Source organism: Salmo salar, chromosome 17, assembly GCF_965601325.2.
Source record: "Salmo salar chromosome 17, fSalSal1, whole genome shotgun sequence".
Taxonomy (NCBI): Eukaryota; Metazoa; Chordata; class Actinopteri; order Salmoniformes; family Salmonidae; genus Salmo; species Salmo salar.
The window spans coordinates 48446791-48571060 of NC_138307.1; the positions used below are offsets into that span (position 1 = coordinate 48446791).

At 43.7% G+C, this 124270-nt stretch overlaps 7 protein-coding genes and 1 non-coding gene across 20 annotated transcripts; 2 read left to right on the forward strand and 6 right to left on the reverse strand.

The window, feature by feature from the left end:
- Positions 1–10039: 10039 nt before the first annotated feature.
- Positions 10040–16393, reverse strand: LOC106576021 (solute carrier family 25 member 3). 3 transcript variants are annotated; one of them, XM_014152817.3, is made up of 8 exons: positions 16247–16393; positions 15648–15805; positions 13359–13489; positions 12730–12909; positions 12299–12480; positions 11425–11597; positions 10936–11046; positions 10040–10533 (listed from the first exon to the last, which is right to left on the reverse strand). In XM_014152817.3, the coding sequence occupies exons 2-8, from the start codon at positions 15787–15789 to the stop codon at positions 10373–10375; spliced, it is 1080 nt and encodes a 359-aa protein (XP_014008292.1). In that variant the 5' UTR covers positions 15790–15805; positions 16247–16393; the 3' UTR covers positions 10040–10372. The 3 variants fall into 3 exon arrangements, with proteins under 3 accessions (XP_014008292.1, XP_014008294.1, XP_014008295.1); XM_014152819.3 differs by lacking the exon at positions 13359–13489 and adding an exon at positions 14479–14603; XM_014152820.3 differs by lacking the exon at positions 13359–13489.
- Positions 11823–12051, reverse strand: LOC123728341 (small nucleolar RNA SNORA53). The gene has a single exon (XR_006760227.1). It is a non-coding gene; the product is annotated as a small nucleolar RNA SNORA53 (small nucleolar RNA).
- A 10889-nt stretch (positions 16394–27282) lies between the features above and the next one.
- On the reverse strand, positions 27283–43075 carry lap2 (Lamina-associated polypeptide 2). The gene is made up of 6 exons (NM_001141787.1): positions 42819–43075; positions 35367–35484; positions 34843–34992; positions 34510–34613; positions 28569–28672; positions 27283–28361 (listed from the first exon to the last, which is right to left on the reverse strand). Exons 1-6 carry the CDS (start codon positions 43047–43049, stop codon positions 27998–28000), a joined length of 1071 nt encoding a protein of 356 aa, NP_001135259.1. The 5' UTR covers positions 43050–43075; the 3' UTR covers positions 27283–27997.
- A 667-nt stretch (positions 43076–43742) lies between these two features.
- Positions 43743–53139, reverse strand: LOC106576022 (serine-threonine kinase receptor-associated protein). The gene is made up of 9 exons (XM_014152821.3): positions 52624–53139; positions 52217–52352; positions 50708–50789; positions 50432–50504; positions 50247–50346; positions 49763–49900; positions 49329–49465; positions 47629–47778; positions 43743–44424 (listed from the first exon to the last, which is right to left on the reverse strand). The coding sequence occupies exons 1-9, from the start codon at positions 52733–52735 to the stop codon at positions 44357–44359; spliced, it is 996 nt and encodes a 331-aa protein (XP_014008296.1). The 5' UTR covers positions 52736–53139; the 3' UTR covers positions 43743–44356.
- Positions 53140–60580: 7441 nt separating this feature from the next.
- Positions 60581–68782, forward strand: LOC106576023 (uncharacterized). The gene is made up of 4 exons (XM_014152822.3): positions 60581–61140; positions 62110–62337; positions 64163–64436; positions 64708–68782. Exons 2-4 carry the CDS (start codon positions 62209–62211, stop codon positions 66417–66419), a joined length of 2115 nt encoding a protein of 704 aa, XP_014008297.1. The 5' UTR covers positions 60581–61140; positions 62110–62208; the 3' UTR covers positions 66420–68782.
- A 2744-nt stretch (positions 68783–71526) lies between these two features.
- Positions 71527–94842, reverse strand: LOC106576024 (regulator of nonsense transcripts 2). 7 transcript variants are annotated; one of them, XM_014152831.3, is made up of 24 exons: positions 94761–94842; positions 93577–93961; positions 92677–93456; positions 92337–92497; positions 91950–92138; positions 91700–91855; positions 91431–91514; positions 91115–91218; positions 90873–90958; positions 90485–90593; positions 90218–90331; positions 88935–89051; positions 88218–88403; positions 86355–86558; positions 85316–85591; positions 84949–85132; positions 81904–82064; positions 81374–81478; positions 81211–81309; positions 80940–81113; positions 77907–78048; positions 74103–74223; positions 73226–73273; positions 71527–73041 (listed from the first exon to the last, which is right to left on the reverse strand). In XM_014152831.3, exons 1-23 carry the CDS (start codon positions 94783–94785, stop codon positions 73267–73269), a joined length of 3969 nt encoding a protein of 1322 aa, XP_014008306.1. In that variant the 5' UTR covers positions 94786–94842; the 3' UTR covers positions 71527–73041; positions 73226–73266. The 7 variants fall into 7 exon arrangements, with proteins under 7 accessions (XP_014008306.1, XP_014008305.1, XP_014008300.1 ...); XM_014152830.3 differs by having other exon boundaries at positions 71527–73044; XM_014152825.3 differs by lacking the exons at positions 71527–73041; positions 73226–73273 and adding an exon at positions 73523–73905 and having other exon boundaries at positions 93577–93945.
- Positions 94843–99771: 4929 nt separating this feature from the next.
- On the forward strand, positions 99772–114554 carry LOC106576025 (calumenin-A-like). Of its 5 annotated transcripts, none has more exons than XM_014152835.3 (7): positions 99772–99901; positions 100782–101003; positions 106594–106775; positions 106992–107158; positions 107283–107343; positions 112123–112322; positions 113335–114554. In XM_014152835.3, exons 1-7 carry the CDS (start codon positions 99894–99896, stop codon positions 113437–113439), a joined length of 945 nt encoding a protein of 314 aa, XP_014008310.1. In that variant the 5' UTR covers positions 99772–99893; the 3' UTR covers positions 113440–114554. The 5 variants fall into 5 exon arrangements, with proteins under 5 accessions (XP_014008310.1, XP_014008307.1, XP_014008308.1 ...); XM_014152832.3 differs by having other exon boundaries at positions 99775–99901; positions 106594–106787; XM_014152833.3 differs by having other exon boundaries at positions 99822–99975; positions 106594–106787.
- Positions 114555–115354: 800 nt separating this feature from the next.
- On the reverse strand, positions 115355–117124 carry opn1sw1 (opsin 1 (cone pigments), short-wave-sensitive 1). Its single transcript, NM_001123708.1, is given in 5 exon segments — positions 115355–115444; positions 115599–115838; positions 115954–116119; positions 116466–116634; positions 116785–117124. Coding segments are annotated over 5 exon segments (1005 nt in total).
- Positions 117125–124270: the final 7146 nt, after the last annotated feature.

Below are 124270 nucleotides of genomic sequence, written 5' to 3' on the forward strand. Positions count from 1 at the left end.
CTCGTCTTGGTCTCATACAATTTAAGGTTTTACATAGGGTGCATTTTTACAAATCCAGATTGTGTAATAGATGTCATGTCTGTAACTCCCTGATCTGTTTCACCTGTCCTTGTGCTTGTCTCCACCCCCTGATAGTACGAACTGGCCATGACTGATAGTACGAACTGGCCATGACTGACCCAGCAGACTTGGACCAGCTCTGCAACGCCATCTCCTCCCAAGGAGCCACCATTGGTAGGCATGAGTTGCTTCACGGTCTGATGGAAGGGTTCCAGGCCGTGGCCGAACGTCACGACCTAGCCTTGGACGTATTGCTGGAGCAATTCTGTGGGTTGCCTACTAGGCAACCTACCATGACAGTAACCTCCCAGGCCCTCTGTAACCCAGCTGGTAGCAGCTCCGTCACCCGGGTTTCCCGGGAACCTCGCTTACCTCCCCCGGAGCGCTACGATGGAGATTACAGAACCTGCTGGCCCTTTCTCTCCCAGTGTTCCCTCATTTTCGAGCTGCAGCTCACTCAGGAATCCCACCTTGCAGCTGAACTCCAGAAGTCCCCAGCGTCCATGTCCCAGAGAGGATCTGGACTTATCCGAGTCCCTCCAAGAGCCTCCAGAGACTGCCGATGCAGGGCTAGGCTGTCTCCAGCCAAAACCGTACGCAGACTTGAGACCCAGAGTTGTCTGTATTGTGGTACTACCGGTCATTTTGTGTTTACCTGTCTGTTCAAGAGACCTAGCTCATTCGTTGGAGTGAGTACACTGGTGGGTCTTAAAGATAATTGTTATTTTTCCCTTACTTGCCCCCCTCTCCATGTCACCCTGATTTGGGGCGACCAGTCCAAGTCTCTCCAGGTACTCATCGACTCGGGGGGGGGGGGGGGGGGGGGGGGGGGGGGCGATGTGAGTCTCATGGACGTTACCCTGGCATCCGAGCTGGGCATCCAGTCCAAGCAAGTTTGTCTAAGGTTTACTGATCACTTATTTCTGTTTTTGTATGTCACGTCCTGACCAGTAATAGGGGTTATTTGTATTGTAGTTTGGTCAGGACGTGGCAGAGGGTATTTGTTTTATGTGGTTCGGGGTGGTGGTTTGTTTAGAAGGGTGTTTGATTTATTATTTCCGGGTTTTGGGTTATGTTCTATGTTCTCTCTAGTTTAGTATTTCTATGTCTAGGTATTGGGTGTTGGACTCTCAATTGGAGGCAGGTGTTTTTAGTTGCCTCTGAGAGTCCTATATATAGGTATGGGTTTTGTTTGTGTTTTGTGGGAGATTGTTTCTTTGTATAGCTTCAAGCCTTACAGGAATGTTATTCGTCGTTGTTTATTTTTGTGTACGTGTTTATTTTTGGTTCACCTTCTTTGCCAACTAAATAATAAAGATGAGTGCACATTTCCCCTCTGCGTCTTGGTCCGCTTTATACGACGACAACCGTTACATTGTATTTTTTATCTGTATTGAGATGTTTGTATATTTCCCCCCCCCCCCCCCCCCCCCAATATTCTTGATTGTTTATTTGTTGGGAAATCTCTGTAGAATTTGTTTTCTAGGACCGAAGTGAGGTAGGGAAGGGACTAGGGGGGGGGGTTGGGTGGATGTGTTGTAGGGAGGGTGGTTGGGATATGGTAAAATCTTTGTACTTACATTTATGTAAAAATAAAGGATCTCTCTCTGTACTTTGTTCCGTTCATCTTTGCCTCAACCTGACTAGTCTGCCAGTCCCTACCACTGAAAAACATCCCCACTGTATGATGCTGCCACCACCATGCTTCACCGTAGGGATGGTGCCAGGTTTCCTCCAGACGTGAGCTTGTCATTGAGGCCAAAGAGTTCAATCTTGGTTTCATCAGATCAGAGAATATTTTTCTCATGGTCTGAGAGTCTTTTGGTAAACTCCAAGCGGACTGTCATGTGACTTTTACTGAGGAGTGACTTCCGTCTGGCCACTCTACCATAAAGGCCTGATTGGTGGAGTTCTGCAGAGATGGTTGTCCTTCTGGGAGGTTCTCCCATCTCCACAGAGGAACTCTAGAGCTATCTCAGTGACCATCGGGTTGCTGGTCACCTCCCTGACCAAGGCCCTTCCAAACTTCTTCCATTTAAGAATGATGGAGGCCACTGTGTTCTTGGTGACCTTCAATACAGCAGAAATGTTTTAGTACCCTTTCCCAGGTCTGTGCCTCGACACAATCCTGTCTCGGAGCTCTACGGACAATTCCTTCGACCTCGTGGCTTGGTTTTTGCTCTGACATGCACTGTCAACTGTGGGACCTTCAGATGACTTCAACAGATTTTTGGGGGGGCTAGCTCATTAGAATAATACCCAGCATGCCTTACAACTGTAAATGTACGTGTTGGCCATTTAGCAGATGCTATTATCCAGAGTGACTTCAGTTAGTGCATTCAACAAAGGTAGATATGGGCTAGGGGGCAGTATTGACACGGCTGGATAAAAAAACATACCCGATTTAATCTGGTTACCACTCCTACCCAGTAACTAGAATATGCATATACTTATTACATATGGATAGAAAACACCCTAAATTTTCTAAAACTGTTTGAATGGTGTCTGTGAGTATAACAGAACTCATTTGGCAGGCAAAACCCTGAGACATTTTCTGACAGGAAGTGGATACCTGATGTGTTGTATTGACTTTAAACCTATCCCATTGAAAAACACAGGGGCTGAGGAATATTTTGGCACTTCCTATTGCTTCCACTAGATGTCACCAGCCTTTACAAAGTGTTTTGAGTCTTCTGGAGGGAGATCTGACCGAACAAGAGCCATGGAACGATGATGTCCCATTAGACACCTGGCGCGCGAGTTCATGTTGGGTACCCTCGTTCCAATACGTTATAAAAGAGTATGCATTCGTCCACCTTGAATATTATTCATGTTCTGGTTAAAAAAGGCCCTAATGATTTATGCTATACAACGTTTGACATGTTTGAACGAACGTAAATATATTTTTTCCCCTCGTTCATGACGAGAAGTCCGGCTGGCTTAGATCATGTGCTAACAAGACGGAGATTTTTGGACATAAATGATGAGCTTTTTTGAACAAAACTACATTCGTTATGGACCTGTGATACCTGGAAGTGACATCTGATGAAGAGAATCAAAGGTAATGGATTATTTACATAGTATTTTCGATTTTAGATCTCCCCAACATGACGTCTAGTCTGTATCGCAACGCGTATTTTTTTGGGCGCAGTGCTCAGATTATTGCAAAGTGTGATTTCCCAGTAAGGTTATTTTTAAATCTGGCAAGTTGATTGCGTTCAAGAGATGTAAATCTATAATTCTTTAAATGACAATATAATATTTGACCAATGTTTTCTCATTTTAATTATTTAATTTGTGACGCTGACTTGACTGCCGGTTATTGGAGGGAAACGATTTCCTCAACATCAATGCCATAGTAAAACGCTGTTTTTGGATATAAATATGAACTTGATAGAACTAAAAATGCATGCATTGTCTAACATAATGTCCTAGGAGTGTCATCTGATGGAGATTGTAAAAGGTTAGTGCATCATTTTAGCTGGTTTTATGGTTTTGGTGACCCTGTCTTTGAATTGACAAAACATTACACACAACTCTTGTAAATGTACTGTCCTAACATACTCTAAATTTATGTTTTCGCCGTAAAACCTTTTTGAAATCGTAAAACGTGGTTAGATTAAGGAGATGTTTATCTTTCAAAGGGTGTACAATAGTTGTATGTTAGGAAAAATTTGAATTTTGACATTTATTTGGATTCAAATTTGCCGCTCTTGAAATGCACCTGCTGTTGATGGAGTGCACCACGGGTGGCACGCTAGCGTCCCACCTAGCCCATAGAGGATAAACAACCACATGTAAAATGTAACAATTAAAAAGTTTCTGTAACCGATACTGAGAATACCATTGTAGTTAAGTGGACTGTTTGATATTAGTATAGAGTGCACTGCTAGTTTTGGAACTGATTTAAAAATCTCACACATGAGCAAAAGACAGATGGGAGCATAATGTTCCCTACTGGAATCTTGGTGAAATCATTCCAAAGATTTGGTTAGTTCTGAAATGTTATATTTTCTAAGTAGTTTCAACTATATAGGAAGTTGATATAACTTAACATTTTAAGGCAGCCAGGTATAAACTTCGGTAAGATAAAACAAAAAGTTATGTTTTTCTGACTATCCAATACTTCCTCTCCACTTCATAATTTGTCAAAACAACTTGAGTAGCTTTGTTAGGACAACTAAAACAAATCAGTTGAAGCACATTGATTTGACTAAAAGTATCAAGTTCACTCAAGTTATTAAACCCAACTTGTCAGTTCCACTTACTTTACTAGGTTTAGATAACTTTAGATTGCCTTAACTCAACACAAAATCCAAATTGTACTTAAAAATGTTAAGGTAGCCAGGTTATAAACTCTTAATTTGACTTTTGTTTTTTTTAAGTGACATACAGTCAATCTTTGTCATTCCCTCGCAGTGTAATGGGTTCTATTTTTTTATTTTATTTAACCTGTATTTAACTAGGCAAGTCAGTTAAAAACAAATTCTTATTTACACTGACGGCCTATGGGTAAAGGGCATAGTACGATGATGTAATATTTCAAAGGTCTAAGGGTCTCCTATTGTAACTACTGCAACAGGTCAACTGGAGAGAGAGGGGTGATGATGTCAATGAATCCCGACAGTGGAAAGACAATAGACACTGGCTGTCTCCTATACAGACCACACCCTGCCGTTTGGATGTTTACTTTGGCTCAGTGCTACATTGTTTGTCCTCCCCTTTGTCATGTGTTAGTGTTCCCAGGATTTGGGGTGGATAAAAAAATGTATTTAAATCAGGCCTATGGGAAACCTACTAAGGTTTCGGCGTTCCATTTCACTGTGTTCCATTCCACTCTGTTATATCTATTCCACTGTCTTCCAATAGATTAATTTAACTGAGGGGGTAAACTCATGTATCACATACTGTATTAGATGGCTATTCTCCCTCCCTCCTCTCCTGATGTTGCTGCAATCCTATGAATCTCACACATGAAGCCATGGCACCCAATGGGGTTTAAGTCACTCCTACTTTCTCAGCCAATGAGGTGAGAGGACACTGATCCTGCTAAGGACTTCCAGTCAGCTGCAGCAAGGGCATAGTTTGGGGAACATGCAAGCAGGGAGAGTGTAGTGTGGTGCAGCAAGCTATTCGTTTCTCTCTGTCTCTCTCTATCCCTACACCTCCCTCTCTCCCTGTCAGATATCCTTATCATCACACACAGTGGGTACATGTGACCACAGGGCACAATGACACACGAACAGTCCAGTCACACCATTTACAAGAAGGTCATGAGCAGTAGCGATGCTTGTTGTAATGTAAGGCACTTGAGATTAAGATATTTGGTTTAAATGTATCCCTCAAAAGATGTGTAATGAATTTAATGGGAACGGGCCATATGACAGAAATGGCCAACCTCTGTATGGCACCAATCACTACTAGACGAGTGTTTCCCAACTCCAGTCCTCGATTATCCTCAACAGCACACATTTTTGTTGTAGCCCCAGACAAGCACACCTGATTGAACTTGTCATCTAATCAAGCCTTTCATGAGTTGAATCAGGTGAGTTTGTCCAGGGTTACAATAATTATGTGTTGTGTTGGGAGTACTCAAGGACTGGAGTTAGGAAACACTGTACTACACACACTCACATAGACATTACTGTATGTAGCCAAGCAAATGCTCAACCCTGTGCTATCTAGTGTTTGTATGTTGGAAAATTACTGGGCTGACTCCTTATACTGTTTACCCAGCAACATTATCAGTGATGACCTTGTGCCACTGACATGCACTGCAGTTGCTTAGTGGTAGGCCATCATACGTGTTATGGATTGGCACTGCAGTGAATGTGTAGACTTAACTAGACTTTGCATCCTATGTGCACTCATTTATCAGAGTAGAACCAATTGGATTCAAGACCAATAGTGGTGACCAGGTGTAGGCTTATAACAAACTCCGCTATAAATTGTGCATAATAACAGAACACTAGTTTTTAGTTATTATTACTCTCAATGCTGTATTCATTTGCCATGTATTGGGTTGAGTGCCAATGTTTACACATCATTTGATTTCCAAGGGTACTACTCTTGACCTCACTGGGTCACAACAACATTATAAGTAAGCAATAAGGCCCGAGGGAATGTGGTATATTGCCAATATACTACGTCAAGGGGCTGTTCTTAAGCACGACACAACACAGAGTGCCTGGATACAGCCATTAGCTGTGGTATATTGGCCATATACTACAAACCCCTGAGATGCCTTCTTGGTATTATAAACTGGTTACCAACGTAATTAGAACAGTAATAGTACTTTGTCATACCCATGGTATACATTCTGATATACCACAGCTTTCAGCCAATCAGCATTCAGGGCTCTAACTACCCGGTTTGTAATCCCTGACCAATCAGATACATGGATAATTAGAAGGAGCTAGCATGTGACCAATCACACTCCTTCTAAATGCTTTTGAACAATGACGGGATTCAATTAATCTGGCCTGGGCGCTCGGGTAAGCATGTTTTGCAAAGGGTGAAAGTTGATTGCATTCGTTTTGAAATCGGGCTGCCTCCAGGCGTGAGCCAGGAGCCTTAAAACAAAAGTCACATAATTAAAGGGATACTTCGGAATTTTGGCAATGATGAACTTGTAGATGCGTCTCTGTGTCCAGTATGAAGGATGTTGGAGGTTGTTTTGTGAGCCAATGCTAACTAGCATTAGTACAACGACTGGAAGTCTAGCAGATACCCATAGACTTCCAGTCACTGCGCAAATGCTAGTTAGCAATTGCGCTATAGCTAGTTAGCAACTTCCTTCAAACTGCACGCAAAGACATTAAAATGGTATCCACAACTTCATCTAAATCTGGGGAAGTAGGTAAAGTGCCTCATTGCCAAAATCCCGAAGTATCCCTTTGGAGTAATGAGCAGGATTCTGTGTTATCACATGCAAAAGTGATTGCTTTTGATAAAAACACTTTATCTGCCTTCCCAATGAAAACTAATTTGAAAATTCAAACAAATATTTTATGGAAAAGAGATGTATGTTTCTGGAGGATGCACCATGCTGACTTGTTGACAACATGACTGAGATTACTGTTCAATTTGAGAAGGGGACTCCTCCTTCACAGTTTTTGCCCATTCACGTAACGGGCCACAGACCGGTGCTCCAGGGCTCAGCATAATCCAATTCGTCCAATGATAGCCATTGTTCCTTCTAATAGAGGACACAAGTCAAAACTGACCCTTCAAAACACAATAGATAAACAGATGTGATTTCATTTATTCTCTCGTGGTTAATATCAATGTTTTCAATGTAATAAAGGACAATTATTTTTGCATTCACACTTTGGACAACGGATCTCTATCTTGGACACAGTCCCGAATGTATATCACACAACTATATATATCATCAAGTGTGATGTTCTTAAGTCAATAAGAAAAACAGTAGTCACATGATACACCTCAAGTTTTACCTCAAGTTTCCCAAACAATAACTCATTGTTTGCTATTAACCTTCATACTACACATGACAAAGGCCCACGAGGCCATGGCCTCACTACATAGGGAACACGGTGTCATTTCGGCTACACAAGACTCATGCTCAGCCCACCCGTTAACTCGACCCAGCTTTTGTGACACAGGAACACAGGCTACTGTTTCAGAGTGACCTCCACAAACCCACACAAGGGCAGAAACACAATGGAGTGGACACACACACACACACTTCTGCATGACCGCACACACGTTCACACATGCGCACACACAGAGGAGAAAGTATGTTAATATGAACTGTTTCCTGTGCTGTGGTGCCGTCAAATCACAAAGAGACAGCAATAAGTGCCCGATAGAAAATAGTTCCAATATCACCAGGGCAGGCTTAGACTATTTCTAATATCTTGTGTATCAAATGTTTTTCCAAAGTGCTACCTTATAGTACTAGTCTTCAGTTCCGCATTGGGTCTTCAGTTTTATCTTCAGTTGCAGTATTAAAATAACATGGGAGATAGAAGTGGAAAAACATTGGCAGGCCTGTCTCTATGGGGATTAGGGGAACTGCCACTGATGGGCTGCAGCTGTCGCCACCTCAGTAGTCCACAGTGATATATAAGGGACCAGGGTAAAAATAGCAAACCGAGCTTGACCCCCTCAGCAGCTATTCTTTTAGAGTTTACACACCAAGATGATGTTAATTTGAGGAAATGTTTGTTTATTCTATTTTACTGAGCCATTACGTTATGTTCTTATTCTTATATTTTATTATTATGTATCCTGTACATACGACTAATCCAACTTGAATGGATAGCTAGTTATCTATAGCAGTACTGAGCATCTCTGGAATGTTATGTTGCTTGAGGTGGTAGTTAGACTTGCTATGTACTTCCCAGGACTAATGGATGAAACAAAAAGTGTAGACATGATACATTAGGCTACATAACACCACAAGTAATATAGTTAAGAAATGACATAATTACTGACTGAATGGTATGAATATCATGAATACCATGATATCAATATCTGTACAGAGACATTTCTGAATTTCACACATTTTGGGAGAATATTCCATGCTCAGCATATGCCATGACAACCCCCCCCCCCCCCCCCCCCCCAAACTCAGCAGACCTGAGCTCCAGGTACGCAAACACAACACACATTTCATTTCCTGGAAACATCGCTTCTATTGTGTGTCTGCTGCTTTCAGGGAAGGGAAATGTGAAAACCCCATTATTAAGAGCAACCAAAGGGATTATAATGACATGGTTACTGAGTCACAAGTGTCCAATTAACATTGGGAGGCCGTCGATGTGATGCCTCTTGGGTTCATTGTGCCGCATGCGAGATACACTAGTCCATTAGATTCACCAGAGCCTTAGGCAGTTCTGCTCACCTCCTAGCCCTACACCCAAATCACATACTATCAATGCTCAGGGCTCCATTTTACAAGACAGAATGACGCAGGCAACTTTGTTGTTCTGATAGGATGCTTTTTTTTATAAATGGGGTGATCCCCTATCAAGAGACAGTCATCAGATAAGAGCATCACTAGGGACAATAATAGTTTGTGTTTAACAAAGGAATAGGGTGCCATTCTGACAAACGCTGTACATAGTATATAGCGCCCTCTAGTGTTCATGTAGAGAACAGAAACAAATCCTGCACCTGTTTCTATTTCTGAGGGTATAGAGCCCCACAGAGGTGTCATAATACCCACAAAACCTAGCGGTCAAACAAGGAAATGGTTCCAGTAATTTTTCTACCATTCATTTTTCCCTTAGGGAATTTTTAGAAACACTTAAAATAAGGGCTGTGTTTCATCCTGTAGGCTTACCCTAGCTTGACGTTTTGATAACCAAGTACAGTAAACGTATATATATAAACGTATATACATATATATATTGTTTCTAATTGGACTATGACGCCACCCTGAAAGTCAGACAGCTTAAAATGTATATTATAAACTGGGTGGTTCAAGCCCTGAATGCTGTATGGCTGACATCCATAGTATATTTAAGCAATAAGGCACGAGGGGGTGTGGTATTATGGCCAATATACCATGTTTAAGGGCTGTTCTTAGACACAACGCATTTCGGAGTGCCTGGACTCAGCCATATACCATAAATCCCTGAGGTGCGTTATTGCTATTTTAAACTGGTTACCAGCATAATTAGACCAGTTAAAACATGTTTTGTCATACCCGTGGAACACGGTCTGGTACACCACGGCTGTCAGCCAATCAGCATTCAGGGCTTGAACCATCCAGTTTATAACAGACCGTATACCACTGGTATGACCAAACATGTATTTTTACTGCTCTAATTGTGCTGGTAACCCATTTATAATAACAATAAGGCACCTTGGGGGTTTGTGATATGGCTAATACCACGGCTAAGGGTCGTTGTATCCATATACCACACCCCCTCGTGCCTTAATGCGTAAGTACCCCAATACCCAAATTATTTTAATTGCAGTGGAAAACTTCAAATTAAAAACGGACATGTTTTAGAGGGAATCATTTATTTAAATAATTATATATAATTTCCACATAATGACATGACTCAAAACCAGACCATTTTTCTACAGTACATATATTCTCCTAAACCTCAGTGCAGAGGGGGAACAAACATGGATCCCTCCCTTCCGGTCTCTCTTTCTCTTAAATATACATGGAAGGAACAGCCCTGGGCCTGGAGAGGAGGAGCTGCTTTAGGAACATAAATATAGAAAACCGAGGTGTGTGCTGCAGCCAGGGTGGTGAAGTGACTTGAGAGGGGGTCCAGAGATGTAGTGAAGGGGTTGGAGTGTAGGTGGGCTTTTGTTGATTTTTTTTTTTTTACTCAGTGAGCCCCAGCTTCTTCTTGAGGGACTCTGGCATCTCAGGGGGAGGGGGACGGGGCAGGCGGAAGTAGACCTTCACGGAGTCGTAGATGAACCACTGCAGGGCGGTCAGGGTACCGATCATGATGATACGGGCAACCAGGCCCTTCCACACACCTTAAGAGGGGGAGAGAATGGGGAGAAGGGATGTTTAGGACAGGTGTTTGTTGGAAGTGTATAAATAAATTACATCTGCTTTGTTGTTCCTTTGAGCAGGCCAAACATCCAATATTGGAGTTATATATGCAAGAGAAAAAATAAAAAAATAAACGTAATTCAGTAGACTGACAATAGAGCAACAGCACAGGAGCGCCCTCCAGAGGTGGATCTAAGGAGCGTGTTGGAATTGGGACGTTAAATAAAATCCCACCCACCTACCCCCCTCTCCCAGTAATCAGAGAGGATTTGATAGGATAAAGTAACCTGATGTACCAAATCAGTTTCACGAATCACATCAGTGATAACTTTGAGGAAGGATGCGTTTCCTAAGTAAGACAAGCCCTACGGTTGTCCACTCACCTTTAGGTCCGAGCTTCTTGAGCACTTGGACGGCAGTGCTGCCACTCTCCTTGTTCAGTACAGACACCACTGAGTCCGCTGGGTGGGACACGATGGCACAGAACACACCAGCTGCAGGGGACAGACAAATGCTCAGCACACAATCCTATACAAGCCCGCTATATACCATCAAACAGAAGACTGGGTGATCTTTGCTAGTCACCAAATGGAAGAAAACTGATTGAAACAGGGAGGGACAACTACCTGTACATGTGCAATAAGAAATGCTTGTTTTCATTTTCCGTTGCAAAACATTTTGCTATGGTGTGTACTAATGAATACGAACCAGGTTTCTCTGGGTAGAAGTTGCAATTGGGCACAGATCTAGGATCATATTACGCTTCCCCCAATCCTAACCTTAGTTATTACAAGGACAACACAAACCGGACTCTAGGTGAGCTACTAGAGCTAGGGCCACCTTCATCCTATTTCCTGTGTACTAATACTCACCGATGTAGCCGGCAGTGAAGGTGACGATCAGCTGTTCGCCCTTGGTGCACTCAGCGCGGGGTTTGGGCACCACATGTTTGTAGAGCAGCTCCACGGTCCTCTCAAAGCAGGCAAACTTCATCATGGTGTAGGGGATCTGCCTCATCCACAGGGGAACCACACCCTTGTAGAACCTGAGAGAAAGGAGGGGGTGGGGAGAGAAAGACCGAGAAGGAAGAATGTCAGTTCCACGCAGGCAGATCAGAGTTCTCGTTCCCTCTGATCAGAAACCATAGGTGAAAGCAATATGGTGGTCACTAACAAGGCACTGCCTTTCACCAGACAAGAGTGTAAAGAAGATGAACAAACTGTTAGACTATCCCAGCGCAATCCTGGAAAATAACATTAGGGCCTAGGTGATTGTCCATCCCCCAGCATAGCTGCACCGGTAGGGTCCCGCCAGTGGAACTGAGGGTTGCCAGTGCAGCAGAGGGGCTGGGAGGCAGGTAGACTGCTCTCACACGCCAATGACTCAAACACCTCCAACTATACAGCCAAAAAGCTGTTGAGGGCTTCCAAGCTGGAGCTGCAGCACTCAGAGACAACAGCACAGGACTGCCCTCCAGAGGTGGATCTAAGGAGCGTGTTTGTTCGGTAACCTCACAAATCAGCTATGAGGAACAAGAATTACTTTTGTAGGCTTATGTTCCATACCAGCCAAGAAACACCCAATTCATGTAATCAAGGCTACAAGTTGTATCAGATTTGTTTCACCTAGTGTAGGAACAAAAGCAGACACGTCGTAACTGTCCATGAGCAGGGTTGAATACTTTTACGGGTTATACAGTCTCCAAAACAAACCAAATAGACCACCACAAACACAAAATCTACTCACGCCCATACTCCCTCCTCTGCGAACATCTTGGGAGCACACTGTCTGAGGTTGTTGGCATAGCCTGGGCAGGTCTGGATACGCACTTTACACGCCTCCATGGGGGCCAGGGCAATATCAGCAAAGAACTCTGCACTGGCAGACGCAGCCAGGTACAGGGATGTCCTCCACAGGTAGGTGTTCTCCTGTTAGATGAGAGGGGGCGAAGTCAGTTGTGGTCCTGTGTGGGCTTGCAACACCAATGTCATGGGTTCAAAGTCACGCGGGGATTAGTAAATGTAAGCGCTCATTGTACTGTACTTGGATAAAAGCGCCTGCTAACTAGCATGTAATTTATGATTTTTGGTGGGTGAACGAGTCCCTTTAAAACACGGTAAACAAGGGAATCCAACCGTGTTAGTTTCTACCCACATTGGTTCCTACCCCTGACTGACCTCTCCAAGCATGTCGCTGTAGAAGATCTTGAACATCTCATAGAAGCCAAACTTGCAGAGACCCTGCATGGAGTAGCCGATGAAGGTAGGGGCCCAGCCCTTAGCCAGCCCTCGGGCTCCATCCTCCTTCAGTGTGAGGGAGAAGCCTTTGCCAATGCTCTTGTACTTGTCAGGGTCCACCTAAGGAAGAAAAAACAATTGATTAGTAGAGTCAAAGGAACAATGGGAGTAGACTAGATTAGAGACCTATGGGCTGAAACCTAGGTCATTTTTTTATAAGAAAAATAACTAGCTAGGTTTCAGGTTGTGAACTAGGGGGTTATCCAGATTGACATTACTACTTATAGCTAGTGATTTATCTAATGTCTGCTAATCTACAGGAAACTTCCACCCAATCACAAATCTAGTTTTCACACTCAATTTTTTCTTCATCTACTCAAGTGCATAGGAATTAAGGGTACATTTGGACTGCAAGGTCTGACGGATTGTAAGGCCACAATTGTTGAACAATCCCTCAGACAATAAAGCTGAAACTAACTTCTTAGGGGTAGATTTGGGATTGGGCACCTTTCCTCACAGGAGCTATGGAGGCCTTCACACAGCAGACAGCTACAGGGGGTACCACAAACCTGGATGCGGCACTTGACAAGGTCGAGGGGTACAACAGCTGTGTGTGTGAGGCCGCAGCTCAGGATACCCCCAAAGCCACACAGAGCATAATACTTTGTTGAGCCAAACTCACAGCTCACATCTGCAGAGTCTGCAGCAAAAAAAAAAACAATGCATGCCCAACATGCAGTCACGACACATGCAACACAGGACAATAATCACCAACAGAAATGCCACCATTACATTATAACACACCAGGGAATGAGCCAGTTAAAATTTCAAACACTTGTGAATCAGGGTTCAGGTAAATTCCATTTAAATTCAGGAAGTAAACTGACATTCCAATTTACCTCAATGCTTCTCTATGATACATTTTATGAATTTGCATCAGTTTACAGTGTACTTCCTGAATTGAAACTGACTTCAACCCTGCTTGTGATTTTAAATCGATTATTATATACCCAGGACTTATTTCACTCATTTGATGAAATAATCATAACACAGGGCTAAAAATATGTAATAAAAAATAAAATTTGAATTCTAACTTGACTCGAAAATATCCAACAGCTTTTACTAAAAAAATGATTGTTGAAGCATGAGCTGTATAGTTAGCTAAAATACATATAGCGTGCATAAATATATTAACCGTTTATACTTTAGTCAATTTAAAGCTGGGAATAATTCCATTGAGGTGTAAATTACTTGGGCCTTTGGACCTACTTAATAAAACTATAGGCTAAATTCTAGCAATGCATAGCTGCACTTTGACCATGTTATAAATAGCAGGGTGAACAATCTGAAAACATTTTCCCATTGCCACTCCTGACCTTTCAGTGACCTACAAGTCCTTCAGCTTTGGATTGAGAAGGGGAATGGTAGCAGGCAGGGAGGTTCAGGAACACTGATGATTGTGAATCACACACTTACCATGCGATGTGGGTCATTCGAAAACAATTTTGTTTAAATCAGGTGATCAAGTGGGATAAACGTGAGGAACAACAATGACAGATTCCACCACAACTGCACAAAACCGGGCTACTTGATACATCCATTCTCCCATGCAAATTAATGCATTTCAGACAACAAAAACATGTCGGCGTGTTGGGTTTTAGTGGCACCAGGCCACAGGGTTAGACAGACCTGCATTCTGCATTTGACCAGATCGAGGGGCACTAGGGCAGCATGTGTGGTGCCACAGCTGATGATGCCACCAAACCCACAGAGGAGTAAATACTTCCGTGAGCCGAACTCACAGCTGTCTCCCTCTGAAGAAAGAGTCAGGCAATACTTTCAAAATGGGGACTTGATGTTGTTCATTAGAAAAGTGGTAATAAGTAAGAGCAAACTGCCTCTTCACTAGGCTAAAGAGCAAATGCAAGTGGAGCTTAATTGTGTGTCCTGTCCTATGTAGTCGGCATAGGCCTATGTCACAGGTGCAAAGAGCCATGCACACGTGGAACATTTACTCCCTGTGAGGGCAGACTGTTGTGCAACAGGCGCTGTACCAGCAGAGCAGACTAGCTGTATAACTAATCAACCAACCAGCAGTGTTTAGGCTATAAAAAGAGGACACTGGCCAGCAAGCTGTAAAACTATCCAAAAGGCTGACCCAAATATGGTGGATCAATAATAGCTAATGTCACCTTTAGAACTAGGCTGGCTAAACCGTAAAAACTAAAAATATTCCATAGAACATTTTCAAGCAACCATGAAAAACAGCCATAATACTGCAATGGTCAGAATATAACTGATGGGTGGTTGAAGGCCATGCTTTACGTTACAAAAAGGATAGCATTTCAAATGATCCTAAATCTAGACAAAACTTGTCAAACTTATTCGAATTGAGAACCAATTAAATGCCCCCGTCTAGGGGTCAGACGCATATCATTAGCTGGTTGGTGTGCTAGAAAGCAATACACAGACATTCGCCTAACTAGTACTTTGCTCTTATGAGTCGGGGGCCTCTCACCTTAGTTTTAAACAGCGATTGAGGGAAGACATGAATTCAGTTCAGATACCTGCGGCATATTTCAAAGTTTACATTTGCCCTTCCATGTCCTCCATAGACAAGGCCTAGCCTGTCTTTGACATTCCACATTTAATGACTGTGGCTAGATAGCGTTACAAGGTTGACCAACACACAAGTCGTATCTATTAAATAACACATGTTGATATCTATTAAATAACACCGTAATAAAATTGGTATCTCGTCTCATCATCATTGATTCAGTTGGCTGCGTACTTGCTCGCTAGCTAGCTACTTGCTAACTGTACTTGTTAGCTAGTTAGCATGCAGAACATAGGTTTACCAGCGATTGCTGCGGCAGCGAGGTTGCGGCTCTGTCCATTTGCAGGGAGGCTCTGTTTGGGCTCCTCGATTTCTTGGAGGGAGAAGAGTGGGGCGTTGAAGGGATTAGCCCGAGACAACTGCGTTAGTGTGGTCGGATACATGATGTCCAAAACCTGGCTGTAGAATGAAAGCGAATGTTAGCAAGCTAGCTCACTAGTGTACCTTGCTATTGAAACACGATCAGCAGTAAGACAACTCAGCTGACACTAACAGCAGGGTTGGAATGTCACGTGAGTATGTAGCTATAGTTTGACATCCAGATAACATGGAATGGAAATGCAAACCGTATTATATCATGTTATTGTTAGCTAACGAGCTATTCCGGCCTCTGGCTAGTTAGCTAACTTATTTAGCATGCTCACTACTACTAGTTAGTGAGCAACTGATTAGCTAGCTTTCCCAAGGTGGAACAGTTGCACAAGACAAGCTAGCAACATAAAACATTCTAAACGTCCTAAATACAGTATTACAGTAAAGACGAGCCTTAATATTCCCTTCTACTGTAACATTGTAAATTCGAATTATGTTAGATATTTCACAGTACAGTACTCCACTCACTCTCTCGGTGTCTTAAAATGGCACCTCCGCTCTACTGCAACCGGCGGCTCACAGGGACCGAACGACCTAGCGATAAAATCATTTGTCCTTCCCTGACGTCACGGAGAAAAGTGGGAGAGTCCTTCTGCGTTCTGTCCTATCGAGGACGATATATGGAATGACAGTGCGATCAATCAAAATGCGGGGTTCAATCACGAAACAGGACTTTCCTAGGTCTTCAGCGCTATCGTAGAAGTACAATGCTAGAATGCTCTTTAAATTTGGTTTTAGAAGTGACAGTGCCACCAACCACATGGAAGACTAAACAGTTGATACATGATGGAGTGCTGTGTGTGCCAGATAAAGACAGGGGGTGAGGGGGAAAGAGAGAGGTAATGTAAACATATGTTTCCCAGGCCAATAAAGTCCTTTGAATTGAATTGAGAGGCAGAGAGAGAGCGATACAGAGACAGAGAGCTTGTGGGAGAGAGCGAGAGAGGTGAGAGTAAGTAGATTACTATGCCTTGGCAGTGCAGTCTATTCTTGTCCATGGTATTAATCTAGGCCTGTGGAGCAGGGCAGTCTTCCATCCCTGCAGGTCAACAGTGTCAGGGCAGTCTTGACTTTTGCCGCATTCACGTGCTAGTCGGAACTAGGAAAATGGTTATAGTTATACACATACCACGTTCAACCAGTTAGCAAGTCAGAAATATCAGAATGTCCTAGTTCCGAGTAGCATGTGAAGCTCTTATCAAGTGGACCTCTGAATGATTGGACCAGTTTAATAAATATCAAATCAGAGAGCAGAAACCACAGAGAATGCCTTCATGCCTCTACTACAACCTATATTTAACAATTATTTGGCAATGGGCAGTCAGTAGGCAGCTCAACCCTGCTTCTGGCTGACTGTGTGTAGGTGTCTGTGTGAAGTTAAAATTGGCATCAGGGTCCTATATGAGTGCAATAGGTGAAACTATTCCTGATTTCCACTCTGGGCTAAGTAGAGGGTATTCAGTGGGGCCTGTATTTTATCATTGACACCATTACCAAAAAAATTGCCATCAGAGTGCAGTACAGTATGTTGCAAATAACACTATGTCCAAAATAACCATTTTTTTACTGCAGTAATTTTGCAGTATAACTGCAGTTCAACTGCAGTACACTGCTGTTATTCTGCAATTACTGTGTCCAAAATAACACAGTCGACTGCAGTTACTGCACTTTCACTGCAGTTTCAAAAGGGCAATCTTTTTTGTAAGGGCAGGCTCAGCTCCCCCTCTGCAGCTAGAAAGTACTGCTGTAAGAAAAATACTATAGCTATTTTGGAAAGGCTGCTCCAAGGAGTGCCTCAAGGCTCCATCCTCGACCTCTGCTTTTCATTATTTACATGCCTCCCTTGAGCCCGATCATCCGCCGCTATGGTCTCAACATCCACTGCTATGCGGATAACTCACAAATTTACATCCACACCAAACCCACCTCTCATCTCTCTACCCCGCCTCTGATCAAACATCAAGGATATGAAAACTGGATGACATCCAATCTACTCAAACTCAACAGTAATAAAACAGGTCATGCTGTTGGCTCCCAAGGCTCTCCTCAAGAAAGTGGGAGACCTCATAATGTCCATCAAGGGCTGTTCCATCTGCCTGTCATCTGTGGTCAGAAACCTGGGTGTCATCCTGGTCCCACTCTCTCATTTGAGACCCACATAAAATATATCACCAAATCTGGCTTCTTCCACCATCACTTGGTACATCACGTATGGACTAGAGGTCTTCTCTGGTCCAAAACTGTGGACCCATAGAGGCCCAATAATTTTTGAAAGGGGGTGCCCGAACCCGAATGAACCCGCGGACAAACAGACCTTAATAGGTTTAGGCTTTTGAAAAATAACTATTTTTCATAAAATATTTGTTATCTTAGCTAGCTGAATTGTTTACCAGTTGCTAAGCAGTTGCTAGGGACTCTTTTGGAAGAAGCTAGCTAGCTAACGAAGAACAACAAAGAATATCTAGTTAACATAAGAAAAGAAAGAGAAAATCAGGACAGAAGAAAAAGGATATCAAAGTGAAACAGTTCTCTAAAGACACAGGAGACAATAATACAAGAAACAACACTTCTGTAGCTTGTCAACTATGTGTCTGTCTATCCCTGTTCTCTCCTCTCTGCACAGGCCATACAAACGCTTCACACCGCGTGGCCGCTGCCACTCTAACCTGGTGGTCCCAGCGCGCACGACCCACGTGGAGTTCCAGGTCTCCGGCAGCCTCTGGAACTGCCGGTCTGCAGCCAACAAGGCTGAGTTCATCTCAGCCTATGCTACCCTCCAGTCCCTAGACTTCCTGGCGCTGACGGAAACATGGATTACCACAGATAACACTGCTACTCCTACTGCTCTCTCTTCGTCTGCCCACGTGTTCTCGCATAGCCCTAGAGCATCGAGCCAGCGGGGTGGTGGCACTGGAATCCTCATCTCTCCCAAGTGGACATTCTCTCTTTCTCCCCTGACCCATCTGTCTATCTCCTCATTTGAATTCCATGCTGTCACAGTTACCAGCCCTTTCAAGCTTAACATCCTTATCATTTATCGCCCTCCAGGTTCCCTTGGAGAGTTCATCAATGAGCTTGACGCCTTGATAAGTTCCTTTCCTGAGGATGGCTCACCTCTCACAGTTCTGGGTGACTTTAACCTCCCCACGTCTACCTTTGACTCATTCCTCTCTGCCTCCTTCTTTCCACTCCTCTCCTCTTTTGACCTCACCCTCTCACCTTCCCCCCCTACTCACAAGGCAGGCAATACGCTTGACCTCATCTTTACTAGATGCTGTTCTTCCACTAATCTCATTGCAACTCCCCTCCAAATCTCCGACCACTACCTTGTATCCTTTTCCCTCTTGCTCTCATCCAACACTTCTCACTCTGCCCCTACTCGGATGGTATTGCGCCGTCCCAACCTTCGCTCTCTCTCTCCCGCTACTCTCTCCTCTTCCATCCTATCATCTCTTCCCTCTGCTCAAACCTTCTCCAACCTATCTCCTGATTCTGCCTCCTCAACCCTCCTCTCCTCCCTTTCTGCATCCTTTGATTTTCTCTGTCCCCTATCCTCCAGGCCGGCTCGGTCCTCCCCTCCTGCTCCGTGGCTCGACGACTCACTACGAGCTCACAGAACAGGGCTCCGGGCAGCCGAGCGGAAATGGAGGAAAACTCGCCTCCCTGCGGACCTGGCATCCTTTCACTCCCTCCTCTCTACATTCTCCTCTTCTGTCTCTGCTGCTAAAGCCACTTTCTACCACTCTAAATTCCAAGCATCTGCCTCTAACCCTAGGAAGCTCTTTGCTACCTTCTCCTCCCTCCTGAATCCTCCTCCCCCCCCCCCCCCCCCCCCTCCCTCTCTGCGGATGACTTCGTCAACCATTTTGAAAAGAAGGTTGACGATATCCGATCCTCGTTTGTTAAGTCAAACGACACCGCTGGTCCTGCTCACACTGCCCTACCCTGTGCTTTGACCTCTTTCTCCCCTCTCTCTCCAGATGAAATCTCGCGTCTTGTGACGGCCGGCCGCCCAACAACCTGCCCACTTGACCCTATCCCCTCCTCTCTTCTCCAGACCATTTCCGGAGACCTTCTCCCCTTCCTCACCTCGCTCATCAACTCATCCTTGACCGCTGGCTACGTCCCTTCCGTCTTCAAGAGAGCGAGAGTTGCACCCCTTCTGAAAAAACCTACACTCGATCCCTCCGATGTCAACAACTACAGACCAGTATCCCTTCTTTCTTTTCTCTCCAAAACTCTTGAACGTGCCGTCCTTGGCCAGCTCTCCTGCTATCTCTCTCAGAATGACCTTCTTGATCCTAATCAGTCAGGTTTCAAGACTGGGCATTCAACTGAGACTGCTCTTCTCTGTGTCACGGAGGCTCTCCGCACTGCTAAAGCTAACTCTCTCTCCTCTGCTCTCATCCTTCTAGACCTATCTGCTACCTTTGATACTGTGAACCATCAGATCCTCCTCTCCACCCTCTCCGAGTTGGGCATCTCCGGCGCGGCCCACGCTTGGATTGCGTCCTACCTGACAGGTCGCTCCTACCAGGTGGCGTGGCCAGAATCTGTCTCCGCACCATGCGCTCTCACCACTGGTGTCCCCCAGGGCTCTGTTCTAGGCCCTCTCCTATTCTCGCTATACACCAAGTCACTTGGCTCTGTCATATCCTCACATGGTCTCTCCTATCATTGCTATGCAGACGACACACAATTAATCTTCTCCTTTCCCCCTTCTGATAACCAGGCGGCGAATCGCATCTCTGCATGTCTGTCAGACATATCAGTGTGGATGACGGATCACCAGCTCAAGCTGAACCTCGGCAAGACGGAGCTGCTCTTCCTCCCGGGGAAGGACTGCCCCTTCCATGATCTCGCCATCACGGTTGACAACTCCCTTGTGTCCTCCTCCCAGAGTGCTAAGAACCTTGGCGTGATCCTGGACAACACCCTGTCGTTCTCCACTAACATCAAGGCGGTGACCCGATCCTGTAGGTTCATGCTCTACAACATTCGCAGAGTACGACCCTGCCTCACACAGGAAGCGGCGCAGGTCCTAATCCAGGCACTTGTCATCTCCCGTCTGGATTACTGCAACTCGCTGTTGGCTGGGCTCCCTGCCTGTGCCATTAAACCCCTACAACTCATCCAGAACGCCGCAGCCCGTCTGGTGTTCAACCTTCCCAAGTTCTCTCACGTCACCCCGCTCCTCCGCTCTCTCCACTGGCTTCCAGTTGAAGCTCGCATCCGCTACAAGACCATGGTGATTGCCTACGGAGCCGTGAAGGGAACGGCACCTCCATACCTTCAGGCTCTGATCAGGCCCTACACCCAAACAAGGGCACTGCGTTCATCCACCACTGGCCTGCTGGCCCCCCTACCTCTGAGGAAGCACAGTTCCCGCTCAGCCCAGTCAAAACTGTTTGCTGCTCTGGCACCCCAATGGTGGAACAAGCTCCCTCACGACGCCAGGACAGCGGAGTCAATCACCACCTTCCGGAGACACCTGAAACCCCACCTCTTTAAGGAATACCTAGGATAGGATAAAGTAATCCTTCTAACCCCCCCCCCCCCCCCCCCCTTAAAAGATTTAGATGCACTATTGTAAAGTGGTTGTTCCACTGGATATCATAAGGTGAATGCACCATTTTGTAAGTCGCTCTGGATAAGAGCGTCTGCTAAATGACTTAAATGTAAATGTAAAATGTAATGTTGGCTAGGCATTCTATAAGTCAATAAATTCACCTTATTGGTGTAAAATACATATCTTACAGGCTATGCAGAGCTGTGGTTACATATAGTGTATTTGGAAATTATTCAGACCCTTTGACTTTTCCCACATTTATTTTTACGTTACAGCATTATTCTAACATTTATTAAATTGTTTTTTCCCCCTCATCATTCTAAACACAATACCCCATAATGACAAAGCAAAACACAGGTTTTTAGAAATGTATTAAAAATAAAAAACGGAAATATCACATTTACATAAAACTTTGTTGAAGCACCTTTGGCTGCGATTACAGCCTCAAGTTTTCTTGGGTATGAAGCTACAAGCTTGGCACACCTGTATTTGGGGAGTTTTTCCCATTCTTCTCTGCAGATCCTCTCAGGTTGATTGGAGAGCATCACTGCACAGCTATTTTCAGGTCTCTCCAGAGATGTTCGATCGGGTTCAAGTCCGACCTATGGGTGGGCCACTCAAGGACATTCAGAGACTTGTCCCAAAGCCACTCCTACGTTGTCTCGGCTGTGTGCTTAGGGTCCTTGTCCTGTTGGAAGGTAAACCTTCACCCCAGTCTGAGGCCCTGATTGCCCTGGAGCAGGTTTTCATCAAGGATCTCTCTGTACTTTGCTCCGTTCATCCTTTCTCGATCCTGACTAGTCTCCCAGTTCGTGCTGCTGAAAAACATCCCCACAGCATGATGCTGCCACCACCATGCTTCACCTTACGGATGGTGCAACGTTTCCTCCAGATGCATTTAGGCCAAAGAGTTCAATCTTGTTTCATCAGACCAGAGAATCTTGTTTCTCATGGTCTGAGAGTCCATTAGGCGCCTTTTGGCAAACTCCAAGCAGGCTGTTATGTGCCTTTCCTTGAGGAGTGGCTTCCGTCTGGCCACTCTACCATAAAGGGTTGATTGGTGGAGGGCTGCAGAGATGGTTGTCCTTCTGGAAGGTTCTCCCATCTCCACAGAGGAACTCTGGAGCTCTGTCAGAGTGACCATCGGGTTGTTGGTCAATTTGGTCAATTTTAGAATAAGACTGTAAGGTAACAAAATGTGGAAAAAGTCAAGGGGTCTGAATACTTTATGAACGCACCGATGACAATCAAACAGGACCCGACCTGGACCCAAGGAAAAAGTGAGAATTTCAGGTTCGGGTGGACCCGTGAAGACGTCTAGTCTGGACTACTGCGGCTCCAGTACGTTCAGAACTCCGCTGCCAGGGTCCTCTCACACACCAAACTCTCGGAACACATCACCCCCACTTTGCACTACCATCACTGGCTCCCAGTCAAATTATGCATTACCTGCATTACTCCTCACCTACAAGGCCCTCCATAGCCCTTTTATTTATTTCACCTTTATTTAACAAGGTAGGCAAGTTGAGAACAAGTTCTCATTTACAATTGCGACCTGGCCAAGATAAAGCAAAGCACTTCGACAACATACAAAAACACAGAGTTACACATGGAGTAAAACAACATACAATCAATGATACAGTAGACAAAAATGAGACTATATACAATGTGAGAAAATGATGTGAGATAAGGGAGGTAAAGGCAAAAAAAAGGCCATGGTGGCAAAGTAAATAAAGTATAGCAAGTAAAACACTGGAATGGTAGAATTATAATTTGAAGAAGGTTCAAAGTTCAAATATAAATAATATGGTGCAAAGGAGCAAAATAATAAAATAAATAAATACAGTAGGGGAAGAGGTAGTAGTTTGGGCTAAATTATAGATGGGCTATGTACAGGTGCAGTGATCTGGGAGCTGCTCTGATAGCTGGTGCATAAAGCTAGTGAGGGAGATAAGTGTTTCCAGTTTCAGAGATTTTTGTAGTTCGTTCCAGTCATTGGCAGCAGAGAACTGGAAGGAGAGACGACCAAAGGAGGAGTTGGCTTTAGGGGTGACCAGAGAGATATACCTGCTGGAGCGGAGATAAGGGGGGACTTTACATAGCAGGGTCTTGTAGATGACCTGGAGCCAATGTGTTTGGCGACGATTATGAAGCGAAGGCCAGCCAACGAGAGCGTACAGGTCGCAGTGGTGGGTAGTATATGGGGCTTTGGTGACAAAACGTATGGCACTGTGATAGACTGCATCCAGCTTGTTGAGTAGGGTATTGGAGGCTATTTTGTAAATGACATCGCCGAAGTCGAGGATTGGTAGGATGGTCAGTTTTACGAGGGTATGTTTGGCAGCATGAGTGAAGGATGCTTTGTTGCGAAATAGGAAGCCAATTCTAGATTTAACTTTGGATTGGAGATGATTGATGTGAGTCTGGAAGGAGAGTTTACAGTCTAACCAGACACCTAGGTATTTGTAGTTGTCCACAAATTCTAAGTCAGAACCATCCAGAGAAGTGATGCTGGACAGGCGGGCAGGTGCAGGCAGCGATCGGTTGAAGAGCATGCATTTAGTTTTACTTGTATTTAGGAGCAGTTGGAGACCACGGAAGGAGAGTTGTATGGCATTGAAGCTCGTCTGGAGGGTTGTTAACAGTGTCCAAAGAAGGGCCAGAAGTATACAGAATGGTGTCGTCTGCGTAGAGGTGGATCAGAGATTCACCAGCATCAAGAGCGACATCATTGATGTATACAGAGAAAAGAGTTGGCCCAAGAATTGAACCCTGTGGTACCCCCATAGAGACTGCCAGAGGTCCGGACAGCAGGCCCTCCGATTTGACACACTGAACTCTATCAGAGAAGTAGTTGGTGAACCAGGCGACGCAATCGTTTGAGAAACCAAGGCTACTGAGTCTGCCGATGAGGATGTGGTGATTAACAGAGTCAAAAGCTTTGGCCAGGTCAATGAATACGGCAGCACAGTATTGTTTCTTATCGATGGCGGTTACGATGTCGTTTAGGACCATGAGCGTGGCTGAGGTGCACCCATGACCAGCTCTGAAACCAGATTGCATAGCGGAGAGGGTGCGGTGGGATTCGAAATGGTCGGTATTCTGTTTGTTGACTTGGCTTTCGAAGACCTTAGAAAGACAGGGTAGGATGGATATAGGTCTGTAGCAATTTGGGTCAAGAGTGTCACCTCCTTTGAAGAGGGGGATGACAGCAGCTGCTTTCCAATCTATGGGAATCTCAGACGACACGAAAGCCCAGCTGATTTGTAGGGGTCCAGATTTTGCAGCTCTTTCAGAACATCAGCTGAATGGATTTGGGAGAAGGAGAAATGGGGGAGGCTTGGGCGAGTAGCTGTGGGGGGTGCAGTGCTGTTGCTGTAGTTAGGTGGAAAGCATGGCCAGCCGTAGAAAAATGCTTATTGAAATTCTCAATTATAGTGGGCTTATCGGTGGTGACAGAGTTTCCTATCCTCAGTGCAGTGGGCAGTTGGGAGGAGGTGTTCTTATTCTCCATGGACTTTACAGTGTCCCAGAACTTTTTAGAGTTTGAGTTGCAGGAAGCAAATTTCTGTTTGAAAAAGCTAGCCTTGGCGTTTCTAACTGCCTGTGTGTATTGGTTTCTAACTTCTCTGAAAAGTTGCATATCGCGGGTGCAGTTCGATGCTAATGCAGAACGCCACAAGATATTTTTGTGTTGGTTAAGGGCAGTCAGGTCTGGGGAGAACCAAGGGCTATATCTGTTCCTGGTTCTAAATTTCTTGAAAGGGGCATGCTTATTTAAGATGGTGAGGAAGGCATTTAAAAAAAATAACCAGGCATCCTCTACTGACGGGATGAGGCCTTGCCCCCTCATACCTCTCCGACCTCCTCCATACACACATGCCTTCCCACTGCCTCCGCTCCCCTGACACAGGACTACTCACCATCCCTAAAACAAAGATTGGGGGACCAGGTACTCAGTATCACTGCTCCCCAAATTCTTATACTCTCTCCCCCCCAGCCACCCACAACTCTGACTCCATCACCACCTTCAAAAGCAGACTAAAATTCCACCTGTTGAGTCTGGCTTTCCCTCAGTTTAGCCCAAGCTTAAAATAAGTAGCTTATATTTATATTTTAATTAGGGTTTCACAGAGAAAGCTATGAAAGCTACTGTTATTCTTAGATTTTTTTTCCCTTTTCTTGATATGGTCAAATAAATCAAGCATACATTGGTAACTTTTTTTATCATTTGGCACAGCAACTAGAGGCCATGAGTAACTTGGTCGAAAATAATGGCACAGATTGGCCTATAGGTGGCGATGTTATAAGCAGTCTCACTTAAACACTCACATGTGTCGCCCGTTTGAGCTAGAGACTTGAAACTTTGTATGTAGGCGTTGTTCTTCATGCTGAACAAATTTACCTCAAAGACCTGTAAGGTCCGTCAGGGTAGATTTTCCTCCATTTTTGAAAACCTTTGAACTATATAACACCAAATAACAAAAGTCTAGTCCAAATATCACCAAATTCGCTATGTAGGCCCACTTAAGGGACTGGTTAAGAGATGGCTGTTATTGATCAAATCAGGAAATCAGACTTTCTATCCATTTAAATCCTCTGTAAATCCACTCTACAATGGCCTTTCAACTTGAAACTTTTTAGGGTCATCAAAGACATTACCATGATGAACCATGTTACGTTTGGCATTGATATCTTAAAAAAAAGGAAGCTATTAATAATGAACTTTTTTGACTATTTAACACTAATGCTTAAAATAATCATACAAAATCTTCCTTCTCATGGACAAAGTCAGATTCACTCCAAATGTGGTCTTTGGACTCACCACAATAGTCCCTAGAGTTTGAGAAAATAACATTGATGCATTCAAAGATGTCCACACTATACCAGCAGATACATTAATATGCAAAAGATTCTTGCTCCTATGCATCTTCTCATGAACCACAGGACCAAATGACACCAAACTTGGAATGTAAGCTCATGGAACGTCTTAACTTAGTTTGAGAAAAGCTAAGGGATTGGTCAAAAGGTGGCTCAGGTATTGACAAATCAGTCCCTAAAATGAGATGAATTGAATTTGGTATTATCAACAAAAATGAGATGAATTGAATTTGGTATTATCAACAAAAATGAGATGAATTGAATTTGGTATTATCAACAAAAATGAGATGAATTGAATTTGGTATTATCAACAAAAATGAGATGAATTGAATTTGGTATTATCAACAAAAAAAAAGAAAACTATGTAAAGCTAATGCTCAAAATCTGCAATCTTTTCCTCATGAACCATGCATGAGATTCACTCCAGATTTTGGCTTTGAGAATGATTAGTTGCTACATTCGTTGTCAGCCACGCTACAGCACTAGATGGCATCATATCACACCAGGGCTAGAAGAACTGAACCGATGGACATTGGGCAATGAAATTTGGTATGTAAACCTTATGTATACATCCCTTAGATTTTATTTTGGAAAATTAGAAACCATAAGTCCTGCCACTTGCCCAGTCAAAGTATTACAACGGAGAGTGTATTGAAGCATGTACCAACAGACAAATCATTTAGACAAATATTTACACTAATGCTGAAAATATTTAATCTTAACATAAACCATTAGTCAAATTGACCCCAGGATTGGTATAGAAACTCAATACATTAAGTAAAGATAACCAACCTACAGTACTAGACTAAACTTCACTTGCATCCTCCTTGTGGTATTGAGAGGAACTTGGTAATGCTTTCACTGATTGTTTCTACATGACCGAGCACTTCCTCTGTTTTCCAACAAAAATCGTCATGCTGTGAACTCCGTTGATTTGTTAATAATATCTGTTGTTACTCTTTGCTGTACTGCCCCTTTTTTTGGAATGGTGCTTTGTTGTAATATGTATCCTTACATATTACAATAACAGTTTTATTGAGAAGATATTCCATTATTTATTACTATTATTTATTATTATGAATACATACATTATTAATTTGGCTACACAGACAATTTCAATAAAAAAAATATAAAAAAAACGGGGCGGGGGCATATAAGAGCTATATGTGTGCATGAGTTTTAAGAATCCCCCGTCTCACACGTACGCTGTATAGATGGTTCGATCAAGAAAACAATTATTACAATGTTGAAATTCCTTCAGTCTTTTCCTGACTGTTTTTGCTAATAACTGCATTAGATTACAGCGACAGCATTACAAAAGCAAACCGCGTGAAACAGACAAGCACACAGGCAATTCTCTCTCAGACTCACGGAAATGCAATCATACAACTACACCATGCAGAGACATAAAGCAAAAATAGACCATATAAAGCAAGTTCACATGATTTGGAAGCCACTGTTTCGGTGTATGTACGTTATCTGGAGATGAGTGGTGCAACTGGCTCTCTCTCAGGCTCAGATGGGGAAAGGACAGACAAACAGAAGACGGTATTGTCATTTCAGAATGAGAAGCGGTGGTCATCTTCAAGGTTCAATGTCATATTGGACATTGTCGTCTCCAGGAGGTGTTGACAAAGACTAGGCTACCGTACCTGACCATTTAACCAATTATAAGTGACAGAAACAGGGGAAGGGAAAAAAAATACAAGAATGCCAAGGAAGCGAGGGACGATGACAATGCAAATGGTGGCAGTAACATTATGCTGCCTTCACTTGCGGACCTCACTGCCACTGGTCTGCGTGGAATGTGAGGACCCTCCAAAGGGGGCCATAGCGTTGGTCTCCATGGTCTGGTAGACGAAGAATACGAAGCCAGCTACAACACTGAGGAGCAGCAGCTTCAGCCAGACAGGCAGGCCACGGGGTGGTGCTACAGCCTTGCCAGCAGGGGGCGCCACTGACGTTACCAGCCTGGTAGAGGGGGGCAGAGTGGTGACTCTGTGGATGGTGGCGGTGCGGCTCTCCGTGTAAGAAGAGTTAGAGGCGGAACGCAGGAGGTTCTCATCTGTCCACAGATCACCAGACTTTAGGGGCCTACCGGCTGCACCTCGGATGGGCCTTCGACAGGTGGCGCTAGAGGGACAGGAAAGGAAGAATGTTGAGTTTCATGGTGACATTTCACACGAGTTGCCATCAGGCAAGTATTACTATCAAGCTCTTAAAATTAGTTACAGGACACCGCTTTACAGGAATGACAAGACTGTGGGTGGCAGTCTGCCAGATATAGCGATGTTTTATTGAAGTTGTTTATGTTGATAGAATAACGTGCATGTGTCTTACTTGATTCCTGTTGGAGTGTTGGTCTCGTAGGGGAACATCTCCTTCAGGATATCCTTCTCATCCGCCCTGCTGGGTGTCTGCTCACCAGCTGCTATCTTCTCCACCTGCAACACACATTTTAGTACACTTTCTTTAGACGTTGAAGCTGACATGGAGCGATTAAGGTGAGGATGAGACATTGTTCCATTTGCGTGTTACAAAGTCAATGCCACATATGGTATTATTTTTGGAAAAGGCCAGAGAGGGTCTGTGTACACCTTAGAACCACTAGGTGGCCATGTGTTGCAGTCCTCTTCCCATGTGACCGCGCAACCATAAACCCAAGGCTTGTGACAAACCCATTTGACCACAAACACAATTACCCCGTCTTGAGAAACGAACCAGCCCAGACCCTGGGTGATACATACATAAGGAATAGCAATTAATTACTTTCGTACCCATGGGTCCTTAGAGATACTGGAGGAGACACTGCCCTGCCCCCTCACTGGGGTGACCGAGGAGAGGAAGGGGGTGCTTTTCTGCTGTCTCCACTTAGGTTGGAGGTCATCTTTAGACTCATGCTCTGGTCCTGCTGGTCAGAGAGGTGTTGGCGTCTGCGTGTATACACGTGTGCGTGTTAGTGAGAGCGAGTCGAGGTCGGGGGTAATGGTTTAGAGTCTTTCACTCCCCTCACTTCAGCTGGCATTTAAGCAGCTGTACTAGTACAGACAGCTGTGTGCCACACACACACACACATTACAGTAGCCCCATTCATAATTGTCACCCATTTGTTTACAATTACAACATGTGTGAAGAAAAAACGTGAGACCACATTCACTCAATTAAATTCACCTTAAAGTTCCCATTTCCGGGTGCCACCACAACAAACCGCTGTGAGAAAAACAGAACTCTATTTGAGAACAACTATTGGGCAAAGACTGTATACCAGAGTAAAGCGATTGGACAGCGTGTCAAACTTGGCAGAGAGAGATGATAGGGATTCCAGTTGTTCCTTCAGGACTTGAGATGGAGATGAAGGAGGCAAAGGGGTCACTTCCAGACAAATGAGGTAGTGAGGAAGGCTTGGCTACTAGGAGCGGGCGGACTTCCTGCGGTACCCCCTTTAATATGGAGAGGGTAAGTAACACACTGGATCAGTCTCCTATACTCGTAGAGTTGGGCCATGTCTTAGACAGGTACATTTCAAATCCAGTGAGCATCCTAAGAGGACATTGTGATTAAGATCATATACCCACCAGGGGCCATTGTTTCAGGGGTCTAATGCTCTGTCCTACTGGAGCGTGGACACTTGGTGCAGGTTCCTGAGATGACCACAGATACAGAATAGAAATGTCAGTTATAGAAGAGGCTGGTTGATATACATACAGACCCAGGAGAGACTGACGGCAAGAGAGACCAAAACGAATAGCCAGTGATCAGAGCACTGATGAAATTGTGAACAGATCGAAATCAGACAAAACACCCAATACAGAGTGATGTCCCAAGTACTACAGCAGGTGAGAGAGATGTCCCAAACCTCTAGCAGTATTGAGTAGGGAGGTTGGCTCATGACTGGGAGCTTTAGCAGTCAGAGTGAGAGGAAGACCACCATCCTCCTCACAGCACAGCTAGAATAGAAGAGAATGGATTTATTTTTTCACGAGAGGAAAGAACAGTTGTGGCCTTCGAATTAGATAAACACACACAAGACAGATACAAACATTACAAGAAACAAAGTCACGAAAATCCATTTTTTTAAGTGGATGAAAAGGTCTTTGGTCTTGGTGGCAGAAAAATCTTCCAGGACGTTCTCCTTATACCAGAGGTCAAACTTGTCCACTGAATTGAAACAGTCGAGATGTTTTGCCTTGTGCTGCACTCACCGTTTACACAAGGTAGGCATTGTTCCCGAACCCATCCAAACTCAGTTCGAAGTAGATCAAATCATCAAACCATGTTCAGTTAACCAAATCAGGCTGGCGTCAAAGGTATGCCCATTGGAACCAAACATGGACATGTCGCTCATCCTGTTTAATACGGAGACTAGAGACTAGCTAGAACTATAGAAGAGAGTGGTGAGCATACCTTCCATAGTTCCTCTACCACCAGCCCCCCTCTACTTCCTCTCTTCCTTTTGGTTTCCGCTACCTCTTGCCACACCTCATTTGGCTTCCTCTAGGGTGTCAACCCATTCTGAGTGGGTGAAAACACAGTTTAGTGATGAACTTTCACTTCCTTATTTTATAAAATACATTTTACCAAGACAAATATGATTCTTCATGTTCTGAATCGTTCAGTGGGGTCTTTCTCAAACATATCATCTAACACGTCTGCAAAGACGTTTCTGAGTCGCTAAATTAGTATGAACCAAGCTAAATTAAATGTAAAAAGGCATTGAAAACACTTGTTTGTGTGAGAAATATTCTGTCATGTCTCAAAATCGATATCCATCTTAACTCTATTGTTTTATGTTCTCTGGATTCAGAAGAAAGATGAGTTCAACGGTGAACCTGTCAGTTTAGCCTCAATTCTCGCACAGTAACCAGCCTAGCTGAAGCAATGCTATTTTCCTGGTTTTTAACACTTTTTGTCTCTGGCCTACATTGATTTAGTCATCCTAATTTGGGCCATCCTACAACGGTAAAAACGACAATAACTTTTAAACAGATTATGACAGAGACATGAGTTTGGACTATTGGTTTTCTTAGAGTATCTACACAATTAACATACATTTACTAATTAGTCAAAAGATGCGTTTTTGATTGGACACCCTACTTCCTCCATCTGCCTGCCCTCCAGAACACCTACAACACCAGGTGTCACAGGATGGCCAAAATAAAACCCAAGCCATGGCCTGTTCTCCCCGCTTCTTTCACCTCCCCAACAAACATTTACCCTGCCCCCACCCACCCCCCAATGGACATTTATCATTGTCACAGCGTAAATAAATAAATAATAGGTTTTATTACAGTTCCACTCACTTCTCACTCCCCCCTGCTGCACCCCTATGGACATTCGCCAACTGACTCTTCCCCTGCCCCCACCACCCAACGATTATTCATGATTGCTACAGTTGTAAATGTGTTTACATTATTATTCATATTTTCTCGTTCACTTCTTTTTTAATGTATTTTTACCTGCACTGTTAGAGCCAAGAGTATAAGATCTTCACTGTACCCTGCAGTTATATATGCATCCCTGTACATGTGACTAATGAACTCAATCTAATGCCACACCCATTCCATCTTAAGATTCTGAAGAAGCAGGCTCTCTCGACTATGATAACGTTAATGATGGAGACATAAGATGTTAAGTCACACAGGTGAGAAGCACATCAAAACCAACAAAGTTAAGAAAGTATACCCACGCACAAATGTACAAGTTAAAATGTAGCCTGACAATACATTGTTCTAACGTGGCAAATCATTTTTAGTTCCCAATGATTGACCAAAAGGCTGTTTATCTCCCAGTAAGTGAATAAATGAGGGGGCAAGGAAGGCACCTTCCTACTGGTCTGCCAGGGAGTGAGGGCCCTCCAGATCTCTGTGGCCCTCAGGGACACTGTGGCTGGGGGTCTTGACTGGGGGGCCGCTGGGTTTGGCTTTGGGGACCCAGAGCGCAGCAGCATTCACATTCAGGGGGAAGGCTCGGTCAGGGACAGACTGAGGGTAAGACACAGTAGAGACTTTAGAGTACTAGACTAAATAGCCAAAATGCCAGGTGGGTGGGTGACTCTTCAACATTAAGGTTCAGCAATAAGAAAAATATATAATGGCACAGTCCCACTTATCTTACTATAACTAAGAGACACCACTGTAACTATGTGATCATTACCTATGTACACCCATTAAACAACTTCCAATATCAATCCGTGCCATGATCACAACAACAAGTCATAGCGACAGTGAGTGACAAGTAACCACAGAGAACCCCAGCGCCTGAGCTGGGAACCTAGGTACCTCAGTCAGTCTGGGTGAGGGAGACTCAGCCCTGGCTGTTATGGATAGTCCTAATGGACTGGGCATGGGCTAGGCCCTGCAGTAAGGGAGAGGGCTTAGAGCTTGGCTGGTCTGCAAATATCGGCTTAGGTTCCTTAGGGACTTCCTAGAACATGACAGAGGGGGAGAGAGAGGCGAAAGGAAGTTAAATAGAGGGAAGACTGACAAATGGATCAGGGAAGTTTACTCAGGACATCAAACTCACTAGAAGCAGAGGTGCCTTGGTCCTTGCCTCTCTGGGATCTGATAGCTCAGATGGAGCAGGAGGATGAGGAGGCGGCCTAATAATGGAGGCAATCAGGCAGCTAGGCTTAAGGTGAAACCTGCCACCTGTGCAGTGTTCATTGTTCACTATGGCTGAGGAAGACAGTGGCAGCAGGTGATGTGGTGAAAGGTAGGACACACCCACCCACACAAGAGTAGCTTCCCAAACATATATTAAATAGTGGATGTAGAGAACCCAGTGAATAAAAACATTAGTCTAAGCCTTACTTTGTGAGACTGCTTAACTAATTGTATACTACATCTCATTAACTTACTTCTACGCAGCTTTTAGCTGGAGATGTGTACAATTCCAAATAAACCTTAAATATATATAACATGACTAACACTATCCACAAAAAAGGTGATTATCAAGCTAAACACTTCTCCATCGCACCACAAACCTAGTGAGATTGATAGGCTCAGTGTACATTACAGAATAATCGCTTGCAGGGACCACCTGGTCAACTCTATGAGAGGATCTCCTCGATGGTCTCTTTATATCAACACAGGATGCTCTTCCTCAAGATCATCATCCTCCTCCGGAGCATAGATCTAAACACACACTTCTCAGAACACCCGACCTTCCACCTCTTCTCAAACACACCTTACAAAGCCAAGTCCACAACTTCAGTGAGTAAAGTGGGCAGTCCACAAACATGCTTTAAAGGGATAGTTTGATATTTTTCCAATGAAGCCCATCGACTTCCCCAGACTCAGATGAACTCTGGGATACCATTCTGATGTCTATATGTCCAGTATGTAAGAAGTTAAAAGGTGCAAGACAAAACTAACCAGTTAGCTCATGACTGAAAATACACGGGAACTGCTAACTTGGGGTAGTAGATACAGGGCTTAATTTCCAAAATGTGAAACTCTTCCTTTAATGTGGATATGATATCCACATGAGACAGGCAGCTTCAGTTGAGTAGGTTACCATCTGGTAGGTTCAGGATTTCGACACCAGATGGCACCAACACCTCCCAAAGTATCAGGAAAAAAGGAGGAGAAAAGTAAAAGGGCTTAAAAATATTAAAAATCACTCAAACGACAGGTTTTGCATAGGAGTTGGGAAAATAATAAGTATGTTCTTGCAAGGAAAGAATGAAAGAGGGAGAGAGAGAGTCAAAGAGACAGAAAATAGTGGACTAGAGGCACCCAGTGGCAAAGAGAAAACAAGCTAATCCAAGTCAGTTGACCGGTCCAGAATCTCCCAGCAGACAGACACACCGAGGGCCTTCAACAGACATTTGGTGCTTTGTTTTCCACACACACACACACACACACACATAATTCCCACCCCTATAGGAGTCTCAAAGGACACACTTCCTCTTTCTCAATTAATATTTGAGACAGGTTTAAAATCAACCCTAGAGCCTCTGACTACTAATCACAACTTGAGATATGCATGCTATTTAACTCATATTTACATTTTAGTCATTTAGCAGATGCTCTTATCCAGAGCGACTTACAGTAGTGAATGCATACATTTTCCCCCCCGTACTGGTCCCCCGTGGGAATCGAACCCACAACCCTGGCGTTGCAAACACCATGCTCTACCAACTGAGCTACACGGGACCTATTTCAACACATTCTGTATGGCGAGCTTTGAAGGAATAAAAAGCCATGAGGTTGGCCTAGGGTGAGGATGTGCTTTTGTCCACTGATTAAATAAAGACAATAAAATAGAAACAGGGACTCACTCGGTTGTGCTGGTTGCTGCGGGTCCTGGTGGTGACTGGGGTCTCCCCTCTGCTTCTGACAGGTCTCTCCACCACGGGGACTGGCTCTGGGACTGTCGTCATCTCTAAACACATACACACCACACAATTTCCATCAATGTCATGCTCTGTCAGTCAGTCTATTAACCAACAAATCAAATCGCATGTATTGTATTATCCCAGAGGGCCAATTTGGTTTGAAAGTAGGCATGTCTGAAAATAATTTGTAATGTAATGTGTCAACTGCCGAGATGAATCTGATTTGAATCTGTAATAGCCTGGTCTAAGAGGATGATTAAGTGTTACGTTTCTTACCTTCCTCCTTGTCGCTGTAGTGGTATGAGTCAGAGTTGCCGTTGTGGTTGCTGTCTACCTGAGTGATGACCACCGGTAGAGCAACGGCCTCAGGAGGACCATGGTCCAACAGCTTCTGGAGCCTTCTCTCATACAGCTTACGGGTTGAGGCTGCCATGACAAGACATTCAAATAAATTCAATGGAACTTTATGAATTCCCTCTTCTCATACGGTCTATGGGTGGAGGCTGCCAAAAGATCACATTATTCAAATGAATTCAACACAACTTTATTAATAAACAAATGAAGACTGCAACAATAATGGCCATTATTAAAATAAATGCAATACAACTCTTAATTCCCTTCTGTAGAAATATAGAAGGCACTCTATGTCTGGATCAAAGTAGTAGTTTTATTTACATGGTCGGGATACAAGAGCCCATCACAATTAAATACATAATTATAGACTCGATAACACAGAATGAACCCAATGTTTTCTAAAAACAATGCCCCTGGCTAATGTACTAGCAGACTGACTGACTCACCCACGATGGGTCCTGCGTTGACTCCATACTTGAGCAGCTCGTCCTTCAGGCCCTCACTGGTCAGCTCAGTCACATCCAGGTCCTCAGGCCGAGGCTTGTCTGTTTTCCTTGTGGCTTTCTGTGAAAGAAGGACCACAGAGGTCAGATTGATGCAACATGAAAAGTGTTGAGATCTATAGGTCACATAATTAGCCTTACCACCCATCACAGAAGGATGACTTGAATTGGAACGGCCATTCTAGTAATTATATTTCTTTGAGTTATTTTTAATGCACTTCAAATAAAAAGGTTGGATTCAATTTTTGCTGGAGCCCACCAAAACAGAAATCCAAAGAAGCAAAGCAAAGAAATCCATTTTGTGCTACTGAACATTACAGGGTTTAACATTTGAAATCCACATATTGAAATGTCCAAATAACCTCTCCGTAACTCTGCAGTGTGTGAATGTGTGAGAGAGAGTTGACTGATCTTTAGATTAGTGTGTTCTTTACCCAGCTCCATGGGCTGCTTCAGCAAGCAACACCACAGATGTTAAACGCCTTAAAAAGGTTTCTAATCGCACACTAGTTATCAGCAGAGCTAGTTTAACACCCTCTCCTGACCCAAACCATCATGACTGATCAACATTGCACGTAAAGAAACAAGTCTCAGCTCAGATGAATCATCAGTAAGATATTAATGTTTGCCTAACGCAAGACATGCATCATATACACTGAGTGTACAAAACATTAAGTACACCTGCTCTTTCCATGACAGACTGACCAGGTGAATCCAGGTGAAATATTTGATCCCTTATTGATGTCACCTGTGGAATGCTCTTGACACCTTGTACTCCATTCCCCGATGAATTGAGGCTGTTCTGAGGGCATGTAGTGTGTCCGCCTTGCCCCGAGGACAAAGGGATTTCCTCCTCTAGATGTTCACAGAGATAAAACAACAATACTCTCCACATTGTGTCGTACATGCTACACACTGGTTGAACTACTCAACCATTAAAGGTGGTAAACAAACAACCAAAGATCAAACAGAGCGGTATACTACGAAGCATGTTAATGCCTTCTTTGGTGTGCTTATCAATGCACAAGCACCTTTTTCCTTCTATCTACGGAACAGCTTGTTGCGTTGTGGGCATTCCCATTCAAGACTGGCAGCCATTGCTAGTGTATCCATGAGTTTAACAGTCATCTATGGAAAATATGTCTATGGTTGGTTGCGGCTGGCAGTTTGCCTTTCGCAAAAGTCAGAATATAATAGCGCAAAAAACAGTTTGGAAAGAAAATACTGTCATTACTGAATGTGTAATGTGATAGACTTTTATTGTATAAAAAGTCTCTTTTACACAATTTTTTATACTGAACAAAAATATACAACGCAACATGTAAAGTGTTGGTCCCATGTTTCATGAGCAGAAAAAAAAAGCCAGAATGTTCCATACGCAACAAAACCTTCCATTTTGTGCACAAATTTGTTTACATCCCTGTTAGTGAGCATGTCTCATTTGCCAAGATTAGAAGCTGATTAAACAGCATGATCATTACAGGTGCACCTTGTGCTGGGGACAATAAAAGACCACTTTAAAATGTGCTGTGTGACAAAACTGCATAATGCCACAGATGTCTCAAGTTGAGGGGGCGTGCAATTGGCATGCTGACTGCAGGAATGTCCACCAGAGCTGTTGCCAGAGCATTGAATGTTCATTTCTCCACCATAAGCTGTCGTTTTAGAGAATTTGGCAGTACGTCCAACAGGCCTCACAACCGCAGACCACATTTAACCACGCCAGCTTAGGACCTCCACATGCGGCTTCTTCCCCTGCGGGATTGTCTGAGGGGGGGTGGGGGGTTGCTGAGGAGTATCTCTGTACTAAAGTCCTTTGGTGGGGGAAAACTAATTCTGATTGGCTGGGCCTGGCTGACAAGTGGGTGGGCCTATGCCCTGCAAGGCCCACCCATGGCTGTACCCCTGCACACTCATGTGAAATCCATAAATTTAGGGCCTAATGATTTATTTCAATTGACTGATTTCCTTATATGAACTGTAACTCAGTAAAACCTTTGAAATTTGAGCATGTTGCGTTAATATTTCTGTTCAGTATAATTCATAAAATATTTAATTAGTCCTCTTCCTCAAATGAAGGGGATGATGACAAACTTTGCTAGAGGAAGGGTATCGGATTTCATTGGTCCTCAACCTCGTGGCTCAGACATTTCATTCAGGATATACTGAGTTAGCCTGCCCTGGAGCAGATTAGTTTCATAAGAATTTGTTGGTGTAGAAATGTACCTGGCTAAAAAGGTGAGCCACTTTCATGGAACCAGTTGACCAAAGTTAACTCCTCAAACCTGATTCGTAGTATAGGGCTCAGGTTCAATCCCCTTCAACCAGGCTGCAGAGAATGTATCCACTCTGCTGACAAGTATTTTTCTAGAATGGAAAAACATTCTAGCCATTCTGTTTAGTCCCAGAAACTGATGGGTTGGGCCAGACCCAGAACACACATGGGTAAAGCGGCGGTTTGAAAATGTGCCATTGGATTTGATCCGATCGCTGATGACTTTGTTTTGTATAACAACTCATTTTGATGTCATCACAAACAACTTCAATGATGGCAGTCTCAGACTGAAGTATACAGCGAATGATAGAGCAGTGGAAGAATTCAGTTTGAGTCGTCAGACAAGGTATAGCGTGCTACCGGCAGTCACCTAGTATTAGTTTTTAGTGATTCTTCCTCCACAGAGGTGGATGATTGTAGTTGTTCACAACCAAAGGCTATTTTCCCCCTTGGCCTAGGCTGTGCAACCGTATCGAACCGCCCCGCCCCCAGGACGCCTCTACGGCAGAGCTAAACAACTATCACTTTCTGTGCATGTGTTACTCTGATTCATATTTCTTAACAGCTAGAATAAAAGCCCTGTCTCTATTTGAACAAATATTTCATATATACTGTGTACGTACACAAACATTTGTAAGGGTTGTCCCTGACAAAAACAAAATCTTGGTTGACCGAAAGTGCTCTTTAAACCAATTGTTCGGTCAACATTTTTAAACGTGTATTTTTCTATACAGTGTTTCAAGAAAATCAACTCCACGCATTGAGCTTGTCTGATGCTTTAAGCTCACGGTTGGATGAGATAGGACAAATGCCTCAAGAGGGTGGCAGAGTTCTAGATAACCTGACCCAACTATTCTCTTCCTGCTGGCTTTCGCAGATTCTGCCATTACTCTCCTGAAGTTGCTGGTAATAGACTACACGAGGAGTCGGCAACCTTTCATGTGGAATGCCAATATATCTTACCATTTCTACCAATTTGCGTGCCAGTTATGGTTTTCATATGCAAATATTTGTGAAACAGATTCATTTAATTTATAATAACGTCTTCAAAATGATTGTCATGTGGTTAACTAAAATTCTATCCAAATCTAAAATTGTACAAATGTAAAAAGAAACTTCTATTGCCATTGCTAATTATAAACAAATAGCCTACATAAAGCCAACAAATAAAAACATTACAGCCTGCAGGTAAAAAAAAATATCCTGATAATAAAAATCACATTGGCTACACATGGCCTGTCTGCAACATACTTGAAACATCAACTAACTTCTGTCCTGAAGCTTGAAACATTGTATAAAATATTCTGGGCCCTCAGTTTCCAACACTAGTGAACGCGGGACAGTAACACAGACACATCTGTAGGCTATTTGCACAAAGGTTAAGAAGCAGTGATATTGCAGAAGCAAACATAAGCAGGACGCAGACAATCTGTGTTTTAACCATAAAATAACATACAACTATTATTTAGCTTCTCAGTAATCATGCAACACCGCACATCATTGAAATTTGCCAGAGTAGCCTGTTGTGCCTTGTGCATAAAGTTGCAAATGTGCATAAGGTAAGGATTTTTAGCTATCAGGAAGTCCAGAGACCCTGGCCACGCAGCTACTCTGTTTGCTCTTCAGTCTAGGATCTTTTTGTTTGAAGCAAACAAGCAAAAAAAGTGACAGGAATTAGGAAGTTCTAACTATTTCTATAGTTCTTGCCACATTCCATTGGAACTCTGCCATGGTTCTCTTATCCATGGAACATTTGATGGGGTGGGAGTAGTAAGGAGAGAGGGGGAAAGAATCTCAAACAGACACAGGGGGATTTAGCAGCTATCAGTCTCCCACTAGCCTCTATTAGACTCCTTACTGTGGGCCTCAGTAAAGTTGGAGCTGGATCTCAGCCCAGCAGAGCACATTCCATAATCACAGCATTCCAAGGAAGAAATAAGGAGGGGGAAAAATAAGAAAACAGTTGAAGACTACCCGTTTGTTCCCTCACTTTTCTTCCGCTCTCTGACCACACAGTTTAAAAGTGAAATCAAGGCACTGAGCTCATGGCTAGCCCCAAGGCCCAGACCATCCCTGTGCTTTAAGTTTTGCGTTAGGTTACTTGCAGGTGGTTTGTAGACTAGAGGTTTAAATTACATGGAATACAGATTGCATCAATGTATTGCAGAACGATATGGATTAATATAGTTCAGTCGCATGATCGCCTAGATTTCCAAAATGCTCTTTCTGACTAAGTGGATGTTTCTACTCACAGAAATCAGCTTGGTGATGCAATATTGAAACGGACTATTTTATGTGGCTTTTGGGGTAAACTATAACAAATTGCTAGGTTATGAATTATGATGAGCATATGGTTAACCACCTTTATGGATGGTTATGGCAGACATGATAGTTTTCATATCTGTGGTCCTCATGATGACCGCTGCATCGAAAACCTCCTCAACTCCCATTGACAAACCATTCAACCTCAGTTGAACTAAACCATAGGAGAGAAAAACAGTATTCCATTTTTATTTTATTTTTTATCTCAAAGGGTTTATTTTGATAGCTGTTATGAGTGAAAATGTGTGTTTAATGTTCTGAGTGTGCCAGTGGATGTTTGCCTCAAATGCTTCATGGTAAGCTATAAAAAAAAAAAAAATCACACAGACAGACATGACTGGGAGTCAGGTGACTATGTGAAAACATCAGGAAGAGCACTGCTACGATAGCATTTAAATCTAATGAAAGTACTAGCCTACACAGCCCCACTTGTCGCACACACAGTTAACCGCACATCTGTTCAGGGATAGTCCGTGCACGCATTCCTCTTCCAGGGAAAGTATTTCCTCAATAAAGAGACCAAAACCCCATAGGAAAACAGCCCCATCCTCCACACCAGGAGCCTTGATTTCCTTCAATCCCATTACCCATACCTTAATGCCATTTCCAGCACACTCAAAACTCCTTCAAGTTCCTTTCCTCTTCTCTGCATACCAAGGCTTTTCCCCTAACATAAAACGTCTCAGGTCCAGGTCCATCCCTTCTATGGATTCCACCACTTATGACACTAGCTGCTTTTAGCAAAGCGTGTGTATTTTCATACACCCTCGTTGCTTCCTATTATATTGGGTTGCACAAAATCAGTCCGCAGGAAGTTAAATAAAATTCAATTTCAACTTACTGTGCCAGTGGGCAGGATGGTTGGTCATTATGACGGGGAAAATAAGACATTTCTAAAATAACGTATTATTAAAACAGACTTTACAAACGTGGGTCTGTTGTCTTTAGTCTCAAATTCCACCCTTCATAATGAGCAACCGTCCTGCCCACCGGCAACAGTAAGTTGAAATTGAATTTTATTTAACTTCTAGCTTCCCGTGGTCTGTGCCCTATAATCTCATTACACAGCCCTGGGTCTGAACTCCTCCCTATGCAACTGGGTCCTGGACTTCCTGTCGGGCCACCCCCCAAGTGACGAATGTAAGCAACATTACCTCCTCGACACTGAGGCCCCAAAAGGGTGCATCCTCAGTCCTCTCTCTTGTATTCCCCCACTGCGTGGCCTCACAGTTCCAACTCCATCATCAAGACACGTCAGTAGAAGGCCTGATCACCAACAACGACAAGACAGCCTACAGGGAGGTGGTAGGCACTGGGATGGGGTGGCGCCAGGTAAACAACCTGTCCCTCAATGTTAGCAAAACAAAGGAGCTGATTGTGGACTTCAGGAGGAACCAGACTGGACACGCTCACATACTCATCAACGGGGCCTCAGTGGAGATGGTAAAATAACTTCAAATGTCTCGGCGTACACATCTCAGAGAAGCTGAAATGGTCTTACCACACAGACACTGTAGTGAAGGCGGCACAACAGCGACTCTTAAACCTCAGGATGCTGAAGAAATTTGGCCTGTCCCCGGGGGCCCTCACAGTGTTCTACAGGAGCACCATCGAAAGCATACTGTCGGGCTGCATCACAGTCTGGTACGGGAACTCCACCGCCGCTGACCGCAAGGCTATTCAGAGGGTGATACGTGCAGCAGAACACACACTGCCTGCTCTACAGGACACCTGCAACACCAGGTGTTGCAGGAAGGCCAACAAGCCATGCCCTGTTCTCGCTGCTTCAATCACTCAGACGCAGTGACTGCATCATGGCAAAAACAGAGATGGGCCAATAGTGCCTACCCTCAGACTGCTGAATACCAACCACTAGTCAGCTACCCCCGACATTATCCCCCATTGCTACTCCCCCTGTGGACATTCTTTCTCCTGCTACTCCCCAGCCCAATGACATGAATAATTGTTGCAGTTGTTAATTAATATGTATATTACTTTTAGTTTTTTACTTCACTTAATGATCATGCTGCTGCTCCCCCTATGGTCACCCCACCCTACAACCTGAGTCTACTCTGCCTCCACCCCAGCGGACATTTATTTATTGCTTCATCACTGCCACAGTTATGTATATAGTGCTATTTCTATTGTTTTTATTACCATTTTCATTATTTTATTTCACTAGCCCTGCATGTTGGAGTTCAAAGCTCTTGGAGACTTAACCAGAAAAACTCACAGCTGTAATCAAATCAGACTGCCACCTGCGCCGAATTCAACATGTGTAGACCTTTCTGAAGGCACTGTTCTACTGTCTCAATTTCGAGGTAGTATCAAGACATAGTATCTCGAAACCTTGATTTACAAAAGTCAAATTCGACACTAGTATGGCCATGTTTACTTACATATCTCGACATTTTCAAATAGTATGGATATTTACGCACAACTGAGTGGCGAGAATGGTTTCCATAAGCATTCAGCAGTGACACTGGCAGATATTTTAAGCGGGAAACTTTCAGCTGATTTGTAATACAATACAGCCAACATGTGTTTGTTTTTAGATTTAAAACGAGATGGAACTCGCTTTAATTGAAAAGATGGGAAATATAAATTGCATGCATTTAAAAAGAAAATGTAATTACCTAGAAGACCAAATCACATCGATAGTTTTTTTTTTTAAGGGAGATTAAAACACCCTACAAAACACTAACGTCTTTCATACATACATTTACTTGCAACATTCACACTGGAAACAATGTTACAAATATTATATTCCCGCGCGAGAAAGAAAAATCTTAACTCACCCTGCCCGAGCGACTTTTGTTGAAGACTACCGGGACTGGAAACTCCTCGTCACTGGAGAAAGCGTCTGTAGATGAGATCTTCTTGTTCTGCACGGTCAAGTTTTTCAGATACAGCTGCACATAAACGTCCTTTCGCTGGTCTCCGGTCGGGAGAGCAACATTGTTGGCCAAAAGCTCGCTCTTGAGTTTATCTTTGGTGAGAACCGATGGGTCCTCCAGATATTCCGGCATGTTTTCTCGCTATGAAAAAAGCAACTCCGCCTCCGTAACAACAAAATGAAGTATTTAGCAGGCTATGTTGGCTAACTGGCTAAGTAGCGCCTCTTGTTGGATTAAATCTGCGTAACTATGCGTGTACACAAACGTGATACTTCAAGCTTCCTGGAACAATTTTAGCACGTTAGCTTACTAGTTGTGACGCCTCTTTTGTAAAACTCTTCTCAGTAGAATGAAGAAGTGAAAGCGCTAAACACAAGACAGACCTCCCCTTTAAAGTACGTGGTCTTGGGCTATTATACCAATATCTGCTAGCTTGCTAGGACACCGGCCCTCTGCCAACATTGAAGGAACAAACGCGGTGAGAATGGAACCATCTGTGTGTGTGAACCACTGCCCTGTGAAACCAGACACTATTGGACAAGAGAGGTAACACCGAGCTTTGCCATTGGTAGAGGGTACATGCACATTTTAGGCGTTCATGAGCTACCGAAATGCATAGAAATGATCTCTTTTCCCTCTACTTACATTTTAAACGTATGTGAGTCAAGTCATTTGCACAATGCACTATCCTTTAATTGATACAATAACTTATCTTGCTGCAACAAAAAGCTTTTTTTGTGCATAAAAAATAAAATAATGTATGCGTCTCTTTATTTAAATTACATAACTGCAAAGTTGCAACCAAGGACAAAAATACAAAGCAAACAACTTAAGTAATTTTATTCTCTCACCTGTTTGAGAACATTTCCCCATATACTAGTTTAGGGTACAAGTATGGACAAAATACCACTTTTACTGAATTTAAGATAATTCCATTGAGAAAATTAACATAATTTCTCAAAGATAGCATCAGTTTCCCTCCCCCGTGTAACTATGTGTGTATTCCCTTATTGGAAAATGAAAAATCACAGAGAACCAAATTGCCCCTAAATTCAATACATTTTAAATAAAAATTGCTCATGGGGTCACAGTGTTGAACAGACAGACAGATCAGGGGGGACAGACTGAGGTGATCAGAGAGAAAGCAGGCAGCGATGAGCTTGATGCTCACAGGTCTACTACTTTTCTCTGGAGCCCAATCTCTCTCTCTCTGTGTGTGTGTGTGTGTTCTAATTACCACTAGAACCCATTTTGTGTGTGTACATTTGTGTGTTGGGTCTGCCTGAACACGTGTGTAAATCGGGAGCTCAACTCCAGATCAGTTTCCGGTGAAGAGGGGCTCAGGTCCTTGCTGGGGCTTGTTGTTCTGAAGAGACTGGAACACCCTGCTCTTCTCTTCACCTCCTTCTGCTCTCCTTTCTTTAATCTCCTCCTCAGTCTCAGGCCTTGATCTCAGGAGCAGCAGGAGTGCAGTATATTGTGTCAGAGTTCTCAGACACCAGCTCCTCTGTTGAGTCAAATTACATGACAACTCAATGACATTTGCCTCTAGCTATTAGTGTGACAGATTCATGGATCATTCCATTTCGTTTTCAAGCATCTTAACGAAGTCAGTACTCCTTCCGATAAGTATTCAGACCCCTTGAGTTTTTCCACATTTTGTTATGTTACAACCTTATTCTAAAATGTATTTTTTTTATTTTATTTCACCTTTATTTAACCAGGTAGGCAAGTTGAGAACAAGTTGTCATTTACAATTGCGACCTGGCCAAGATAAAGCAAAGCAGTTCGACAACATACAACAACACAGAGTTACACATGGAGTAAAACAAACATACAGTCAATAATACAGTAGAAAAATAAGTCTATATACAATGTGAGCAAAAGAGGTGAGATAAGGGAGGTAAAGGCAAAAAAGGCCATGGTGGCAAAGTAAATACAATATAGCAATTAAAACACTGGAATGGTAGATTTGTAGTAGAAGAAAGTGCAAAGTAGAAATAAATACTGGGGTGCAAAGGAGCAAAATAAATAAATACAGTAGGGGAAGAGGTAGTTGGGCTAAATTATAGATGGGCTATGTACAGGTGCAGTGATCTGTGAGCTGCTCTGACAGCTGGTGCTTAAAGCTAGTGAGGGAGATAAGTGTTTCCAGTTTCAGAGATTTTAGTAGTTCGTTCCAGTCATTGGCAGCAGAGAACTGGAAGGAGAGACGGTCAAAGGAGGAATTGGCTTTGGGGGTGACCAGAGAGATACACCTGCTGGAGCGCGTGCTACAGGTGGGTGCTGCTATGGTGACCGGTGAGCGGAGATAAGGGGGGACTTTACCTAGCAGGGTCTTGTAGATGACCTGGAGCCAGTGGGTTTGGCGACGATTATGAAGCGAAGGCCAGCCAACGAGAGCGTACAGGTCGCAGTGGTTAGTAGTATATGGGGCTTTGGTGACAAAACGGATGGCACTGTGATAGACTGCATCCAGTTTGTTGAGTAGGGTATTGGAGGCTATTTTGTAAATGACATCGCCGAAGTCGAGGATCGGTAGGATGGTCAGTTTTACGAGGGTATGTTTGGCAGCATGAGTGAAGGATGCTTTGTTGCGAAATAGGAAGCCAATTCTAGATTTAACTTTGGATTGGAGATGTTTGATGTGAGTCTGGAAGGAGAGTTTACAGTCTAACCAGACACCTAAGTATTTGTAGTTGTCCACATATTCTAAGTCAGAACCGTCCAGAGTAGTGATGCTGGACAGGCGGGCAGGTGTATGCAGCGATCGTTTGAAGAGCATGCATTTAGTTTTACTTGTATTTAGGAGCAGTTGGAGGCCACGGAAGGAGAGTTGTATGGCATTGAATCTCGTCTGGAGGGTTTTAAAACATTTAGTCATCAACCTACACACAATATCCCATAATGACAAAGCGAAAACTAACAGAAATACCATATTTACATAAGTATTCAGACCCTTTGCTATGAGGCTCGAAATTGAGCTCAGGTGCATCCTGTTTCCATTGATACTCAGCAAACTGGATGCAGTCTATCACAGTGCCATCCGTTTTGTCACCAAAGCCCGATATACCACCCACCACTGCGACCTGTATGCGCTCGTCGGCTGGCCCTCGCTACATATTCGTCACCAGACCCACTGGCTCCAGGTCATCTATAATTCTTTGCTAGGTAAAGCTCCGCCTTATCTCAGCTCACTGGTCACCATAACAACACCCACCCGTAGCATGCGCTCCAGCAGGTATATCTCACTGGTCATCCCCAAAGCCAACACCTTCTTTGGCCGCCTTTCCTTCCAGTTCTCTGCTGCCAGTGACTGGAACGAATTGCAAAAATCGCTGAAGATGGAGTCTTACATCTCCCTCACTAACTTTAAGCATCAGCTATCTGAGCAGCTCACCGATCGCTGCAGCTATACACAGCCCATCTGTAAATAGCCCATCCAACTACCTACCTCATCCCCATATTGTTTTTATTTACCTTTTTTGTACACCAGTATTTCTACTTGCGCCTCATCATCACTCCAGTGTTAATTTGATAAATTGTAATTACTTTGCTACTATGGCCTATTTATTGCCTTACCTCCTTACTCCATTTGCACACACTGTATATAGATTTTTCTATTGTGTTATTGACTGTACTTTTGTTTATCCCATTTGTCGCACTGCTTTGCTTTATCTTGGCCAGGTCGCAGTTGTAAATGAGAACTTGTTCTCAACTGGCCTACCTGGTTAAATAAAGGTGAAATTAAAAAAAATTAAAAAATAATAATCCTTGATGTTTCTCCAACCTGATTTTTTTGTTTTTAACCTTTATTTAACTAGGCAAGTCAGTTAAGAACAAATTCTTATTTCAATGACGGTCTAGGAACAGTGGGTTAACTGCCTGTTCAGGGGCAGAACAACAGATTTGTAACTTGTCAGCTCTGGGATTCGAACTTCCAACCTTTCTGTTACTAGTCCAACGCTCTAACCACTAGGCTACCCTGCCGCCCCAAAAACTTTGGAGTCCACCTGTGGTAAATTCTATTGATTGGACATAATTTGGAAAGGCACACCTGTCCATATAAGATCCCACAGTTGACAGTGCATGTGAGAGTAAAAACCAAGCAATGAGGTCAAAGGATTGACCGTAGAGCTCCAAGACAGGATTGTGTCAAGGCACAGATCTGGGGAAGGGTACCAAAACATTTCTGCAGCATTGAAGGTCCCCAAGAACGCAGTGGCCTGCATCATTCTTAAATGGAAGTTTGGAACCACCAAGACTCTTCCTAGAGTTGGTCGCCCGGCCAAACTGAGCAATCAGGGGAGAAGGATCTTAGTTAGGGAGGCGACCAAGAACCCAATGGTCACTCTGACAGAGCTCCAGAGTTCCTCTGTGGAGATGGGAGAACCTTCCAGAAGGACAACCATCTCTGCAGCACGCCACCAAATCAGGCCTTTATGGTAGAGTGGCCAGACAGAAGCCACTTCTCAGTAAAAGGCACGACAGCCCACTTGGAGTTTGTGAAAAGGCACCTAAAGGACTCTCAGACTGATGAAAGCAAGATTGAACTCTAAGGCCTGAATGCCAATTGTCACGTCTGGAGGAAACCAGGCACCGCTCATCACATGGCCAATACCATGCCATATTACTTATACCTACCCAGTCATTTCAGATACTAAAGTTTCTAGGAATCCCTATTAATTTGGAATAAAGCATCAAAACTCACCAGGAAGGACACACTTCCACAGGCCATAGGTTTTGCCGACCGCAGTCTGCCACAGCCGGAGTGTACCATCCTCAGAGCCACTGGCATACAGCTCCCCGTCTGGACTGAACCGCACGCAGTGTACTGGCCCAAAGTGGCCCTTGTACGACTCTACAGGAGTGAAGAGAGCCACAGCAGTGTTAAACATGACCCTAACCATGTCCACACACAGGTTATAAAGGCATACATGTGAGGCAGCCACTATTGTCCAACAGTATGCGGTCAATGTCAGCGAGTTGGTTAGGATTGAGTGAGCATTCTCTTATATACAGCGCATTTGGAAAGTATTCAGACCTGTTGACTTTTTCCACATTGTTACATTACAGCCTTATTCTAAAATGTATTACTTTTTTCTCATCAATCTACACACATTACCTCACAATGATAAAGCATAAATAGATTTTTAGAAAATTTTGCAAATGTATTAAAAATAAAACAGAAATACATTATTTACTTAAAATAGGATTGTGTCGAGGCACAGACCTGGGAAAGGGTAACAAAAAAAATCTGCAGCATTGAAGGTCCCCAAGAATACAATGGCCTCTATCACTCTTAAATGGAAGAAGTTTGGAACCACCAACACTCTTCCTAGAGCTGGCCGCCCGGCCAAACTGAGCAATCGGGAGAGAAGGGCCTTGGTCAGGGAGACGACAAAGAACCCGATGGTCACTCTGACAGAGCTCCAGAGTTCCTCTGTGGAGATCGTAGAACCTTCCAGAAGGACAACCATCTCTGCAGCACTGTACCAATCAGGCCTTTATGGTAAAGTGGCCAGACGGAAGCCACTGCTCAGTAAAAGGCACATGGCAGCCCGCTTGGAGTTTGCCAAAAGTCACCTAAAGACTCTCAGACCATGAGAAACAAGATCCTCTGGTCTGATGAAGCCAAGATTGAACTCTTTGGCCTGAATGCCAAGCGTCACGTCTGTAGGAAACCTGACACCATCCCTACGGTGAAGCATGGTGGTGACAGCATCATGCTGTGGGGATGTTTTTCAGCTGCAGGGACTGGGAGACTAGTCAAGATCGAGGGAAAGTTGAACGGAGCAAAGTAAAGAGAGATTCTTGATTAAAAACCTGCTCCAGAGCGATCAGGACATCATACTGGGGCGAAGGTTCACCTTCCAACAGGACAACGACCTTAAGCACACAGCCAAAACAACGCAGGAGTGGCTTCGGGACAAGTCTCAATGTCCTTGAGTGGCCCAGCCAGAGCCCAGACTTGAACTGTGCCGCAACGCTCCCCATCCAACCTGAGAGATTGAGAGGATCTGCAGAGAAGAAATGGGAGAAACTCCCCAAATACAGGTGTGCCAAACTTGTAGCTTCATACCCAAGAAAACTTGAGGCTGTAATCGCTGCCAAAGGTGCTTCAACAAAGTGTTGAGTGAAGGGTATACTTATGTAAATGTGATATTTACGTGTTTTTTTATTTATTGATAAATGTGCAAAAATGTATAAAAACCTGTTTTTGCTTTGTCATTATGGGCTGTTGTGTAGATTGATGAGGGAAAACAATTGAATGAATTTTAGAATGTGGCTGTAACGTAACAAAATGTGGAAAAAGTCAAGAGGTCTGAATACTTTCCGAATGCACTGCAAATTGGTGTGATTTTATATGACTCCTTGTGAAGTTGTTTTGTAGTGTAAGCTGCTGCTTACCCAACTCCTCCTCGGTGCCATAGTCAAATTTGTAGAGCTTGAAGTCGTCTCCCCCGGCAACAAAGAAGTCCTTATCTGGATGCAGCGAGGCAGAGTGAATGGAGGCAGGGGCATCCACAGTCTTGATCATGTCAAGGCTAGGGAGAAACACACGTCAGAGTAAGGAAACACACACAGCTTTAGCACTAGCCATCACAATCAAATATGAGAGAAATCAAATTATAATGGATGTCATATACTGTATGCTATGACTGCCCCTGAGGATTAGGTAGAGGTAGTCCCTAACCAATGATACAGGGTCAGATATTTTATCAGTCCCCTAATGGTTTAGGCTAGGTTTGGAGGTAGGAAAATCTTATCCTAGATCTGTGGTTAGTGGCAATGTCTACCTCGAGCTATGCCTGAGGGCAATGCCTGGGTTTTCTGTATTGTACCTGAGGGCATTGTAGAATGCAATGGTCTTTCCATAGGTGATGACCAAAACCTCTCCGTCAGGGATGTACTCCATGCTGCTGACTGACATGTCGAAGGAGAGCTGCTTCACAACCTCAGTGGAATTCCTGTCCCACAGTCTACACAAGGGAACAGAGTGTGTATATAGCAATACCCATTTTAGATCAATAGATACAGTACCTTCTTGATTGAAAAGTCATCAAGAAATGACAGCAAAAATCGAAGCAAGAGTGACGGCCAGACTCGTATGACCATAGTATGTTAATGACCTTTCAATGTTGATAATCACACACTGCCCTCCTGTGTTCATAGTGGGCAGAGACTTTTTGCTGCAAAGGAAAATGACTGCAAATGCTTCCAAATGTTCTCAATAGTATATAAGGTGTGTGGTCATGCTATCAGCCTTTTGGCATCATAATAATATCCATGACAAATGTAGAACCAGGTAGATCAAAGAGCACTGACCGTACGGTTTTGTCATCAGCGGCAGAGAGGATCTGTGTGTCGTTGTTACACCACAGGGCTTTCTTTATGGCAGACGTGTGCCCTGTAATCTCTTGCGGTTCTGAGGGAAACAAAACACAATCCATATCTAAACACAACCAAACGTTGACGCAAACAATTAAACGAGGGCTTGCATTGGTACGAACCTGCTTCCGGTTTGTTGAGGTCGTAGATGCGTATTATCTTATCATTCCCTCCTGTTAACAGACAACCGCTATCCTGTCGGAGAGAAATAGAGGGGGGAAGAAGTTGACTCAAATATCCAATACATGAAAGTCCCATAAGAATATCCCTAGAACAAAAAAGATACGCAAGACATGTAAACAGGTTTACACTGTCATGACAGGGAGCATTTAAGTCCTCAATCTCATACATTTGACACATACAGTAAAACCCATATCAGTACCAAGTAAGTGTAGTACCTGAGTGAAATTGACTGACTTGACAATGTGCTTGTGTGCCAGCGTGAGGACCTCATCTCCAGTCACGGCATCCCACACCTTCCTGAAGAGCAAATAGATAGTCATCATCAGTATGTCAGCCAAGAAAAATAATACAGTAGCCTAGTTACCACCTGCCAGACATGCGTTTGCTTTCACCAACTCTGTTGTTGAAACGACAAATGAGTTGGCTAAAGCAGACAGACTAGTGCCTAGGCTAGGAGAGTAATAAGTTACTGTCAGAAATCTTGGAGATCTCTCATTGAACAATTTGAAGAATTGGAAGACTTAACACTCATTCTGTTCTGAAGTACAGTATAGGATTATAGCCTGGTTCTATACTGTATGTGCAGTAGCAAACACTTATTATTTTTTACCTTTATTTAACTAGGTCAGTTAAGGACAAATTCTTATTTACAATAACGGCCTACACCGGCCAAACCCAGACAACGCTGGGCCAATTGTGCGCTGCGCTATGGGACTCCCAATCACCGCCAGTTGTGATACAGCCTGGATTCGAACCAGGGTGTCTGTAGTGACGCCTCTAACACTGGGATGCAGTGCCTTAGACCACTGGGCCACTCGGGAGACTTATAGAGCCCACCAGCTTGTAGTCCTAAAAATCTGAAATTGGTTGGCATTTTCTACCTATGGTTCGTTCACCATTCCTATGGGGGAAAATAATGGGGTTTTGGGATATACGCCAAAAATAAGGTTAACACAGGCTTAGGAGATCTTATATGTTTTGTTCTATGCGATAATATCAGTCAGTTACCATGACCTTTATGAATTATAAAGCTTATGTGCTCAAAATAAGTCCGTTGCTAACAAGTCACTAACTTTTTACTTGTTTGGATTACATAAATGCTTCATAATTATCTCATAAGCCCTTGTTTACTGCAGACCTTATTTTCGGCGTTTATCCACCTAAAAACATTAATTTCCCCATAGGCGTTGGCCATTGAGCCATGGCAAAGTTAGCCTCCGTTATAGCCCGCAAACCCTAGTCGGCATTCTGCCTTCTCCTTACAGTTTTCAGCCAACAGCTGCGCCCACAACTGGCGAGTTAATCTACACACAAGTGTTTGGAGAATGATAGATAGCCAATTAGTACAGGTGGTCGCTGCTCGTCTTCCATCTGTTTCCCATAAGCAAGCGCTATAACATGAGGATATGGCCGTGCAGCAACACTAACCCTATCAAGGTGTATCAATTTAACCTTTTGTATTTTGAAAACTATTTCTTGCTGATATGAAAGTTAAGGTCCTTGTTCTTCCAAAACTGTACCACAAGCGACACGTGTTAATGTTCAGATTGAGCGTTGCTGCTCTTAACAAAACGCCTTCGTCCAATGACTCCTATGTGTAATGGAGTCATGATCAAGGAGTCATGAGCTAGCCTCCATTACAAAAAGACACCATTACTATTGCTCTCTATATTGTTGTCATAACATGGTCATGACCAGGCTATGTTGTGGGCCTAAATACATACGCAGTGAAGTCTGCAGCAGCAGTGGCTGCCTTGGTGGCTTCATTATTCAGAGTGGCCCCCCAGACAGCACCCTTGTGACCCAGGAACGTTCCAATCCAGTCCCCTGTGTCTCCCTGGCGCAACATTGGTTTGCCATCTACAAGAAGGAACATTCATAAGTGGTTAGTACATTCACACGTGGTTAGACAACTACAGTACCTCCAACTGTAGCACATACATAAGAAGTGAAATAGTCTGATGAGCATTTTCAAAATGCATCTATTCAATTCCCCTCTCTATTCTGACTCCCACCTGAGGAAAAGGTGTGATGGAACTTTGTTGACCTCTACTTTACATTCAATATTTTCTAAATAATGATCTATGGTTATCTATTACAACAAGGCCTGTATCTAGCAAATATATCTTACCTTTGCAGGCACTGATGAGAAAATACCCATATGGGGTGATTCCACTGAAGGCTAGATCCACCACAGGTCTTGTGTGGCCAGAGCAGGTGAGTGGTGTCTGTCTCATTGCCATGCTCACCTTTGTTTCAGACTGACTAGCTAGTAAACAATACAAACTGTTAAATAATATCACCAAAAGTATGGAGCTAGTTAATGAATATAAATGACAGCTTGCAACTGGCTAGCTAATGTATGGAATGAGATTGCTAAAACTCTGGCTCGTGCTGAATAGCTAACGTTAGCTTCCAATGGAACCAAAGTTAGCTTGACAGACATTAGCTAGCCAACGATTCTAGATAGTTTGAAGATAACGCAACCACCGTTAACTAGATGTTATGAAAAAAAGAGAAGGAATTAAGCGAAGATATTGATGTTTCAGTGAAGGCAAAGGGCTTCTCTCCCAGCTAGGAAATAGCGCTAATAGCTAGCAACGTGCAGTTAGCGGCCTTGGGTATTTAAAAAACATTGTAAATATAGAAATACTTCCGGTATCATGAACCCTGACGTATTTTCTAAATAAAAGTCCCAGATCTAAGTAAATGGTCAAGACTCAGGATCATTGGTGGTACAATGAAATCATCTATAATTTTGCACTTTGTCAAATATTTTAAACGTGTCCACCAACTTTTTCGAATAATATTTGATTAATTACATTTAGACTCCAAATGATTGATCATCCTGTCTGTATTTATCAGTATCATCAAGACTCATATTTTAACGTGCTACATTGAATATTATAATATTGTAAAATTTACAGAACTTTTTGAGGGGACATGTGTAAATCTAGAGCATCAGGAGTGTGAGGGGTACAATTTGTGCAAAGAAAGCTCTTAGAGCTCTATGATTTTGAAAATAACATGTAGACTTGCCTTAGATGGTTTTGCCACACACAGGTTGTACATGAAACGTAGAGGTAGAAAGAGGATTAAGGCCCCCAGGGTTCTAGACTAGAAGCACACTTTCCGCCAGTGGTGGAAAAAGTACCCAATTGTTATACTTGAGTAAAAGTAAAGATACCTTAATAAAAAATTACTCGATAAAAAGTGAAAGTCACCCAGTAAAATACTACTTGAGTAAAAGTTTTAAAGTATTTGGTTTTAAATATCAACAGTAAATGTAATTGAGAAAATATACTTAAGTATCAAAAGTGAAAGCAAAAATATGAATAATTTCAAATTCCTTATATTAAGCAAACCAGACGGTATCATTTTTTATTATTTATGGATGGCCAGTGGCATGCTCCAACGCTCAGACATCATTTACAAACGAAGCATGTGTTTAGTGAGTCCGCCAGATCAGAGGCGGCAAGGATGACCAGGGATGTTCTCTTGATAAGTGTGTGACCATTTTCTTGTCCTGTTAAGCATTAAAAATGTAACCAGTACATTTGGGTGTAAAAGTAAAAGTTTTCAAAAATATAAATAGTAAAGTAAAGTACAGATACCCTAAAAAACTACTTAAGTAGTACTTACAGTTAATTGAGGTAGCTATGTACACTACCGGATAAAAGTTTTAGAACACCTACTCATTCAAGGGTTTTGCTCTATTTTTACTATTTTCTACATTGTAGAATAATAATGAAGACATCAAAACTATGAAATAACACATATGGAATCATGTAGTAACCAAAAAAGTGTTAAACAAATCAAAATATATTTTATATTTGAGATTCTTCAAATAGCCACCCTTTGCCTTGATGACAGCTTTACACACTCTTGGCTTTCTCTCAACCAGCTTCATGGGGTAGTCACCTGGAATGTATTTCAATTAACAGGTGTGCCTTCTTAAAAATGAATTTGTGGAATTTCTTTCCTTCTTAATGCATTTGAGCCAATCAGTTGTGTTGTGACAAGGTAGGGGGTATACAGAAGATAGAGCCCTATTTGGTAAAAGACCAAGTCCATATTATGGCAAGAAAACCTCAAATAAGCAAAGAGAAACAACAGTCCATCATTACTTTAGGACATTGTCAATTATCTGAAAAATTTCAAGAACTTTTAAGGTTTCTTCAAGTGCAGTCCCAAAAACCATCAAGCACTATGATGAAACTGGCTCAAACTGGCTCTCATGAGGACTGCCATGGTCGAATTGCTGCAAAGAAACCACTACTAAAGGACACCAATAAGAAGAAGAGACTTGCTTGGGCCAAGAAACACGAGCAATGGACATTAGACGGGTGGAAATTTGTCCTTTGGTCTGGAGTCCAAATTGGAGATTTTTGGTTCCAACCACCGTGTCTTTGTGAGACGTGGTGTGGGTGAACGGATTATCTCCGCATGTGTATTTCCCACCGTAAGCATGGAGGAGGTGGTGTGAGGGTGCTTAGCTGGTGACTGTCTGTGATTTATTTAGAATTCAAGGCACACTTAACCATCTTGGCTACCAAAGCATTCGGCAGCAATACGCCATCCCATCTGGTTTGGGCTTAGTGGGACTATCAATTGTTTTTCAACAGGACAATGACCCAACACACCTCCAGGCTGTGTAAGGGCTATTTTACTAAGAAGGAGAGTGATGGAGTGCTGCATCAGATGACCTGGCCTCCACAATCCCCAGACCTCAACCAAATTGAGATGGTTTGAGATGAGTCGGACTGCAGAGTGAAAGAAAAGCAGCCAACAAGTGCTCAGCATATGTGGGAACTCCTTCAAGACTGTTTGAAAAGCATTTCAGGTGAAGCTGGTTGAGAGAATGCCAAGAGTGTGCAAAGCTGTCATCAAGGCAAATGGTGGCTATTTAAAGGATCTCAAATATAAAATAGATTTTGATTTGTTTAACACTTTTTTTGGTTACTACATGATTCCATATGTGTTATTTCATAGTTTTGATGCCTTCGCTAAAATTCTACAATGTAGAAAATAGTAGAAATAAAGAAAAATTCTTGAATGAGTAGGTGTTCTCAAACTTTTGACCGGTAGTGTATAGGTAGGGGTAAAGTGACAAGGCAACAGGATAGATAAGACAGTAGGCGCAGCATATGTGGTGAGTGTGAAAATGTGCGTGTGTGAGTGTGTGTGTCAGTGTTTGGGTAGTCCAGTGTGTCCAAGAGAGTTTGTGCAAAAAGGGGTCAATACAGGCAGTCCGGGTAGCCATTTGATTAGCTGTTTAGCAGTCTTGTTTAGCAGTCTATTGGCTTGGGGGTAGAAGCTGTTCATGGTCCTGTTGTTTCCAGACTTGGTGCAGTGGTACCGCTTGCCATGTGGTGGTGGAGAGAACATATGATTTGGCAATTTTTTGGGGCCTTCCTCTGATATTGCCTGGTATAGAGGTCCTGGATGGCAGGGAACTTGGCCTCAGTGATGTACTGGGCCGTATTCATCACCCTCTGTAGAGCCTTGCAGTCGGGTGCCTTACAGTTGATGTACCAAGACCTGATGCAGCCAGTCAAGATGCTCTCAATGGTGCAGCTGTAGGACTTTTTGAGGATCTGAGGGCCCATGCCAAATCTTTTCAGACTCCTGAGGGGGAAGAGGTGCTGTTGTGCCCTCTTCACAACTGTGTGGGTGTGTGTGGACCATGTTAATTCCTTACTGATGAGGATACCGAGGAACTTGAAGCTCTCAACCCTTTCCACTGTAGCTCCAAAGAATGTGGATGGGGGCATGCACGGTCGTCTGTTTCCTGTAGTTCACGATCAGCTACTTTCTCTTGCTGATGTTGAGGACATTTTCGGTATTGCAGTTTAACTATTGTCCGGCCCAGGAAGACAATTCCCATAGACATGGAGACACCTTAATCATCACTTTATGCACAAAACATCCATTGAATTATTCAAATAATAATTGTTGCAGATGCCAATCATTTTTTCATCCCCCACAGCCAAAGACATTAAATGGATAATTCACCCAAATTACAAAATGTCATATTGGGTTTACTTCAATGTAAGCAGTCTAAGGACAAGGTATGACATGCTTTCCCATTTAAGTCATGGGACCGATATTATAATTGTTTGTGCATCATGTTCAAATCATCTATAAGTGATTTTATTGAGCTTCACAATACAATTTATATAGCTTTGGATGATTTGGACATGAGTAAAAAAATGCTAATTTCGGTCCCCTGTTGTATTCGGCGCATGTGACAAATGAAATTTGAGATTTGATTTTTGCCACAAATGCTAAAACGTTAGCATATGGAAACAGTGCCAGGGAAACTAACATACCAGGAACATACTTGCGAACATTTAAAAAATAGTTTACTTTTAGACTTCTTCTCCTTCTTAAAAAGGTGTGAGGCCCCTTCGTGTCAAGCTTTTTTGTTAGAGGGATACTTCAGGATTTTGCCAATGAGGCTTTATCAACTTCCCCAGAGTCAGATGAACTCAGTAGATACCATTATGTATCTGTGTCCAGTTTGAAGGAAGTTAGAGGTAGTTTTGCGAGCCAATGCTAACTAGCAATTACGCTAGTGCTAGTTAGCAACTTCCTTCAAACTGCATGCAGAGACATAATGGTATCCACAAGTTTATCTGACTTCGGGGAAGTAAATAAAGGGTATTACCATTACCAAAATCCCAAAGAATCTGTTCTAGGAAAAAACTGCTAGTCGTCAATGCTCGATTCAAATAATGCATATGTGACAAAGTGGATTATTCTAATGCATAGGACACTCAAGGACATTCAGAGACTTGTCCCAAAGCCACTCCTGCATTGTCTTGGCTGTGTGCTTAGGGTCGTTGTCCTGTTGGAAGGTGAACCTTCGCCCCGACCTGAGGTCCTGAGCGCTCTGGAGCAGGTTTTCATCAAGGATCTCTCTGTACTTTGTTCCCTTCATCTTTCCCTCGATCCTGACTAGTCTCCCAGTCCCTGCTGCTGAACAACATCCCCACCTCATGATACTGCCACCACCATGCTTTACCGTAGGGATGGTGCCAGGTTTTCTCCAGACGTGACGCTTGGCATTCAGGCCAAAGTTCAATCTTGGTTTCATCAGACCAGAGAACTTTGTCACGGCCGTGAGGAGAGACGGACCAAGGAGCAGCATGATTGGAGTTCCACATCTTTATTTTAGTGAAACTTAAACAAACCAGGAAACAAACAATGACCGTGAAGTACCGTAGTGCTACATGCACTCACTCAAAACAATATCCCACAAAACACAGGTGGGGAAAAAGGCTACCTAAATATGATCCCCAATTAGAGGCAACGATTACCAGCTGCCTCTAATTGGGAACCATACAACTCACCAACATAGAAATACAATGACTAGAACACCCCCCTAGTCACGCTCTGACCTAAACACCATATAGAACTAAGGGCTCTCTATGGTCAGGGCGTGACACTTGTTTCTAATGGTCTGAGAGTCTTTAGGTGCATTTTGGCAAAATGTAAGAACGGCCCATGTTCTGAATTCTGGCGCTGTACATTTCAAAAGTGCTGAACAAATAGTTATTGACTACGACCGTCTTAGCTCACTCATTAAGGTCTTAATCAAAATTACGGATTGCCTCATCTGCTCGTCGTTCCCTTATGCCATACTTTGTACATCTCAATTATCAGTAGAAGCCACATTTGTTTAAGCAAGTCAGCCATTTTTTTATTTCACCTTTATTTAACCAGGTAGGCAAGTTGAGAACAAGTTCTCATTTACAACTGCGACCTGGCCAAGATAAAGCAAAGCAGTTCGACACATATAACAACAACAGAGTTACACATGGAATAAAACAAACATACAGTCAATAATACAGTAGAAAAATAAGTCTATATACAATGTGAGCAAATGAGGTGAGATAAGGGAGGTAAAGGCAAAAAAGGCCATGGTGGCAAAGTAAATACAATATAGCAATTAAAACATTGGAATGGTAGATTTGACAGTAGATGCGTGTGCAAAGTAGAAATACTGGGGTGCAAAGGAGCAAAATAAATAAATACAGTAGGGGAAGAGGTAGTTGTTTGGGCTAAATTATAGATGGGCTATGTACAGGTGCAGTGATCTGTGAGCTGCTCTGACAGCTGGTGCTTAAAGCTAGTGAGGGAGATAAGTGTTTCCAGTTTCAGAGATTTTTGTAGTTCGTTCCAGTCATTGGCAGCAGAGAACTGGAAGGAGAGGCGGCCAAAGGAGGAATTGGCTTTGGGGGTGACAAGTGAGATATACCTGCTGGAACACGTGCTACGGGTGGGTGCAGCAATGGTGACCAGCGAGCAGAGATAAGGCGGGACTTTACCTGGCAGGGTCTTGTAGATGACCTGGAGCCAGTGGGTTTGGCGACGAGTATGAAGCGAGGGCCAGCCAACGAGAGCGTACAGGTCGCATATCAAATTAATTAATAAAATTAGCCATATCTGCTATGTTTTTTTTAAAAGGCAGTAAATGAGGCTGAATGAACTGTTTCGCTGCCAGACAAGTCTCTGCTGATAGCCAGGTATAGCGGTGGTAAGGATTCACTCCATTATGCTTAAAAGAAAGCTCTGCTGTTGGGACAGCTTTATGTAGACACTAACAGTTTGTGTGCACCGTTTGTCACCGTTATAGTGCAATTAATGTATTGTTTAGTGTTGTGTTGTGCAGTGGCTTTGCTGGCATGTATCCCAAAAGAAAAAAAGTTTACTTTACCCCACCAAGATTTCCATGCTAAAATCGCCACTGGGAGTCCCTAACCAAAATAATTAGAAGAAAATGCATTCATTTGTTGGGGCCACTAGAGGGCAGTGATCAGTGGCGATTTTCGCATGTAAATCTTGTACATCCACCACCAAGTCTGAACATTAGGCTAAATTATGAGGGGGAAAGGGACCAAAGTATTAGGGTGAGGCACATGGACTATTAACACCTTACTACACTTAGTATTACTTTCTTAGCTACAGTATACATATCTCCATGGCATATTACATCATTTATGCAGCAGCATACAAGGCATTTTAGGACTCATCGCTGTGCTGTGCTCACTTGAACAGGAAGGTTGCGCGACGGTCCTTCTTGTGGGCAAATGTTGTCATCAAAGTCTGGCAATCTCTGGATTTATGGTGCTTTCAAGACAACTGAAAAAACAAAGTTGAATCATGACGTCAGTGATCTTCAGGTCGGAGCTCTAGAAAGAGGCCCGAGTTCCCGAACTGGAATTCCGAGTTGGATGACCGTTCAAAATGTATTTTACTAGTCAGAGTTCGTTTTTTCCCCGTTGTCGTGAACTCACAGAAGTCCGAGATTCCCCAGTTCCGAGTTTCCAGTTGTTTTGATCGCGGCAGAAATCATGCTGGATTGAATTGATATGTGACATGTATTAATGCCAAAATAACATGTAAAACAGGCAACAAACAAACAAAAAATATAAATATATATAAATATATAGGCTAAACAGGTGGGGCACTGCTGTGCCTTCCCTGAATGACGGATCGCCACTGGGTCCTCCAGCACTAGAGGTGCCGTAAAATCACCAATTTTAGCTTTACGCTTTTTTCAAACAAAATAAGAAGTAATGTTACTTTAAAATTGAGATAGCGCTCAATGGTACTGCCCATGTATTCACAGGTGCCGCTATGCCACAGATACAAAGACGAACTATCTTTCTATTATGGGTGGCGGATAGTGTAATGCCAGCAGCACAAAGTGCGGCCAAAGACTACCGGGTCATGGCCAAAAAAATAAAAAAATGTCCTCAAATTAAACGCAATGTTCGCACGTAAACCAAACTACATAACAATTCTCCAATTGTCTTGCATTTTAATTTGGGTGTTGCTATGATAACAGTTCTTTGGAATTCCAATAATTATGTCATTCACAAGGCTGGAAAAAACTATGATTCATGAAAATATCAGACATGCCTGCCTATGAATGAAATGTTAATAACAATGCCAGGGTATGGCGTGAATTGGGTGCCAACCTCATTTGTACCAAAGTAGAAACTGTAATGAAACTCTAGTCCAGAGAGTCGGGTTTGTTAAGTTTTGGTCCCAACCAGGGCAGGGCAAAATCTGCTACACGAGATTTGTAGGTTAAACAGGATTGTTAATTACATCTCGTGCATGATATTAGCTCATAATAATTAAAGCCATAGGGTCTGAAACAAAAGGTTTGCAGAACATTCCAGATGTGACACGTTAGTGCGTGCGTTAAGTTCAAGGGATGGCCATGCTGTCATTAGCCAAGATTGCTTAATTGTTTAAGTGAAAAAGCCTATAATAGCCTACGTATTTAACTGGGACTCAGAGAAAGGCAGTCTTGATCATTTTCTAGTAGTCAGTGGGCGGTCTCCAGCACTTGAAAGAAAGCTCCAGTTCACTGCTCAGCTGCGGTATTGGGTGGAGTCTTGTGCGCTTGACGCTTGACTGGAACAGGAGACCTGCTACATTACGCACGGGGAGGTCGCCAGTACGCCTGTACCGTGAGGAGACTGGAGGGCAGAGAACTCTGAGAACAAAGCTAACGAGTTTATGTTTTTGTTCTACGAAAACGAAGAGTTTGTTCCTCCATCCCCGTATACAGAGTGACGTTTTGGGACATTTGGATATATTTTTCTCAGAAGCCTATGGTTCTTTTAAGGTAAGTGCATATCTAAATGTTTAAGAAAGTTAAGTACAGTACATTCAATGTGTCTATAGAAGCCTATTTTGGACTAATTGGGTATAATATTTCAAATCTGCAATGAAAATACTGGGAATGGGAATATGAAGTCCCAGTGTCCCACTGCAAAATATCTTAATTTTAGGCTTTATTTGATCATGACATAAACTCATAAGCTACATCGAAACCAATGGCGAGAATGGAATGTGTCAAAGCAGTCACCTTGACAAATCACCCATCAACAGCTTTGAGCGTCCAATGTAGGTGTATTTGAAGGTCCTAAACAAGGAGGGCTTGTCCGGTGGAGCCTGTTTGCTCGTCTCTAACATACCTGATCCAGAATAACTCGTCTATCAGTTTATGAGCTCTGTAGTAGTGATGCTGTGCCAAAAAAACTTCACTGTATGTACTAGGTATGTTGTAATAACTACCTGCTATAGAGGGTGTAATAACTGTATTATGAGGACGCACTAGTCGAGGGACCTACTAAACAAGGTGGACCTTGTTTATGGCTGTGACTTGGATGTGTTGCCCCGCCAAACATGACAACCTGTTGCAAAATGACTGATACTTCACTTCAGCTGAGATGGTTGAGTCAGTGTCAGTTTGGAGTTCAAACTTTGGGTTGAGAGTTTGGTATTTACATGAAATAGATTTACCCTGAATAAGTGTTTTGGGGGTGGAAGGAATGAGGAAGACATTTTCCCAGGGGAGCTGTGGGAGTGTTCTGTTCTCCCCAGCTGTCTCCCCGGAGAGTATTGAGACAGTCAACATGATATTGATGTTATAGTAAACAAAAACACCACTGTAATATTACATTCATTCTATTACTGTACACCCTTTGTTCAGGCTATCAGGGAAGTAGTCTTATACTGTACACCTACTACTACGTTATTGTTTGACCTAGCCTCCTTTCCTTAAAGCCGTCCCTCTTCTCTCTGTTTCCAGACTGTTTGAGGAGATTAAAAGGTTATTCAGAGTGAGAGCAGACACGTTCCCTCGACTTTCTCTCCAAGGACTGCTCGGAAACCCCTGACCCTTCATGAGATGCCCACGAGTCGCCTGGCATTTGACCCTATAACCATGGACGTCCGAATGCAAGCCAATCCGAACCTCTACTTTGGGGTCAACGGGGGTCACGATGGCGCTGATAGAAACTCCCACAGTAAACCATTTGTGAGTATAACTTATATGAAACCCTTTCCGCTAACGGCTTATTCTCTTGGTATCTTAGATCAAAATGTCAATATTTCTCCCTTTGTTCAAACTTTACGCACCCATATTAGGGGGGCATGGCGTTGAAGTATTCACCCACCTGTTCCTGGTTTAGAGCAGGTCTTTTTCATTGTGTGACTTAAGAAAACCCTGACTTATCTGTTTATACAGCAAAGTCTGTCTCCATGCCCCCCTCTGTCATGCTGTCACTGAGAAATGACACAGGATTAATGACTACATCCTGTTGCATGCCTCAGGGATGACACACACACACCACACACACACACACACACACACACACACACACACACACACACACACACACACCTCAGAGACTGAGGGAAACCGGTTAAGATGCAGTTTTAGTTGGTCCTGCTTCACACAACAGAAGTCAGTGGTCTTTGTGTTTGGTTTCAAATGAGTTTGCCTGCAGATGTGCACGCATGTGTGTGTGAGTGTGCACATGGGTGCGTGCGTACGTGTGTGTGTATGGCTGGTGTGTGTGGCTGAGTAGAACAGGTCTGTGTTGTGGTACAGATTTACCTCTGGTAAAGGTTGATCTCTCGATCCCTACAGTGATGCCTAGCAACGAGATGGCATCCTGCTGCGGTAACCTGTTCACCCTAGTAATCACAGGCACAGGGTCGTAACCTGAAACGGCAAACAAAACATATTTGGTTTGTCGCTAATTGACAGTGGTGGTAATGGTTGATGAAAGGTGGTATGGGTGCATCCGTTGTTTATTTTCTTGTTGCAATAAAAATGGGCCATTGTCAGCCAGGTATTTGTGTCTGTGTGCGCTTTCCTGGGTTTGTGTGTCTACTGACTACATGTGTGTGTTTAGATGACACATTGTTTTATGGGGGGATCTTCAGTATATAGAGCTAGTCTCTAGCTCATTTGTGCATTCTGTTGACCTAGTACCTTTTTCCTAAACCCATTAAGGTTCGTTTTAAACAATCTAACCAGGTTGCCCTTTGATTCAGCGTATTATCTTGAGTGAAACAGATCACAGGGAGCAGTGGAAAAAATCTATAGTCAGGGTCATGCAGCAGCCGTCAAAGCAGCCCTATCATTGTATACCCTATGCCTATTGTGTTGTGGTGTTCTGTGGCTGTATGTGCTCTGTACAGAGGGACAGGTAGTGATGTAACATGTAGGCAGTGAGGCCACCCTGTTGGAGGGGCTGGAGGGTGTAGGCTCCTTCCTCCAGGTCTCTGTGCTAGGTTGGGGGGATTAGAAGGTTGAGAGGTGGGAGAGCACGAACAAGCAGCCCTGTGTTCTCACCGTGGCTCATACACACACACAAACATGCGAGAGATGGCAGGCAGATGGATGGATTGGGACACAGGGTCTCTAAGTTAAGAATCATGCAAAAATGTTGGCAGTCAGATGTCCACGAGCGGATGGTCCCTAAAACACAGCACACCAAACGAACGGCAGACAAACGGCAGATCAACATTCAGTGTAGTGTGCGTGTGGTCCTTTCGAGTATGAGGGGAAAGGCTAAACCGACAGGATCTGTGTTTGTTTACATCCTTTACATAACTTTTTTGGGCAACAGGAAGTATATTCCATACACTAGACCTGATTATGGTATAGGAGATACTGTTATACGATACTGTATGTCACATTAATGCAACTCGTGTTACCAATTACCCCTTAACCAAAGAGCACCTTTAACCTACGTTTCTGATGATCTACTAGTGTGTCCCTGTAGTCGGTCGCTTCCCATCCAAGTAACTCGTGTGTTGTGTTGCCCTGTGCCCTGTGTCGCCCCCTACAGGAGGATAAGGCGCTGCATTTCTTAAGCCAGGAGGAGCAGGATTGTATCCTGTTCTTTGAGGAGACTATCGACTCCCTGCTGACTACCCCAGCAGTAGATGAGCTTGACGGACCAGGACCCCCCATCCGGGCATCCGCCCCCAGCCTCAGCCCCGTACCACCCTTCTCAGCCTCGAATAGGCCCACCAGCCCCAAGGACATCATAGACCTGGTTCGCCCAGCACAGCCTGATCTGGTCCACCCCACACATGCACCATTCAACCCCCCCATGCCAGGTACAGCACAGTTCACTCCTTGCTCCACCCTGAACAGTACTGTTTACATTTGATTATGATTATCAGTCCCTTGGATCATTAGAATTACTACAGTCAAATGAGATCAGACTTCATCACTATCATCAGCATGACAGATTACTCAACATTGACATTTGTACTGTATAGTGAATATACGTGTGAAGATATAGATTTGCCATTGACCTTGTCTTTTGAAGATACAGAATGTATAGAGAACTGATGAGTTTACCTCTCAAACTCTTTCTCTTTGCAGATTTCACCCAGAATATGGTAATGAACAACCCTGAGAGGCATTTTGAGAACAAGCCGAGGCGTGAGGTGATGGAAAACTTCCCTACAGAGTACAACCTGCCGCCCCCTGGCAAGGACAGTGCCCCCTATGGCCACGCCCTGTACCAGCCTGTAGGCTCCGTCCCCACCCCCGTCCGCATCGCCCAGAAGATTGCAGAGCACCAGGGGAGTGTGGGGAACACCAACATCCTCTCTTCCTCCCTCCTGTCCAACTGCCGTAGGAACCTCGATTTAGAGAACGTAGAGAGACCACCCACCTCCCCGGATTATCTAATCAAACAGGACCCGACCACCTCAGCCAAACCCACCCATTACCCCAACAACATCAACATGATAATGGGCAGCAACCAGCACCACAGCCATTCGCTGGCCAGTGTGAACCTCCAGGACAGGAAGTCTCAGATGCTGGCTAACCTATCAGGGACATCCCACCCTGTGGAGGCGGAAGAGCTCCATGGGCTGCAGGAGGCCCAGGTAAACCTTCCCACCCACAGTGTGTCTTTCAGGGATCCCACTCCAAATAAGTCCCGGATGGAGGCACTGTCCAAACTGGGCTTGACCCGAAACCTCACCCACAACAGCAGCACAAACACCAAACCCGCTGCTGCCCCGATTCCGGTTGCCACCCCTACACCCGTTCCTATGCCTACACTGACACCTGTGAGTAAACCAGATGTGGCCAGACAGGCAAAGACCTTGCCACCAGCAACAGTCAACACCAACACCTCTCATGCAAGTATCCATGACAACAAGCCTGCTTCTCCGTCGCCCGAAGTCTCGTCCAAGGACTTTAACAGCTATGGCGGGAAGACCATCGTGGTGAACCCCTCTAAGGCTGCTGCTGTAGCTCCCTCCACCGGTGGCCATGGCAGTAAGGCCCAGCCAGTGACCTCTCACAGTGACTTCAACCCTTACGGGGGTAAGACTAAGGTAATGAAACCTGCTCCTGTTACCACAACCAGGGCTGACCTAACCCAACCAGACATCGAGAGCAGGGCCGTGCCTCCCCCAGCCTCCACCCCAGCCAGAGTGATGCCTCCCCCAGTCTCCACCTCCACCCCAGCCAGAGTGATGTCTCCCCCAGCCTCCACCCCAGCCAGAGTGATGCCTTCCCCAGCCTCAACCCCAGCCAGAGTGATGCCTTCCCCAGCCTCAACCCCAGCCAGAGTGATGCCTTCCCCAGCCTCAACCCCAGCCAGAGTGATGCCTTCCCCAGCCTCAACCCCAGCCAGAGTGATGCCTTCCCCAGCCTCAACCTCCACCCCAGCCAAAAGGATGCCTCCACCAACCTCCACCTCCATCCCAACCAAAGGAGAAACCATGTCCTACGAGGTCAAGAGCTACGGGGGGAAGACCAGAATGGTCACCCCATCTCACACCACCCCCTCCCCCGTTACCACCCCTGACATCCTCACACACACCCTAGTGAGGTCCCCCAGCAAAGCTTCAGCCCCAGTGCCTTCTCCAGCCTCCAGACCTTTCCGCTATAGCACTCCCCCTAGCGCCAACAGGGCGGGGGCATCTCCTCCTTCTCCGGAGTCCCGGCCGAAGTCCATCTCCAAGCCATCCTTCCGCTCCCAGGGGATCACTGTGCAGTTCTCTGGACGGGGAGTGACGGATGAGTCGCGCAGAGAAGCTCTCCGGAAACTGGGGCTGCTGAAAGACACTTTCTAACTCTCTGCAAAACCTCCATTGAGCTTCCAGGTGGACAGACATAACGAAGGCCTCTGGAGTTTTTCTGAAAGGGTGTGAGGCGTGGCAGGAGAGGATACCTACATTACTGTGGAATGAAACAGGATCCGGGCTGAAACCGGCACACCTGGTTCTGAGCGCTGACAAACGAGTCCGACACGTCACATGGCCTGGTTGACAAATGAGCACACATACGTTTTACAGATACACACACGCGGACATGTATACACACACATTCGTCAAACAGACATACACGTGCACATGCACTCATACCCACAAATACATTCACCCAACAACTCACACACTTATATGCATCAAAGCGCTGTCTCTTAAATTGTGCTCTATTTAACTGTAGTCCTACTAAGTGTTTTACATTGTCTCTGAATCAAGACATATTGTACTTTACAGTATACATGTACCTCTATTGTTCTCTGGGCCAAAACAGACAAAAAAAACAGACCTGTGCAAAGGGGAATGCAGACAGCTGAATGTCTTTGGCATTGGCACATTTGGCAGAGACAGACTTTTTACTACCTTTGCCACCTTCTGATGTCACATCCTCAGCTACCAGTGAGAATCCTTACATGCTCTCACTCTCCAAAGATGGATTTATATACCCAGTATATTTACATTTACTTTGTATGACACTATATTGATTACTGATCAGTTTGAGGCGGGTACTGATAAAGTGAACTTGAATCATTATAAACTGGCTGTGAATCACCTGAGAACTAAAGAGCCTCACAACATGTTATTTTGTTTACCGATTTCAGCGTTGTTGTTATCCAGGGGGTTATTATGAGTGTGATGTATCTCACCGTTCAGCTTTTAAGAGCATGAACAAGGACATAGTGTGAAGGACTTTCCTGGCAGAATAAGGTTGAATTAACTTCACTCACTAATTGTCACGTTTACACCCGCTCCCCACTCTCCGGCGCTCAATGTCACCAGTTTACTCATTATTATGTACACCTGCCACCATCTTTACGTGTGCCTACGCCTCATGAGACTCACCTGGACTCCATCACCTTCCTGATTACCTCCCCTATATCTGTCACTCCCCTTGGTTCCTTCCTCAGGTGATATTGACTCTGTTTCTGGCTAGCTGATTAATGTATATATGCTACTTGTGTTGCTTGCATTGTTCCATGTTGGTTTATTTATTAAGTTCACTCCCTGTACGTGCTTCCCAACTCCCTGCGTACACGTTACACTCATCTATTAGAATGTATCTATATTTCCTGTGAGGACGGTAACCATCAAACTCATAAATATTGATGATATCCTACTTGATAAGTATTTATGCACCCATTGATTTCCACTGCTGCCTTATGGTATGTTAAAGACAGGTCACTCGGAAGGGGGTACATTCCCCCATGCAAGAGCAAAGCTTAGAAACTTAACAATTGATTGGCATACCAAGTAAACTAAGCAGCAATTAAAATAGTTTGCATTCATGTACCTCATATGCTCAGCTCGAAGGATATCAAATTATTGGAAGTTCTGAAGTGACCCCCATGTGTTAATCTCCTCATAGGACATTTTTGTGAATGTAAGTTACAGAAAAGAGGGAGTGCAAGACAGGCTTGAGTTTCTAGGAAAGGAGTGATATGTAACTACAGCGCTGGTTAAAGTGTATTTTTACTCCATGGACATACCTCCCACACAAAACCACTAAATGTGGTTTGAAATGTAGACTTTTACTACTTCGAGGGAAAAAACGTAACTTTGTGAGGACGGGCAAGGGCTTGCAATGTCCAAAACACAAACACTGAAGCCACAGAATCCAGAAATACTCACAAGGACCATTTTTTCTTGTTTTGCCCTTCTTTTGTTCATGAACTGTATGCTGAACTTGCATTTGCAATATGTCATTTAACTGTCATCATAACTGATGCCTCTTGTTTCTCGCTGGACTGCAGATATATTGGTACATAACCCTGTGTGTGTGTGTGTGTGTGTGTGTGTGTGTGTGTGTGTGTGTGTGTGTGTGTGTGTGTGTGTGTGTGTGTGTGTGTGTGAAACATGTTTGTCCATTTTTAAAGTTTTTTTTAATGAAAAAAGTCAGACTCCGGTTTTGTAGTTCATCTACAGTAACTCATGAAGTATCTAATACACACAAACACACACTTGGAAAATATACCTGTAGTTTGCAGACCCAGAGAGAGAATCCAAAAAGACTCACATACAAAATCTTTATTTGACATTCAATTAACATTTACAAATTGTCAACAAAAGTTGCTGCAATGGTACAACAGCGCCTTTATAGATTTTGCTCATTGTCATATTGTACACAACGTTTAATGTACATCTGTGTCACCTAATAAAGAGAGTAATATACATGACTTATCCTATCCAGAGTTTGTTATTCTTCGCAGGGCATTTACTATACCATGTTATGAATGAGTAGAATCTCAGTGTATGGTTTATGATGATTTCTCTTCCCTGGGAAATAGTTCACCATGGTTTTAATGGAACCGTAAACAGACAAGCTTTCCAGGGCATCAACTCACCTCAGCCTACACTCGAACCCCTCATTCTATTACTTCATTGACTGTCCGTTCTTGAAGGTCATGATTCCAAAGTTCCCTGTCTCCTTTCTGCCACTAAGATTAAATAATTGGACAGTCAAACTCCCATAAGTCTTCCTCAATATTGTTTTTGTCTTTCCCTTTTTCAGATCGGATGACAAGAGGAAGGCGTAAGACTACTGAGATACTTTCTCTTTCGTACAGAATATTTCCCTGGAAAGCTGCAGCCCACTGTGTACTCTGCTAGGTGGACGGCCGCTCCCAGTTTCACATGGGTATGCTGTCTATACTGCAGAGTCACACCCCTTTACCCAGACCCAACAGAGAGCCTTTCTTTCCCTCTGTAGGGCATGGGTCTGAGTGTGTGTGACCAAGAGCATCTGGGGCATTAGCTTTTTCGGGAGTGTGAGGGCAACTAAAGCTGTGGTTTGGTAAGGGGTGTGTGTGTGTGTTGATGGGCGGTACACAGGCAGGAAGTGAGTAAATAAGCATGTTTAGGGTCTGTAATTAGAGGCATCAGAAAAATCCTTTAAGAGTGCCCTCTAACAAACACACACACTCCCTCTGCCATACTACCTCGTTCTCTTACACACAGATGCACTAATACAGTCTTGCACTCCCTCTCATACACACATAGGTACATCAATGGAGGAGCTAAGGCTCCCAGCCATATTGGTGGGACCAGGGTTGGGGAGTAACAGATTACAAAACGGTAACTGTAGTTGTACATTACCAGTAAAAATATTGTAATCAGATTACAGATACTTTTGAAAAACTAGACGTTTACTTTGAGGATTACTTTTAAATTCAGAAAGGAGGTTTGCCAAAACAAATATTTGACACCTCTGTTTTCTCAATGACATTCAAATCAGCATTGAAAAATGGCGCAAATTTAAGTTTGTTCCACCTGAGCGAGTCTGAACACAAGTCAGAGACCACTATGATGACACAGCATATGATTTTGATGGATCGCGGGAAAAGAACAGGAATCGGCTTTTGTAGGCTACAGTCCAAGATATGTCTTCCAATGGTGAGACTGCTGTCGGCATCCAAAGATTATCCAACTTGAATAACCGCTTGGAGGTTAGGGTGACAGCAGTGGTGTAGTCTACGGCGATACGGATATCACTTATTATTGATATCTACATAGCGCATTGATGTGAATCACACTGCTGCTCTCTCCTTTAGCTAATTGTGCCTTATGGATTGTGGTTGTTGTGGATGTCTGTTCACAAATCTAAATGTGTATTTGTACCCAATAATGGTTGAATTCAAGAAGTTTAAGCTGCCTATCAATCATTGTTTTTGAAACCAGTGGACAGCCAGTGAAAAATGCGCTCTTGCAACAGCTGCACAGTGCTTACCCCAGCCCATGGAATAAAGTGGGGCTTTTATTGCTCAATCTAATTCATGCTGGTACATTTTTTTAATCCATAGGCCTACAGGACACATGTTCAAACTCGCACACTTTTGATATACTTAAAGGGGCAATCTGTAGTTGCTACATCCATATTTTGACTTATAAATTATATATATCCATTGATTCTTGAAGAATATAACTTATAAATGCCTCATGAGCTTAGTTCAACCCAAAATATAAGCTTGTTTTCTCCAATGTCTGTAAACATTGTATATGTAAACAAACACTGTATTGCCTCATAACATGGTTAAAACTATACTTTTGATATCATGGATGGTCAGTCCTTGCATCCAAAGGTCTGTCTATTAATCTGAGAGTGATTACATCTCTCCAGACCCATCCCTCAGCTTTTTACAAAAACAGAGGTGGTTATTTTGTTATTGTTTCATCTGTGGATTTGCCCTTTAAACAGCTGCATATTATCAAGACATCAAAGTGTCACCAACAAAAAGGTAAACAACAGGCCTATAGCAAATGCAGCATATGGCATTCTTTTTTCACATGTAAATAGTACTTTTCAGTAGTGCTCAAAGCATGCCATTCCAAGAGTGCAGCATCTATTTTTCAACTTGAATCAATGAGCCCAATCAGTCCTCCATGACAACAAAAATCATAAACAGAGTAGGGCCGGCTAATAAGTCCTTTGTTTTGGGGTTATGCTCAGGTAAAACAATTTGGCTAATCTATACTTCCATATTTCCAAGTCCTATTCTTGAAGATCAAGGGGTATAACATTTACTGGAGTGACTATAATGATGATATTCATTTAACCGTATTATTATATGTAATAGAAAGCGATGTGTTAGAAGAAGCCTACATAACCAACCCATAAAGTCAAATGAACATCCATATATGGCCAGCTATGTAAACTTTAACATTTATTTATCCTGCAATAGATGTGGTTATGTTGGTAACATACATTTATGTCTTCTTCTAATGCCTCTAAGGGGAAAGTAATCTAAAAGTAACTGAATGTAATCAGATTATATTACCGAGTTTTGGTAATCAAAAAGTTACATTACTGCTTACAATTTTGGACAGGTAACTAGTAACTAACAGATAACATTTAGACAGTAACCTACTCAACCCTGGGTGGGACAAAGATCATGGACACAGTAAAGAAGTCGAGCCAGAGGAGTGAGTCACAAACTGACACTTTTACTGAAACAGGCAGAAATTGGCTTACAGAGCTGGTGCAGAAAGGCCTATGCAGTAGAGTACAGATGATCTATCTATAGACTCAACAGACAGAAATAATCAAACAGAAGTTATCATCACTGAGTAGGACTCAGGAGGCAAGAGCACAGATAAGTATCTTATCCATTTGTCAAAAACTACAATACGGCACACAAATTCCAAATGAACAAACTGTATATCACCCCAAAAAAGTATAGATTTTTCATGAAAATAAAGGAAACATCTAGAAAGCCAAAATTCTGAAAAAATAAAGAATATGTATTATATTCATCACTTATATTTTATTTTTATTTCTGATGATGAAACGCTGGTCAGTCAACACTGGTCTCGTACCCGCCTCCGGGTCAGGGTCGTCACCGTGACAAGGTGTTCCATTTCCAACAGGGTTAGGAGGAGCAAACCATCTCTATAGTACAGATGCAGGATCTTCATTTGATCACCCTGTTGCAGGAGAACTGGACATTTTAAAACTTTTAGTGTATGAGGTTTAAAAAGGCTTCTGAAGTTTGTAATTTCCACTTAGAAATTTCAGACTTGATTTTCCCTTACAAAAATGTATCAACCCCTACAAAAATATCAACTAATCATAATCCACATAATAATTCACATTTCCTGTTGCTGCAGGATTATTGTCCCGCTGTAGCAAACTGGCTCAAATTAAGATCCTACATCTGTAACCCATCCTCACACACAATCAACCGCGCCTTTCTGTACATAATCCTGTCCTCCATGTTCCCTTGTTTATCAAGTCATTTAGTAGTGGTGACCCCGTCTGTGCTCCCTCTCCTCTCCTCCTCCTCCTCCATACCCCTCTCAAAGCTGCCTTTGAACAGTGTGTGATTTAGCTAGATAAAGAGATAAAAAGACTGAATGACAGATCTGTTCCTAGTAAGAGAAGCACAGTCCATCTCCAAAGATGTCACACCCTCACCCGTCCCCTTTGCTTTCACACACATTCTGTCCGTTCTCCTCCTCTTGTGAGCCCTTGTACACCATATCCTCATCCTGCACGGGAGCAAAGAGAAGACGACTGTGGTCCCTTGTCCTGCTGCCTAGCTGTCCGTGCGTCTGTTTGTCTGCGTCCATGTCTGTCCGTACATATGGCCGTCCGTCAGCTGGTCAGTCGTTCTTTCATTCATCTTTTGGTTCATTCTCTTGTTGAGACGGGGTGGGTGTTTGTGCTGCTGTGCTGGTGTCGTCCCGGGCGACGCACAGAAAGGAAGGGGAGTTCTCTGGAACGCCTTAGCTGGATGAAGGGGGTGCCCCCCTCTTCCCCACCCCTCGTTGATGCCCTTTCTCTTTCTCTTCTTCCGGCGGCAGGGTTAGGTGTGGGGGTCTGCGCTTGCGTCAGTGGGCGGCTGGCGGACTCACTCCCTGCTCAGGCGAGACCGATGGTCCGCTCGCCCTCTCTCGCTCTCTCATTCGCTCGCTCCCTCAGCTAGACTCCAATCAGCGTCTCCTAGGGGACAGAGCAGGGCTTTACTGCAGTAGCTGTCTTCCAGAACACTCACTGTAATATTTATCCCCTCCTCAAATCCTCAAATCCCCAAAACATCCATCCAAGATCCACCCCCTTTTCTCCACCCATCCCTCCCTCAACCTCCTGCCCCAATATCCATCCCCGTTCACTCCTTCAGTACCATCATTACTGCAGCTCCTTCCATCCATAGGTTGCAATGGTCTAGCGTCTGTTCGTAAGAAAATGTAATTGTGAGTGACAATCCAAAACAAAGTTTTGTTATTCATCAAAAACATCATGGTGTACTTTGCCATCAGTATCATGTAAGCATCTGTCAAATGTATGTTAGGTATGTATATGATGCGTGGTGTTGCCGCAGATCTGAAGATCTCCTTTCTGAATTCTTTAGTCACTTTTCCGAGACAAATATGAGGAGGAGGACAAAGAATCACAAACTATTTTTGTTCTGATGAAAATAGAAAGTTCATGCAATCTTTATTTCCAAAAATAGAAAGCAATCTTTACAGCATTTAAGTAAAAATATGAAAATTCACTTTAGTGCCTGCAAAGCAGAGCAGATATAGTTTCTTTCACGGTGCAAAAATAAAGGGGGACAAGTCTGTCTCTGATCAGAATACTCATATGCCAACAAAATATGGTTTGACAGTTGGGAGACATTAACCCTTTCCCGTCTTAACATAAGCAGGCCTGAGTGCAGTCTGTCAGTAGCGTGTCCGGCTGAGCTGGCTGGCCCTAGCCTCCTGGCCCTCATATCTGTCGTTTCTCTTGTGTTTCTCTTGCCTCTCTTGTCTGTCACGCTTTTCGTGCCTTTCATTTCTCTCCTGCTTTGTTTCCTGCTTTCTGTTCAGGTGCAGAGAACAAGGAGGGAGAGTCAGTAAGTTGACAAGCACCACGTCCTTCGACAGGATCCCATTCTGATGCCATCCCTATTTCTACCAGCATTTGGCTGGTGGTCTGCTGTTAATTCCTGGCCTTGGTGGTGTGTGTGTGTGTGTGTGTGTGTGTAGTCGGTAGGTAAGTTGAGGAGCGAGTCTCACCTTCCTCCGGTCTTGAAGATGAGGTCGGCGTTGGGTGCCCCTTTGGGGTGTTGGTAGCGCGGGCGCCGCTCCCGGTTGGTGTTGGCAGGAGCGGGCCGCTGGGCCAGAGACGCCATCATTTCTACATAATAATAACCAAGAAGGTTAACACAATGCTACACAAACCAACAAAGTGTAGGCATGTTGAATTTTGGTAGTACTCCTGCTACTTTCTCTCGTCATCTCTCAAACACACTCTCCATTTCTTTCCCTAACGCATGCCTCATTCACCATCTGTCCCTCTTCTTATCAATATTGTTCAATCAAAAACACATATTTTGACCAATGTGTAAAATAATGTTGTGTAGATACTCCTCTATGAAAACCAAATTGTCCAAACCTGACGTCTCTATCATAACCCGTTACAAAAGTTACTTGAGTTTTTACTCTTGTAGGATGGCCAGAACTAAAATCAATGGAGGTGCGAGAAGAAAAGTGGGCAAAAGTCAGGACAATTGCATGGCGTCAGCTAGGAGGATTCTGTGAAACAATTAACAATTATGCTAAGAAGATTTCTACGAAACATTTAAGGTTCCTGCTAACTGACAGGCTCACTTTCCCATCGACTCTTTTTTTTGTTCTTTTTTTTTTGGAATCGGCAGGACATAAAACAATAGAGGTGAGATGGATATCAGTTTTGAGACACGGCATATAGTATTTTCATATTATAGTATACGCATTTCATATTATACGCTTTTTCATTTAGAAGATTTCACACAAAAACAAGCGTATCTCTGTGAGATGTCAAAGGAGCACTGAGCGTATACCAAGCTTTTTATTTACAAAGCCTTTTCCATTTAATTCAGCTCGTGTCATGCTAATTTAGCTTTTTTGCAACCTGCAGAAACATGTTTGAGAGAATGATTGAGAGAATGCCAAGAATGTGTAAAGTTGTCATCAAGGCAAAGGGTGGCTACTTTGAAGAATCTAAAATATTAAATATATGTTTAACACTTTTTTGGTTACTACATGATTCCACATGTGTTATTTCATAGTTCTGAAGTCTTCACTATTATTATACAATGTAGAACATTTTAAAAATAAAGAAAAACCCTTGAATGAGTAGGTGTCCAAACTTGGTGGTGAGTGGTGAGTATGTATGTATGTATGTATGTATGTATGTATGTATGTATGTGTATAGACAGTATATGAATAGAAAAGGTGTGTACAGCCACAATTATATAGGATGAGCCATGACTAGAATACAGTATATACATATAAAGTTGGTAAAATAGTATGTAAACATTATTAAAGTGAGCAGTGTTCAATGACTACGTACATAGGGAAACAGTCTCTAAGGTTCAGGGTAGAGTGCTGGGTGGTAGCCGACTATTAACAGTGACTAAGGTTCAGGGTAGAGTGCTGGGTGGTAGCCGACTATTAACAGTGACTAAGGTTCAGGGTAGAGTATTGGGTGGTAGCCGACTAGTAACAGTCTCTAAGGTTAAGGGTAGAGTGCTGGGTGGTAGCCGACTAGTAACAGTGACTAAGGTTCAGGGTAGAGTACTGGGTGGTAGCCGACTAGTAACAGTGACTAAGGTTCAGGGTAGAGTGCTGGGTGGTAGCCAACTAGTAACAGTGACTAAGGTTCAGGGTAGAGTACTGGGTGGTAGCCGACTAGTAACAGTGACTAAGGTTCAGGGCAGAGTGCTGGGTGGTAGCCGACTAGTAACAGTGACTAAGGTTCAGGGCAGAGTGCTGGGTGGTAGCCGACTAGTAACAGTCTCTAAGGTTAAGGGTAGAGTGCTGGGTGGTAGCCGACTAGTAACAGTGACTAAGGTTCAGGGCAGAGTGCTGGGTGGTAGCCGACTAGTAACAGTGACTAAGGTTCAGGGCAGAGTGCTGGGTGGTAGCCGACTAGTAACAGTGACTACGGTTCAGGGTAGAGTACTGGGTGGTAGCCGACTAGTAACAGTGACTAAGGTTCAGGGTAGAGTACTGGGTGGTAGCCGACTATTAACAGTGACTAAGGTTCAGGGTAGAGTGCTGGGTGGTAGCCGACTATTAACAGTGACTAAGGTTCAGGGTAGAGTACTGGGTGGTAGCCGACTAGTAACAGTCTCTAAGGTTAAGGGTAGAGTGCTGGGTGGTAGCCGACTAGTAACAGTGACTAAGGTTCAGGGTAGAGTACTGGGTGGTAGCCGACTAGTAACAGTCTCTAAGGTTCAGGGTAGAGTGCTGGGTGGTAGCCGACTAGTAACAGTCTCTAAGGTTAAGGGTAGAGTGCTGGGTGGTAGCCGACTAGTAACAGTGACTAAGGTTCAGGGTAGAGTACTGGGTGGTAGCCGACTAGTAACAGTCTCTAAGGTTCAGGGTAGAGTACTGGGTGGTAGCCGACTAGTAACAGTGACTAAGGTTCAGGGTAGAGTACTGGGTGGTAGCCGACTAGTAACAGTGACTAAGGTTCAGGGCAGAGTGCTGGGTGGTAGCCGACTAGTAACAGTCTCTAAGGTTCAGGGTAGAGTGCTGGGTGGTAGCCAACTAGTAACAGTGACTAAGGTTCAGGGTAGAGTACTGGGTGGTAGCCGACTAGTAACAGTGACTAAGGTTCAGGGCAGAGTGCTGGGTGGTAGCCGACTAGTAACAGTCTCTAAGGTTAAGGGTAGAGTGCTGGGTGGTAGCCGACTAGTAACAGTGACTAAGGTTCAGGGCAGAGTGCTGGGTGGTAGCCGACTAGTAACAGTGACTAAGGTTCAGGGTAGAGTACTGGGTGGTAGCCGACTAGTAACAGTGACTAAGGTTCAGGGCAAGGTGCTGGGTGGTAGCCGACTAGTAACAGTGACTAAGGTTCAGGGTAGAGTGCTGGGTGGTAGCCGACTAGTAACAGTCTCTAAGGTTAAGGGTAGAGTGCTGGGTGGTAGCCGACTAGTAACAGTGACTAAGGTTCAGGGCAGAGTGCTGGGTGGTAGCCGACTAGTAACAGTCTCTAAGGTTAAGGGTAGAGTGCTGGGTGGTAGCCGACTAGTTAACAGTCGACTAAGGTTCAGGGCTAGAGTGATCTGGGTGGTAGCCGACTAGTAACAGTGACTAAGGTTCAGGGCAGAGTGCTGGGTGGTAGCCGACTAGTAACAGTGACTAAGGTTCAGGGTAGAGTGCTGGGTGGTAGCCGACTAGTAACAGTGACTAAGGTTCAGGGTAGAGTGCTGGGTGGTAGCCGACTAGTAACAGTCTCTAAGGTTAAGGGTAGAGTGCTGGGTGGTAGCCGACTAGTAACAGTGACTAAGGTTCAGGGTAGAGTGCTGGGTGGTAGCCGACTAGTAACAGTCTCTAAGGTTCAGGGGCAGAGTGCTGGGTGGTAGCCGACTAGTAACAGTGACTAAGGTTCAGGGCAGAGTGCTGGGGTGGTAGCCGACTAGTAACAGTGACTAAGGTTCAGGGTAGAGTACTGGGTGGTAGCCGACTAGTAACAGTGACTAAGGTTCAGGGTAGAGTGCTGGGTGGTAGCCGACTAGTAACAGTGACTAAGGTTCAGGGTAGAGTGCTGGGTGGTAGCCGACTAGTAACAGTGACTAAGGTTCAGGGCAGGGTGCTGGGCGGAGGCCGGCTAGTGGCGACTGTTTGTTTATTATCGGCTGTATTAGGTTACGAAATCCAACATTTTGGATATAACGCTAGTGATATTTTAGAGAAACACCATGCTGAATGATTCAGAACATGAATAATTATATTTGTCTTGGTGAAATGTATTTTATGACATAAGGAAGTTACATTTCATCACCAAAGAGTGTTTTCACCCGCTCAGTGAGAGGACACCCTATATAATACCTTGGTAGTCCTCTTGCTCCTGTCTCTCGTTGATGTCCAGAGTGAGCTTCTTCATCCTCATCCTCTCCTCCTGCTCTGCCTGCTGCTGGTTGAAGTGGTTGGCAGCCAGGTGGGAGGATAAAGGCACGTTCAGGATCTTAAACTAGAAACAAGAGACAAAACAGACACACATTCAAGAACTTCAACTGTAGTTAGGAGATCTGAAACAGGCACATTTAGGATTGAGAAGGAGCAAGAAGGACATCTCATGCTGTAGGCAGACAACGAGACCAGTGCTCAGTATTCACACTGCAGCAGAAACATGCTCTCCTGGTTTACTATTCAACCTTTGACAACATTCCCTGTGATCCCTACTTTTCCTCTGGCTGTGCTAAAACTTCAAAGTGTTTCCCGGACGAAGGCCCAGGCAGCAGAGAAAGGGAGGGCCACTCCCATGGTGTGGAGCTCACAGAGGAATGCAGTGAACGTGTCTGACAGGGAGGGGTCCAGGTACGTCACATAGAGAAACTGTGACGCTGACTAACACACACTGAACCCCATTATTCTCACCTCAGGAAACACACTACAGGAGAGGATGTTGTGTTTACCATGAGGGCGTATGGAGAGACATGTCATTTATAATGCATTAAGTCATTTATATAGCTTAATTTTACATCAACAAAGACCGTCTATAGCCGGTACTGTTATTTGGTCAAAACGTAATGTTTACATAGGGTTTGTAATCCGGTAAATGTAGTTGCTGGAAGTGTAGTGGACTGAGTTTAGTGAGCTCTACTTTAATGTCTTGATTTTCTGGGCAGAGACTGTGGACACACCCTGACCCTTTTACAGTACAAGAGCTTGTCGTCTCTACCCCAAAACCTTACATTCCACCCGCGGACTGGGCCTAAACACACACACACACACACACACACACACACACACACACACACACACACACACACACACACACACACACACACACACACACACACACACACACACACACACACACACACACACACACACACACACACACACACACACACACACTTAAGAGTCAATATTATCGCTGGGTCTGTCTGACAGTGCTGATTCTGTGGAGGGATCTAACTGAGCTCACAGCGAAGAAGACCTAAACAAGTTTGTGTGTGCGTGTTCATACTCTGTGTATGTGATCTTTACGTGTGTGTGTGTGTGTGTGTCCATACTCTGTGTATGTGATCTTTACTGTGTGTGTGTGCGTGTTCATACTCTGTGTATGTGATCTTTACTGTGTGTGTGTGTGTGTCCATACTCTGTGTATGTGATCTTTACTGTGTGTGTGTGCGTGTTCATACTCTGTGTATGTGATCTTTACTGTGTGTGTGTGCGTGTTCATACTCTGTGTATGTGATCTTTACTGTGTGTGTGTGCGTGTTCATACTCTGTGTATGTGATCTTTACGGTGTGTGTGTGTGTGTGTGCGTTCATACTCTGTGTATGTGATCTTTACTGTGTGTGTGTGTGTGTGTGTGTGTGTCTCCATACTCTGTGTATGTGATCTTTACTGTGTGTGTGTGCGTGTTCATACTCTGTGTATGTGATCTTTACTGTGTGTGTGTGTGTGCGTGTTCATACTCTGTGTATGTGATCTTTACTGTGTGTGTGTGTGTGTGCGTTCATACTCTGTGTATGTGATCTTTACTGTGTGTGTGTGCGTGTTCATACTCTGTGTATGTGATCTTTACTGTGTGTGTGTGTGTGTGCGTTCATACTCTGTGTATGTGATCTTTACTGTGTGTGTGTGCGTGTTCATACTCTGTGTATGTGATCTTTACTGTGTGTGTGATCCGTGTGTCCATACTCTGTGTATGTGATCTTTACTGTGTGTGTGTGCGCGTTCATACTCTGTGTATGTGATCTTTACTGTGTGTGTGTGCGTGTTCATACTCTGTGTATGTGATCTTTACTGTGTGTGTGTGTGTGCGTGTTCATACTCTGTGTATGTGATCTTTACTGGTGTGTGTGTGCGTGTTCATACTCTGTGTATGTGATCTTTACTGTGGTGTGTGTGTGTGTTCATACTCTGTGTATGTGATCTTTACTGTGTGTGTGTGTGCGTTCATACTCTGTGTATGTGATCTTTACTGTGTGTGTGTGTGTGTCCATACTCTGTGTATGTGATCTTTACTGTGTGTGTGTGCGTGTTCATACTCTGTGTATGTGATCTTTACTGTGTGTGTGTGCGTGTTCATACTCTGTGTATGTGATCTTTACTGTGTGGTGTGTGTGTGCGTTCATACTCTGTGTATGTGATCTTTACTGTGTGTGTGTGTGTGCGGTTCATACTCTGTGTATGTGATCTTTACTGTGTGTGTGATGTGTGCGTGTTCATACTCTGTGTATGTGATCTTTACTGTGTGTGTGTGTGTGTGCCTGTTCATACTCTGTGTATGTGATCTTTACTGGTGTGTGTGGTGTGTGTGTGTGTGTTCATACTGCGTATGTGATCTTTACTGTGTGTGTGTTCATACTCTGTGTATGTGATCTTTACTGTGTGTGTGTGTGCGTTCATACTCTGTGTATGTGATCTTTACTGTGTGTGTGTGTGTGTCCATACTCTGTGTATGTGATCTTTACTGTGTGTGTGTGCGTGTTCATACTCTGTGTATGTGATCTTTACTGTGTGTGTGTGCGTGTTCATACTCTGTGTATGTGATCTTTACTGTGTGTGTGTGTGTGCGTTCATACTCTGTGTATGTGATCTTTACTGTGTGTGTGTGCGTTCATACTCTGTGTATGTGATCTTTACTGTGTGTGTATGTGTGCGTGTTCATACTCTGTGTATGTGATCTTTACTGTGTGTGTGTGTGTGTGCCTGTTCATACTCTGTGTATGTGATCTTTACTGTGTGTGTGTGTGTGTGTGTGTGTGTTCATACTGCGTATGTGATCTTTACTGTGTGTGTGTTCATACTCTGTGTATGCGTGTCCATACTCAGTGTGTGTGTGTGTGTGTGTGTGTGTGTGTGTGTGTGTGTGTGTGTGTGTGTGTGTGTGTGTGTGTGTGTACCTGCTGCTTGTTGCCCTTGCGTGTGAGCATGACAAACTGCATGGTGTCTGAGATGTCTGCGTCCCCCTCTCCAGAGCAGACGGGTCCTCCAGGGCCTTTCTTCAGCTGGCTCTTCAGCTGCAGGGGGATGGCCACGTCCAGCTGGTGCACCTTCACCGCCTCCCCGCTCCGCTGCTACACACACACGCAGACACCACCCCTGTTAATACCCATTTATTTAACAAAAGTAGTACAGACATAGTGAACTGAGAGAATAGGAGAGATACTGTACCTGCAGGTTCTCCAGCATCATCTTGTCCAGAGCCTGGATGAAGTCCTCATCCTCCGCACATGCCACATGCTTCAGACCGCCACCACGGATGGTTACCTCCTACAGGACAAGGCTGTCAGTAACACAATAACCTCTCTCCCCCTCCCCCATAACATCTTCTTACATTGTTCTCCTCGTCTGTCTCGTTCTCTTTGTTGGAGTCGGTCAGATAGTCAGTGTTCTCCTCCTCTTCTTCCTCCCGCTCCTCTTCCTCATTCTCAGACCCTTCCTGGAACACACAATGGGTTCTTAGAAGGGGGGGGGGGGGGGGTGTGATTGTGTGCTAGCTTGTGGAAGGTAGAAAGAACACTAAACCAGGAGAGCTAGGGAGGGGTAGGCCTGGCATGATAGAGTTGATTTATGAAGGAAGAACAAAGAGTTACAGAACGTTGACCCGTCACGCTTTTCTGACCGTGGAGTCAACACATCAATCTAGCCGCACAAGATGACCCACTTCCTTATACAGTATCCTGCTTAGGACTGGGCGTCCGTCCTCAAGTTTGCCCCTACGAAACTAGGGATGAGGGCCAAATGAATGAATAAATGGATGAGGGAATGAGTGAGTGATCTAGTATGCACCTATTATGAGAGACTTGTATCTTAGACGTGCAATGAATGGTCTGATGCCCATGAATAAAAGATTGACATAATCACTTCTTCCTCTGGCTCGTTCATCTCGCTCTCATTGCCAGACTGCTCCTCTGTGTCCGCCCCTCCCTCTTCGTCGTCATCATCGTCATCCTCGTCTAGAGCCTCGCCTTCACTCCCCATGGCACTGGAGGGCCGGCCGTCCTTCTGCCCATCCATGGCCAGTCCTGCAGGGCACAAACGTATGCGCGCACACACATCTTTATTAGAACGGCGCAACGTCAGGTTGCAAGACTAAGTCTTGAAGCAAGAGATCAAGAGAAAACGCTAAATCATTTGAATAATAGTCGTTGATTACAGTCCTTGGTATCAAGCTCCTCTCGTGAGCCACCGCTCCATGTTCTGAACAGGCTTTACCCTGGCTCGTTCCATAATAAATCAGATTATACAGAAAGCATAGACATTTACCACAGATAATATCCTAAACTACTTGAAGTATGTCCAGGAGTGAGGACAGATTAACGCAAACAACAAGCCCATTTAGAAACAGAAACAGGAACTGCAGGAAATACAAGTCACTGTGACATTCATGGTGAAACTAAAACAGGTGCTTCAACATAGTGCTTGGAGGCCATGAATATAACTTCAGAAGCCTGACGAGCTGAGAGCAGTAGAGGAGCAGATAGGTGTGTAGTTAAGAGATGCTGCTAAGCAGTAGAACTTAGTTAAGCGGGCTTCAACAGAGGCAGAGGAATGCCAACATTGCCTTATCTTGGTTAAAGGATGAAAGGTACAACAATGAGGCCACTGTACAGCCTGTGGCTTATGTCACCCTCATCAATCACTCAGAACACACACAGTACACAGACACACAGTACACACACACACACACACACACACACACACACACGCACAGGGTTTTTGAAAGCGTTCTCTCACATTCCATGTCAACACCTTGAAACCTTGAACAATGCTCTGTGTGTGTTAATACAGCTGACTACTCGTTCTGTGAGTCAGGATATATTTGTATTTGTATTTATTATGGATCCCCACTAGCTGCTGCCAAGGCAGCAGCTACTCTTCCTGGGGTCCAGCAAAATTAAGGCAGTTTATCCAATTTTAAAAACATTACAATACATTCACAGATTTCACATCACACTGTGTGCCCTCATGCCCCTACTCCACCCCTACCACATATCTCCAGTACTAAATCCATGTGTATGTATAGTACGTATGTTATCCTGTGTGTGTACGCATGTATCTGTGCCAATGTTTGTGTTGCTTCACAGTCCCCGCTGTTCCATAAGGTGTTTTTTAATCTGTTTTTAAAATCAAATTGTACTGCTTGCGTCAGTTACTTGATGTGGAATAGAGTTCCATGTAGTCATGACTCTATGTAGTACTGTGTGCCTCCCATAGTCTGTTCTGGACTTGGAGACTGTGAAGAGACCTCTTGTGACATGTCTTGTGGGGTATGCATGGGTGTCTGAGCTGTGTGCTAGTAGTTTAAACAGACAGCACGGTGCATTCAACATGTCAATACCTCTCACAAATACAAGTAGTGATGAAGTCAATCTCTCCTCCACTTTGAGCCAGGAGAGATTGACATGCATATTGTTAATGTTATCTCTCTGTGTACATCCAAGGGCCAGCCGTGCTGCCCTGTTCTGAGCCAATTGCAATTTTCCTAAGTCCTTTTTTGTGGCACCTGACCACACGACTGAACAGTAGTGAAGGTGCAACAAAACTAGGGCCTGTAGGACCTACCTTGTTGATAGTGTTGTTAAGAAGACAGAGCACTGCTTTATTATAGACAGACTTCTCCCCATCTTAGCTACTACTGCATCAATATATGTTTTGACCATGACAGTTTACAATCTAGGGTTACTCCAAGCAGTTTAGTCATCTCAACTTGCACAATTTCCACATTATTTATTACAAGATTTTGTTGAGGTTTAAGGTTTAGTGAGTGTTTTGTTCCAAATACAATGCTTTTAGTTTTAGACATATTTAGGGCTAACTTATTCCTTGCCACCCACTCTAACTGCAGCTCTTTGTTGAGTGTTGCAGTCATTTCAGTCGCTGTAGTAGCTGACGTGTATTTTATTTATATTTTAAAAATCAAGGGGCCTAAACAGCTACCCTGGGGAATTCCTGATTCTATTATATTTGAGAGGCTTCCATTAAAGAACACCCTCTGTGTTTTGTTAGAAGTAGTAACTCTTTATCCACATTATAGCAAAGCCATAACACATACGTTTTTCCAGCAGCAGACTATGATCAATAATGTCAAAAGCTGCACTGAAGTCTAACAAGAACAGCCCCCACAATCATTTTATAATCAGTTTCTCTCAGCCAATCATCAGTCATTTGTATAAGTGCTGTGCTTGTTGAATGTCCATTACACCTGCAAAATGAATGCTTCCCTCTTCCTCCTCTAAGTCTCTCAGGGTATTTCATTATCTACATCCTGTCTGTCTCTTGATTGTGTTTTTATCTCTGTGCATCTCTTTGCTCTCCATCAGATACTGATCAACTGTTCAGAGAGCACTACAAATGAGCATTTCAGTTAAAGAAACACTTTCAGTATTGTGCCACATTAGAACAGCAGGTGCAATAGGGCAACGATATATTTGACGATATATTCGCATATCTTGTCATTGGGGTTTTACTCAGGTATTGATTAATATTCCTCTTACTTGAGAAAATATGTATTCGTCCAGACTTAAGAGTGAGTGTTTTTAAGTGGCAGTCTACAGCACAGGCAGGTCTGACTGCTGTGTGTTTGTGTGTGAGAGGGCCAGGTATGTGTGTTATTAGGGAATTAGACCTGTCTGACAGACAGACAGAGTGCCCAGAGCTGAAGCACCCTCCTACACACAGGGGAATGTTGCTCAGCAGGGAGGACAGAGAGCAGGACTGGGCCAACCCAAGGAGCTAGCTGCTACAGAAACACAAATACATTTCTGAGGCCTGCAGGCACACACACACACACATCTGGGGGACTGACGTATGACAAGGATCTTTAACAACCTTGTTGTGGTGTGCGCGTACATGTGTGTGTGCCCTTATGCATGCGTTCCTGTGTGTCAATCTCACTCGGTCTCTTACCCAGTTTAACGAGGAACTCCCTCTCCAGCTCGGTGACCTGTCGTGCGGAGTCTTCCAGAGAGATGCAGAGCCTCATCTTTGGTCGGAGCAGCTCCAGGGTGTCACTGATCATGTAGTCAATGTCGATGGGGAACTGGTGCTCTGCACTCCACACCTCCACACTCTTCTTCCACCAGATATACCTCTGGAGAGGACAGACAACACCACATCAGAATTTAGGGACAGTCTTGTAATAAATGAATGTAATTGACATTATGTCACAACAGTATCAAAATGCTTCTTAAAGGAAAGAAAGAGAGTAAGAGAGCGAGAGACAGAGGCTGAGAGGATTGAAATAAGGAGAGGTCAAACGGTCATACCGACTGACCTGGAAGTAGATGAGGAAGCAGTCCAGCTTCCTCTTGCTGGAGCCGCGGTCAAAGTACTGTCCGCAGGTGTCCAGCAGGGTGCAGACCATGCGAATGCGGAACAGGTGCTCGGGGGGGTCCAGGGGGCTGGGGCCGCCGTCCGGGTTCACCCCGAACGAGATGAAGGAGAAGAGGGTGCGGAAGATGACCGCTGACTCCACCATGCGGTAGTTGTAGAGCTCCCCCAGGAACTTGGCACTGCTGATTCGACGCTGGTTGAACTTGGGCTGGTTCACCTGCAAAGGAGAGGGGGAGAAGGAGCGACAATGGAGGGGGGAGGGGGGGCAGAGGAGAAAAGGGCGTGAGATGGATAGACAGAGAGGAGAGAAAGCAGGTGAGATGGATAGACAGAGAGGAGAGAAAGCAGGTGAGATGGATAGACAGAGAGGAGAGAAAGCAGGTGAGATGGATAGACAGAGAGGAGAGAAAGCAGGTGAGATGGATAGACAGAGAGGAGAGAAAGCAGGTGAGATGGATAGACAGAGAGGAGAGAAAGCAGGTGAGATGGATAGACAGAGAGGAGAGAAAGCAGGTGAGATGGATAGACAGAGAGGAGAGAAAGCAGGTGAGATGGATAGACAGAGAGGAGAGAAAGCAGGTGAGATGGATAGACAGAGAGGAGAGAAAGCAGGTGAGATGGATAGACAGAGAGGAGAGAAAGCAGGTGAGATGGATAGACAGAGAGGTGTTGAAGTTGAGTGCCTCTGTGCTCAGAAACACCATAAATATGAAGCCCCAGGGAAGACTTTACCCACATGAACCTAACATGCAGCCTGTTCACACGGTATACAACACGTAGCCTCAACAATCAATCATTCAAGTCATAAGAAACATACCATCAATCTCTCCTGCTAGGGCTCTTCACATGGCCCTGACATCCAAGAATGAACTCTTGAATCTGGGCCTGACTCCAACAAGATCCCCTTCCCCGGTCCTCACCTCAACAGCTCACCACCCTGGGCTTGCCTTCCCCTTCCCACCCCCTCCCATGGTGCTCACCTCCATTCCCAGGCGGATGTCCTCCAGAACCCCGTCCACCACGTGGATGCCCACGTCCTCCTGGTAGGCCACAAGGCCGGCCAGCAGGTTGGCCACACAGTGGATGCTGTTGTACTTGACGTTCCAGATGTTGACCATGCAGCAGATCAGGTAGCCTTTAGACTCTGGGTCCTGCCAGGGGAGTTTACGCATCTGCCTCAACACCTAGGGGAGGGAGGAGAGAAGAGGACGGAAACGAGGGAGACAAGGAAGCAGAGAACGAGAAGGGAGAGGTAAGATGATAATTGGCAGGTGTTTGTGATACTTCTGTTGTGGTTTTGTATGTTAAAGAAAATCAAGACTAATCGGGGGGGGGGGGGGGGAAATCACACCTCTTTTTCCCCCTCATATCTCTCTATAGTGTTATGATGAATATGCATAAGCCAGTGACTGTATAAATGAGGCACCATGAACTAACACTCGCACTTGACTTTTTTCCTCCCTTACTAGTTTCAAGTTTTATTAGTCGTATATGTACGGCATACGTATGGTATTCATCGTCCAACCAAATGCTAACTTGCAGGTTACTTCTCGAAAATGCAACAAGAATAAGAAATAATAAAAGAACACGAACATAAAGTAAATGTCTGTAGAATAGAATAATACATTTTAGCATAAGGATAATACAGGAAGGCACAATTTATAGTCCAATATTTACATGTATATTGGGGAAGGGGAGGATGGGGGGCAAGTATACAAATAGAGCAGTATAATACGAGTCTGAAAGCAGCACCTTCCTAATATTGAGTTGCACCCCCTTTTGGCCTCAAAAAAGCCTCAATTTGTCGCGGCATGGACTCTACAAAGTATCAAAAGCGTTACACAGAAAGTTTAATATTTTTTACCCTCTTTTTCGTGATATCCAATTACGATCTTGTCTTATCGCTGCAACTCCCCAACGGGCTCGGGAGAGACGATGGTCGAGTCATGTGTCCTCCGAAACACGACCCGCCAAACCACGCTCATTAACACCCACCCGCTTAACCCGGAAACCAGCTGCACCAAAGTCAGCCTGCAGGCGCCCGGCCCGCCACAAGGAGTCACTAGAGCGCGATAAGCCAAGTAAAGCCACCCCGGCCAAACCCTCCCCTAACCCGGATGACGCTGGGCCAATTGTGCGCCGCCCTATGGGACTCCCGGTCATGGCCGGTGATGACCCAGCCTGGGATCGAACCTGGTCTGTAGAGACGCCTCAGGCACTTTAGACCGCTGAGGCCACAGAAAGTTACAGAGGCCTATATATCATAGTCCCCCAAAAATGATAACCTCCGCTGTTATTGTAATCGTGAGGTGTTAGCATGTCTTGGGGGGTATAATATTCGTGCATCTGTACTCATCTGTACTCATCACACTCACTACGATTCATTCAGGATTATCCGTAACCATGGTAGCATCCACATTAAATGTAGAAGTGTTTAGAAACACATTCTATTCTTATTTACAATAAAAATGACTCCAAAATGACACACCATTAATTTCTATTTGGCACAAAATAATCTGAAACACAGCAGAAGCATCCAACAAGTTTGTACAGCCATTGTGTGCTAGGAATATGGGATCAAATACTTTTGACTATTTTAATACACATAGTGAATTTGACCCAATACCTTTGGTCCCATAAAACGAAGGGACTATGTACAAACTGCCGTCATTTCTAAACGGTTCACCCGATATGGAGCAAAATACCCTCAAATTATAGTCGACAGTCTGCACTTTAACCTCATAGCTTTTGGAGCTCACTGTATCTTAAGATGAATGCACTAACTCTTAAGTTGCACTGGATAAGAGCGTCTGCTAAATGACTCAAATGTAAAATCTTCATACCTTCTCCGTGGTGACCTTGGAGAGGTCCTTGTAGAGCAGTTTGCGGATGTACTCCTGCAGCGGGGGCCTCTTCTTCCTGACAGTCTTCTCCATGGGCGGGGGGTTGCAGTAGTAGTAGGCGTTCTCCACCATGGTCACGTAGCGAGCATCCAGGTGCTGCGCCTGCTTCTTACGCATCATTTGCTCCTAAGACACGCAAACATACAAAAACAAGTGAGCCATTCAATATAGCCCAGAACGCAGCTAAAAGCCCTCAAAAAAGGCGTGTTGTCTTATTATCTTGCCAAACGTAACCTAGAAAATATGGCAGCTGTGCATGCGACATGAATAACCTCGTCCAAAAGCAATTTAGGGATAATAAAGCTGGATTAATAGAGCTTTATAAACCAGATTTAACCCTGTATTTTGGTACCAGTTAGGAAGGCCAAAACAGGTCTCTCTCCAGGACTCTGGATGCACTCCACAACCTTAGGGGAATTCCAGTACAGTGTTTGAGAGGGGTGTGTGTGTCTGTTTGCTTGTACATTCGTGGAGGCTGCCGAGGGGAGAACGGATCATAATAATGGCCGAAACGGAATCAAACACCTGGATTTGAAATAAATTCCGCTCCAGTCATTACCACGAGCCCGTTCTCCCCAATTCAGGTTCCACCAACCTCCTGTGTTGTACACGTACGTGCGTTCATTGCCGTGTGTGTGTGTGCATGCGTGTGTGTACCAGAAGGACGCTGGTCCGGAGGTGGGAGTCGGGGGATCTGAAGAGGAAGCGTCCACTGGTCTCCAGCAGGGTGCAGGCCATCTCTATGTGGTGATGGGAGAAATCTGACAGCAGCATCTGTAGAACACACACACACACAGTAACATGATGACAGTGTAACACAATAATTGTAACAGTAATCACGTTTCCATCCACAGTTTTTATGCGAGTTAAGTCATGTATTGTTTTTTTTTTTATCACGACAGGTGTGATGGAAACAGGAAGTGTCAATACAATTTCAGAAATGTCGACAAACAATTTGTTAGTTCGACATGGTGGGATCATTTTGTGTCGGTAAAACTAATTATGTGAGATTTGCAGTGAAAACTCCTTTATGCGCAAATATTGATATAATAAACCATCATGTTGATGTGAATTTGGAGTCACGAGATATGCTAAGTTGTACCACCCCTACAACATGGAAATGTACTAAGAGTTTATAGGCAGATTAAATAAGTTCTGATGAACTTCATGGTGGTTAAGTGATGGGTGGTGATGAGCTTCGAAGGTGTTATTTGAATGCTGGTGACATGATGATTGATGCATGGCTGCCAATTATCAAATACAAATTATAAACTGTGTGGTTCGAGCCCTGAATGCTGATTGGCTGACAGCGGTGGTATTTCAGACCATATACCACAGGTATGACAAAACATGAATTTTTACTGCTCTAATTAAGTAGGTAACCAGTTTACAATAGCAACGATGCGTCGTGCCTAAGGTGGTATAATGGCCATATACCACACCCCCTCGTGCTTTATTGCTTAATAATATTGCTCTTATCCATATCTCAGCATATTTACATTTTAGTCATTTAGCAGACGCTCTTATCCAGAGCGACTTACAGTAGTGAATGCATACATTTCATACATTTTTTTTCTTCCCATACGGGTCCCCCGTGGGAATCGAACCCACAACCCTGGCGTTGCAAACACCATGCTCGCGGGACCATATAACTTATAACCTACCCTTGTCCACTTTATCAGCAAACTGTTATCTAGAGAGCATGTGCCAAAACCAGATTGGGCACGTTACCTATTTATAGCAACAGTTAGTGACAAAACTATTGGTAGAGGTAAAAATGAAATGGAAACATTGAACTTCTGCTTTTTATTTGGTACAGGAAAATGTGAATATTGTTTTCATGCAGATTTTAGAAGAGTCGCATGAATATCTGTCGCCAATTGGATGGAAACCTAGCTAACGATAGCACAGCTTCCTGGTGAGAGAGATGCAGCCCCTACCTTCAGACAATGCAGAGTGTCCGTTTTTGAGAACAACTTGAACTTGGCCAGCTCCCCGATAAACCTTACAGTTTTATTTTTTGTTTCGATGTTGATCTGGTCCTTCTTCCGGATCTACAAGGAAACACAACAAGCATTGTGTATTAAAAACTCTTTCAAAACTGTTTGTTTCCTTCAGTATAAGTCCTATTTTAATGAGGCAGTGGTTCTGTATGAAAGACACAACGAGGAAGGTGCTAATAGCTGTAGTAAAGTCTTGGGACTTACGTGGAACCTGAAGTCTCCTTTGAGTATGGAGCACAGGTCCTCGGCCACATCTGACATGCAGGGGTGAAGGGTGGCCACCAGACGGGAGTAAAAGGGCAGCAGATCCAACCTGGAAGAACACAACACAACCATGAGCTTTACAATAGCATAAGTACCATTGACTTCCTTTATGCCATTTCAAATTAAATGAGGAGCAACAGCACCACCTAGTGGGGAGAAAAGAAAAAACATATTCCCACACAAATCAATACATGATCAAATCCTTCCAAATTCACTATCTGCATGTGCATGCGTGCATGCTTTGTCAGGGAACGGTGAAGAGAGTCCGGACCAGCTTCCTGATCCAATCCTTCCAAATGAACTATCTGCTTTATAGTGTGTGTGGTACCTTTGTCTGGGAACGGTGAAGAGAGCCCGGACCAGCTTCCTCCTGTTTGACTTGGTGTTCATGTTCATGCAGAAATCCATGGCAGCCTGTGAACAAACACACCTACAGTCAGACTAATTCACTGCACAACTGTGTACTTAGTACCATATTCACTGTGAATCGTTGCCTTTGTGGCTAAACTCAAATTGTCAAGCTGGGAATACATCCTTCTGGTACGCTGAAGGTGTGTGTTCTCTCCTTGCCTTGTCTATGAGGTCTCTGTTGACACAGTTGGGAAGCTGCTGGATGAAGGCGTCCACGATGAGCTTCAGATGGGACCCGGTGCTTGCCTCCTCATCCTCTTGTTCTTCATACAGAAACAGGGAGGACACAGTCAAACATGTATACAACAAAGTCATGCTCCAAATAGCTCCTTAGCGAACTTAAGAGTCACTCACCGACAGAAACAGAAAGAGCAAAGCCATAGCATAGGTATAAGCCTAGGAACGGGGTTGATACATGTGGTATATTAGAAACCTTGTGAATGACTGTCTGGTTTCCACATGCTCAGCAACACACCTCTGTTTAGTTGATTGGCCCTGAGCACCCATGAGTGGGCCCTAGCTCTGTTTCCCTGACCTCTCTCATACCCTAACTTGATCCCTGGAAAAGACACACAAACACCAAGACACTGTCCATGTCAATAACCAACATGGTTCCTTTATCCAGAGGTTGTAGATATTAGATTATTGCCACCCTCTTGTTGTCTTTGTCAAAATGGAAAGCTGGGTGTGCAAAGCGCTGGGTGGTGTGTGCTGCTTGGTGGCTGGTGGGTGGATAGAGAATACCTTCATCTTTACCTTGCTCGTCCAACAGCTTTTTGGCGAGCTCTGCCTCGTTCTCTGCCTCGTCAGGTCCATCCAGCTCCAGAGGGTCATCAGCGATGTCTAGAGCCTCGAGCTCCAACTCCAACTCCTCTGTGGTGGCCGCAGCATCTTTAGCCTCTGAGGAAAGGACACAGCAACAAGAGCAGGCTCAGTCAGACAGCCTGAGTGTCTGTGTGAGTCTGCATGCGTGCATATGTGTAGGTGGCTGTACCTTTAGCAGCAGCCTCCTCTTTGTCCTTGCCCTTCTCGTTATCTTTGAACAGGATGGCGGGGACGAAGGCCTTCAGGTCCACCATGTTCTCGTAGAAGTTCCTGGCATCCTCGTCCTCCCAGATGCCCCCCTCCAGGTCATACTCTCCGGGCTTCCCAGGGGTGAAGATGTCAATGCCAGGGCCGTGCTCTATTACACAGAGAGGAAAGGAGACGGCTAGTTACACAGACACCAAAGACTGTAGGCTACATATAACCAACAGCAATAAAATATGATAACAATGTGGCTTTATAACACAAATCACCCAAAAGTACAACAAAAAGCTCAGTCTTTACATTGTTCCTATAACAAAGTAATAAACAGTATACAAGGGTTGTTACTCTTTACCTTCCTGCACAGTCTTGTCCAGTGGAAGCTCTGGCATGTTCTCATCCAGAAAGTCGGCCAGAGACTGGGTGTTAGCCAGCAGCTTCTGGTAGGACGTGGCAAACTCCTCATGCTGCTTGTGTCTGTCCTCACTCAGCTCCCCTTTGGAGTGGAGGATACGCCTGGAGGGAGAAAAAACATGGAGCTGTCAGTATGTACACGCAAACACATTTAGCATGTTACTCAAATAGGCAAATTGTCATGTACTGTGGCAGGAGTATACACTGAAATCAATAATACAAGAGAAGAAGTGAGATAGGTCATGGAGAAAAGTTTCTCCAAGTAACCTAGGCCCCATCACCTGTTCTGCCTCTCAATGTTCTGCAGCTCGCGGTGGTCCTTCTTCAGGTGCTTGGTGAGCGAGGTGAAGTACTCCCTCAGAAGGTTCTGAAAGGGCTGCTGCTTCTCTGTGTTGATGATCTCGCTGGGAGGGAAGGCCAGGCCAAACTTCTCCCGTGCAGCCTTCACCTTGCGAGGCACCAGGCCCGCGATGTCGTCCCCGCAGTGCTTACAGAAGCTGATGACCACTGACACATGCGTGTGTGTCTCGCGGTCTGTCCCGATGATGCTCTTCAGCTGCTCGTAGATGAGTGACAGGCCCTCCTTGTCCGTGAACAGGCCTACGATGGTGAGCTCTGCGATGAAGCGCAGGTCGGTGCGCAGCTTGCTCACGTTGGGTGCCTTCTCTTCCTTGCGTGCCTCAAAGTGCCTTTTCCAGGCCTGGAGGAGCAGTGGGGCAAATTCGGCGTAGCGCTGGTGGAAGAGGGAGCACAGGTGCACGGCGCAGCCCACGTCAGAGATCTTCAGCTTGGCCTCCACCACAGAGCCCACCGCCTCGCCGATGTACTTGCTGAGGTTTAGTGAGCCAAAGTCGTTGGAGAGGGCATCGCGCTGCTGCTCGGTGAGCGTGCGCAGCTTCTTGACAAAGGCTGTGTTCTTCTTCAAGCTGGAGTCAAGGCGGCTAAAGAAGGTCTCCTCGGGACGGCCCTCATGGGCGTTCTGGTTGCGGACGCGAAGCTCCTTCCGGCACTGATGGCGCTCCCAGGCCTCCTGGTGGAGCTGGTGGCCCTCCTCCTTCTCCCTGGAGTGGGAAGAAAGATGGAGAATCAAAATACTGACCATACACAAAGTTCATGATGTTGAGAGCACCTACAGTAGAACATGATACATTATTATAGTGGTTCCTCCCCTGAGCTCTTACTTGAGTTGAGCTGCCTCCTCTTCACGCTGTCTCTTGGCCTCCTCCTCCTGAACTTTCCTCTCCTGCTCCTCCTGCTGCTTCTTCTCTTCTTCCTCCTTCTTCCTCTGCTCCTCCTCTGCCTTCTGTTTCTCCTCCTCTTTCCGTTTCCGCTCTTTTTCTTCCTTCTTTCTTTTGTCTTCCTCAAGCCGCCTCCGCTTTTCCTCTGCAGCCTTACCAATATCTTTCTTGCCACTCATCTTTGCCTCATCCTTCACTTTATCCCGGGAGGAGGCGGGCCGTCTATCACCATCCCTGTCTTTCTCCTTGTTACTAAAGGAGCTCACCTCTTTCTCATCCATGTTTAATGATCTCTTGCCCTCAGCAGGCATTCTAGAAAAACAAAAAACTAAATTGAGTCATTCTCATTAGCAGTGTTACACATATCAGAGCTAGGCAAGCCTAGTTAATAACATACACTTTGACTTAACGTTAATATTCGCTGATCATAACATTGGCTAATTCACATTGCTAGCTACACACGCATCACAAAATGTCGATATAACAATACTAGCTGTGCTGTGACTGGTCGAGCCGCTAAAAGTTTTAGCCTGCCGTTGGTGAAAGCGTCATAAGATTAAATGTCAGTGATTGAACATTCCAATAACTCAGCTAACTAGTTATTTTTCTAATATCCGCGAACTACCATATCTAGCTATATAGGTAACGTTATAAAATGCCCCCCCCCCCTCTTAAATCGCATTTATTTGATAGTGTTGTTAAGGAAACGTTAGCTATGTTGACATTGTCTTACCTACGACGCACGTATAGCTAGCCTAACATAGCATGGCAACTTGCTGAACACACAACGGTTAGGTAAGAACCGTTAGCTGTACAATTGCTAAATTACGACGATTACGTACAATCATTTTAGAACAATGCAATAACGTGTAAACAAAATTTTTTTTACCACAAGTGTCGACAAAACAGCACACACTAAGCCAACGTTACGTTGCTAACGCGTTAGCTAGCTAACTGTTGTTAGGCCGCTTCGGCTTGAATAGAGGTAAACAAATGGCTTGGTAGCCCGCGAGCACTAAGATCGTCGATGTCAATCGTCTGCATAAACCAAAAATAAGCGGCAATATATATATTAGTAATCATTACATGTCGTTCATTATAGAATATAGTCTAAAACACATTATTACCTTCGATTTCTGTCAACATAAACATCAGACTTGTGTTAATAAGTAAAAATGATTTCCTTGTGCGGGAAAGGACCCCTTTGATTGAGCACCAAACATTCTGCCTGAAAGGAAATGTAGGCCTAATCTTCTTTGTTTATTGAATCGATATGCAGATCGAATATATTTAAAATATTTTTTAAGGAATATTTTATCAATAGATAATAGTTTACCTACACAAATGATATAACTGAGTTATGTATTCATTAATTCAGACAGGCAATGTCGCAGATGACATTAGGGAGTGTTGTCTCTGTTGTGTCTGCTGGAGCAACAGTTGCAGCCGAGAGTTCCAGTCAATTATGTATATATACACACATAACATTTCAGTCATTTAGCAGACTTACATGAGCAATATGCTTTTATCCTTTGTCAATTATCCTTGCTCAAAGGCACATCTTCAGATTTTTCACCTAATCGGCTCGGAGATTCAAACCAGCGATGTTTTGGTTATTGACCTAACACTCTTAACGCTAAGCTACCTGCTGTGGGTAGAGATTTATTTTGGTTCAGTCTTCACTGATAAATATTTGGTTATCATGTTTTATTTTTCACTTTACTGTCAGATCTCTACATGCATTATAGAAAACAAAACTAATGGTAAGAAATATTATAAATATTCATGAATCATCCTATTATCCATTATATACATTTATATAAATGTGTTATGGTTTCAATAGTCTATAAAGGTTTCCTCTCTCTTGTCAGTTTCCCCTCATCTATTACTGATAAGAGAACAAATTCTATGGAGAGAACATTCAGGGGATCTGCTTTACAGGTCCACTGGCGATTTTAGCATGTAAATCTTGGTGGGGCAAAGCATAATTTACTGCCTTTAACAAAAACATAGCTGATATGGATGACTTGCTAAAACAAATGTGGATTCTACTGACAATTGAGATGTACAAATGATGGCATTAGGGGACTACGAGCGGATAAGAGGCCATCAGTAATTTCGATTAAAACATTAATGAGCGAGCTAGGACGGACGTAGTCAATATAACTATTTGTTCAGAACTTTTGAAATATACAGCGACAGAATTCAAAACATGGGCCGTTCTTACAGTATTCTCCCTGTATACCAAGTCAGAACCGTAAGCTAAATAAAGAGGGCATGTAAGCAGACAATGAAAGCTCTTACAATATTCAATTATTGCATTTCTCTTAAACAGGCTTTAGGCTACATGTTCACCACCAAATCAGAACAGTAGGCCAAGTTATGAGGAGGAAAGGGACCAAATAATTACGGTGAGGCACATGGGCTACTAACAGCTTGCTACACAACTTACACTGAGTATTACTTTCTTAGCTACCGTATACATATCTCCCTGGCATTTTACATCATTTATGCAGCAGCATACAATATATTTTTGGACTCAACTTGTTGTGCTGTGCTCAGTTGAACAGGAAAGTCATCCTCTGGATTTATGGTGCTTTCAAGACAACTGGAAACTCAGAAAAACAAGGTTAAATCATGACATCAGCAATCTTCAGGTCGGAGCTCTAGAAATAGGCCTGAGTTCCCGACTTGGAATTCAGAGTTGGATCACCGTTCAAAACATATTTTCCCAGTCGGAGCTTGTTTTTTCCGAGTTCCCAGTTGTCTTGAACTCACTGAAGTCTGAGATTTCCCAGTTCCGAGTTTCCGGATGTTTTGAACAGGGCAGAAGTCATGCTGGATTGACGGCTGGGCCAATGTATTCAACCTTTTCTTACCCATGGTGTTGAATGTTTATCCATTTAAGCTTGGAAAAGAGACCCTTAAACCCAGGCTTGGACCACACACCCTTTACACTGATGAATAGCAGTCTAGTGATTGCTTTGCAACGCTTGCAGTTAGCCACTGATTCCTTCCAAACCACTCATTGTTGAAGTTGCGATTTCCAATGTTGGATTGAAAAGGATTTTCCAGTAGATTGTTGAGGTGATTCATGATGATGACTGCTTGTCTAGGTTGCTAGCTAAGATTTTGAATGTATGATGTTGACATGATAGGTCCAATCAAAGCTATGGTAGATATAATGTGATTTTGGGGTGGCAGGTATTCTAGTGGTTAGAGCGTTGGGCCAGTAATCAAAAAGTTGCTGGATCGAATCCCCAAGCTGACAACGTAAAAATCTGTCGTTCTGCCCCTGAACAAGGCAGTTCCCTGGTAGGCTGTCATTGTAAATAAGAATTTGTTTTTAACTGACTTGCCTAGTTAAATTGAAAAACTTTGATATAATTTTATCTGTAGCCAATGACCTTGAGCCTTCTTGGATGGGCATTTCTGATTTAACTCTATGGCAGCACCCAAGGGGCTTGAATATTTGAGCTCTCCCCGTAGATGTTGCTGTGACGTAGTGTCCCCATGAGTGTCAGAACACTGAGGCAATCATGGCGCAACTAGAGAACATTACCAACCCCTACGCTCTGTATTTTCCGCTGGCTGTCCCACCACCACGGAAAGCACCGAGCTAGGCTGAAACACCTGCATTTTGGAGCTGCCTTATTCAAAAAAGCAAAACAGAGACCATGTTTGTATGTGGCTTTACTAACTCAATTATAATTTTTTTAATACATTGTTTGCAAACTGGTAGGTGACATGTATTAATGCCAAAATACCATCCAAAACAGGAACAAAAAATAATCAATATATTGTTTTAGCTAAACAGGTGGGGCTCAAAACAGGTCGGTCTCTGCCCCACCGGCCCTGAATGACAGGTCGCTACTGCCGGTCCAGATGTTTAAGATAGAGATAACTTGGAGATAGAGATAACTTAGGGAGCTAAATATAATCACCTGCGGGCCCAATTTGGCCTGCGGGCTGCCTGTTGGGGAACCCTGGCCTACAGGGAGGAGGTGAGAGCCCTGGTGGATTGGTGCCAGGAAAATAACCTCTTTCTCAACGTCAACATAATGAAGGAGCTGATCATGGACTACAGGAAACGGCAGAGAGAGCACGCCCCCATCCACACCGAAGGGAGCCACAGTGGAGATGGTCAAAAGCTTCAAGTTCCTCTGCGTGCACATCACTGAGAACCTGAAATGGTCCCTTCACGCAGACAGCTTGGTGAAGAAGGCGCAACAGCGCCTCTTCAACTTCAGGAAGCTGAAGAAATTTGTCTTGGCCCCTAAGACCCTCAGGAACTTATACAGATGTACCATCAAGAGTAGCCTGTTCACCCCACTAACATCTAGAAGATGGAGACAGTACAGGGGCATCAAAGCTGGAACCGAGAAACTGATAAACAACGTCTATCTTCAGGCCATACTGAACAAAAATATTAACGCAACATGCAACAATTTCAAAGATTTGAATGAGTTACTAGTTCATATAAGGAAATCAGTCATTTGTAATAAATTCATTAGGCCCTTATCTATGGATTTCACATGACTGGGAGTACATGGTCTGCAGTTGTGAGTCCAGTTGGACCCACTACCAAATTCCCTAAAACAACGTTATGGTAGAGAACTAAACATTTAATTATCTGGCAACAACTCTGGTGGACATTCTTGTGGCCAGCATACCAATTGCAAGCTCCCTCAAAACTTGAGACATCTGTAGCATTGTGTTGTGTGACAAAACTGCACATTTTACAGTGGCCTTTCTATTGTCCCCAGCACAAGGTAAAAATGCTGTTTAATCATTTTATTGATATGCCACACCTTTCATTTTCTTGACAAAGGAGAAATGCTCACTAACAGGGATGTAAACAAATTTGTGCACAATATTTCAGAGAAATAAGCTTTTTTTGTGTGTATGGAACATTTCTGGAATATTTTATTTCAGCTCATGAAACATTGGACCAACACTTTACATGCTGTGTTTATATTTTTGTTCATCTAGTAGGTGCCAGGCATACCAGTTTGTGTCAAGAACAGTATCCCGCTTGTATAACAAATGGTCCACCACCCAAAAGGCTCCCGAGTGGCGCAGAGGTCTATGGCACTGCATTGTAATGCTAGAGGCGTCACTACAGACAACCTGGTTCAAAACCAGGCTGTTTCACAACTTGCAGTGATTGGGAGTCCCATATGGCAGTGCACAATTGGCGCAGCATTGTCCGGGTTTGGCTGGTGTAGGCTGTCATTGTAAATAGGAATTTGTTCATAACTGACTTGCCTAGTTAAATAAAGGTTAAATAAAAAAACAGCCAACTTGACACAATGGTGGGAAGAATGAGCCAGCATCCCTGTGGAATGTTTTCAACACCTTGTAGAGTCTATGCCCGGACAAATTGAGGTTGTTCTGAGGCCAAAAGGGGGGGTGAAACTCAATATGAGGAAGGTGTTCCTTTACTCAGTGTACACACCATTCACATACATATATATTTATATTCTGTACTCTGTTTTGTTTTTTTGACATGGGGGTTTTGTACTGTGTATTTAAGTACTGTATTCTCGACATAGCTTAATCTATTATTTCTACTACTGGATATAGCATTTTAGTTACACTTAACAATTCATGTTAGGGCGACATTTAATGCCACAAAAGCTCAAACCCAAATGTTAAACAACATTTATTATACTGTAAATTAATTAATTAATTTACCCTCTACCATATCCATCTCCCCATAAATGTAATACTTAATCAGCTGCATAGATTTAGGTCTTGTTCAAGACACTGAAGCTAGCTCGTTAAAGTTGTCAGGTCCACTCAAGACTGATGACTGATAGATAGACTGAGAGATGGAGAGAGAGAGAGATGGAGAGAAGAACATGTTAACTTTACATATATTCCTATTTTATCCAATGTTCAACAGCAACTGCAAAACATGTAAACTTCAGCGAATGATGACAGTTCTAGAAAGATTTACTCAAATTTGGGGACGTGGCAATTAGTAGCCAATCAGGTGCCCAGGATGAGGTTTCGGACAAAGGGACCACAGCGAAGATTTTACCCAACGTCAATACATTCTCTAAAACACGATTGGTTCAAACACTACAACGCTTTTCGTGTAAGCCAATCAAACCTGAATGCGATGAATAAACGTTTTATTATGGAACGTTAGGTCATCGTCCAAATGTGCCTTTTTGCTGAAGTGGACCAATCAAAGCTCGTAAAGGCTCATTTTTGTAATCTCATTGGATCTCCTTTAAGAAGGAAGGAGGCCGATGCTAGGGTGTGTTTATTAAACTGTTGGCTTGTGAAACGGAGATAGTGTAGATATTGTGTCTGGAATCATCAGGCAGGCAGGTAGGTAGGAAATACAATGATATTACTTCTCTTACAAGCTAATATTGATAGTGTTACTTTGTATGATCAGCTAACCCTAAACGGTAGGATATGCAATTCAGGCACATTCCAATAGTCTGACAAGAGAGCTAGCGGCTAGCAGGCGATCTTATTATGATGAAGTGACTGAAGACAAAATATCTTACATTACAGTCAACAACTGATTTCTGTTTTATTGTTCCACATTTGGTAATGTAGCGAAATGTGACATATTACATAAACAGTGTATTCCGTGTGTGAATGGTGTATACGTTGGTACATTGTATGTTAACAATCTGTGCCTATATTTGTGTTCAGACAGCCAAACGCTACATTCTTTCCACTTTACCGTTATAGTGAACAAATCTGGTATTGTGTTCCCCTGATCTGCATTCAAGTACTGTTAACTATATAAAAACCTCAATGTTACAAATACCACATCATGACATCATGAATGCACTGCAGACATGTATTTGGCTTTCCTGCCTGACTCATCTGTCCTATCCTGTCTACAGGACTATCTCTTTTCTTCCATTTTAAATGTCCTATCACAAGTCTATGCTGCCAGCAGCAACAGTTTAATAAACAACCAACCGTTGAATATGTGATACAAGTACTGTAACACCATAATGTCAAAGAGCCCGTCAATGAAGCAAAGCTAGACATGTTTAAATTCTGAAAGACTTGGAACAGCCCTAATGAGCAGCAGATGTGAAGTTAACACTCTGGAGGAGGTGTCTTTAATCTTGCTCTCTCTCTCTCTCTTGCGCTCTCGCTCTCTCTCATAGGATGGAGATCAGGCCGTTGCTCATGTGCTTTGCCCTCTGCGTGGTCTATGCCACCAGTAAACCCACCGAGAAAAAGGAACGCATTCACCACGATGCACCTCTCAGCAGCCGCGAGCACGACGACGCTCAGGGCTTCGACTACGACCACGATGCCTTCCTGGGACAAAAGGAGGCCAAATCATTTGACGACCTCAGCCCAGAGGAGAGCAAGCGCAGGCTAGGGTGAGTAGGCTCAAGTCTCTGCCTGGCTGCGTCTCAGTTGTCCAATGTGGCCACCATTCCTCGGCTCGGCTGTGTATTAATAGTATCAAGTTGAGGGTAGGGCTGTGACGGTAATTGAATAACCGTGTAACTGACGATTATGGATGAAGAGCGTCATGAAAATAAAACCGTCAAAACCGTTTAAATAGGCCTACATTAATTTTAGGATTAAAAAAATGCTATTAATATTATTTTCATGTCGATAAACTTTACCTAATAGCGGGTGTGTTTACTAATGATTATAAGCAAATGTTTTGTTAACTTAGTTTGTCTATTAAACTTTCTACATCTCCTCCTCTTTACAGCTTTCCTTTGCTTGAGCAGCTAATTGCTTGTAGAGCGGGATGTAGAGTGCTATAGGCTATGGCACTTCAGTTAAAACATTGTGTGATGTGTGGACTTTCTTTTATACAATACACGTTTTCATTGTTGCTAGTAAATACATCTGTCTTCCTTAAAAATAAAGTTTAGATGTTTCTGACTATTCATTAATTATTCAACAGCAGTCGGCAAGGTTGTTCTGGCTCTGAGGCCTATAATGCACTAATGTTGTGTCAAATGGACAATTCGCCAAGCCTCTCCAACCTGGCGTGGTATAATTTGATACAGGATCTTTTTTAAAGTTATAAACAAATCATCGCTGATCAAGCCCGGTTCTGGCTGATATGCTGCCCTAAGCTACACCCAAAAAATTGCTGTCCTCCTATCCCCACAAAGTAGAATAGTAGCATAGGCCCGCAATGCACTTTTAGGAATGCCTGTGTGGTAGGATACTGTTTGTAAAACAGGAAATTGACCATTAATTCCTGTAATCTGGTTACATTCATTTCTGTTAATGCATGTATTAATTACAGTAATTTACCGTTCTCATTCTCGTTGTTTGCATAGTTCAAAACCCGCTACACTTGTGATAAACAAGGTTTGGTTTATTTCATATCATCATTTACACGCTCCATGTGAGCAATGAGCATGTGTCTGGTTTCTCTGACCTGTTAATGTTGACGGAGGCGCGCGCCTGAACACGCACAGAAGTACCTGGCCTGCTTTTCGCAAATGTCAAAAGTAGGAAAGTGCCCAGCTGGGCTTCTAAGTCATATTTTCTTCACCTCACATAGTCAGTCAACGAAGTCCATTATAATTGTTCCTCACAGTATTTGAAAAATCCTTCCAACACTCTCCCCCTCGATAATCAACGTTACTGATAAATAGGCTATGGACATGTTGCGTGTATTTGTTTCTATTTTAATGATGGTCAATTTCATCTTCATTCTATAGCATAGCTGTCCCCTTCATACTATCATTGTCAATTAATTATCTTCCAACCTACTCTCAGGAAAGCCTAAGGTAGACCTAGGTTTTTTATTATGTTTTAGTGAAAGGATAAATATTTGCTCTTGTGTCTGACATACAGTACGCTGGTGGTTTTGATTGATGGATGCTTTTACGGGGGTGTGCGTGTGTGAGTTCGCTGATTCTCTCTATAGGCCAAAATGTCCATTTCAGAAAGTTTCCTAAAGTAGCGTATCTGGACAAGGGCTGCAAATAACTGTCGGTCTCACAGTAATTGACCGATAATTAACATAAAGACATTTAGCATCTCCTGGCTTCCACTCATAGCCTACAAGCCACTGATGCAGACCTTTGGAACATCTACGTTTTAAAAAGTGTAATAAATCCATTATTTATTTTTAGACAGGTCTAAAGAAGCATGATATGAAGAAAATGTAGTCTATTTCAGAAGAACAGAATAGCATACTCTGAGTTGTCCTTATGTTAGGCCCTGATCTGGCTATGCCAAATGCCTGAGGGCTACACCAGTTCATATGCAGAAAAGATTTGCTTAGAATTCCGTGGCATTATTTTATAGTATGAAGAATACATTGTGAACAAAACTGAATAAAATAGAAAGGATATTTTCTCCAAACGATTTGAGGGAGTGCGCACATGCGCTTATTTTGTGTTGAGCGGTTAACAAAGAAATAGGTATTCCTATATGCTTAATTTGGAGTTATTTATGTATCTTTAGTTGTTCTACAATCGTTGGGCTGTATGTTTTGAGGTATCCAATTGGATACCCCAATTGGTAGTTACAGTCTTGTCTCATCGCTGCTACTCCCGTACGGAGAATCGAAGGTTGAGAGCCGTGCGTCCTCCGAAAAACAACCAAACCAAGCCGCACTGCTTCTTGACACAATGCCCACTTAACCCGGAAGCCAGCTGCACCAATGTGTTGGAGGAAACACTGTACACCTGGCGACCGTATCAGCGTGCACTGTGCCCAGCCCGCCACAGGAGTCATTATTGCACGATGGGACAAGGACTTCCCTGCCGGCCAAACCCTCCCCTAACTTGGACAACGCTGGTCCAATGGTGCGCCGCACCATGGGTCTCCCAGTCGCAACCGGCTGCGACAGAGCCTGGACTCAAACCCAGAACCTCTAGTGGCACAGCTAGCACTGCGATGCAGTGCCTTAGACCACTGCGCCACTCGGGAAGCCCCGACATGATGTGACTTCAATGATGATTTGAAAAAAGTTGCTTGAAACGCATGAGCTCTGCTTATTTTTTTTGCGCAGGCTGTGCACATTGTATCAGTCACTCATTCACAATTTGACAAGTATTTGATAATGCCTAGAATTTCCCGGCAGCATCCCCTTTGTGTGGCCATAATGCACCCCCAAAAATCCACGCCCTTTGCGGCCAGTGGCCATTGTTCCCTTCTCCCTGAGTGCAGGGTGCTCCATCACGTGATCCGGTCTTTCTTACAGGCTACAAGTGAAGACAGAACAGCAAAAGCACGAACAGCAAAAGCACTAGCCAATGTCAATCTACTATCCCCAAAGTTCAACCTATTCTATTCTGTGCTAGAAATAAATATTACAAACATAGTCTGGGACAGTTGTGGGATGCGATATATCCCAAATTAATACAACAACTAGCATCAAAAAAACTTGTTTACGCAATGTTGCTGACGCAACACATCTGATCGTTTAGCTTAAAATGTTGATAAATTATTAGGCTATTTCTTCACGTTATAAGCGCAGCAATGCGCACATGGTAGTAGGCTAAAAGCGCACATTTTCCATTAGCGGAAAACATCATTATCAAAAGTGACCGCAAATGCAATTATGCATGTAATGCTTTTATTATAAAGGTGCATTTTTATGGTGAAAATTATCTTCCCCAAACTTGAAACTCACACGCTGCTTATGTATGCCAGTTAGGCTCTACACCCCTTTATAATGTGCTTGATTTTAGAAGTTATTTGGCCACTTTAGTTGTGATACAAACCTTATCAAAACATATAGGCCTATGGGCTAGGCAAGATGAGGTGTGTGACTATGACTCGAAAAAGTCACCAAAAAAGGCATTGTTTCTTATGCTGGGCATCATTCACAAGTGATAGGCTAATATTGTTACCCATCAGACTATTCTTGATTTAATCTTGTCTTTACATATACTAAATAATATATGTGTGAAATTAGTTTTTGTTTTGATTTAGAATGGACCATTATCGGTCACCGCAACAGCCCTAGTCTGGACTCGATTTCTTTAATAAGAATCAAGCGCTCCTGTCGTGATGTAATATTGTAAAAGGCCTCTTTTCAGTAGCTTAGGCTACATTATTTCTCTCATTATGGCATCCTCTCGTTGAAGAAAATATGTCAATGCCATTGCCATTGAATGATCGCAGCAACAGAGTTTGTGACGTTATGCGAATATTTTGAGAAAAGTGAGAGTTCGTTTGAATGGTTTTGTGCGTTGACGTTGTATATGCATGAAAAGCCAACAGACAAGTACAAGGTAGGCATATCTTTATTTTGACTCCATTAATGTTGTGTGAATACTTAAATGCGACAGATCCTCTCCAACCTGGCATTTCTTCGTTTAAAAAATATATATATTCTGATGACAAAAATAAACATTGTTTTTACAGTACTAGTCAACGTTTGGACACACCTACTCATTCAAGGGTTTTTCTTTATTTTTACTATTTTCTACATTGCAGAATAATAGTGAAGACATCAAAACTATGAAATAACACATGGAATCATGTAGTAACCAAAAAAGTGTTCAACATATCAAAATATATTTTATATTTGAGATTCTTCAAAGTAGCCACCCTTTGCCTTGATGACAACTTTGCACACTCTTGGCATTCTCTCAACCAGCTTCCCCTGGAATGCTTTTCCAACAGTCTTGGAAGGAGTTCGCACATATGCTGAGCACTTGTTGGCTGCTTTTCCTTCACTCCGCATTCAAACTCATCTCAAACCATCTCAATTGGGTTGAGGTCGGGTGATTGTGGAGTCCAGGTCATCTAATGCAGCACTCCATCACTCTCCTCCTTGGTCAAATAGCGCTTACACAGCCTGGAGGTATGTTGAGTCATTGTCCTGTTGAAAAACAAATGATGGCCCCACTAAGCGCCAACCAGATGGGATGGCGTATCGCTGCAGAATGCTGTGGTAGGCATGCTGGTTAAGTGTGCCTTGAATTCTAAATAAATCAGACAGTGTCACCAGCAAAGCACCCCCACACCATCACACCTCCTCACACCTTCTACGCTCCAGCTGGCTTGTCCAGGGCTCATGCCTCGGCCGGCTTGTCAGGCTCTCCCAGGTGGGACGCCGGGTGGCGCCCCTAGAATTCTGAAATTCTTTCTAATTGCATAGCATCTACAGATTGTAAGTTGAAGATAAATAGTTTTACTGAAAGTATTATTATGTTGTTTGTTGTTTGACTATGGCTTTCCAAATCTCCCAACAGTACTATTTGTAGGATTCATTTCGGATAAATGTTGTGATTTTTTTTCAGCCATTCCTTAACCTGTGACCAGAAACAAGCTACATAGCTGCAATACCAAAATAAGTGATCTAATGATTCTGCCTCTTCATAGCAGAAGAGAGAGAATCATTCCTTTCTTAATTTGTTGATTAATATTTATAAGTAATAACCTGAATAATAATAATGAAATGCCATGATAATAACAATGTGTAATGGCTTGTTTCAAGTAGGCTGTTATTAAGAAGTGTAAACAAGTGTACAAACAGAGTTGTGATCTCTCCTTTTTTGACCCCTTTTTCCTTGAACGGTTATGTCGGTGACCGTGTACATTGGCTTTGCCAATTACCGTTACCTCAAATTCCAAGACTGTCATAGCCCTAGTTGAGGAGCCAATCAGAGACCGTTCATGTAGTTTGCCACCTACAAGTTACCTGTATGTTAACGTGGCAGAGTAATATAAATGTAAAAGTACTTATTGCAATGGAAAACTAATGCTGTCACTCATACAAGGAAGTATGTCCTCTTTTCAGTAAAAGTTAATCAACATATAGACTTGTTTGCCAGTAAATGGAGAGGAGGTAGAATTCCCCCTTTCCCATCATCAGATTCAAAGAACAGGCCGTCACTTTCACGTAGACTGTACTAGATCTTGGTGTTGACTGTTATTACATTGGTATTATAGTAAATATATTTGTCCTCTTTTGAACTTCATTTTTCATTTTTTAATAGTCTCTCTCTTTTGCTCTTCCCCTTTCTGATACAGTGTGATTGTAGAGAAGATTGATGGGGACAGTGATGGTTTTGTCACTGAGGTGGAGCTGAGAGCTTGGATTAAGAAGGCTCAGAAGAAGTACATCTATGAGAACGTGGACCGCCAATGGAAGGACTTTGATGTCAACAATGACGGCATGATCTCCTGGGAGGAATACAGGAACGTAACTTATGGTACCTATCTGGGTAAGAAGGGCATGACGTGAGCATGCATGAGCCCGGGAAATGCAATTGGTCCAAAACATAAATGTGTTGGTTATGATTGGTTGGATAATTGCAGGGCCTTTAGTATTAGTTTCACTGATTGGTTGATTTACCGTATCAATTCAGATCAGGGTGTATCACGTGTGATTAACTAGAGATCATAGCCGCTTCCCTTTGACCCCACAGATGACCCGGAACCAGATGATGGCTACAACTACCAGCACATGATGGCGAGGGACGAGAGGCGTTTCAAAATGGCTGACCAGAACAGAGACCAGATCGCCAACAAAGAGGAGTTCACTGCCTTCCTACACCCAGAGGAGTACGACCACATGAAGGACATAGTGGTGCTGGTATGTGTGTTTCATTCTCTGTGTTCATTAGATTAAAAGGTATTTGTAAAATATGAAACACAAGACCAGCGTTCACCGGTCGGGTCCCTAACCATCCTCCTCTTTCTCTTTGTTTACCCCACAGGAAACCATGGAGGACATTGATAAGAATGGTGATGGTTTCATTGACCTGAATGAATACATAGGTAAGGACTGAAGTGGACATACTGTGAGTATACAAAACATTATGAACACCTGCTCTTTCCATGACAGACTGACCAGGTGAATCCAGGTGAAAGCTATGATCCCTTAAATCAAATGTTAGTTATAACATGTGCCGACTACAACTGGTATAGACTTTACAGTGAAATGCTTGCTTACGAACCTTTCCCGATGATGCAGAGTTACTGATGATGCAGGGCCTTCCCTGTGGCTCAGTTGGTAGAGCGTGGTGTTTGCAACGCCAGCATGGTGTTTGAAACGCCAGCATGGTGTTTGCAACGCCAGGGTTGTGGGTTCAATTCCCACAGGGGGCAAGTACAATTTTTTTTTTTATATATAAAAATTTATGAAATGTATGCATTCACTACTGTAAGTCGCTCTGGATAAGAGCGTCTGGTAAATGACTAAAATGTAAATGTAAAAAAAAGATGAGAAAACAATGTAATGGTAAGTAACACAATAGAATACACAAGAATGGAGCTATATACAGGGAGTACCAGTACCAGATCAATGTGGAGCTATATACAGGGAGTACCAGTACCAGATCAATGTGGAGCTATATACGGGGAGTACCAGTACCAGATCAATGTGGAGCTATATATAGGGAGTACCAGTACCAGATCATTGTGGAGCTATATACAGGGAGTATCAGTACCAGATCAATGTGGAGCTATATACAGGGAGTACCAGTACCAGATCAATGTGGAGCTATATACAGGGAGTACCAGTACCTGATCATTGTGGAGCTATATACATTTACATTTACATTACATTTAAGTCATTTAGCAGACGCTTTTATCCAGAGCGACTTACAAATTGGTGCATTCACCTTATGATATCCAGTGGAACAACCACTTTACAATAGTGCATCTAAATCTTTTAAGGGGGGGGGGGGGGGAGGGGTTAGAAGGATTACTTTATCCTATCCTAGGTATTCCTTAAAGAGGTGGGGTTTCAGGTGTCTCCGGAAGGTGGTGATTGACTCCGCTGTCCTGGCGTCGTGAGGGAGCTTGTTCCACCATTGGGGTGCCAGAGCAGCGAACAGTTTTGACTGGGCTGAGCGGGAACTGTGCTTCCTCAGAGGTAGGGGGGCCAGCAGGCCAGAGGTGGATGAACGCAGTGCCCTTGTTTGGGTGTAGGGCCTGATCAGAGCCTGAAGGTATGGAGGTGCCGTTCCCTTCACAGCTCCGTAGGCAATCACCATGGTCTTGTAGCGGATGCGAGCTTCAACTGGAAGCCAGTGGAGAGAGCGGAGGAGCGGGGTGACGTGAGAGAACTTGGGAAGGTTGAACACCAGATGGGCTGCGGCGTTCTGGATGAGTTGTAGGGGTTTAATGGCACAGGCAGGGAGCCCAGCCAACAGCGAGTTGCAGTAATCCAGACGGGAGATGACAAGTGCCTGGATTAGGACCTGCGCCGCTTCCTGTGTGAGGCAGGGTCGTACTCTGCGAATGTTGTAGAGCATGAACCTACAGGATCGGGTCACCGCCTTGATGTTAGTGGAGAACGACAGGGTGTTGTCCAGGATCACGCCAAGGTTCTTAGCACTCTGGGAGGAGGACACAAGGGAGTTGTCAACTGTGATGGCGAGATCATGGAACGGGCAGTCCTTCCCCGGGAGGAAGAGCAGCTCCGTCTTGCCGAGGTTCAGCTTGAGGTGGTGATCCGTCATCCACACTGATATGTCTGACAGACATGCAGAGATGCGATTCGCCGCCTGGTTATCAGAAGGGGGAAAGGAGAAGATTAATTGTGTGTCGTCTGCATAGCAATGATAGGAGAGACCATGTGAGGATATGACAGAGCCAAGTGACTTGGTGTATAGCGAGAATAGGAGAGGGCCTAGAACAGAGCCCTGGGGGACACCAGTGGTGAGAGCGCATGGTGCGGAGACAGATTCTCGCCACGCCACCTGGTAGGAGCGACCTGTCAGGTAGGACGCAATTCAAGCGTGGGCCGCGCCGGAGATGCCCAACTCGGAGAGGGTGGAGAGGAGGATCTGATGGTTCACAGTATCAAAGGCAGCAGATAGGTCTAGAAGTATGAGAGCAGAGGAGAGAGAGTTAGCTTTAGCAGTGCGGAGAGCCTCCGTGACACAGAGAAGAGCAGTCTCAGTTGAATGCCCAGTCTTGAAACCTGACTGATTAGGATCAAGAAGGTCATTCTGAGAGAGATAGCAGGAGAGCTGGCCAAGGACGGCACGTTCAAGAGTTTTGGAGAGAAAAGAAAGAAGGGATACTGGTCTGTAGTTGTTGACATCGGAGGGATCGAGTGTAGGTTTTTTCAGAAGGGGTGCAACTCTCGCTCTCTTGAAGATGGAAGGGACGTAGCCAGCGGTCAAGGATGAGTTGATGAGCGAGGTGAGGAAGGGAGAAGGTCTCTGGAAATGGTCTGGAGAAGAGAGGAGGGGATAGGGTCAAGTGGGCAGGTTGTTGGGCGGCCGGCCGTCACAAGACGCGAGATTTCATCTGGAGAGAGAGGGGAGAAAGAGGTCAAAGCACAGGGTAGGGCAGTGTGAGCAGGACCAGCGGTGTCGTTTGACTTAGCAAACGAGGATCGGATATCGTCAACCTTCTTTTCAAAATGGTTGACGAAGTCATCCGCAGAGAGGGAGGAGGGGGGGAGGGGGAGGAGGATTCAGGAGGGAGGAGAAGGTAGCAAAGAGCTTCCTAGGGTTAGAGGCAGATGCTTGGAATTTAGAGTGGTAGAAAGTGGCTTTAGCAGCAGAGACAGAAGAGGAGAATGTAGAGAGGAGGGAGTGAAAGGATGCCAGGTCCGCAGGGAGGCGAGTTTTCCTCCATTTCCGCTCGGCTGCCCGGAGCCTGTTCTGTGAGCTCGTAGTGAGTCGTCGAGCCACGGAGCAGGAGGGGAGGACCGAGCCGGCCTGGAGGATAGGGGACAGAGAAAATCAAAGGATGCAGAAAGGGAGGAGAGGAAGGTTGAGGAGGCAGAATCAGGAGATAGGTTGGAGAAGGTTTGAGCAGAGGGAAGAGATGATGGGATGGAAGAGGAGAGAGTAGCGGGAGAGAGAGAGCGAAGGTTGGGATGGCGCAATACCATCCGAGTAGGGGCAGAGTGAGAAGTGTTGGATGAGAGCAAGAGGGAAAAGGATACAAGGTAGTGGTCGGAGATTTGGAGGGGAGTTTCAATGAGATTAGTGGAAGAACAGCATCTAGTAAAGATGAGGTCAAGCGTATTGCCTGCCTTGTGAGTAGGGGGGGAAGGTGAGAGGGTGAGGTCAAAAGAGGAGAGGAGTGGAAAGAAGGAGGCAGAGAGGAATGAGTCAAAGGTAGACGTGGGGAGGTTAAAGTCACCCAGAACTGTGAGAGGTGAGCCATCCTCAGGAAAGGAACTTATCAAGGCGTCAAGCTCATTGATGAACTCTCCAAGGGAACCTGGAGGGCGATAAATGATAAGGATGTTAAGCTTGAAAGGGCTGGTAACTGTGACAGCATGGAATTCAAATGAGGAGATAGACAGATGGGTCAGGGGAGAAAGAGAGAATGTCCACTTGGGAGAGATGAGGATTCCAGTGCCACTACCCCGCTGGCTCGATGCTCTAGGGGTATGCGAGAACACGTGGGCAGACGAAGAGAGAGCAGTAGGAGTAGCAGTGTTATCTGTGGTAATCCATGTTTCCGTCAGCGCCAGGAAGTCTAGGGACTGGAGGGTAGCATTGGCTGAGATGAACTCAGCCTTGTTGGCTGCAGACCGGCAGTTCCAGAGGCTGCCGGAGACCTGGAACTCCACGTGGGTCGTGCGCGCTGGGACCACCAGGTTAGAGTGGCAGCGGCCACGCGGTGTGAAGCGTTTGCATGGCCTGTGCAGAGGGGAGAGAACAGGGATAGACAGACACATAGTTGACAAGCTACAGAAGTGTTGTTTCTTGTATTATTGTCTCTTGTGTCTTTAGAGAACTGTTTCACTTTGATATCCTTTTTCTTCTGTCCTGATTCTCTTTCTTTTCTTCTGTTAACTAGATATTCTTTGTTGTTCTTCGTTAGCTAGCTAGCTTCTTCCAAAAGAGTCCCTAGCAACTGCTTAGCAACTGGTAAACAATTCAGCTAGCTAAGATAACAAAAATATTATGAAAAATAGTTATTTTTCAAAAGCCTATCTTCTTTGTTTGTTGCTTGTTTTTTCTCCTATTCAGTCTTGCAGTTTTCTTTTGCTTTTTCCGATGTACTTCACTCTAAAAACCATGTAAATTTCAATATTTGTAGGAGCTTGTTTTTCAGCTGCTGCTGCTCTATACGCTCTATATACGGGGAGTACCAGTACCTGATCAATGTGTAGAGGTTCTTGAAGTAGATATGTACATGAAGGCAGGGTAAAGTGACTAGGCCTTATTGATGTCACTTGTTAAATCCACTTAACTCAGTGTAGATGAAGGGGAGGAGACAGGTTAAAGAAGGATTTATAAGCCTTGAGACAATTGAGACATGGATTGTGTATGTGTGCCATTCAGAGGGTGAATAGGCAAGATAAAAGATATTTGTGCCTTTGAACGGGGTATGGTAGTAGGTGCCAGGCGCACCGGTTTGTTTTAAACCCAGCAGCGTTGCAGTTCTTTTCACGCTTAACAGTTTCCTGTGTGTATCAGGAGTGGTCCACCACCCAAAGGACATACAGCCAACTTAACACAACTGTGGGAAGAGTTGCAGAAGGCATTCCTAATGTTTGGTGTACTCAGTGTGTAGTCACTCCATTCAATAGATGTACAATATTGATGTTTCTACCTCCCCCTCTCCTTCGTTTCCTAGGTGACATGTACAACCATGAAGATGAGATGGAGGAGCCAGACTGGGTTGCGACGGAGCGCGAGCAATTCTCAGAGTTCCGGGACAAGAACAAAGATGGGAAGATGGATCGGGAGGAGACTATGGACTGGATCCTTCCTTCAGACTACGACCACGCAGAGGCCGAGGCCAAACACCTCGTCTACGAGTCTGACTCAAACAAAGTGAGTCTCTCTCTCTCTCTCTCTCTCTCTCTCTCTCTCGGTTTTCTCTCTCTCTCGGTTTTCTCTCTCTCTCTCTTGGTTTTCTCTTTCTCTCTCTCGGTTTTCTCTCTCTCTCTCGGTTTTCTCTCTCTCTCTCGGTTTTCTCTCTCTCGGTTTTCTCTCTCTCTCTCGGTTTTCTCTCTCTCTCTCGGTTTTCTCTCTTTCTCGATTTTCTCTCTCTCTCTCTCGGTTTTCTCTCTCTCTCTCTCTCGGTTTTCTCTCTCTCTCTCTCTCTCTCTCTCTCTCTCTCTCTCTCTCTCTCTCTCGGTTTTCTTTCTCTCTCTCTCTCTCTCGGTTTTCTTTCTCTCTCTCTCTCTCTCTCTCTCGGTTTTCTTTCTCTCTCTCTCGGTTTTCTTTCTCTCTCTCTCTCTCTCTCTCTCGGTTTTCTCTCTCTCTCGGTTTTCTTTCTCTCTCTCTCTCTCTCTCTCTCGGTTTTCTTTCTCTCTCTCTCTCGGTTTTCTTTCTCTCTCTCTCTCTCTCTCTCTCTCGGTTTTCTTTCTCTCTCTCTCGGTTTTCTCTCCTCTCTCGGTTTTCTTTCTCTCTCTCTCGGTTTTCTTTCTCTCTCTCTCGGTTTTCTTTCTCTCTCTCTCGGTTTTCTTTCTCTCTCTCTCGGTTTTCTCTCTCTCTCTCGGTTTTCTCTCTCTCTCTCTCGGTTTTCTCTCTCTCTCTCTCGGTTTTCTCTCTCTCTCTCTCGGTCTCTCTCTCTCTCTCTCTCTCTCGGTTTCTCTCTCTCTCTCTCTCGGTTTTCTCTCTCTCTCTCTCGGTCTTTCTCTCTCTCTCTCTCTCTTTCGGTTTTCTCTCTCTCTTTCGGTTTTCTCTCTCTCGGTTTTCTCTCTCTCTCTCTCTCTCTCTCTCGGTTTTTTCTCTCTCGGTTTTCATTCTCTCTTTCTCCCCCTTTCTTTCTTTCACTCACAATGTCTGTGTCTGTTTTAAGCATTCTGTTGACTAAATATCCTTTTTGTTTTGATTTCAGGATGGAAAGCTCAGCAAGGAAGAAATCCTGAACAAGTACGACCTGTTTGTAGGAAGTCAAGCAACTGACTTTGGCGAGGCGTTGGTACGGCACGATGAGTTTTAGATGATTTAGTCCTAGCTAGATAAAACAGTTTTAAACTTGGTTTGATTTTTATTTTGTACGAAACCTATTCATACACTACATTGACTCCAATTAGTTTGTGGTTGATAGCACCTAATACTTCCCATCCCATCACTTCATTTTATTGTTCTGTTACGTACATAGGTAGTTTAGATTGGTCATAATTTTTGCCTTGGTTTGAAATATGATGATATACTCACAAGCACTGAATACTCCTTTTGGAGTTGTTTATAATTCTTCCACCAAACCCTTCATATGTGGGAATGATTTGGTGTTTTTTACAGTCATGTTTTGAATGACACTGATTGTAGTGACAGCCCATCATTTCTTAGTATAGTTAGTAGATGAGAGATGCTACCCAACATTAGCCTCCTACATTTCCTTTCACCCAGTGTGTGCCTTCTCTGAGTAGTCTTTTGGGAGCTCAACCAATGAAACTGACACTAAATATCAGTGAATCAGAGGGTCATGGGAACGTGAGTCCACTACAGTGAAATCATCCCTCACCCTGCTCTGTTTCTCCATAAACACTCTCTTTGACCCCCTTTTCTTCATATGTACTGTATTTGTCTATCATGACTAGGGCCATTATTACATGACTAGGGCCGTTATTATTAGCAGTTCATCACTGCTTCTCTAGCCTTCTCTGCTGTCAATCACTGCCTCTCAACAGTCTACAGTGGTTTCCTCTCCTTGCCTCCATCTGCGTTGGTCTAGAAACAAATGATAGGTGAAAGAAATATGTTAGATGACCAATGTGAAACAAGAAAAGGAAACCATTTTGGACTATTGAGTAGCAGCACAAGTGTGAGAACGCATCTGTTGTTCTATTGGTTAGAAATAGGAGCGGTTGTACTTCCTTCCTATGGGGCGTGCGGAACTGAAAGGTTAGTGCATTGCAGCGTTGTTACTGAATTACGCTTGCTCCAAATTAAATTAAAATTATGTTGAAGTATTTACATACTCAGCAAGTGTTTCTTTTCTGAATTCATGCACAGAATGTATGGACATTCATATTTTGGATTAAATGCTGTACTTTTGATTCCACAGCCCATTTCTCAATAAAAAAAACTCATTGAGTAAACTTATTTGTTCAAGTTTGAGCCTCAAGGCACATCTTCTTTTAACAGTTTGTATGTCTCGTTGTGTTTGTGGTAATGATTTTGTTAAGAGATTCAATAAATGGTGAGCGTGGTTGAAATAAAACACTGTCCACCACTGTTATAAAAGTGCATCGAAATACAATATAAATCTTTATTTACCTTAGATATGTTACAATAAATCAACATGTTGAGTATTTCATCAAGGAGTAGATTCAATAAACCCTATTTGCCCTGAACTCACATTTTCAATCAGGTGTTAGGGAACCTTAGATGGTTTATTGAATCCACCCCAAGACCCCCCATTCCGGAGATATAAAAAATAAAAGTGCTAAAATAATATTTTTCGTCATTTTTTTTCATGCATTGCTATTTTTAGACTGCAGCTTTGGTAAGCTAATATATGCCATCATCAGACAAGTTCGGTCAATATTCAGAATTAAATGTACATCATTCATTACTGTCTTAAACAGGGTGCGATTTGTGGGGGAGAGGAGAGGGAGAGGCGAGAGAGAGAGGTGGATAGGAGGAAGAGAAAGAAAGAGAGCAGGAGAAAATAACCCCCTTCTTTTTGGCTCTCATGGTGTGCTAAGGGGTGTTTCCATTCGAATAAGAAATAAAATGGCCAACAATACCACCACAAACCCTATACAAATCGCACACTGTTTATGATACGAATAATACTATGGAGTTTGGAAAAGTTCTCTGACAGTAGGACCTTCCTGGTATGAAGCAGGGGTGGTCAGGTCTTGGCTGCTGGGGATGGGCTCCTGATGGACTGAGACCAGCGTCACAGTTTATGCTGTGGAGACCTCAGTCTTGGAGGCTGAAACTGAAGTCTCCTCAATCTGCTTTCCGAACACAGTCTCCATGATGCAGGCGTTAAACTGAGGGAGAAGTAGATGTATATGACAGACAATGAACATGATAAGGTTCGGTGTCCTGTTCTGACTCACCTCTGATGTGCTTCATTTCAATGACTGATTGTGTGTGTGCCACTTTGTTGGTGTATATCTATGCATTTGGGGGTTATAGACTCACCTGTTTGTTCATGAAGGCATAAATAAGAGGATTGTATACACAGGAGCTTTTAGAGAAGAAAGCAGGGATGGTCACCAGGCGGTAGTCTTTGTTCTCGCTTGTTGTATAGGCAAAGTACAAGCCTGCCAGGGCGTAGGGGCCGTAACACAGAATGAAGGAGCACACCATCACAATCACCATCCTGGATACTTCCTTCTCTGCCTTCTGGGTGGAAGCTGACTCAGCCTGGGCAGCTGCCACCTACACATACACACGCGCACACACACCAGACAAGCTGGTCACATCTTGGTTCCAAATCATGACTTTACTATACTTTGTTTTGTTCTTTTTTTTGCCCAAAAAGCATTGTACTCACAGCCCGTAGTGCTCCCAGCAGCTGGGAGTAGGAGAAGAAGATGATGGACATGGGCATGAGGAAACAGGTAACAATAAGGAATTTGGTGTAGCTGGCACAGTGGTACTCCTCGTTGTTTGTGTACCAGTCAGGTCCACAGGAGCAACCCAGACCCTCAGGGATATACCTGTAAAACAAACCCAAGTTACTTCTACTAAAGCCCCGCGCATTGTCTCTGCAAGGTTTCCTCCTTGCCTATATCAATCAGTGACTTATCTAACTTGAAAAGCAGCGAGCGATGCAAACGTTGAAGCCAATTAGTGACATTAATTGCTGCTCAGAACCTTACACGTACAGCAAAACATATACATGTACTTTTAACTAATTTTAGGATATTTTCCATTTTCCCCATTCCCTGTGTGTGCAATGTGAACCAAATAGCCTAATAGTAGCCAAATACAAAGAGTATTTATTAATCCAGACTTTAACACAGTACAAGATCAAAGTGTTTGTGAGAGGCTGTGGATCAGTACCTGCTCCAGCCGAAGAACGGTGGGGTGGCACATCCGATCCCCATGACCCAGGTGAAGGCAACAGCCGCCAGAGCCTGGTTGTTGTCAAATTTGAAGGTGCCGAAGGGTTTGCAGATGACCACGTATCTCTCAAAGGCAAGGACAGCCAGGGACCAAGCTGACACCAACCCTGAGGAAGAGAGAAGAAGCCATCACCATGTTAGGAGATATCAAAGACATCGAACACAAGAACAAGTTTGCATGCAAATAATCAGAAGAATAAAATGAATCATTCAAGTATGTTTTTTGTTGTTGTTCTTATGATGATGTTTGAATTTACCTGCTATTGAACCCATGCAAGCTTCCATTGCACACAAGGTGTAACCCAGGAAGTAGTATCCTCTCGCGCTAGAAACAAACACTTGACTCACAGAAAACGTCACAAAGATGAAACCTGCTAACGAGATGTTGACCAGGATGAAGTTCAACGGTTGTCTCAGCTTCTTGTACTTCACTGTCACCACGAGAATTATAAAGTTTAGGGGTGTTCCAGCAAAGAACACAAAGCCCATGAAAGCAGCCTGTAGGTAGAAAGCCCACATTGGGGCCAGGTGATACTGTGGCCCCTCAAATGGGCTGATCTTAGAGATGTTCTCGTACAGATGGAAGTCCTTTCCCATCTTGGCTCCTCTCTGACTCAGACCACTACCTGTCTGTCCCTTAGATGTGAACTATGATGCTGAAAGGCTCCCTTTTATATGACCATAAACCACTTATAAACCTCTTATAAATGATGTCAGGAACAAGCTTCTTCTGCGGATCTTCCTGATCTTGTAGGTGGATGAATAAACTTTAGGATTAAGCTGCCCCCGTGACCATGACCTGCCAGAAGAGACCTTACTTTGTTGGGCACAGTAATCCATCTTAAAGAGCCAGTGAGAAAGAATACAATTTAGAAGAAGAATTGAACTTATAGCAATTCTTTGTTGGTGGGAACAGTGCTAGGATAGAAAGCATTGCCATACTTCTGAAGTTTGTAATGTATATCACTGATTTAAGCTAGGCTGTGTTGGCTGCTCTTATGAGGTGGTAACTGCCTTATCCAGTTCCTATTAATCTCTGATGGACATTAACCTTCATCCGAACATAACCTCGTTGAAAGAAGAAGCTGACTGGGCAGTGGCACTCACCTCCACAATGTTTGGAAACTCCACTTTAACAATTCATTATTATTAAGTGCTAATCCATCAACCAATGAAGGAATTCATTATAGATTCTAAGCAAACATAGAGAGCCAACATAGAGAGCCTTGCTCTTGTTGTATACATCTCTACAGTACAGGGAAGCTTTAGCACACTGAGCAATGTGAAAGACTGTTTACATTTCAATTAATTTTTCAATCTTACATTTACAAGTCACATTGTAAAATGAGAAAGTCTCAAAACACCATGAGTGTGTAATGAAACCATGAAAAGTAATGCACTTAAACTGAGATTTGGTGTTTGGAGGGTGTTTGAATGTAAACCCCATGGAAGTGTTGTATTACACCGAATGTGTTTTAAAACCAAAATTAAGTACTCTGAAACACCTAAAGTGGTTGTTCAACCTTAATATTGGTGTTTTTAAGAGAGTGCTGCACAAAAAAACATGTTGGACTTTCAGTGCATGTAAAAGGAAGCACCTAAAAACAAAAACTGTGTTTCTCATACAATCAATGTTTTAGAAATGGACATGGTTTATAGCTTATAAATTGATTGATGATAAGGAACTGTAAATTATATATTTTTGTGGAATTTCATCTTTATTTTTGCTTTATTTAGACAGATTAGAAACAGGAGGGGCAGTAAGACTGTACATTTCGTTGGAGTTTTATCCACTCAACATGTCATGATCGTTAACATTGACGGACCAGGGCGCAGCGTGTGTTGGGTTCCACATCTTTATTTCAGTGAAACTAGAAACAAAACAACAAAACACACAAAGACCGTGAAGTCGTAGTGTCACAAGCACATACACAAACAAACAATATCCCCAAACACATACCTAAATATGATCTCCAATTAGAGGCAACAATTACCAGCTGCCTCTAATTGGGAACCATACAAAAACACCAACATAGAAAATATAAACTGGAACACTCCCTAGTCACGCCCTGACCGACTACACCATAGAGAACCAAGAGAACCAGGAGAACCTCTCTATGGTCAGGGCGTGACACAACAACACAGTCACACTGTAAGAAATGATTCTGGGGTGAATTGAAATTGACTCCCCCCAAAAAATGTATGCAAGTCATGCAGAGTCCATAGTCTAACCGTAACACACTAAGACACCCCTCTCCCCACTGAAGACTGGGGTTAAATTCCCTGCTCTAACCCTTCAATCTTTTTCTCACACCTTTCTGTATCCCCTCTGTCATTTCATAACTGTCTCAATAAAGTGTAAAAATACCCCCAAATATGTATAGATATTTATTTATGCAGTCGTTTAAATGATTTGTTAATTTAATTTGACCAAAATAATGTAAAATAAATACAATTTAATGTGTTGCTCAAAATGTAAGTATCTTTCATGAGGATTACCAAAGAGAGAGAACATTTAGTGACTGAACTCATTGGAAGTGGTTATAATCAGCTTGCATTTTCTATCTTGGCGCTTGACTATGATTGTGGGCAATTCAAAAACATTTGACTTCATAATTATTTTACACAATGTTGTATACAAGTTTGATGAAAGAAAGGTATATTTTCATATTAGTATTTAGCTTGTTGTGCCATGAAGTGTAATGGATCATGATGAACGGATATCAAAACCATCAGACAAACTGACGTTCATTGAGGACAGCACCCATTTCCACACTCATGATTGTCAATAGAAGAGGCAAGTGCAGAATTCTCATTTCTTGCAGTTCAACTTCCAGTTACTAATGGTGATGTGAACACTGTGCTTGGCAATGCCTGCCAAAATGGCAAATGATTAAATACATAAAATGATGTTAACTGTAATTCTCCAGATGAAGTGATCTAATTTTGCGCTGGACAGGAACTCAAAACACCAAAATTATGTTTACAACCTTTTTCGGTAGGGCTCTCAGTTCCTAGCAAGATGTTGCACTACTCTTGATTAAGTGGTGTTAAAATACACCATGTCATGTTTCAAAACATTTCAGGATGATGTGTTTCAATAAAGCTTTGTCTCCTTCAAGTTGGTGGCAGCTCAGTTGCCACTATTTTGGGAATTACAAAGCACTTCATTTGAACAGTGCACATTCAGGTCTAAATGAACCTACTGGTATCAAGATGTAGCTTGCATGGAACAAAAAAGGAGTGCCATATAATGAACAGCAGGTAGGTTAGAGAGGTGGGACAGCAACCTGAGGGTTGCCAGTTTGAATCCCCAATTTGTACCAACAAATCTGGCCTTGAGCAAGGCATTTGACCCTTAAACTGCTCATTGGTTTTGACGTGGGACAGAGATTACAGTTTAGAGTTCTAGATAAACCTTGATCGGGTGAAAACAGAAAGCTTACAACTAGCCGGCAGCAAGCCAATTATAGCACCATCAGCCCCCAATACACCCCACCCCCCCGTCCATTCCTCCCTCCCTCCCTCACTGGAAAGGGTGTCTAGTACGTTTCTGAGAGTTGTAATCGGGTGAATTCTGATCAACATACCTCACTAACAAAGAATATGTTTTCACTACTATGATTCTTCTCTGTGCAAGGATATGGATATTCAGAATGTTTTGTCTATTTTTCCTCTTCACGATATTGTTGCATATATTGTCAGGGATGGCAGCCGCAGACATTTGATCTACAAAGTGTCTCAGGCTACTTTTTTCAGTTACTGTTTTTTACTGATAACTCGAGAGTATGTTGCCTATTGGTGTGTCTGCATTTATTATTATTTTTATTTGTATTTCACCTTTATTTAACCAGGTAAGATAGTTGAGAACAAGTTCTCATTTACAACTGCGACCTGGCCAAGATAAAGCAAAGGAGTTCGACACATACAACAACGCAGAGTTACACATGGAATAAACAAGCGTACAGTCAATAACACAATAGAAAAAAAGAAAGTGTATATACAGTGTGTGCAAATGGCGTGAGGAGGTAAGGCAATAAATAGGACATAGTAGCGACACCACCCCACTATGTAAACATGGAAAAGTTTTCCCCATCTTATTGATTTACTTGATTAACTGTATGCTATAGTAGTTGGAGTTATTTTTTAAACTCATAAATGGTCATGGCTAACAGGTACAGCTAGCGTTAGCTACATAAGATGCTTAGTTTTGTTGTCAGTGGCCCTTCCCCTGAGCTTCATCACATGTGAAACCTTTCTGCCATCCACCTGCTGCCTGTTGCCTGCCATGCATATTAGATTGCATGATATTGGGGTCTTAAAATGCCACAATACAGGGATGAGCCTTAATCTGGAAACAAGATTTACCTGAGATGTACCTGGCCAATCCTTCAAATCTCTGCAAACTGCAGGGATGTAACATGGGATTAGGATCAAACTACAGGATCATCCCTTTAGCCACAGATTGTTGGGTCAAATTACTAATTTGAGGAAGGATCAAGGGTGGGTTTACTGGTAAATCTCCCTACTCCTCCTCCTTTTTATACACTTGCACACAGTCAGCCAATCCTCTTTTCCTTGGAACCTTTCCAAGGAACCTTTCCCTCCTCCATCCTCTTCCTCCGCCCTCCTCTGTCTGTCTCTCATGTCTTTCCAGATCAGTGCTACTCTAGTTAAGTTTGAGGCAGTAGGGACCAGCTAGTTTGATCTAGTTTTGAGCTAGTGTTTGCTTGAAAACCAGAGCTTCTCCCAATTTACCAGCAGAAATAAAGGTATGCTTTTTTCATTTCCAGGATTTTTGTATGGGTGAGTAGGCTTGTTTAACAGGTTGTATTTCAGTTTAGCATTTGGGTAGGTCGTTTAATTTGAGGTATATTGATCAGTTTAAGATTTTAGCTTGAAGGAGAAATCTCAGTCGACAATGCTTATTTGACCGAGATTGGATCTTTGGAAAAATGTATATAACTTTTAGCATTAAAAAGTATTTTATATAGTTTGACACTATTGACAAGCTAAACTGTGTTTGTACTGTACAGCAAACCGAAGCGCATGCATTGTGATGACCCTTATCGTCAAGATTTTTTCCCCTCAAACTAGGTGAAGATGAAGGACCACTACAGTCCTTTAAGATACATGGTGAAGAAAAGATGGAGAGCGAGTGAGAGAACGGGTGCAAGATAAATATCACCTCCAGACTCAGGGTTGTATCATAACCAACCTGTATGGTTTAGAAGTATGGGTATGATACGACCTGGGTTTGACGGTGGTCTGCTGCTGCCTTCAAACAGAGGATGCTAACACCAATGGCTCTCTATAACTGATTATTTGGCGTGTGTTTTCTTCCCTTTTACTTTTCCTTTCCGTTTTGCCAAGAGAAGAATGTAATAGCAGCCAAAAAAGAATTGTTTCAACAGCTGTAAAATTGCTTCAAATGACACTCTTGACTTTTGTATTTTGTGAAGTGATCCACAAAATAAACGGAATGGAACGAACCTTGTACTTCTGTGCACTCTGCCCTTGTGAGACCATGACCAATAGAAATGCATCCATTTGAAAACCCTTAGATTAGCCATTGTGGGGGTTGGTGATACCAATGGGATCTACCCGGTAGAGCCAGAAGAGGACAGGCCACCCCTTGGAGTCTGGTTCCTCTCTAGAGCAAGCTTCTGCCTCTGCTTTAGAGAGGATATCTCTGGATATCTGTAAAGCACTTTTTGACAACTGCTGATTTAAAAAGGGATTTATGAAATAAATGTAATCTTGTGAGGGTGGAGTAAAAGCATAATGATCCCTAAGGGGTTAACCACACCCTCTTGGTGCGCAAAGGCAAGCTAAATCAAGTGCACCTAAGAGTTGCTTTTTTAAAATATAGTGATGCTTTAATCAAAGCTTTCCGACACAGGCTTCTAAACACCCATAGTAAATGTAAAACAACACTCCTTATAGAGCAAGTAACAATTAACAAACTTGAGATACACTATATATACAAAAGTATGTGGATAGTCCTTCAAATGAGTGAATTGAGCTATTTCAGCCACACCCGTTGCTGACAGGTGTATAAAATCGAGCACACCGCTATGCAATCTCCATAGACAAACATTGTCAGTAGAATGGCCTTACTGAAGAGCTTAGTGACTTTCAATGTGACATCATCATAGGATGCCGCCTTTCCAACAAGTCAGTTCGTAAAATGTCTGCCCTGCTAGAGCTGCCCTGGTCAACTGGAGTGGTGTAAAGCTCGCCGCCATTGGACTCTAGAGCAGTGGAAATGCATTCTCTGGAGTGATGAATCACGCTTCACCATCTGGCAGTCAGACGGTCAAATCTGGGTTTGGCTGATGCCAGGAGAACGCTACCTGCCCCAATGCATATTGCTAATTGTAAAGTTTAGAGGAGGAGGAATAATGGTCTGGGTCTGTTTTCCATGGTTCAGGTTAGGCCCCTTAGTTCCAGTGAAGGGAAATCTTAACGCTACAGCATACAATTACATTTTAGACGATTCTATGCTTCCAACTTTGTGGCAACAGTTTGGGGAAGGCCCTTTCCTGTTTCAGCATGACATTTCCACCATGTACAAAGCGAGGTCCATACAGAAATGGTTTGTCGAGAACTTGACTGGCCTGCACTGAGCCCTGACCTCAACCCTATCTTTGGGATTAATTGGAACGCTAAGTGCGAGCCAGGCCTAATCACCCAACATCCGTGCCCAACCTCACTAATGCTCTCGAGGCTGAATCGGAAGAAGTCCCCACAGCAATGTTCCAACATCTAGTGGAATGCCTTAACAGAAGAGTAGAGGCTGTTATATTAGCAAAGGGAAGACCATCTCCATATTAATGTCCTTGATTTTGGAATGAGATGTTCGATGAGCAGGTGTCCACATACTTTTGGTCATGTAGTGTACTCACACCCATGAAGCATGCCTATAGTGCCAAGTGTTTTTCTAACCATGTGACCTGACCAGGAAAAACTTGGGGTCCAATGTTTCCTTTGCATCAGGTTACTGTCCTGCAGTGCAACTATTGACAACTGCTTGGAGGAAGCAAACCTGTAATGAGCCACTTTTAAACTTGTTAACCTTCGTAAGGCTACTGGCCCAGACGGCATCCCTAGCTGCGTCCTCAGAGCATGCGCAGACCAGCTGGCTGGTGTGTTTACGGACATATTTAATCACTCCCTACCCCAGTCTGTGGTCCCCATATGCTTTAAGATGGCTACCATTGTTCCTGTACCCAAGAAGGTAAAGGTAACTGAACTAAATGACTACCGCCCCGTAGCACTCACTTCTGTCATCATGAAGTGCTTTGAGAGGCTAGTCAAGGATCATATCACCACCACCTTACCGGCCACCCTAGACCCACTTGTAACGGTTCTCGTCGGATAAAGCGGACCAAGACGCAGCGGGGAAATGTGCACTCATCTTCTTTTTTATTTAGTTGGCAAAGAAGGTGAACCAAAAATAAACACGTACACAAACAACGACAAATAACAGTCCTGTAAGGCTTGACGCTAAACACAGAAACAATCTCCCACAAAACACATACCTATATATAGGACTCTCAATCAGAGGCAACTAAAAACACCTGCCTTCAATTGAAAGTCCAACACCCAATCCTAGACATAGAAATACTAAACTAGAGAGAACATAGAAATACAAAAAACATAGAACATAACCCAAAACCCGGAAATAATAAATCAAACACCCTTCTAAACAAACCACCACCCCGAACCACATAAAACAAA

What these genes read in the sequence shown, in the direction of transcription:
- LOC106576021 (XM_014152817.3), bottom strand. Translation starts at nt 15,789, where the DNA reads ATGTATCCGACCACACTAACGCAGTTGTCTCGGGCTAATCCCTTCAAC. An exon ending in TTGTCAAGTGCCGCATCCAG is followed by an intron (nt 12,910 to 13,358) that starts GTTTGTGGTACC and finishes TTTCTTCCTTAG; the next exon opens with GTGGACCCTGACAAGTACAA. An exon ending in ACAGCGACATGCTTGGAGAG is followed by an intron (nt 12,481 to 12,729) that starts GTCAGTCAGGGG and finishes CTCATCTAACAG; the next exon opens with GAGAACACCTACCTGTGGAG.
- lap2 (NM_001141787.1), bottom strand. Translation starts at nt 43,049, where the DNA reads ATGCCGGAATATCTGGAGGACCCATCGGTTCTCACCAAAGATAAACTC. An exon ending in CAACGCAGGACCCATCGTGG is followed by an intron (nt 34,993 to 35,366) that starts GTGAGTCAGTCA and finishes TTGTCATGGCAG; the next exon opens with CCTCAACCCGTAAGCTGTAT. An exon ending in AACACTCCAACAGGAATCAA is followed by an intron (nt 28,362 to 28,568) that starts GTAAGACACATG and finishes CTGTCCCTCTAG; the next exon opens with CGCCACCTGTCGAAGGCCCA.
- LOC106576022 (XM_014152821.3), bottom strand. Translation starts at nt 52,735, where the DNA reads ATGGCAATGAGACAGACACCACTCACCTGCTCTGGCCACACAAGACCT. An exon ending in GCTGCTGCAGACTTCACTGC is followed by an intron (nt 50,790 to 52,216) that starts GTATGTATTTAG and finishes TTTGCTCTTCAG; the next exon opens with GAAGGTGTGGGATGCCGTGA. An exon ending in GTGGAAGTGTGTCCTTCCTG is followed by an intron (nt 44,425 to 47,628) that starts GTGAGTTTTGAT and finishes TTGACTCAACAG; the next exon opens with AGGAGCTGGTGTCTGAGAAC.
- LOC106576023 (XM_014152822.3), top strand. Translation starts at nt 62,209, where the DNA reads ATGCCCACGAGTCGCCTGGCATTTGACCCTATAACCATGGACGTCCGA. An exon ending in ACTCCCACAGTAAACCATTT is followed by an intron (nt 62,338 to 64,162) that starts GTGAGTATAACT and finishes CGCCCCCTACAG; the next exon opens with GAGGATAAGGCGCTGCATTT. An exon ending in ATTCAACCCCCCCATGCCAG is followed by an intron (nt 64,437 to 64,707) that starts GTACAGCACAGT and finishes TTCTCTTTGCAG; the next exon opens with ATTTCACCCAGAATATGGTA.
- LOC106576024 (XM_014152823.3), bottom strand. Translation starts at nt 94,785, where the DNA reads ATGTTTATGTTGACAGAAATCGAAG. An exon ending in TGAACGAGCCAGAGGAAGAA is followed by an intron (nt 81,479 to 81,903) that starts GTGATTATGTCA and finishes TGTGTGTTCCAG; the next exon opens with GAAGGGTCTGAGAATGAGGA. An exon ending in GCAAGGGCAACAAGCAGCAG is followed by an intron (nt 78,049 to 80,939) that starts GTACACACACAC and finishes TCTTGTTTCTAG; the next exon opens with TTTAAGATCCTGAACGTGCC.
- LOC106576025 (XM_014152832.3), top strand. An exon ending in GAGAGCAAGCGCAGGCTAGG is followed by an intron (nt 101,004 to 106,593) that starts GTGAGTAGGCTC and finishes TTTCTGATACAG; the next exon opens with TGTGATTGTAGAGAAGATTG. An exon ending in TGAAGGACATAGTGGTGCTG is followed by an intron (nt 107,159 to 107,282) that starts GTATGTGTGTTT and finishes TTTACCCCACAG; the next exon opens with GAAACCATGGAGGACATTGA.